Below are 122,590 nucleotides of genomic sequence, written 5' to 3'. Positions count from 1 at the left end.
GAGGTAGGCAGAGGCAGGGGTGTGTGTGGGGGGGAAGCAGGCTCCCCGCTGTACAGAGAGCCCGATGTGGGGCTTGATCCCAGGACCCCGAGATCATGACCTGAGCCGAAGGAACCCACTGAGCCACCCAGGCACCTCCATTACTATTTTTTTTAAAAAAGAAGACCTAGATTTGTTAAACTATTACAAAGACAAAACAATTATCATTGAAGTACTTTAAGGACTTCATCGTAATTTCACTTGTTGTTATGGACACTGACCTAAGAGGTTAGAAATTAAAGGATATATCCTAAGAGGTATTGACTGGTGAAACATGGTGAAAGGAGTAAGAGCTCGTCAGAAACATCTGCGTTACAGGTATTTCGTGTGGCTAGGATGTTTCCCAAGAGGCTCCCTAACGATGCCTGAATGAAGTAATCTAGGTCCCAGATTAGTAAAAAAGACCCTTACCCCTGTGAAGAATGAGCAGAGGCCACGATCTTTAGGGGAAAGGGATCGTTAGGCTCTGAAAGCCTGTATCTTGGGAGCAGCCTCCCTCCTTTCCATCTGGTCTACTTAGGCCATCAAGTGCCTGTGCTTCTCATCAAGTCCCCTTGCCAGGTCACAGAAGATGAAGGGAGTGAGGGCAGGAACTACGGGGCTGCTCAGAGGGGACCTATACACAGAGAGCTTGGGGTTAGGTGATAAGCTACAAATACCTTCTTGGTTAAGTTAATTCACCTTTGTTAATAAAGGTCCTAGTTTCTTCTGCTGGTGGCAACTTTTTATCTCAGTACAGTCTACCTCAAGAACCGGTTCAGGTAAATTCTGGAGAAGGAACGAGACTTTCATCAACACCCACACCACAGGAGAAGACGCATCACATTCCTTCCTAGTTATGAGCAGATCCCACGGCGGCATCAAGCATGCTCAGTGATCATCATCTGTACCCTCAACTGTCCAGCAGCTGTTGGTGTGGTGTCTGCCTCCATCTCATCTTCATGCTCTCTTCTCGAACCTTCTGTCTGGACTCCAGCCACATTGTACTGGCTGCTCACAGACTGAGAACGCATTCCTTCTAGTCTCTCCCACGTGGCTTGGCCTTCTTAACCCTTCTTCACAGGTATAAAATGGAGAGATGCCCCCCACCCTTGTTCCTGTGTTCTTCTCCGTCTTTGTCCTCAGGGTCAGGACGCAAAGCCTGCCATTCGCATTGCGGGAGCATTGTCTCCAGCGCTCACTTATCACTAGGCACAAACCTAAACTCAGCAATAGGGTCAACCTCATCATCACTGTCTTCTTCAGCAGCAGATTCTTTCATTCATTCACCATGACATACAAATGCTCTCGTGCATAGGCATTTAGGCCCCCCGCCCCCGCGGGTCCGCTCAGGGTGGGGTAGTCCTGTGAGAATCTTAGCCCAGAGCCGTCTAACCAAGACAGGCTGCTCTCAGCGATACAAAGGGTGCTGCTCAGCCAGGCAGGGGACACTTTGGAGGAAGCTCACTGTAGCAGGGAGCGCGGCAACACGGGCCAATAACTCTATACGTCATGCTATGTTCACAAGCATAGATGCGTCTGTCCTCATATGATGGTATCACAGGACCACTGACTGTTCCCTGGGTGGTGGTGGTTTACTTTTACAAAGAGTCTTCAAGGCTGAGACCTTATAAAGAAAACTCTGAAAAGCAGGCTGTTGCTACATTTCTTCAAATCTCTCCAGTTGAGATTGTGACTTGATCGTGGCCAGAAGATAGTCTCTGTATAAGACGTTGGTTTGGGGGAATATTTGTATGTGCATCTTTTTCTTTATGGTCAAGCAAACATTTTTATTTCCTTGTTTCAGTTTCCATATGCACATATATAATTCTATTTTAAAATGATGTCAAACATTGAGAAATTTGCAAGTAGCAGAGAATCCTCTTTTTTTGCAGAGAGCCGGATGCGGGACTCGATCCCAGGACTCTGGGATCATGACCGGAGCTGAAGGCAGAGGCTTTAACCCACTGAGCCACCCAGGTGCCCCAAGTTTATTTTATTTTTTTAAATAATCTCTACACCCCATCGTGGGGGCTCGAACTCATGACCTTGAGATTAAGAGTTGCACACTTCTCTGACGGAGCCAGCGAGGCGCCCCAAGAAGCCTATTCTTTTATATAACCATGAAACAATTATCAAATTTAGAAGATCAAAGTCACTGCAAGACATGGCTACTCTATGATCCATATTCCAGTTTGACAAGAGTCCTAATAACGTCCGTTGTAGCCACCGTGTCTCGGCTCCAGTGTAGGACACCGTCCAGAACTCTCCATTACATTTAGTGCTCAGTTCTCCTTTCCATCAGTGATGGTTCCCCAGGCTCTGTCTGTCCCATTAGCCAGTCTGGATTTGCCTGATTCAAATCAAGGAATCTTGTGCTTCAATTATGGTGACGCACCCAGGCCAGAGTATTACACAAGAAGCGCATACTGTAGTCTCCCTCGATGGTTTTGGCCTGAATGGTTTTCAGTTTTCACTATGATAGTTTTGAAATGGTGATTTTCTACCTCCAGCCTCCCTCCCTGTGTAGGGGCCAGCACCGTACCATAAAGAGGAGCTCTCCTTTCTCATTTACCAGTTTGTCTTACCAGTTTAGACTGATGGATTCCTACTGTATTCCATGGGTTTTATGCCTTTACTGTCCTCATTTACTTTGAGGCTGATATTAGCCCAGATTTGGCCACCTTTGAGCAGGTTCTTGTGCTTTTTGACATTCTCTCCCCCATACACCATAAATTTTGGCACTATTTTCTTTCTGGCACACCTAATTTACCTTGTACCTTCTCTGTCCCAGTCCTGTAATCAACCATTTTCCCACTGTGAAATTCTTTTTAGTGGGGTATGGTAGTTAGAAATGGTAGTTAGAAACCAAAATCTGGGCATCAGATATGCTCCTTGTTACTGGGTATGAACTTTCTCGACTCTTTCAGCGGACACAGCTGGGGAAAATATGTACATATCATATACATATAATATAGATGACACATATATAAAATATCTATACATAAAATAATACATGTAATACATCTAAACTAATATGTGTTATTTATAATGTAATCTAATATTATCTAAACTATTATTTTTTGAAAGATTTTATTTATTTATTTGAGAGAGAGAGAGAGAGCATGAGAGGGAAGAAGGTCAGAGGGAGAAGCAGACTCCCCAGGGAGCTGGGATCCCAATGTGGGTCTTGATCCTGGGACTCCAGGATCATGACCTGAGCCAAAGGCAGTTGCTTAACCAACTGAGCCACCCAGGTGCCCCCATTATTCTTTTTTTAAGATTATTCATTTACTTGGGAGAGAGAGCACAAGTAGGAGGGGTAGAGGGAGAGGGAGAAGCAGATTCCCGATTGAGCAGGGAGCCTGACTTGGGCCTCAATCCCAGGACCCTGAGATCATGACCTGAACCGAAGACACTTAATCAATTGAGACACTCAGGCGCCCCTAGATCTAGTCTAATATGTATAATGTGTGTGTGTGTGTGTGTGTGCGCGCATGTTCTAACACACACACAGACACATATATAGTATATACGTTGTCAGAAAGCATGAGTTCATGCTGGCAACTTCCAATGCTGAACCAGCTCCAGGGGATTCTACCTTGCCTTCCTGCATTCCATATTTTATGTCTCCCTTCTTCTAAAGAACTCTGGCTCCCAGCGATATTTCAGACTTGCTACACCCATACTACCACAAAACGCGAAGCTAATAAAAATAGTTCAAGAAGTCTCTTTTTCCCCAGGCTGAGGATATAAAGTTAGTTCCTACTTGTCTCCTTTCCGGATGGTTATATTATTCATATGAAATATAACTGTGTTCATTTATTTGTTTGCTTTCAATTTTGGATATTTTCTCTCATTTTTGTTGATTTAATTTAAATTTAACTATTTAATTTATTTAATTTTTAAAGAAGGTTTTATTTATTTATCTGACAGAGAGGGAGAGAAAGCACAAGTAGGCAGGGTGGCCAGCAGAGGAAGAGGGAGAGGGGGAAGCAGACTCCCGGCTGGGCAGGGAGCCCAATGCAGGGCTCCATCCCAGGACCCCAGGATCATGACCTGGGCCAAAGACAGATGCCCAACTAACTGAGCCACCCAGGGGCCCCTTATTTTATTTTATTATTTTTTTAAAGATTTTATTTATTTATTTGACAGAGAGAGATCACAAGTTAGACAGAGAGGCAGGCAGAGAGAGGGGGGAAAGCAGGCTCCCTGCCGAGCAGAGAGCCCGATGCGGAACTCGATCCCAGGACCCTGAGATCATGACCTGAGCCGTAGGCAGCGGCTTAACCCACTGAGCCACCCAGGCGCCCCCCTTATTTTATTTTTTTAAAAAAATTTAAATGTATTTATTTGAAAGAGAGAGAGAGCGAGAGAGCAAGCAGGGGGAGCAGCAGAGGGAGAGGGAGAAGCAGGTTCCCCCGCTGAGCAAGGAGCCCAGTGCGGGATCCTGGGGTTCTGGAATCATGACCTGAGCAGAAGGCAGACACTTAACTGACTGAGCCACCTAGGTGTCCTCTTTTTCTTTTTTTTGTAACAGCTGCATGGCACTCCATTGGATTTACCTATATGGTTTTGTCAAACAATCTGTTTGGACTTTTGGATGATTTCCAATATTTTGCAACGTTACAGATAATGTTACAATAAATTTCTGTTTTGTTGAAAGTGTCTTAACAGTAAATTCCTGGAAGCGGATTGCTGGGTCAAAGAGTAAATGCATACGTAGCTTTTTTTCTTTTGTTTTGTTTTGTTTTGGCTTTTAGTTACGGTAAAAAAAACAAAAACAAAAACCAACAACCCACATGACATAAAATCTACCATCTTAACTATTGTTAAGTGTACAGTTCAGCAGTGGTAAATATACATGCTTTGTGAAATAGATCTCCAGAACTTTTCCTATCTTAAAAAACTGAAGATTTATATCCGTTAAACAAAAGCTCCACCTTTCCCTCTTTCCCTTAGACGTCAGCGATCACTATTCTACTTTCTGCTTCTAGAAATCTGTATAGGTATAAGTGGGATCACACAGTATTCATCTTTTTGCTACTTGCTTCTTTCATTCGGCATAACGATCTCACACATTTCATTCCTGCTGTAGCATGTATCAGAATTTCATTTGTTTCTCTGGTGGAACAATATTCCATTGGATGTGTAGACCACAATTTGTACATTTAGGCGTCACCAGATGCTTGGCTTGCATCACCTCTCGGCTCTTGTGAGTAGCGCTCCTATGAACATGGGTGGGCAAATATCTCTTTGAGACCCTGCTTCTAATTCTTCTGCATTTATTCCCAGAAGTGGGGCTGCTGAATCGTATGATGTTTCTATTTTTAATTTGTTGAGGAAAATCCATACTGTTTTCTATAATGCTGCACCACTCCACGGTCCCACCGATAATGCCCAAGGACTCCAACCTCTCCACATCCTTGCTAACACTGGCTATTTTCTGTTGCCTTGCTAGGAGCCATCCCACTGGGTACAAGATGACATCCCACCTCAACTCTACTAGTACCTCTCTGATGACCAGAGATGCCAAGCTGCCCCCCATTTGTCTGCTGGCCAAATGCACATCATCTTTGGAGACATGTCCATTCCAGTCTTGCGCACGAACCCCGTGTGTGCCGTTGAGTGGTAGGAGCTCTCTGAACACCAACCCTCATTAGATACATGACCGGCAAGTACTTTCCCCCACTCTGGAGACCATCCTTGCTACTCTGTTGATCCTGCGGCTCGATGCACAAGAGCCTCCGTGTACAATGTGTCCAATTTGGCTAATTTTTTAAAATTGCTTATGCTTTCGGTGTCAGATCCAAGAAGTCACTGCCAAGTCCAATGTCGTGAAACTTTTCCTCTATGTTTTCTCCTAGGAATGTCATAGGTTTGGGTCTTCTATGTAGATCTTTATTCCATTTTGAGTTAATTTTTGAGGATAGTGTAAGATAAGAGTCTAAACTCATGCTTTTGCACATGGTTGTCCAGTTTTCCCAAGACCATTTGTTGGAGAGACTGTCCTTTCCCCACTGAGTGGTCTGAGCACTCCTGCTGAAGATCCCATGAGCAAGTACGTCAGACTTTATTTCTGGGCTCTCTATTGGTCTCTGCGGATGTCCGTCTTACGCTGTTACTACGCTGTCTTGACTACTGCAGCTTTGTAACAATGCACATGTAGATATTGTGGGTAATGATGCCGACCCCCTCCCCACTGGCAGGTGACATTCTGCTTTCCTGCCAGCAATGTAGCAGAGTGCCTGCGTCCCCCAAACCTTGCTAACAGAGTGTTCTGTCAAGTTTATTCCCTGACAAGTTTATTAGAATGTAGCTTCTTTAGCTTTAGAAAGTTTTTAGTCTTTGAAAGTCTTAAAGTCTTTTAAAATTGAGAATTTAAAAGAAGTCATTTAATCTCTTGGGAAGTAAAACAACTACTAGATAGTTACATGCAAAAGAATTAATCTAGACACAAACCTCCCATGGTTCACAGAAATGAATCTCATAGACCTAAGTGTAAAACGTTAAACTATAAAACTTCTAGATGGCATAGGAGAGAATCAAAGTGATCTTGGGTTTGGTATGTCTTTGTAGCATGACCCATGAAAGAAAAAAATTGGTAAGTTGGACTTTGTTAAAATTAAAGACTTCTGTTTTGTGGAAGACACAAAAGAAAGCATGGGTGGCTGGGTGGCTCAGAGGGTTAAACCTCTGCCTTCTCTCTGTCTGTGGCTTGTCTTCAGTCTCTCAGAAACTGAAGACAAGAGAGACTGAAGACAAGCCACAGACAGTGAGAAAATATTTGCAAAACACATATCTAATAAAGAACTAGTATCTAGGGGCTCCTGGGTAGCTCAGTGAGTTAAGCATCTGACTCCTGGTTTCAGCTCAGGTCACGGTCTTTGGGGTCATGGGATCGAGCCTCACACTGGGCTCCGTGCTCAGCACGGAGTCTGCTTGAGATTCTCTTCCTCTCCCTCTGCCCTCGCACTGCTTGCTCTCTCTAAATAACTAATTAACTAAATAAGTAAAATCTTTAAAAAAGCGAGAAATACAGATAGCCAATACCCATATGAAAAGATATCAACATCATTTGTCATTGGGGAATTGCAAATTAAAGCAGCAGTGAGACGCTCCTACACATCCATTTCTAATGGCTAAACTTCCGAACACCAACCACAGCAGATGCTGATGCGGATGCAGAGTGACAGGAACTCTCACTCACGGCGGGTGGGAATGCAGAATGGTGTGCTCACTTCGGAAAACAGTCGGCGATTTCTCACAAAACGAAATACACTCTTTACTGCATGATCAGGCAATCGTTCTCCTTGGTATTTACCCAAATGAGCTGAAAACTTCTGTTCGTGCAAAAACATGTGCACAAATGTGCACAGCAGCTTTATTCATCCCTGCTAAAACTTACAGCAACCGAGATGTCCTTCAGTAGTACAATGGATTAGAGTAGAATATTATTTTTTTTCAAGATTTTGAGAGAGACAGTGAGAGAGAGCACAAGCAAGGGGAGGGGCGGGGGAGAAGAGGAAGCGGACTCCCCGCTGAGCAGAGAGCCTGATGTGGGGCTTGATCCCAGGACCGTGGGATCATGACCTGAGCTGAAGGCTGATGCTTAACCGACTGAGCCACCTGGCACGCTGGCAGTGGAATATTATTGAGAGATAACTAGAAATGGGCTATCAAGTCACAGAAAGATGGAGGAACCCTGAGTACATACTTTTTTGTTTGTTTGTTTGTTTTAAAGATTTTATTGATTTATTTGACAGGTAGAGATCATAAGTAGGCAGAGAGGGGGAAGGAGGCTCGGTCAAAAGCATCTGCTTTTGACTCCTATCATGACCCTGGGGTCCTGGGATGGAGTCCCACATCGGGCTCCTTGCTCAGTGGGGAGTCTGAGTCTCCCTGTGCCCTTCCTGCTGCTCATGCTTTCTCTGTCTCTCTAGACTCACATAAATAAAGTCTTTGAAAAAAATAACGTATCGGTATTGCCTCATCAATTGTAAACAAAGGAAAATAGCTAAACAGATTTAGATTTTTCTGGTTAAACTTTTGTCAATATTATTTATATATATATATTCATATTTTAGAAAAGGAGAGAGAAAGGGAGGGGTGGAGAGGCAGAGGGAGTGGTAGACCAAGAATCTTAAGCAGGTTCCATGCCCCAGCACGAAGCCGGGCTTGATCTCACCACCCTGAGATCAGACTTGAGTCAAAATCAAGAGTTGGACGCCTAACTGACGGAGCCACCCAGGTGTCCCTGAATATTTTTAATATTATGCAACAGTCCATCTCATATGTCTGCGAATAATGCATATTGAAGAGTCATTTCATTTTCCTCGAGACCATAATTTTCTCTTTATTTGAGAATCTTTTTTTTTTAAAGGATTTTATTTATTTATTTGACAGAGATCACAAGCAGACAGAGAGGCAGGCAGAGAGAGAGGGGGAAGCAGGCTCCCTGCTGAGCAGAGAGCCCGATGTGGGGCTCGATCCCAGGACCCTGAGATCATGACCTGAGCTGAAGGCAGAGGTTTAACCCTCTGAGCCACCCGGGCACCCCTTTATTTGAGAATCTTCTGTTGTTTTGCTTAACTCTTCAAGCTCTTTTGATATCTCAACTACATTAAATCTACTGTTTTAATAGCACCTAGCCGGTATTCCCATCGTGTGTCCCAGAGAGGGAGGAAGGCCAAATGTGATGTGTATCTTTCCAAGATGTTTCCTCTTTGGGCAGATACAGAAAACAGTGTATATGATCTTTCTATTGTTCCGAAGAATGCTACCATGTCAGCACAAACTGAGCTGAGGTCTAGTAATGAGTTCAACTATGTGCCACGGCACAAAAATGCTTCTGGATTTTTGGTCCAAAAAATGACCTTATTCCCCCTTACCTTTGCTAACCATGATAGTCTCATCATCATTGACTGCCCTCAACAACGCTTTTTAAAAAATTAAGTAGGTTTCACACCCAGCATGGAGCCCAACATGGGGGTTGAACTCATGACCCTGAGATCAAGATCTGAGCTGAGATCAAGAGTCAGATGCCGGGGCGCCTGGGTGGCTCAGTGGGTTAAAGCCTCTGCCTTTAGCTCAGGTCATGATCCCTAAGGTCACGATCCCAGGGTCCTGGGATTGAGACCCGCTTGGGCTTTCTGCTCAGCAGAGGGCCTACTTCCCCCCCACACCTGACTGCCTCTAGGCCTACCTGTGATCTCTGTCAAATAAATAAATAAAATCTTAAAAAAAAAAAAAAAAAAAGAGATGCTTAACCGACTGAACTGCCAAGGCGTCCCACCCCCAACAATGTCTTAAATCAATGCCTAAAATTATGGGGCGCTCTTTTTTTCAGTCCTTTCCTTAAGTCAAAACAGAGCTAAAACCCATTAACTACGTATGTGTGTTTCATGTAGATTACATATATACACATTTTTAAAAATCTGATTTAATGTTACAAATGTTCCTCAGCTAGTGCATTATTTTCTGAGTACTTCAGGAACCATAAATTAGAACAAGAAGAAAAGCAAGAGGATTTGACTAGGTAATTAATGTATTTCTTACCCAAGCACGTCAGCTACTCAAACTCTCCCCCACATGAAAATTCAGTTTTGTCTGTGGCATTTGGATGCACTCGCCTCATGTCTCCAGGACGTTATGAGACACAGAGGAGGGCTTTTCTGGGCCTGAACAGTGTCGTCAGCTGAGCCGATGTTTAGGGTTATGAGTTTGGCCAGGCCAGTGACAAGCCCAGGGTCCTGATTGACCAAGGAAAACATTTTTTGGTATGTTGGTGATCTGAAGGGCCCTTAGCTGGTGCTGGGAGGGATCAGGGTGAGCAGGGGCAGAATGAAAACAAACCTACGAATGTACCTTTTAACATACTTTTGACTTTGGGACACTGTAAAATGATTTGCGTCAGTCAAAAGCAAAATTAGATCAAAAAGGGGAAAAAAAATCCATCTCTAAAAACCATAGCGGTAATATAGATTTTACTGAATGCTTGATGGGACACCAACAGGGAGGGGGAAAGTATACATAATACCACAAGACCCCTGATTCAGACGTGCTTTCATGGTTTGACCCCATCTCTAAAACCCCCTTTTATTGTCCCTGCGAGCATCTCTCACCGAGCAAAACAAAATCCCTAAGTTAGCACCACAGCAGAAAGCAGAAACCTGGCAGGCTTTGGTTCCCCCAACTCCTCATTCCAACTTCCATTATAAAATTCTGCAAGGAGGGGCGCCTGGGTGGCTCAGTGGATTAAGCCGCTGCCTTCAGCTCAGGTCATGATCTCAGGGTCCTGGGATCGATCCCCGCATCTGGCTCTCTGCTCAGCAGGGAGCCTGCTTTCCCCTCTCTCTCTGCCTGCCTCTCTGCCTACTTGTGATCTCTGTCTGTCAAATAAATAAATAAAATCTTTAAAAAAAATAAAATTCTGCAAGGATAGAGAGTACCTCTAGGCATTCGGTTTTCTTAGGAACTGGCTGCAGACCTTCTCCATCACTGCAACTCACACTAGTAAGCAACTTGAACTTCTTCCTTACTGTCAGTTGGTGTCCGCTCTTTTCCACCAACATTCTCGTCTTCTCTCTCCAGCCTCCGAATAGATGATGACCCCCGCTTTGGCAACTGTGGGTTTGAAGAGGCTCTTATCTGAAACACAGTCCTGGAGGAGAAAGACACGTTATCAAGTTAGTAGTGATACCACTTGACTCCAAGGCCAACCCCCATTTCCATGGTCAACTCAAGGGGAATGGTTGGTTTATAATCCTGCAGCATGGGGAAGTACGTTGGCTTTTTCAAAGGGGGTGTCATCCCAGTGCTTCTTTTGTATTGTGTTCACATGGTCCTTTTCAGCTTAAGAATGAAGAGCATTGGGGTGCCTGTGTGGCTCAGTGGGTTAAAGACTCTGCCTTTGGCTCAGGTCATGATCCTGGGGTGCTGGGATCAAGTCCCGCATCGGGTTCTCTGCTCAGTGGGGAGCCTGCTTCCTCCTCTCTCTCTGCCTGCCTCTCTGCCTACTTGTGATCTGTCTGTCAAACAAATAAATTTTAAAAAAATCTAAAAAAATAAAAGAATGAAGAGCATTTTGTAAGACAACAAATCATTTGTCACAAGCATTGTGGCCCCACATCACCTCCCTGCCCACAGCTGTGTGGCTGGATGTCAAAGTTATAGCTCATTCAAAGTGGCTTCGGTGAGTCTCAGATCACTCAGAGGGGAAGTTTTGGTCTCAAACTAGTAGAAATACTATTTTAGAGGATCCTGCCCATTTCAAGAAGGTCTTTCTTGCTGTGGAAAGCTGGCTGGTTAATTGCACACAGCGTAGGCACAGCAAGTTTTCTGAGTTTGATTTTGGACATGCTGAGTCGGTTTGTTTTCTTAAAAAAATTTTTTTTTTAAAAGATTCTTACATATTTATTTGACAGAGAGAAAGCACGGGTGGCGGGGGGTGCGGTGGCGGCAGGCAGAGGGAGAGGAAGAAGCATTTTCCCCATGGAGCAGGGAGCCCCACGAGAGTTTCACGATCCCAGCCCAACGCAGACCTTTAACCGACTGAGCCACCCGGTGCCCCTGGACATGCTGAGTTTGAAGCACCAGTGCGATAGCCAGGCGCCGTCTATGTCCAGAAAACGGTTGCAACCTAAACTTTTCAAGAGTTGGGCTGAAGGCACAAATTCAGAAATTGTCATGTAGGGAGTAGAGAGGGGCCATGAAAGAATACAGGAGAGGGTAATGTCCAGGGGTCCCGGGTGGAGGAAGTGGCCACTGATAGGAAGTGCTGCCGGAAGACAGACTAGGAACACCTAACATTTCTGATATCTTTTTTTTTTTTAAAGATTTTTATTTATTTATTTGACCAGACAGAGACCACAAGCAGGCAGAGAGGCAGGCAGAGAGAGAGGAGGAAGCAGGCTCCCCACTGAGTAGAGAGCCTGATGCGGGGATTGATCCCAGGACCCTGAGATCATGACCTGAGCCGAAGGCAGAGACTTTAACCTACTGAGCCACCCAGGCGCCCCGAGATCAAATATCTTGAAGGAGAGGAGGGTGTATTCGCCAGGATTTGAAACTGGGGGAAAAGGCACAGTTGGACAATAAAAGCATCAGCAGCAATAATGGAAACAGACCATGCCCAGAGCAGGAGGCTAATACAAATCCTTACATTATTCTCCTTTGTTTAGAGAGATTAGCATTTTGTGGTTAGAGCTTAGCTTGGCTTGGGGGTAGAGACAGAGTACACTGTAAAATCATATAACAAGAAGTTGGGAGTCTGATGGCTACAGAAAGGGAGGGGAAAACCCAAGAGGAAGAGGAAGAGGAAGGAAAAACACATCTCAGAGAAAATATTAAGTTGGGGCCTGACAGGTGTGAGAGGCTGGGGCAAAACCAGTGGAGTTTTAGAAACTGCAGTCCTTGGGGTGCCTGGGTGGCTCAGTGGGTTAAGCCTCTGCCTTTGGCTCAGGTCATGATCTCAGGGTCCGGGGATGGAACCCCACATCGGGATCTCTGCTCAGCAGGGAGCCTGCTTCCCCTTCTCTGCCTGCCTTTCTGCCTGCCTGTGATCTCTGTCAAATAAATAAATAAAGTTAAAAAAAAAAAAAAGAAGAAAGAAGCTGTAGTCCTTGCTCTGCACTGCGCTGTCGCCCCTGCTGGGACCGCCACATCTCAGTAAAGTCTTGCTTCCTATCAGTGGAGCTTTGGGGGGGTGAGGGATTAAGGTAGTGTCTGGGGTTAGGTGGGTGAAATGGGGGAGTCCAGGCCAGGATGGAGATGAAGCGTTGAAGCAAGCGGGAAATTGAAAAAAAGGGGAGGGATGAGCTCCTCAGGTATCCTTGGCGTTAGTAGAGAACACCAGGTTTGGGATGGGGTCTCAAATATATTTTGAATATAGAACGAAAAGATAACTTACTGAGGAATCTAGAGCCACCCAGGGGTAGATATGGAACTACAATGTTCAAGTAAACAAATTAATAGGGACTAGTGAAGGAGGGTGAGCTATTTCTGGTCTGCGGGCTCCTTGTCATAATGACAATGAGATAATCTCCTGAAGATGCCGAGAAAAGCTGATGACACCGAAGGAAACAGTCTGGAACAGCATCTTGGGAATCCCCTGTGACAATGTGCTTCCCCTTGTGACCGGCTTGAGGGTACACCCTCTGAAACATTTTTTGTATCCCCAACATAGCTGCAGTAACTCAATAAATAATAGACTAAATGAATGAGCGGAGGAGGACGAATGGATAGACAGAAGTCTGCGGAGGGTGTGGAGGCAGTGCAATCCCGGAGCCCAGCTCAGAGGCAGTAACCTGCGACTCTCACCTAAAAAGGTCACGACCCGGAGCCAGGAGAAAGAACAGCACCGGCATTCGGCCCAGTCCAAACTCCAGCTCTGTTTGGGGCGGGGCTAGGAGGAGGGCCTAGTCGGCTTCTGCGCGTCAACTGAGCAATCGCCGCCTCAAGGGGGCGGGGATTTCAATCTGTCTCCGTCCTTCCCTTTGGAGAGAGTAAATACGTTTGGGCGCGGTTCAAACGGACCAATGAGTGCTCGATGTTTCCTGAGGTTCCTTCTCAACGATTGGCCGGAGCTCATCGTCCCGCCCTCCTCGTCACGATTTTTGCTCCACCCCTTCGCACACAAGATGGCGGCGCCCAGCGGAGTAGAGGCAGCGTTTGGGGTTTGCTGAGGCTGACTCCCTTTCCCACTACCCCTTTGGACGCAAAGCGCCGCGAACCCAGAGGACGGGGGCCGGGCGGGGACAGGGGTAACCGCGTAGCTGGACCGCGAGCCCGCGCCCAGCCTGCGCCGCCCCCACCCGGCCCCGGCCCGAAACCATCCGTTCCCGGTCTCCTCTCGGTCTGACCCACTGCCCGGTCGTGGTTCGCCACCACCAGGCCTCCAAAGCTGAGCTCTCTGCTCCAGCCCGGGCTGACCTCCACTTTAGAGATGTTTGGCCTCTTCCTTCCCAGACAGCCCGCCTTCAAAACCGGGACTCCTGGACCGGCACCTGGCCCCCTTTCCCTCCACTGAGACTCCACCCCGCTCTAACCCACTTCTTCCTCAGATTCTTGGTTCTCCCTGGCTTGGAGACTGCTCACTTCCCTTCCAAATTAATCCCCGACGCCCCCCAGTATTATCAGCCTTGATACCCCCCTCAACCTGGAGCCAGACTTCCTTTTGGATTAACCTCCACAGCCCTATCATGGAGGCTGTGTACCTGATAGTGAATGGGGTGGGCCTTGTGCTGGACCTGCTGACCTTGATGTTGGACCTCAACTTCCTGCTGGTGTCCTCCCTCCTGGCTTCCCTGGCCTGGCTCCTGGCCTTCATCTACAACCTGCCACACACGGTACTTACCAGTCTTTTGCACTTGGGCCGCGGAGTCCTGCTTTCATTGCTGGCCTTGATTGAAGCCTTGGTCCGGTTCACCTTTGGGGGGTTGCAGGCCTTATGTACCCTGCTGTACAGCTGCTGCTCTGGCCTGGAGAGCTTAAAGCTCCTGGGGCACCTGGCCTCTCACGGGGCACTGAGGAGCCGGGAGATACTGCACCGGGGTGTCCTCAGTGTGGTCTCCAATGGCCATGCTTTGCTGCGCCAGGCCTGTGACATCTGTGCCATTGCCATGAGCCTGGTGGCCTACGTGGTCAACAGCCTGGTGAACATCTGCCTCATTGGCACTCAGAACTTTTTCTCCCTGATGCTGGCCCTGTGGGATGCGGTGATGGGGCCGCTGTGGAGGATGACGGACGTTGTAGCTGCCTTCCTAGCCCACATTTCCAGCAGTGCTGTGGCCATGGCCATCCTCCTCTGGACCCCCTGCCAGCTGGCACTGGAGCTCCTAGCGTCAGCTGCCCGTCTCCTGACCAGCTTCGTGCTTGTCAACGTCACCGGCCTGGTGCTGCTGGCTTGTGTGCTGGCAGTGATGGTGACGGTGTTGCACCCGGACCTCACCGTGAGACTGGCCGCCCGGGCACTCAGTCAGCTCCACGCCCGGCCGTCCTACCACCGGCTCCGAGAGGATGTGGTGCGGCTGTCTCGCCTAGCCCTGGACTTGGAGGCCTGGCGCCGAGTCTGGAGCCGCAGCCTGCAGCTGGCCACCTGGCCAAACCGGGGAGGGGCTCCTGGGGCCCCTCAGGGTGGCCCTCGGAGGGTGCCCTCCGCCAGGACCTGGCGACAGGACATTCTTCCCGAAGCAGGGCCCAGATCAGAGGCAGAAGAGGCAGAAGAGGTCAGGACGGCCAGAGCAACAGCTGCTCGCGGCCGGGAGAGGCTCAACGAGGAGGAGTCTGTAGCGGGGCAAGACCCATGGAAGTTGCTCAAGGAGCAGGAGGAGCGGAAGAAGTGTGTCATCTGCCAGGACCAGAGCAAGACGGTGCTGCTTCTGCCCTGCCGGCACCTGTGCCTGTGCCAGGCTTGCACTGAGATCCTCATGCGCCACCCCGTCTACCACCGCAACTGCCCACTCTGCCGCCGGGGCATTCTGCAGACCCTCAACGTCTACCTCTGAAGACTCCTTCCCTGCCTGCCCGCTCTACCGTGCTCCATGAAGCCACCTGCGCTAGGACAGCTTTCACACCTGACCTCTTGGTTCCTGGCCTGAATTCCCTCCTACCCCCATGGCCGTCACGCCAAGCCTCCAAGCCATACGAACAGGACATTGAGATAGGCTACTCTGGAAGACTGTGAGCTGGGGGGGGGCAGGGTAACAGCTTTTTCTCACCCAGTGCGCCCCTGTGTGATGCCAGAGGTGGTGAGTGGGTCACTATGCAAGGCCCTGAGACTGCTGTGGACCCCCCTCCAGCTTGCCAGGGCCCATCCAGATGCCAGCCTCTGGGGCTCCCCTTCTACTTCTGGTGTTTCTGTTAGGGATTTGCAGGTCCTCTCCCTGACCCCTCCCCATTTCCTCCCCAGCTTCTGCAGCCATATCACTGTCCTTCGGATGTTTTGGTAACGCAAGGGCCTTGGAATGAACTTGAACCTTTGCTTTCAGCCAGAGCACCTGTGCCCTGGTAGGCCTTGGGGATAGTATCTCTCAGGTGCACTTAGCGTGACCACTTCTGCCTATCTTGATCTTATGAGGCTTCCTCCCAACCTGATCCAACAGCTAGGATCAAGAGTTTACCCCTTGTGGGGTGGGGGGGTGGGTGTCTGCACCCGGCTTTGGGACCATGTTACCCTCTGGCACCCCAGCTCCACTGGGAGCCTCAGAAGGGATAACCAGATTTCTACTCTGACCCCTTTCACTCCCCACATCACAGAGAACAATGGCATTCCCCTTCTGTTTGTCTCTCCCTGGCACTGGGGAGGGCAGACTGCACATTTCACTAGGGTCCAAATACGGAAGGGGCCAACCTAGGAGTATGCAGCTCCCTGATGGGTCTGTCTGACCCAGATGGGTCTGTCTGGCCCAATTTCTGGTGAATAAATTTCTCCTGACAGCTCTGATGGCCTCTGTGTGCATCCTTACAGGCGTGACCAAGCTGGTCAGGGTAACTGAGGCTGCAGCAGGGTCTTTCAGTCCTGCTGGAGTCACTGTGGCCTGTAGGGGACCTGGTCGGGGAGGAGATAAGAGGGGATGCGAGGACTGTGCCTTGGAGAGAGCCCATGCCAGGTGTTGCTGGATTAGCTTCCACCCCCTCCAATTGGTGCCCTCACATACCTGGCTTTTGGAAAGTCCTCCCAAGCTTTTTTTACTCTTGCCAGAATGAAGCCCTGGTAGAGAGGCGTGTGAACATTCTCATGCCTTGAGTTGCCTTCCCAGCTTCTGTAGTGCTGCTCTTCCCAGGAGGGAATTTGGGGTTCCTGCTGCCTGGACTCCAGTCTACCGTCCAGTCCCTGGAGGAGCCTGGTGCTTGTCTTTGTGTCCCTTGGGCTGGAGTGGGGCTGTGAGGCCTCCTGGCGGAGAGCTGGGAACTGAAGTCCAGGACCCAGTCCCAGTCCCCATGTTCGTATCTGCCCTCACAGGCCCAGCGAGACGGAGGGGGGACACTCCCGCATAATTGTATGTTAAATCTAGGAGCATAATGCCAGGGCAGCCTTCTGGAAGCTGTTGGGTGGTTGGTGGAGGGGGGGGGGGTTGGGGGGGTGGAGGGAGGGTGGAGGAAGGGTAGGTTAGAAAGAAACTGAGAAGAGGCCCCTCCACATTCTCTGGGGTTGAGAGGCTGAACTGATTGTGGGTCTGGCCAGCCCTGGCTTGTTAGTCATTGGGATGGGGGTGGGGCTGGGCTGGCTTCTGAAGGTCAGAGGAGGGGAACCTTGAAGGGGCTTTGTGGCTACCCTCAGACTTAGTGGCGCGGCCCACCCAGACTATGCCCAGCGCGGTGGGGGGCGGGGGCGGTTTCACCACATCCATCTTGGAGCTGGGAGGCCTGGGGAGGGCTTTTCTTCCTCTCCCCCAAGCCCTAGAGAGGGAGGTAAGCAAGGGGAGGCTCCGCTCCTTCCAGTCTCTGTTTAATGTGAGGATAAACATTTTATGAGAGAAGATAAACTTCCTGAGCTGGGAGCAAAGGACCACCTTTTCCTGTACCCCCATCTGGAATTACATTGGCAGACCTCAATAGCCGTCCTCTCCCTAAGTACCCTAGTAGTCTTGAGCTCCAGCGCACCAGGATCATCGCTGCATTCTGGAGTTGGGACGCCCTCTTGTGGTCAGCTCAGAAACTACTCTCTAGCCGTCCAGGAACACACCACTCCCCTGGCGTGGGGGGACAGAGAAATAGCGTAGGGGAACAGAGAAATAGCTTTCCAGTCATCTAGAGACCAGCCAGAGCGGTCACAAATGCACACCCGGGGATCCTTTTTTGTTGATCAGAGTAGTGGTGTGTGTGTCGAAGGTAGCCCCTGCCCAGTTCATATGACATGTTTAAGTCAGAAAAAACTGGGCAGAGCCCCATGCCAGAAGGGTATGCTCTCCAGCTAAGCACTCCTGTTCACATCCAACACAACTCAGGGGACAGCTCTATGGAGCGGCTTCTCATTCACCTGGCCCTGTATCTCCTGTCCCATGGCTCATCCAGGCAAGAGCCCTTCCTTCTGTCTGGGCGCCACCCTGCACATCTTCCCCATCAGTCCCTCTTTCCTCCCCATCTTCATCACCAGGGCATCCCCACCACAATGAAGAAAGGCTGAGCCACCAGGTTGTTTTTGTTTTGTTTGATTTATTGAATAATCTCTGAGAAAAGGGCCCAGGAATAGGAGGGACAAGGGAGGACCCAGAGAAGCAGCGCACCAGGAAGAGGGCACCCCACCTCTGGAGTCCTGGGCCAGAGCAATTGGGGGACCCACACCTGCCGGCACAGAGCGTTCCTTTGGTTTTGGGCAGAAATCCAGCCAATGCTCCACACTGCCAGCCCTGATCTCAGACAGCCTCTGTCCCCGTTCTCTGCCAGCAGCAGGACGGAGTCCTTCCCAACATCCCAAGGCGGGGCCAGCCCTCCCAGATGATGTGGCTGTCAGTCATACCCTCCTTCCCAGGAGTGAGAGAGCTTGAGCTCACTTTCCAGTGGGTGTCAAGCAAAGACAGGGGAGTTGTGCCAGTCAGAATACACCAGAAACCCCGAGAAGGTGCTGTCTGTCTTGATGCTGGCATAGATGCCAATGTAATCGCCCACGCCCACCTGCACCCACACCTGGTCCTCTGGCTCCAGCCTTACCATGGCGCCCCCGGAGAGCGAGGCTGGTTTGGGCCACCCCCCAAAAAACTGGAAGAAAGAGGCGATGGACTCGCCATTCTTGACCAGATCGAACTGCAGGCTAGCCCGGTAGACAGTGGCGTGGACCGCGAAGTAGTAGACCCCCGGCACCTGGCAGGTGAACTTGCCGGTGGTGGCGTCGTAATGTCCCTGCTCGTTCACCAGCACGCGGTCGAAGGGTAGGGGCGCGTCCGACGGCGGGGGCACCCGGCTCTCCGAGCGCTTGGCGCTGAAGGCGGAGCGCGGAGGCACAGAGCACTCGCCCGCAGGCCCGGTGGCTCCCACGGGTCCCGCCTCTCCTCGCGGCCCGGGCTCCCCTCGGGGCCCCGGCAGTCCTGCGGGAGTGCAGGGCGCGGTTAGGACGAGTGTGGAAGCGGTGCCCCCACCCCCACCCCGTAGCCGGGGGTGTCGGGGGCGCCGCTCAGCACCCTCCCCACCCTGCCCGGGGCTCCCGGACGCCGCTTCCTGGGCGAGGGCCACCCTGCCGCCAGCTTCCCGGGCCCGGCCGCCCGCAGGAGAGGGTCCCCGGAGCAGCTGCCGCCACGCGCTGCGTCACCCTCCCCGCGCCCCGCTTCCTGAGCCCGGCGGCGCCCCCTGGCGGGACCCCGAGCCCCGGCCCTCGGCGCGGCGAGCGCGGACCGCCCGGTGGACGGCGACCCCGCCGCCTTCTTACCCGGACTCCCACCCTCGCCTTTCTCTCCCGGAGCCCCGGGCGCGCCGTCGCGGCCGTCGCGGCCGTCGCGGCCGGGCAGGCCCTGGCTGCCGTGGTGGCCCGGCGTGCCAGGAAGGCCGGGGTGCCCCGGGCACAGGCTGGGGATCTTGTTGTCGTCCAGCGGGGGCGAGCCGGCCGCCAGGCCCAGGAGCAGCAAGGCGACGAGCGGCCTCATGGCGCTGGCACGGGGACTCCGGCCGCCGGGGTCCTCTCAAAGTCTGCGGGCCAGGCGGGACGGGAGTCGGGACCCAGAATCCCGGCACCGGCCTCTCTCCCCGCCCCCGAGGCGGCCGGGTGGGTCCCCACCCCACTGCCACGGGCCTGAGGCTGAGCGGCCGCGAGGGGACAAAGGAGGGGCTTCCCCCAGAGCCGAGGACCCGGAGGGAGCCGGAGGTGGGGGCCCAGGAGAGGCCTGCCGCTCCCCTCACCCCACTCCACCCCGTGGCCCTCCCGGTCCCCACCCCCTCCCTCCCTCCACCACACTCACCCCCTCCCGTCTCCCGGGGCCTCCTTGGGGCGCTCGCTACTTCGGACCCTCCAGCTGACCCCCGCCCCCGCCCCTGTGCTTCTCCCCCTCCGGGCGTCCCCTGCCCTCGGCGTCCCCCTGGTCCGGGTTCACTCCCTGCCGGCTCCGCTCTGCTCCTCCCAGACTCCAAGAGGAAACCAGTTGTTCAGGGGCCAAGAGCTCCCGGGCCGGGAAATAGGGAAATAACTCGTGGTGTCGCCTGGCTGCCGACCAAGGTTTGGGGGAGAAAGGAGGCGGAGGGAGTCTTAGCTGGGCACGGGAGGCAGAGCTGTGCACGACAGACACTCCGACAGACAGTCCGGGCCACTGCTCCAAGGCCAGAAGGAGAGATGGTGCGGTGACAGAGACCAAGGCCAAGACTCGTGGTGGTCAGGGGCGAACAGAAGCTGAGAACCGAGGGGGGAGAGTTCTAGAGGCAGACGGATGACTGGATCCCCAGGACTTAGAACAGGGCCTGCTGTATTACTAGGCACTCAATACTTTTTGTTGAATAAATGAAAGAGTCAGAAGGCAGCTGGTGGAGAACCTGAAAAAGTACGTCTCTGGAGAGGGGAAGGCAGGAGATTGGAAATTGGGGTCAGAGGTTTGGGTGCGAGGCGGTCCTCACAGTTAATGGCACCGTGTGGAGCTGGGGGCAAGGAACAGGACAGAGAAGCTTCCATTAGCCCTGCGGAGGACACCTCTTCCCCTCCCTGGGAGGCTCCAGAGAGGATGGCCAGAGTCCAAGGCTAGTCCTCCTTCCTTTGTCCCATGCCTGCCCGGTCTGATCGGCAGAGGTGGACAGGCGGGCAGAGGGGCAGGGGCCCAGCCTGGGGTCAGGGCTGAGCACAGGCCTCTAGGCCAGCCGCCTCGGGCAGCCTGTTGCAGTTGAAAGGCCAGGGGGTACCCAGTAGAGCCAGGCCCGACTGGCATTGGCGCTCAGCCTCCTGGCAGACAGAGCGGCAGGGGGGAAGGACACTGCCTATGGGAGTGCAGTGGGGCACAAGCAGTCCGCAGAGAAGCCTCCGGAAACTCTGGTAGCAGGGCAGACTTGTCAGGCTCTGTGGAAGAAGGAAATCAGCCCTCAGACACCCCACTCCCTAGGCTCCCTCCACTTCCTGGGGGTCCCTCCTGATCTCTGCCCAGAGCACCTTGTAACCTCCGAGGATCTCCACCACCTCCTCCTGGGTGGCCATGCCCACCCAGATGTTCGGGAAGGCCGTGGTGTTGTAGCTCAGGCCAGTGCACATCTCCACCCGGACGGGCTCACAAGCCAGCTCTGCAGGAGAATCCCGGGAGAGGGTACACGGGCTGGCGGCCTGGGGCAAGTCACCTAAACGCTCTCTCGGGGTCATTTGGGGGTTGTTGTGGGAATCAAAGGAGATAACATGGAGAGATGCTTTGCCCACATCATGGGTGCCCATTATCCTCAAGAGCCCGCCCAAACATCCTTCGTCAGTCCTGGGCATCACGCAGGAGGAGTCTCTCCGATCTCGGCAGCGCAGGGCACTGCTGGCATCTGGAAGGAACTTCCCCGCTCTCGCCTTCTTCATCATCATCCTCATCATCCTCCTTTTTTTTTTTTTTTTAAGTAGGCTCCACACCCAGTGTGGGGCTTGAACTCACGACCCCAATATCAAGAGTCACATGCTCTACTGACTGAGGCAGCCAGGCGCCCCTCACCTTCCTCTCCGAGGTGGACTGTGCAGAGGGGTTCTCTGTGTGACCAGGCTAGGCTGGTTCTCGAAGCCCCGATCATTGACTCCCAGATCCCCACTTCCCTTGTGGGGGGGTGTCAGGTACCATTGCCACCCCAGGGGGAGAATCCCTCCCCGGACTCGGCGGAGTCCCCCCATCGGGGAGGACATAGGTGGGCTGTGATGAAATGTGCCGGTGAGGTTTCTATGAATGGGACCTCAGCCTGCTCCGGCCTCCCCTCCCCCCACCACGGTGCTCCGGTGCTCCGCAGGGAGGAGGCTCCTCACCTGGGGGTGGGAACAAGGGGGGGCTGCAACTGTCGTCACCACTGTCCGGGCAGCGTCTCCATGTGTCACACTGCAGACTCTTACACCCTCCGTCGCGGCAGGAGAACTTGCTGGGGCCACAGGGATCTGCAGGCATAGGGGGCTTGGCAGTGCCCTGGGATAGGCCTGTGCCCCCATACTACCTTCGCGGTCCCCTGACCGGGTTTGGAGCCTTTCTGCGTTCTCCCGAGGTGCCTCCACTGCCCACGCCCGCTCCCCCAGGGGCACCTACTCTCGGTGGCGTTGAGGGCCCTGTAGGTGGCAGAGAAGCCCCCGGTGCTGATGCCCCGGTCTGTCCTGAAGAGCACCACCAGCTGCTGGTGCGAGGAGATGAGGCGAGGCGGAGGCTCTGCTCCGCAGAACCTGCCCGAGGCAGAGAGTGCACCTGGGCAGGGGGCCCTCGGCCCACCCAGGCTGTTCCCGTGGGCCTCCCTCCGAGCTGGTGCTCAGGGTGGGGCCTGAGGGGACGGGACACATGGCATTTACCGCCTGGGAGAAAGACACACATATTTGGTTGGCAAAGAATTAAGCAAACTGCTTGAACTTGAGCCAGTCAGAGATGGGAAACACCAGTGAGGGTTTGAGGGGAAGTGGGAGTGGGCCGCACGGGGCAGGAGAACGGGGCAGGGAGGGGTACTGGGAAATGACCTTCTTCACAGGGTCAAAGCTGAACAAAGGCTTTGGGCTGAGGTAGGACAAGCCTCTTCCTAGGGTGATGGTAGAGAGACCTCTGGCTTAGAACAGAAGGACTGGCAGCCAGGGAGAGGGCAGGGTGAATTGGCAGGAGGCCTTGACCGTCAGACTTCAGAGGATGGAGTTTCTCCGGGGCTCCTGCTTGGGCAGCTACCTGCCCAGGAGGTCAAGGGCCCCCGCATCGCTGGCCTCATACACGGCCACGTAGTCCAGCTTGCACTCTTCCTGGGCTTGCAGGCTGAAGTTGTGGAAGCGCAGCTCGAGGCCGTGTCCCTCGGGCGCTGAGATGTGCCAGGTGCAGAGCTGGGGGAGGGTACGGAGGGAGGGGGTCAGGGCTCCTTCTCCCGTCTTGCTCTGGGCATCCAGGCAGGATTCCAGAAGGGTTTTCTCTCTGCTGCAGGCTGGGTAGGGTGCGGGAGGGGGCGGCCCACCAAGCTCTCCGCATCGGTGGAGCTACCAGTAAGCACTAAGTGCTTATAGGCTACCGGGTAAGCACTAAGGACTGCCCCCCCACCCCTTGCTGCCTGTTGGAACTCTGACCTTCCCAAGAGCCGGACAGCACCTCCCACTGTTCTAGGTCACATTAACCCATGTGTGTCTGCCTCACTCCCTTACCTGCTGGTGAGGGTAGCTCTGCAGGTCGCCCGGGGCAGAGAAAGTGCCCTGGAGCCCAGTCAGATTCCCCCCGCACCCTGCAGAGGGGAGAAGGGGCTCAGGAGTCTGCTAGGATCTGGGCCTTGGCCTGCTGGTGCTGGCCGGGCGGGGACCACAGGGGGAAGCCTGGGCCAGTCCCACAAGGAAGCAGCTTCTGGGCCAGGAGAATATCCGGGCAAGTCTGGGGCTGGGCCAGAGCTGGGAGTCCCGGCCGAACCTGGGTTGGATGTCCATAGACAGTACCCGCCCCGCGCCTGGCAGGGCCCGTACCCAAGAACTTGGCACTGCAGTTGGTCTCATCGCTGCCATCAGCACAGTTGGCAAAACCATCACACACTGAGTCAGGCAGCAAGCAGAGGAGCTGGTCACAGGGGAACTCATCAGGAGCGCAGCTCCCTGGGGAGGGGCGTCTGGATTCAGAACCTCCCAGAGTCTCCAACCCTTTTGCCTGGGGCTGGGAGTGTCTGGAGGGGAGGGAAGTGGATGCTTGAGAGGGGGCCAGAGGCGGGGTGGCGGAACACTCACCGGTGCCGGGAGCCACAGCCTGGTACCAGGCATGGAAGCCAAATCCTTCCACGCTGCTGTCAGAGACGAAGGCCACCCGCAGGCGGCTGGCGTTGGTGTTGAGTGTGGGGGGAGGCACCCTCCCACACACTCTGCAAGGAGCCAGGTTGGGGGTGATGGAGGCTCAGAGCTCAGGGCCAGCCCAAGTGGAGGCTGCCTGGGCCCTGCGGTCCTCCTGCCTCAAGCCCTGACCTAGGGAGGATGGGGTCAAAAAGGGTCCTTTCCTTTCCCAGGGAGCTCTGACTTTCCTGACAGCCGTGTCCATCTGTCCTTATGGGCATCTGTTCACGGGCAACAGAGGTGGGAGCTCCATCTGACGGAGAGGGGCAGTGACCTCCCCAAGGTCATGCAGCAGGCTGGAGGCAGAACTGGGCCCCAAGGTCAGGTCTCTCGGTTTCCTCCCAGGCCAACCTTTCCCACGGCTGCTCCCCGGTTCTGTCCCCTGGACAGTGGCGCAGAGCAGGGGTGAGATCTCCTGGGGGCAAGGGCACCCACCTGAGGAGGGGGCCTTCAGGCTCAGGGGAGATTTCCAAGCGATCGAAAAGACAGGAGGCCACACTCTCCATGCTGAGCGCCTCAATCTTGAGCTGTATCGCGCCGTCTGCCGCCACCTGGATATGCCACACGCAGTGGGCGTTGGGTGGGTAAGGGTCTGGGTAATTGGGGCTGCTGAAGAAGCCCCTTGGGCCAGGAAGGAGGCCCCCACAGGCTGCAGAGAAGAAGGTTAGAGTTCCGAGGTCAAAAGGAGAGAGACCCTTTTATTTCCAAGGCTCCCCTTCCTGCAGTAACCACCCGCCCCACCCCGCCCCATCCTCCTGCCATCTTGGGCTCTTCTCTAGAAAGATCTTCCCTGGGTACTCACTGGGCTGGGGGGAGGGGCTCATGCCTGCCTCCTCCGGCTGTCCTTTGGGATTCCCAGATGCCGGAGAGGTGGTGGTGGTGGAAGGGCTGATTGGGGGGGTGGTCCCACTGGGGGTCAGGCCTTGGGCAGGCAGTGGTGGGTAAGAGGCCCCAGACAGGGGTGTAGCCCGCAACTCTGCAGGTGGGAAGATGGGGGAGTGGGATTCAGAGGAGCCGGGTCCCCAGAGGTGACAGAATGGCTCATGGGATCTTGTTCCCAAGCCCTCCTGCCAGGCAGGGCCAGGTACTCACGGGCCAGAATGACGGCCACCAGGAGCCCAAGCAGCAGGAGCAGCAGGCCGGCCAGCAGGAGGACGCACAGCCAGGAGAAGTGGCAGTCAGGCTGCAGCCCTCGGGAGCGCCGGCCTGTGGGTGGGTGGGGTAGGGCACTGAGAGCTCCCTGGGCAACCAGCGCACTGTTCTCGATTCCTGGCCTTCTCTGTCCCCCACCCCCCGCCGCCCTGCCCCCATGCAGGTCACTCCCTGAGATGTTTACCATGCCGGGGGGCTGGGATGCTGTGGCTGGCTTCCTCACGGAAGGCCGCTGGAGGGCAAGGTGGCCCCAATTCAGGCTCAAAGGCAGGATTGCAGAACTCAGTCTAGAAGGGAAAGACTGGAGGGCTGAGGGCCAGTGACCGCACCGCCAGGCCGGCATGGCCCCCGGACATGGCCAGCCCTAGGCAGGGATCAGGGTCTCGAGAGAGCAGTCCTATGTGACCCTTACCTTGCTCCGTTCTGTCGCTTCCACACACAGGATGACATCTGAGCATTCCTTCATGGCTCAAGGCTCTGCATGGCTTTCTGGGAGTCCCTGTGATCGCCCAAGGCCGCCAAGGGCTCACTCCCTGATCCCAAATTGCCTATCAGAGGGGCAGCCTCTGCTCCCTTTGGGAAGGGGCTGCCAGGCTAGATGGACTTGACTGCCCTTGGCCGACTGGTTCAGGCCACTGGCTACTCCGTCCCTGTGCTGGGGAAGGAAGCAGCCAGAAGGAATTCGCAAAGGCATGAAATGGTTCCTTAATCCAACTCAGCTGAGGATGCTAAGGTCAAGAGCTTGGCTCAGGGCAACAGTCCTTAAAGGCACAGGTCGTGATTGAGAACACCCAGCAGAGGAAACTAGGTGCTTACTGGGGGGTGTGATCAAGAGAGCTGGACACCCCCTTTCCTCACCTTACCCAAAGTATTAAGGGAGCACCCGACAGGTGCTGGGAGGGAAGGAGGATCATGCCGGCATGAGGGAGCCTTGGAAGCTGGGTGTGAGGGTTTGGCAGCTTTAGGCCTAGGCACCCTGAGGGGTCTGGACAAAACCAGCTGCTCTCCCATCTGTGCCTGAGGCAGTAACCAAGCCCAGGTCTTTGGGAGGCCCCTTGAGCATACAGGTGTGGCCAGGACCAGGAGTTAAGCCAGTCCAGGAAGCCCACGGTACACACGGGCTTCTTCTGTCCGTGCTGATGTGACTAGGGAAGCTGGAGGGACTGGGTGCCTCTGCCCCAGGCCCTTCGGCCTGCAAAGAAGGGGCAGAGAAGAAGGAAGAGGGGCCAAGTCCTCATACAGGGTGGGCAGGGGCAGCCCCCCTGGGCTGTGAATCCTGGCCTTTGGTGCCATCTGCTGCTGCGGCAGAGAAAACCCACACTCTGTTAACTAGACCACTTCATGTCTCTTCCTCCGTGACAACTGTCTCTGGAAAAACCCAGTCTGGCCCAGATGTCCTCAGGGAGAAAAGAAAGGACTTGTTAACCTGGTTTGTGTTAGCCAGGCTCGCGCAGAGTCGGGCAGGGCAGGACAAGGGAGGCAGCATCCTTTCTGTGGCTGGACCATTTGCAGAACGTTACGTAGTCGGCCCTGGGCAAGAGGCTTTACGTGTTGTTTCCCTCCCTACGCCACACTACGAGGTCGCATAACCATGTCACAAATGACGGCACTGAGGCTTCCCCGGGGTCACACAGCTGGTGTGGTGCAGAGCCACGAGCTGAATCTAGCGTTGGGGAAATCCAAAAGCCGGCTTTGGAGGACACACCTCTTTCAGCCTCCCCTGGGGCCGGTGCGTGTTGGCAACAGTGGAAACCAGTGAGGAACCCAGAGGGGAGAGAAGAAATAAAGGAGACAGATTCTCTGATCCTCACACAGCTGTCCTCGTACTTGGGAGAAAATGCACCCCCAGATTCTTCTCCATTCATCCCTTGGGGGCCCTGCGTTGCTTGTATATAGGGGGGCAAACCTTTTTCCCTGGGCCCTGGGATGGGGACTGCTTTTAGAAGGTCTGAGAGGTCAAAAATATTTCCATGATGACACTAAGACATTATTTGTCTTCTCATTTGTGAGCACACAGCACGGTCTTCCAGAGGCTGTGTGGGAAGATGCTCTCTGGCTTTGCTGTTGTCCATGGCCATCCTCTTGGCAAGGGGAACTTAGGGTGACTCTCTGGTGGTTTTGAGCTCTCTGGGGCTTCTGCCTGTATTCCTGAGAGCATGGTTCTGTAACTCCTGTAACTCCCCCATGCTGACCCCACAGACCGCTGTCTCTCCTTGACCCTCTGTTGCCCTTCTGCCACCAGGAAGGGAGAGGCCAGCCTGAGCTTGGCTGGAACATTCTGGGACTCCTGGCTCTCTAGCTTTCTCTCCTGCTAGATCTCTAGCTCAAACTTCCAGCCCAGCCAGACCAGCCTCTTCACTGTCCCTGGAACATGCTGTGACCTTCCTGCTAAAGACAAATCCCCAGGCTTGTCCTCTCATGGAGAATGCCGTCTTTCTCCTTGTTCCCAGGGCCAGCACTAGAGGTGTGCCTTAGGATCTGACTCTTCTTGCCCACCCAAATCTGTCAGTCGTTGTCCTCCTATCCTCGTTTACTGCCACCCCTAGCCTTGACCCTCATCCCCTGGTTTCTGGATCTCCCCCAGTCCCTAGGAGCCTGGAAGACTGAAGCTCCTTCCCAGTTAACCTTCTGTGATCTCCAAGAGGCAGGCCACGTAAATATCAAGCAATCAGAAATGCCCATCCCTTGGGTTTGGATCGTCCCTTCTGTGGCTCTGCTACACTAATTCTGGCTTGGGCAGTGCTACATTTTGCATTCCTGAGCCTTTAATGTATGTTGTTCGGAGGAGAGAAGAAGGCACGAGCATCCTGAGAGGGTAGGGGAACCAAACGTTGGCTGAGCATCACCCACTAAGACAATGTGGATGGTGATGGCGCAGTCCTGAAAATGTGGGTGTGTGTGGGGGACATGGACATTTGAATACCTAGTATGTTTAGACACAGCTCTGAGTAGGTATTGTTACGTGCAGATTACAGAGGAGGAAACAGGCTCAGGGCAATTAAGCAATTTGCTTCGACTGTAAATGCTAGTCTCCGCTGCCTCCCGCTCCCTGCCTCTAGAGCAACGAGGGACGGGGCCCTCAGAGAGGTGCGGCCCAGATCCTGCTGGGGCTCAGGTATGTGACAGATTGTGCTGGTTTTGCTTTTGGGTATGGGTGGATGGATGGCATTGGAGTTTCCTTGCTATACTGCTGTTCAGCTCAGTTCCCCAAAGAGACAAGGTTGGAAAATTTGCTGCAGAAAACCCTGCAAAAAGCTGTCAATTATTCACCCGAAAGGCAGAGTACTCAGGGTACTTAGATGGAAAGAGAAGCGTCCTGCCCCTGCCATTGACAAACCAGTGGGCTTGATGCAGCCTTCTCTAGCGCTATGTCCTCACTGGTCAAACGAGAACGTGGACAAGGTGACCTTTTTGGTCCTGACTCTAAAGATCTATGGAAAGAAATATGTATTTTCTGAGCATGGGTTGTTAAAAAAAAAAAAAAAAAGTTAGAGTAACTCTCGAAAACTGAAACCAGAGGCACAAAAGGCCCCCTCCCTTGGGACTTGGAGGCATATATTTAGAGAAGTGACTTAGGAGGACACTTGAGCTGAGAACTTCAAGGTCCAGTCTCCTTAATGCAGATGAGGCACAAGGCCCAGAAAGAGGGAGGTTCTTGCTCAAGGTCACACAAGGGCAGTTGCAGGGGGAGAGCTCCCCCATCCTCCCCAGGGGGGAGGCCTGTTGGAACGGGGGCAGAAATCCCAGTTGCTAGGAGGCAAAGCTGGTGGATAAAGGAACATGGGGACAGATTGTGTCTGGCATCTGTGTAGTGCTGAGACCTGTTGCCATGGGAATGAGAAAGCACCACAGGTTAAGTACGGAAGGGAGAGCAGGGAGAAAGGGTAGAGTGGACTGGACCCCTAGCCCAGACATTCCCTATAGTCCTCTGCTCCCCCGTGGAAGACAACAGGAACACATTGGTGGTGTCCATATCCAGGGAACAACTAGCCAAGGGAGAGGTGCAGCAAGTTACACCACTGGGGCTCCCATCCACTTTGCTAGAAACCTGTTTCCATTTTGAAGACCATCCTGTTGACTTGTGGTTTGGGGGGAAATCATCTACATTGAAAATACTACCGTGGGTCAGGCCGCTTCCAGGGCAGGCCAGGGAGAAATCCCAGGGTTCGAGTCACTATTTTTTCCCACTTCTGGAAAATGCCCAGAAACAATGCTCCCACTACTGTCTCAGCCCATGATGTGAGTCTGACGGCAGACACTGCTGTCTCTTCCAAGATGGAATAGATGGGCCTTGATCTTTCAGTGTCTGGAGCAGGGAGGCAGCTAGGAAAAGTCCCGATAAAATGCTCCACTGGCAGAGGCTTTTGCTTCCAGAGTGCTAAAATCAGTGGCAGAAAGGGAAAGTCTGAACAGGACTAAGAGCTAAAGATAAAACCAAAGGAGTCAAATCCCTGAGTGCCCCAAAGAGGCAATCTCTTTAAAGGGTTAAATCTGTTTAAACCTTGAAAAAAGTACTTTGGGGGCACCTGGTTAAAGCTTCTGCCTTCGGCTCGGGTCATGATCCCGGAGTTCTGGGATCGAGCCCCGCATCGGGCTCTCTGCTTAGTGGGGAGCCTGCTTCCTCCTCTCTCTCTCTCTCTGCCTGCCTCTCTGTCTACTTGTGATCTCTGTCAAATAAATAAATGAAATCTTACAAAAATAATACTTTGGAGAACAAGACCTTTAACATCAAAGCGACTCTTTCTAGGTATTAAGGCAAATTGAAGTCTCTCTCGTTTATCAAGGGCCAAGTCTTGGTTTTGCCACATCCTGGTACAGCCACTCTGCTCCGAGAGCAAACCTGGTTATGTCCAGCCTCTGCTGGTGCACGTCCTAGGCCTGTAGAGGCACCCAGGTCTCAGAACTGGGAGAGCCACACCGACCGTGAAACCGTGGACGGTAAAAAGCGTCTGCTAGCTACACATTTCTTAGGAGCGAAGACGGTGTTGAGCTTATATGGGAGACGGATGCTGAAGTATTCAGAGGTGGTAGTGACCCCTCGCCCCTACATGTTTTGTGCCCAAGTATCTGAAGACAAGTGCGGCAACCTGTTAACTGGTGAATCCACATGAATAGAGCATTCAAAACGCATGCCAGTTGAGTTTTGTAGAGTTGAAAAATTTAGACAGTGGGCAGCGTGTTTCACTTCGAATTCGCAGTCTAGCGGAAGCATTAAAAATATGGCCACTCATCTGCTCAGAGCGCTTCCTGGGGGCAGACCCTTCCCAAATCAAGATGCCATCATACCAACTTCTCAAAGCTATTATTTATTCTGTACAAGGTTTCACTGGACATCAGACATTCTTCTACTCTTGCTTACACAGTAAACAAGTGCACATCAGCCCTTTGGCTCAGGTTCACAGGGCTTCCCTGGGGAAGGGGGTCAGACCAGTTAAAACTTGGGGCGTCTTTCTCTGATGCCTCCTTCTGGGAGCATTGGAAAGCTTCAGGCTCCAAGGGGCGCAAGCTGGGCCCAGCCGTGTGGATGCACAGAGCTCGCCTTGGTGCTGAACGGTGTTACTCTCTGTGACAGCACCGAGTTTTGTCCAACTACTCAGGGAAAATCACGCCCGTGGGAAAGAATCGTACGGCTGAGGCGAGATGTTCCCAAACACCCAGGCTCCAGCTCCCGGGGTAGGACTGAAGACCGATGCCAAGGGGGGCTGAGGGGTGGCATGGGCATCCCTGAGAAACTCGGTCCAAAGGGCCTATGTCTAGGAGGCTCTGAGAAGGGATGGGGGCACGAAGGTCAGGAAGAAAAAGCACATTAAAAGGGAATAAATTAAAGGTGAGAAAAGCTCTAGGGATAAGGGGCTTGTGCTATCCTTCAAACAGCTGGGGGTAGTAGACCAGGGGTGGCTTAGAGGAAGTGGGCAGGAAAAACTCGATACACTACCACAAGAAATCTCCTTCTACCTACTCTCCTCTCCACCTCATTGCAATGCAAACCGAGCCAGGAGCTAAGGGCATGACCCCCATTCTCCCCCAGAGAGGTTGAACATGGCACTGGGGAAAAGGGAACAGGCTGAGGGATATTTCAGGGAGGGGAAGTTACCCCCTGGTCCCCAAATGCTATAAGGCACAATTCTTGGAGGCAACTAGATTCCATCCTGAACATTTAAAAAAAACAAAAAAACAACAAAAAAAAGAAAACAAAAAACTGTTAGATCCTGGGTCTACTGTGGCTGTGCTTGGGGCCTGGCCAACACCCACCTAGCACCACTGGGGGCTAGCATTAGAAAAGCTGTATTTGAAGAACTAAAAACAACAAAACAAAATGACCAGCACAATGTCCCAGCTGTGAAGAGGTGTGAAGGAAGCATTTCCCATCTGAAAACTTTAGTTATGGTAATTAAAAAAAAAAACAAAAAAACAGGTTTTTAAAAACCAAAATCAGCTTTTTTCCCCCCAAAGTCGTCCCCTTGTCTGTCCCCCTGGAGTTAGCAGCGTTAAGAGGGCTCTTGGCTCATGAATGTTTTTCTTGCTTCTGGACCGGTGAGCGGGGTCCAGGTGAAGACAGGTGCCCGGTTCCGGCACCAGTGCTTCCAGGCGGCGATCCTCCCAGCAGGCTCCAGAGGGCGCTGTCTTCTCGGGAGGAACTGGGGGCTGGAAGGGCAGCAAGTGGACCAGGATCTTCTCCCCACATACCGCTGTTGTTTATTACACACAGGAAAAAAACCACAAGCTTAAAACTGCAAACAAGAGATGCCGAGGGGGCACTGCGCCGGCTCCAGGCTCTGTGTCCTGTTGATCTTCACGCCAGGTGGCTCGGAGCTCCCGGCTCCCGGCTCCAGACCCTGACTGGGCTGCAGCAACTCCTGCTCGGCAGCGTTACTTTGCTTTATTTTTCTCTTATTTGTCAAGTTCTTTTTTTTTTTTTTTCTTTTTGTCTTAAAAAAAAAAAAACTTAGGGCGTGGGGCCACCACGGGGAAGGGAGAAAGAGATGTAGCTCCTCGCTGCTACATGCGGGAGGGCGGACTGGCCAGTTCGTAGAAGAGCAGATAGGCGTCGCTGGTGCGCACTTGGCTGGAGGACATGGGTGTGACACTGCGGAGAGAGGAGGGGACGTCAGAGAGAGCCCTGGAGAAGGGGGCCACCGGGACACACTTGGTGGGGCTGGCGGACCGTGAGGGTCCACTGCTCCTCTACCTAGCTGCCCCGGAAGCCGATCTCTTTTGCAGTCTTCTAGAAATTCTGCAAAGGGGTGGCAGGCTCAGGCATATTACGTGGCCTTTTGGCTCTGACCTCCTCCATCTGGTCAAAGGGGAAGCCACACAGGTGGGTGAGGTACAGGTGTCTGGCAGCCAGGACAACTGCCTGAGAGCTCTGTCTCACCTGGAGTCATTGAAAGTGTGCCATTCGCCTGTCACTGGACTCCGGCAGTAGGCTGTATAATGGCCACCCATGGTGGTTCCAGAGTGATTGGACACAGCGTACAGGTTGTAAACAGCGTGGTCTGGGGAGGAAGTACAAGGTTTCAGGCCCCCAAAGCATTCCTTGTCCCACGTTCCCTCTCCCTCATGCCTCTATTCCTGATTTTCATTAGCACTCTTTGGCAGCTTCCTCCCACCTCCTGGCCTCCCATCTGGATTTTAGGTCCTTGTGCCTTGTTTCTGCCCTCCCAGCCGAAAATACTCACTGGTGTTTTCTGAGGCAAATTCTCTCAAGTCCAGGTCTCTTAGTGGGAAATTCACAAATGTTGTGAGCTTGCTGGTTCGTATCCTGGATTCTGAGAACCGCTTCAGGTCTGGGGTTGGCATTAAGTCAAGGACAAGAGAGGGTGGCAAGGGTAGTCAAAGTAAAGGGGACTGAGTCCTAAGAGGGTGAAGCACTTCTCAGAAGCAAAAGAGCAAACCGGGAAAGGAAAGTCTACCAAGTTTCCTTTTCCCTGCTCTGCTCGCCCTCAGTTCAGCCCCTTGTCATCAGTCACTCCCTAAAGGCAAGTCCAGCTTGCCATGGTGGACTGGATCTTAAGGATACGGAGCACCAAGATCTTTGGGAACCTCTGGATGGAGAACTTCTTTATACATCGTTTTCTGGCTCGGCATCGACAGCACATCTGCAAGCCAGGACAAACAGAGCTACAGAGGACTTGGGGGAGAAGTCAGTGGGCTGAGTCCAGGAACTCCCAGGCTGCATCTGCTGGTGACAGGTCTCCCCACAGCAGTCTCTTGGGCGTGTGTTCTCGCTCCCACGGGAGGGGACTTACCGGCTTTTCATCGCCGTCAAGCACGTCCTCTTTGGTGAAGAGCCTCATGCAGTCCATTAAAGTCACCTCAGGATAACCTCGCTGGGAGAGACAGAGAGTACGAGTCACAGAGGTCGATGCCGTGAGAGGATAAGAGTGGGCGCTTCCAACGTGCGGCAACAGGGGCACGTACCTTAGCGATGGGCAGTGAGAGGTCCCAAAACGGATCAAAGACTGTCGAGCAATAACCACAGTCGGTACACGTCAGGGAGCTCTTTAGCTGCCCAACAAAGAGATCTGTGGAAGAGATGGGACAGCCGAGCTTAAGCCAGGAGAAGAAGCGCACGTCTTCTCTGGGCTGTGTGCCCTCTCAGCGCTCCTGCCTTTGTCCGTGGGCCATTGGGCAGAAGGGAGGTCCCCTGAGAGGATGACTCTTAGGGCTTTTCACGCTCACGCTCTGCTCAGGCAAAAACAGTTACCAGGGAAAGCAGGCCTTCCTCCCATTCATGCACTTACCTCCAATCCGACTGTCTTCCCGTTCTAGATATTTCCTCCACATCTGTCGTCCTTTCTCATCATCACTAGGAACCAGAGAGAGGGAGACAACTGGGTCAGAGCTCATGCCATGAGCAGTTTATGGATCCATCAGTCTAAATCTTTAATATTTAAAATTCTCTCTAAATTATGACCCCCAAAGAAGTCAGCCAAACACTTAAGTTCACCAAGTTTTTTTTCCCCACAGCGTTCTCCTCTTACTTACGGAAGATGATCGAGGTTCTCAGGGTTGGACTTGGGCCTCACTGTCACTCGGTTCACCTCGTTGTGGAGCCCATCCAGAAGAAAGCGAAGAAACTCCTGAGCATCTTGCTGACTGAGTCCAAAGAAAAGAGTGAGCAATAGCTCTCATTCCAAGAACCACCCTGTGGCCGGTACCCACCCTGGGGAGGACATGTGAGCAAGGCTCTTACTTATAGCCAACGAAGCGTGGTGCGTATCTCTGGATCTGGGTCTTGAACTCAGATGGGCTCACCACATCATTGGGGGATGAAGTCCATATGGTCTGGATTAGTTTTGCAAACTCTATTGGAAGGAGAGGGTAGACAGGGGGGCGTGGAGGACAGGTGAGATGTTTTCTGTAACAAACTCAAACTAGAATCCCAACAAAAAGAAGCCGGGGGGGGGGGGGCGCCTGGGTGGCTCAGTGGGTTAAGCTGCTGCTTTCGGCTCGGGTCATGATCTCAGGGTCCTGGGATCAAGTCCTGCATCGGGCTCTCTGCTCAGCGGAGAGCCTGCTTCCCTCTCTCTCTCTGCCTGCCTCTCTGCCTACTTGTGATCTCTGTCAAATAAATAAATAAAATCTTTAAAAAAAAAAAAAAAAAAAAAAGAAGCCAAAGGGAGAAAACCAGGAGGGACACATAGAGCACACAACCACTGATGCAGCAGTGGAGCAGAAGCAGTGTCCAGGGCCAGGCTCCTCACCTTCCATGAGGGCTGTGTGGGCATTGCTGCTGTGGCTGAGATCCCGCATGTAGAGCCTCTGAAGGCAGTAGTCCCTCAGCTCCCGGGTGTTGCTCAGGCACTGCAGAATGGAGTTCATGAAGCACTGCAAGAGATCACCTGCTCAGTGAGACACAGCCCTGTCTGGCATGTCCACTCCCCCAGTACCAGAGGCCCTCTGGCTCATCTACCCCAGAAATGAACACTCCCAGAGCCTCAAGTTCCTCTTTCTGTAAGGGAAAGGGGCGCCGCGGGGCCAACTCCCACTGGCGGCACAGGTGACGTAGCTGGTTATTGACTGTGAGGTGTGCAGAAGGGTGTGGGTGAGCCGGACAGAAGTGGGTGGGAAGTGATGGATGTCCTTCAGGATAAGGCTCCGGGAAAGCAGCTGACAGTAAAGAGGGCAACTCCCCTTTAGCAGTGCTTCCTGCTGGGGGCCAGGAGGGAGGCGGCGCCCCAGCCACTCTGTAAAACCCACCAGTCAGGATGGGCAGTATAACTGGCCTCTAGAGGACAGGGAGTCCGCAGGAGCTGGAAGGGAACTCTGGCCAGATGGTCCCACTGGGACAGGAGCGCGTGGCCTGAGGCAAGAAGTGGGCTGGGAAGAGCTCACCGTGTTCCCAAGGTTTCGAAGACCAGCCAGACCCTGGGCGCTCTTAGAATTCTGGAAACAAAGAACACACGGCATATGAGGCTGAAGGCAAAGAGGCTGGGCCAGTGCTAGGCTCACTCACACAGCTTTCTGCCAGAGCCAGGAGGATCAGGCACACACATTGTTCTCTCTTCTACACACAACACAGATACTCTGCAGGGCTTTCCTTTCCTTTGTTGACATGTGTTTTCCCCGATCTGTACATGCCTCTTCAGTCTCTGCCATACTGGAGGCTGGAGATTAGAGCTAGAGCCTAGGAATTCATGTATTTGATTCCCAGCTACAAGGAACTCCGGGTCCCAAATCTGGGCACTATCTCAAATGACCCACTTTTCCACCCCTAGATGTCCAATACGCGAAGCAGCTGTTCTAACAGGCGCTTCAAGGAGATCTTGAAATGTTCAATGACAAAATGTCTGAAGTGAGTTTAGATCTTCAGCTTGAGGAAAACTGAAGTTGGCCTGCCATTCTGAATTGCCGGAGACAGGTGGAATTCCTTCCAGCTGAGCTCAGCTCCCAGAGGCTGATTAAAACCTGGGAGAATCCTCCCTGCCTGGCTCAGGTTTCGGCATCCTGACTGGTCACTGGCTGGGAGCCCTTCTGATGGCAGACTGTGACCACACAGGGGGTAAGCACCTGGCTGCGGGTGCCACTCTCGTTCTCGTCCCTATTGTGGAGGTTGGTGAGGGGGCTGGAGTGAGACAGCTGCTAGGTCCAGTTCTCTTGGCTAATCCTGGCCCTACCTGCAAGGAGTCAGAAAACCTTCGGGCTCAAAGGGTTAAAGAAACAGTGGGCAGATGAGCCTGCCACCCCCTCTCTCAGGGAGGGGACCTGGGAGCCGGCAACTCTGGAGCAACACTGACTGGGGCATGCGTGGGGCCAGCTCAACCCTGATCAGAACAGGAGCCTGAAATAACTCAGCTAAAATTACTCATGCCGTGTGCTGACAAAGCCCATGAGGTTGTCAGCTCAAGGGGGTGGGGTGGGGAGAGGCAGGCTGAAGGAGGGCTTTTCTCAGGAATTGCCCTGCTGATCCCACAAGTAAGAGGATCCCTTCTTGCCAGTTATCAGGTCTGACACTAACAGATAGGGAAGGAAATATACTCAGAAGAGAGACCAGGTTTCCACCTGCAGTTAGCAAGCAAAGCGTATTGGCAGCAGGTGGCCATAAGCATCCTTGAATTCTGCCAGTGCTAGCAGTATATGGCCCCAACCACAAGATTTTAATCTTTCCTTTCTGACAGTCTAAACCCTGATGTTCCTGTAAGAGGACCACAACAGAGATAATTCCCTGGACAAAGACCTTATCAGGGTTTTCAGGTAGACCTGGAGAAGGACTTCCCTGGTGCCCCAAAAAACACTAAAGTCTCCATGTTGCCCTTTGGAACTAAACGTTAAAGCCTGTCCACCACAGGATACGCGTCCTCCCCTCCCCAAAGATCCACTCTCACGCTTATTTCTGGCATTGCTTGTTAGTTCTTACCCCCTGGGCCTCAGACAACATCTGTCTAAAGGAGCTGCAGAAGCAAAGCCTGGTGATCATGTCAGTGTCCACCAAAGTGGGCCTCCAGCTGAGACAGTAGTCCCTCAGCACTAATGGGGACAGGGCAGTGGAAAACTGGAGGTGTCTTTGTACTGAGGCACTTCTGTGGCGTTGACATTTTTAACTCTGACCCAGCACAGTGAGGGTCAAGAACACGTCATCACCTATGGTTACTGTTCTTGAGAATCTAACTCTACTAACGGCCTGGCAGGTATAGAGATGGGGAAGGTTCCTTTACGGCTTTGCTTGGACCCTCTGTTCGTTTTCTTTTTGTAGGGGTGGGGGTGGCTTGTGCCTTTGTCTAAAATTTCCTGAATTCAAAACTGCTTGCCAATTTCTAAGCGCTCTGTGTAGAAGGCGGCTGGATGAGAGGAGTCGGGTGGGGGGGTGGGATGGAGGGGAGAGCAGGGCTGTTCTGTGCCCAGCCAGATATTCTTCTGCCATGAATAGGAAATCAGGAGCTCCAGGGAAAGTCAGCACTTTCCATTCTGGAGAGGAACAAAATGTCCCAGGAGTGACCTTTCTTATGGGGAAAACAATCCTACCTCTGGGCCGACAGGGAGAGGCTAGAACTGGAGAGGTTGGGGGAGAGACCCCACACAGCGAGCCTCTCACCGGGAGAGAAGGAAATGACTCCAGTAGCTATGTGGAGTGCATACGCAAAGACTTGAAAGAGTCTGGATCAAGAACTTCCTTAAAATCAGTCATCAGCAAACCTACCCTTGACTCAGGGGCAACCACTGATCTAAAAGGTCAACGCCACCTCCACGGTGAGTGGACAGACAGCATTCGCCCTCCGTGAAGGAGCAGGGGGCTCAGGGAGAGCCCGCTCTGGGTTAATGGGGAGGAAACATTTGGGGATGTGGGTCATATAAGCAAGGCTGATTGAGGTTTGTGTCTTTACACTCAAGACCCCAGTAAAGGGCTTTCCTGCTTACTTCACCTGTGCCATGAGGGTCAGCCATGAGTCCTGGCTGCGGCCAAGGAGCCTGGTGTGGCCCTGGCACGGGGCAGTGCACGCACTGCCAACTCGGGAGCTGGTGCCTGTTATATAAGATCTGTCAAGCTCTGGCCCCTTCTTCCTTCCCCAAGGGGGCAGTGCCCAGCTTCTGGCCCCAGCATTACCCTGGGGCGGCTACTTCATCTGAGGGATCCACTGCCCACTTAGCAGAACTGGGGGAGGGCAGGAAAGCAAAGGGAAGCTGCCCTCTTTCACCTGTCTGCGACTCCTCTGCCCTTCACCGGGTCAAAGGACCCCCGTTACCAACCCTTCGGGAGAGCGCCCTTTGGGGCTAGTGAGGAGGGGGCAGCTCTTTCCGAACAGCCTTTCTTGCTGGGTTTTGGCCTTGGAGGAGTCGCACCGCCAAGTCCAGCGTGCTGCCGGCTCCCTCACACAGCGAGAACTAGTCAAGGTTACGCTTTCCTGCACCTGTCCTGAGAGGTGCCAGGAATTAAGAGCCCAAGGGCCACCTGGTGCCCGGGTCACGAAGAGAGAGAGGAAGAGGGGGGGCTCAGGGGCTGGGACCTCAACAAGGGGAAGGGGCCGCGAGTAAGCCTGAGATCACCTGGGGAGGGGGCATTCCTTGCCGGGAGACCCTAGGAAAGGAGGGGTGGGGGCTGGGAAGAATCGGTCCCCCGGCCCCGGAGCGCGCGGCAGATGGGGGTGGGGGGCGTCCCGGGGAGGAGGCGGAAGTCCAGGCCCCCGGCGTGGGGGTCCCGGAAAGGGGCCCCGCGTACCTTGGCTTTGTTGAGCAGGAGCCCCACGAAGGTGGAGAGCAGCAGGGAGGGGGAGAGCGGGGAGCGCGGCCGCAGCTCCTTGGCGAGGGCGGGAAAGGGGGAGGCCGGGGGCTCCTCGGGCAGGGTCACGGTGTACGAGGTGCGCATGCTGGGGGGCGGGCGGCGGGCTCGGCCCCACGCCTAACGTTGGCAAAGGGGGCGCGGGGGAGGACCGCGCGGTGCCACGGCCGGACGCTGAGGCCGGAGAGGCCGCCACAGGACACCGTCCGCGGCGCCCGGCGGTAACTGCTTCGGCCCTCCGACCGCGCGCTCCTCCGCCTCAACCTCCCCGGAGCGCGCCGCCAACCGCCCCGGTACCCGGCTCTCGCGCTCCGGCTGAGCGGCGGCCCAGCCGGCGCCTCGGGCCCCACGACGTCAGCGCCGGGGGCGGGGCCAGGACTCCAGCCCCGCCCCTGGCGCCCGCACGCGGCCCTGAGCGCGGCCGGGGCCCCGCCCCTCGTCCCCCTCCCCCGCCCCGAGCCTCCCGCAGAGCCGCCCTTTGCCAGGGAAGCCCCCCGCCAGCTGACCCCTGCGGCCTGGCTGCCGCCGAGACCCGCCGTCCCCGGGAAGGGCGGGACGGGCGCGCCGAGCCCCGCTCCGGCCTCGGTGTCGGGACTCAGGAGGACCCCCCACAGGACTCTGTCAGTCCGGTGAGCGTCCCCCCCAAACCGGGCGGCTTAGGGTTCCCGACTTCTGGGGGTTGCCGGGCATTTGGCGCACCCTGTGAAAGTTCCGTGCTCTCCGCGGGGGGAAGATGCACTTGCGCACAAACTTTTGCACGTCGTTCAGGGGGACTCAGGCCCTCCTGGAGCCCGACACGCACACAGCTCGTGAGGGTCTGTGGGCCCCCGACTTAAGAGCACGGATTTCCCTGGCGTCAGCACTGAGCCCTCCCCGCCCCCCGCCTCTCACAAGTCCCAGTTCGTCCCATTATCAAGGGAGGCAGTGCTCCCATTTTATAAGGTACAAGAGGTCACTGTCCCATTTGGCTCCAGGGAAGAACATTTTCTGGCTTCTTCTGTCCAGTTACCCAGCTCCATCTCTCACAGAATCTCAAATTTTGGTTTGGTTTTGGAAGGTGGGAACAAAGTACCACCGCAGCGGGGACGCAAGTGCTCAGCCCGGGTGGGGGCAAGGGGACTGCTCTGACCCTGAGGGCCTCGATGCCTGAAGAGCAGAGGTCTTTGCATTTCATTTCAGATGCTGTACCGCCCCTCACCTATCAGGGACCCACACAGAATCTGCCTAGAGAAAGTATCTTGTTTGGAGCCTGCTGGCTATTTTTAGCCAGTATTTTTAGCATTTAAAAATACTCTGAGAAGCAGCAGCGTGTGCTGTTACTCATCTGTGGCCTCCTTCTGTTCCTCTTGGCATGCTCATGGCCACATGTACACGCGTCCCGCTCACACGACCTCAGCCACATGGCAAATATCTCTGGGATGCAGGTATGGGGTGGGCGATGGTCAGCAAGGGCAGCGGTGTGAGGATGGTGAGCGCCCCTGTCCCTGTCCTCACTCCGTGACCAGATCCCGGAGGTGCAGCCTCAGCCTTCTCCCTGCTTCCCTCTTTCTAGGCACACCCTTTCCAGTGAGTCCTACAGTGTCTGTAGCAACGCTGGCCTTTGATGACACCACACTTCTGCCCGTAAGCTCCTAGAGCACCTGACTCCTGCGCCCGGCTTGGAAGCTGAGGTAGCTCGGTCTGTGAGGCTGTCTGTCCACAGGCTCCTTCGTCACCACCCTCGCCCTTCTCTGACCCCCGCTGCTAACCAACCTGCTCTTACTTCTCTGCTTCAGCACTTGCCTTCTCTCACTTAAAAGACAAAACTGCCACTGATTAAGTACTCACTAAATGCTAGCACGGGCTAAGTGCTTTATATGTATTATCCTGGTTAAGGTTAATTTGCATAATTAACGCAGTGATGTAGGAACTATTATCTCTATTTTCTAGATGAAGGTCCTTAAGTCCTGAGAGGCCAAATGACTTGCCAGAACCACAAAGCTAATAAATGACAGTGTGGGGCTTTGAACCCCAACCTGGCTTATGGCAAAACCTGTGCTTTTAACAATTACCAGGAGATTCTGGAATGCCCTTCCCGCTCCCCGCCAATTACCTGCTTGTAAAGTCTGCTCAAAACTTGTGTTTTCCACCAAGCCCTCTCTAAAGAACTCCATTCAGCGTGGAACAGCCCATCACAGCATAACCCCTGTCTACTGGTATTCAGCTTACACCGTGTTAATTTATCTTAATATGTTTATCTTTGTTTTATAAGTGCCTTTAAGGCTCCTGTAAATGGTTTTAGATCGTCTGTGGCTTGTGCGATCACACTGAAACCTCCTCGGGCAGGGCTGTGGGTTCTCTTAGTGGGCGCTTGATAAGTGGTGTTGATCTCATGTCTAAGTGGGGGCCGGACCAGGCTCTGTTGAGTATCCTGGAAGTCCCACTGAGCCTCACAGGGTGGGGTGAGTCTGGATTTGCATGCTGAATAAGCGTGTTGTGGTAAGTACTGTCTTCACAGGTGCTTCCCCACTGGAGTATTTGGCCTCTCGCCCCATGACTTACGCCAGCAATGTCATGACTCTAAACAACTTAGGCCAGTACTCCCACCGCAGGAGATCTTGGCATTGTGTTAGCACGCTCACTCCCTCTTTCCCGGGAAGTAGAAGGTTAGAGCCATCGCTGGGAGCAAGGAGGCCCGGATGAGGAAATCTACCTGCAGGGGAGCTCTTTGAGAAGCCTGGGGTGAGGGGAAAGAATTCACCTAGGGTCCGGTCTCGTCAAGCAGGTCTGACTGCTGTAGGACACAACCAGCAAGCAACTGTGGCTCATTTCTCAACTGGCCAAACCCCCATGACACCCTTTCTCCGCAGTGCCATTTCTTGAAGCGGGGTGGGGAAAGGATGGATCTTCTGGGATTGGAATCTGGCTCTGGCTCCACGGCTCTGCCTCAAATACGTTGAGCTAATCTGAGCAGGACTCATTCCTGCAGCCCGAGATTGCCATTGCTCAGAACCTGTGCTTGGCCCATGTTCCCTGTGGTTAAGAATTTTTTCACCTCAATCCTTTTTGGCATGGATGGAATAGAAATAAATTAGAGTCGGGGTTAGCTCTGTGAGGGCAGGACTGAGCGTATACCCTGCTTCCTCAGATCTCAGTGGCAGCTTGGTTCAAGGGTTTTGGAAACACTGCTCTGACCCAGGCAAATGACCTCCCCTGCCCCCTCCCCCCACTAAGCACACACCTGTCATTGCCATCACAAGTGGATAGACTGGTGGCTTGATTGACTGACTGAAAGGGGAGGGGCTTGGAGTCCTAGTTGGGGGTTGGGCTTTTAGCCCACAAGTGCCCCTGGGGACAGAGGGCCCTCTACTTCCCTGTATCACTCGGACCCCAGGAGGCCAGAAGCTCTGTACTCTTTCCAGCCCTAGGGCAGTCTGGCCTGAACCAGCTGGATTCCAGAGGCCCACACACGTCCCTCTCTTGCTTCTGTTTCTGTGTGGGTGCCAGTTTTACCTATCCATCGAGGTCGGAGGGTGCAGGGGGCCACGTGTGCAGCCTGGGCCCTGAACATGATGTTCATTTGTGTAGCTGCTGGTCAGTGGAGCGGCTCCCCCGCGGGCAGGGAACATTTTGCCGGGCTCGGATTAACTTCTCCACTGCCGAGCCCCACCCCAGCACCATGTTAACTCGTAAGACATCCTGGAGCAGAGGTGGAGGGAGGCAGGGAGGATGATGCTGGGCGCTGACTGAGAAACTGAGCCTCGGTGAGGCGGCACGGAGGCCACCAACCAAGTCACAGAGCATAGCCCGTCTTCAAGGGATGGGGACCATTGGTGTCTTGCTGACACCTGCCCGTACTGCCTGTCCTTTCTCAGCAGCTAGTACTGGTCCTTGGTTATGGGACCCTTTGGCTTCAGGTCTCCTCTGAGAGACCTTCCCATGTCAACAGAGACTCAAGCCCTTAGGACGTTCAGCTTCCTGGGGGCGGCTGAGAGGGTCAGGACAGCCCCAGAGTCCCAGGCTGCTAGGCTGGACAAACAAGACGACGGGGATGCACTTCAGCATGGCTGAATAAACAGAGAAGGCAGGGGAGGAGAGAGGAAGGTCACACTTCTCCACTTCTCACCCCGGACCGCTAGGGCAGTCAGTTCCTGCCGCCTTCAACTTGTTCTCTTTGGAGTAACCCCTGCTCGTTACAAGGCAGCAGTCAAGTTCAAAGTCCCACCCAAGAGTAAAATCACATGACCTCCCATTATATAATCTCCCTGTCACTGAACAGCTGGGCACCCAAGGCTTCAGGAGATGAGTCAGCAGCCCCTTGGCAAATAGGACCCAGGTACTCTAGGTTCCCAGACCTTTCGCTCCTAGCAACAGGTTTTAGAGCAGAGGGCAAGGGTCTGGAAAACGCTGTGTGGGGAGGGTAGGCTGGCAGGCTCTGAGCCTCGCTCCCTGGCTCTGCATCTGAGCAGCAGGTACTCAGCCTGATGACTGTGCTCTGGCAGGCTCTGGGCCAACCCCTGCATGTCTAGGGGGAGAGCAGAGGGTGGCCTGGGTGGGGCGGGGCAAAGGCAGGGCTGAGGCTGGCAGGCAGAATGCCAGGGCTGGGGAGGGAGCAGTTGGAGGGGTGGAGCAGGAGAGGATTAGGATGGATTGTAGGGGTTAAAGCGCAGCCCTGGCAGGGCTCAGTGGGAACAGCTTGTCCTTCCATAGGCCCAGGGAACAGGAGAGGTGGGGCGGAGGGGGGCCATAACCGGGCTGGGTGCTTGGGCTCCAGGCTTTCTGCTGGGCCAACCCACCTGGCCTGGCTTGGAGTCCCCACAGGCGATGGGTGGGGTGGTAGTGAAAGCTTTTTTTTTTTTTTTTTTTGCCAGTTCTGAACCATCAGTCCCTCCCCTCCAATCTGTCTGCATTTTAAACAGCACGTGGAGCCTGGGGCAGCCCTCATTATCTTGGGCTGAGCTGCAGTCCCCCCACTGTGTTTTGTTGGTGCACACGCAAGCATGGGGGTGGGGGGTTTCAGAATTCACGATCCCCCTCCACCAGTCCTCCACTCGTGCTCAGCTGAGTCTGTAATATTCCAAGTTCATGTTGGCTATTATTATTAATGAGGAGAATGAACCTGGTTTGAATTGTTCTACTCCCTGGTTGGTGCCTGCTTTTGACTTTCCTTTATGAATGTCAGCTGTAGTTCAAGTTGGCTACCCGGAGAGCCCCTGGGGCCAGGGCCACCCCAGGGGACCCCAGAAGAGTCAGATCACACTGGACCCTTCACATGATACAAGGGTGGTCCCCTCCCCGCTCCACTCGGATGCCAAATGCCCCTTTTCTGTCTCCTTTTTCACCAGCTCTTCCATAGCATTTTATAGGTTTCGGATTCCTTCACGGCCAGTTTGCTTTGAGCCTCACGACACCCTGTGAGGTGGGCAGGGCAGTATGACCCATCCCTTTTATGGATGAGGAAACACAGCGCAGACGAGCGGTGTCTAAGGTTAAAGAGGCAAACTGTTCCATCCAGCCTCAGGCGGCCCCTCCCTTGCCCACCACCTATGACACTTAACGAATGACACCTGGGGCTGCCTCCTATCACAACTATTTTAAGAACTTTTCCCCCCAAGTTAATTGTGAATGCACTGAGAGCAGGGACCATGGCTTTCATCTCTCTTGCCTCCCGGAAGTGCCTAGAAGGGAGCAAGGAGGACTAACATTTATCAGGCACCTACTGCGTGCCCTACAACCTTTGGCTCCTTACAATGATCTGTGAAGTGGGGAACTAGGGAGACTCTGGTTTTGTCAAGGAAACAGGTGCAGAAGTTAAGGAACCTTCTTTGAGGTGGACTGCTAGCCAGCTGAGCCCCGAAATGAATGAATGAGAAGTTCAGATCCCCAAATGGAGATCTGAAAAGACACTGGACCCAGTCTTAGAAAGAAGTGGTGCGGGCCTCGCCAGCAGGGTTGTTGCAACCTCAGGAGAGGGAGTCGGCGGCAGGAAGTAAGGCTGAGAGCGGTGAGGAGAGGGGGGGAGGCCACATGAGGGTCTGGCCCATGAGGGGCCGTCCCCATCCGTAGTGTCTTGCCTGTGAGCTCAGGGTGAGACACTGGCTCCACTGTAGGGCGTTAATAGCTACTCAGGTGTGCTGTAGGCTGGTTCTGGGTGGGAAGGAGGGATGTTAGGGTGGCTGAGTTTGCCCCAGGGCAATCTGCCACCTCTCTGAGGTCCTCTCTCAAAACTCTCCTCTGTCTGGTCCTGGAGGTGGGGGAGGGGCTGAGGTGTCCCCTGTGGGGGGAACAGGGAGGGCAGCAGCCTCCAGGGAGGGAGGTCTGAGATATGGCTGTGTAGGAAGGAGGCAGAGTTCCAGTGGAGTTTGACACCCCCACCCCCCACCAAGGGAGGAGACCCTGCTCTCATGATTGGGACTGAGCGTGCGTCTGCTGTTTAGTCTGTGGAGAGGAGGTTTTCAAACCTCAGCACGCTTAAAGGTTACCTGAAACGCTTATAAGAAGGACAGATTCCCAGGTATATCCCTAGAGAGTTTGATTCAGGGATCTGGGTTGGGCTCAGGCCCCTGAATGATTAAGCCGCGCAGGTGATTCCTGGGGACCTCACTTTGAGGAACACTGTGTACCATAAAGAACTTTTCTCTTCTGAGCAAAGGGAGGGGGCCTCCCAGAGGCCGTTAGGGCCCATCCACTAAAAGAGCTGCTTTCTGATTGCCCCCGAGATGAGCCCCACCAGACACAGCTAAGTGAATCATGCTCTAGTCCAACCACATGTCCCTCTGAGAACACATACTTCTTCTCCCAGGCCAGGTCTGTTGTCCCCCTGCTTCTCTTCCATCGCCGGCCCTCCAGTGGAGCCGGCCCTGCCTTGTCAGGTTCTACATGCTCTGGGAGGCACCAACTTTTGTGTCTCTGTGGCCCTTCATAGACAGCCCAGCAAGACCAAGACGCTCTAAGACTCTCTAAGTAATGTTATCAAATTTGTCCCCTCAAGACCTTTAGTTATGTTAGGCTTAAAGGTCTATGACCCAGGGGCGCCTGGGTGGCTCAGTGGGTTAAGCCTCTGCCTTCGGCTCAGGTCAAGATCTCAGGGTCCTGGGATCGAGCCCCACATCGGGCTCTCTGCTCAGCGGGGAGCCTGCTTCCCTCTCTCTCTGCCTACCTCTCTGCTTACTTGTGATCTCTCTCTGTCAAATAAATAAAATCTTAAGGAAAAAAAAAAAAGGTCTATGACCCAAAGCCCTACATCTGTCTTGTACCCCTGCTCCCTTTGTCTGGACGAGCCCACTAAGCAGCATTTATTTCTTGCTGTGCACAGCTCTTATTTCCAAAAGGCACCTGTCCTAGAAGTAGGGGACTGGTACACAACACCAAGCTGTCCTGCCCACTGGTTTGTCTGTCCACCTGCCCATCCATCCATCCATCCATCCATCCGCCCACCTATGCATCCGTCCATCTGTGCATCCATCTCTGTCCCCTTCCATTCGATCAGCAGGTTAGCTGTAACTCCACTACAGACTGTGCAGTGCTAGGCCCATGAGGAGGCATTTAGAGATGTGATTTCTTTCTCATTCTTTGAGACCTTGCCACCTGATGGGTACACTAATAACTAAAGAAAAGGCAGAATGTAGTCAGGACCCCAGAGAGGTGTGTTCACAGATTAGATGCAAGCCAGCCTCTGGCAGGACCAGAATACAGAGGTATGGGATTATCTAAAGCCCTAGACAGAATTGTTTCCAGCATTTTCTCCAAAGACACATACATGATAAGCACCGCTATCCAGGCACTCTGGTCCTGAGACAGGACTGGTGTCCATCAGAGGGGAATCCCTCTCCCCCTGATGTCTTATGCCCAGATGGTAAGCCAGGTCCCCAGGCTGGGAAGTAAAAGCCCGAGCAGGAGGAGAGAGACAGCCAGAGCAGGGAGGCCTCTCTTACCACAGGGAGCACTGGCGGTGCGGGGGCCTCAGCATTCAGTCCAGGATGGCGCAGGGCCTGCAGGGGACCCTGGCATGCTGGGTGGCAAAGCGGAGGGTGAGCACTGCAGTGTATGTGGGGGTAACCGAGCATTTCCGGGAGCACTGTTGGTTGGGCGTCCAATGCAGGGGTCGTGAAATGGGTTTCCTAGGGAGAGTGGGAAGGCCCCTGAGCAAGGCACTGAGCCACAAGGGTACCAGACATGCTGAGATGACTACTCTGGCTCGGGCTGCAGGAGAAGCTGTCACAAGGTTTGGGAAGGAGACCTCTGCTTCGATCAGCAGTCAGAAGGGGAGTCCATCCTTTAATTGGGGTCTTCTACATCCTTTGCTGCCTCCCCAGCCCATCACTGGGTTCCCAAGGGGCAAACTCACCATGGTGTCTCTCCCTGGGGAGCTGGAGCGGCTGGACCCAGGGGCTTGGCCCTTGCTCTTCTCCCACAGACTGTAGCGGCCACTGGGTCGGTAGGTGGGGCTGAGGACTTCAGGGACTCGAGAGGTTGGGGCCTGGGCGGGCACCTGAGGCGCACTGCCCTTCCGGCCATAGTTCTCCAGGTAGTCGGCCAGGTACTCCGAGCGGCTAGCTGCCTGGTAGAGGCCCTGCAGGGCGCACAGCTCCTTGCGCGTGCGGGCCAGCATGGGGCTGCGGCCCAGGTTCCCAGGGTCTATCCGGTAGCTCTCTGAGGTCCGGAGGCTGGAGAAATCCCGGGCCAGGTCCGATTGACTGTTTGACTTCTTTTGGGTCAGGGTTCCACCCTGGTCACGGGCAGTCCCAGGCAGGTAGCTGAGGGAGTTGTTGGTCACTCCGTAAGGGAATCCGCTGCCCCCGCTGAGTCCGCTCCCTGAAGGCCGCTCAGTGCCCCGAGTCTGGCTCTCGGCCCGCTTACCTCCCCCGATGATGTCAGGTCTCAACAGGGGGCGGCCCCTGTCATAGTCCAGGATGGAGGAGGGACCATAGGTTCGGGGACGGGTGAGGAAGCTGGTCGGGGGGCCTGGCTTAAAACCAAGCTTCTCCTTCTCCAGGAAGGAGGCAGCCAGGTTGGCCCCGTAGGAGGAGGGAGTGTAGGTGCCATAGCCCGATTTGGCATAAGGGGCATCTGTGTAGCGGGCCGATTCTGTATAGCGCTTCAGGGTGGAGGAGAGCTGGGACATCCTTCAGGGCGGCACTCAGTGGGTACTGGGAGCCTCATGGGCTGGAAGACAAGGAAAGCAGTTGTCAGAGGGCCCTGCCAGGTGTCAGGCAGGGTGCCCCCATCCCTCCTCTTCATCCCCACTTGGCCGGAAACGCAGATCTCAATGAGAGACCACACGGTCCATTTCCACGAGAGGCTGGCCCACCGCTAAGAAACACACCTTATGCTTGTGTATTCACACCTGAGTGAGAGCACAAGATGTGAGCTGGCTTCTACAAACCACACAGGGCCACCAGTCAGCACATCCTGGCTGCTCCAAGTGCTCGCTTGCAAAGCCCTAGACATGAGGGTGGGGACTGCCCTCCCTCAGCAGCCCTCCAGGTGACCCGCAGTATGCCAGCCCAGATCTCAGCTGCTCCCTCTCTTCCCGCCCTCAACCCCTGGACTGAAAATGCCGGCCATTTTAAGAATTAAGTCTAATTCTTGGGGCGCCTGGGTGGCTCAGTGGGTTAAGCCTCTGCCTTCGGCTCAGGTCAAGATCTCAGGGTCCTGGGATCGAGCCCCACATCGGACTCTCTGCTCAGCAGGGAGCCTGTTTCCCTCTCTCTCTCTCTCTGCCTGCCTCTCTGTCTACTTGTGATCTCTCTCTGTCAAATAAATAAAAAATAAAAATCTTAAAAAAAAAAAAAGAATTAAGTCTAATTCTTTCTGCTGAAAGGAGGAGCAGGAATCTTTTTGGAATCCTACATTGTCTGAGCTGGAAAGGCCCCAGACCATTTGGTCAGATCCCTGGTGAGGAAAAGGAGGCTCATGAGAGGAAGCAGGGGGACTAGGGGAGGCGGAGGTGAGTGAGCATGGGGCAGGAAGTGGACTTGACCTTAGTCTCCAGTTACAATCCCAGTTTTTCCCTGGACACGGTCACCTGCTCTGGTGGGGAATCCTCGTGTGGCAGAAACTTCTTTCTTCACGGATCTAACTCAGGTGGCTCTAAGCAGAGTTGGGGTCCTGTGGCCTCCCAGGGGTTCCTCTACCAACCTTCAAGCCAACAAGCTCACGGTGATGATTTGTGCAAATGGGGCCCCCTAGAGGCTAAAATCCTTTACTACAGGCGGTACTCCTTGTCCCCACACCCCACTGCAGCTGGGGTGGGTCTGGTGAAGGCATATAGGAATCTCTGAACTGGGGGGCTGTAAGGATCCTAAAGAGTCATCCCCCTCCTTTTAAAAAAAAAGATTATTTATTTATTTGAAACAGAGAAAGCGAGAGACGGAGTATGAGAGGAGGGGGAGGAGTGGAGGGAAAGGGAAAAGCAGACTCCCTGCTGAGGATCATGGTCTGAGCCCAAGGCAGACACTTAATGGACTGAGGCCCCCAGGCACCCAAGAGTCATCTGTTGGACAGATGGGAACAACGACACTGATGTGCCCAAGGTCACAACTAGCAGAGCCAAGATTGGAATTCAGGTCTTTCAGGTTTCTAGTCCGGTGCTCTTCCTGCTGGACCTTGATTCATCCCTTCCCATCAAGTTTAAGTTCACTTGGGGACCACCGAGTCCTTCTGTCACCCTAGGTGTGCAGGCTTCATCTAAAATGGAGCTCGAGGGGCGGGCAAAGTTGCTTTGGAGAGAGGAACAAGTAGGATCAGGCCTCTTTCCTAGAGGCTATCAGGGGTTCTTGGGGGGCTCCTGCAAGGGGAGCGGGACAGAGACCTCTAGGAACCTCAGAGTAGTGGTAGAGGGCTGGTTGTGGCTTGCCCCGTGACTGACTAGCTGGGTGATTTTGTACTAGTCATTCAGCCCCTCCGAGCCCCCATCTCCTCACCTGTACAACGAGTATAATCATCGTCATTATGGTTCCTACCTCACAGGGTTGTTGCGAGGAATAAATGAGATAATAACACGGGAAGCCCTCAGCTCCAAGAGTGGTTATTATCTGTTCCCCCAACCCCTGCCAGGCTCTGGGCGCCTCCTTTGTAGGCCTGTAATAATGTGAGGGCTGGCTGTCTCCCGGCCTGGCCGGCTTTTGACCTCAGCCCGGGGCGCCAGGCTTCCCCTGCATCTCTCTGCGAGGTATGCCAGTGAGCGGGCAATGGGCAGCATCTCGCTGTGCTGCAGACACTGGCTCGGGCAGCCCACGGCCTGCTCTAGTCTGGCAGCCCGGCCCATTTGGGTAGAGAGGAGTTGGGGCCAAGCCCTAAACGCTGATGGCTTGGCAGAGGGCCCTAGCAACTCAGTCCATGCAGGGCGTGGGATAGGTGCAGGGGTGGGAGATCAGCGGGCGGCAACCTCCATATGGAGCCCAGAACAGAACTTCTAGACCCTGCCAGAGACCAGCAGCAGTTTTCAGTCTGGGCAGGCTCTGAAATGCCTGGTCTACATTGACTATGTATACTATGTATGCCCCATCTTCATACACACACCCTGGCCCACTGTGTTCCCACCGCCAGCACAACTCCCACTCCTTTCTAGGAAAAAGTGACTGGAGGGTGACCTTGTGCAGGGTTAGAGGGGAGCCACAGCTCTCCTTCCATCTGCTTGGCTTCCTGGGGTACAGAGAAGGAAGAGTGCGAAGCCTGCGGGAGGCCGAGAGAGACACAGACAGAGGCACCAGGGCGGGGGCGTGGGACGAGTCCTGCTCTATTTCACTTTGGAGAAACTCCATCAATAATTCAAAGTCAAAGAGACTCCAGGTCTCGGGAACTGGGCTCTGGGACACCGGGCAGCCAATCAGATATGGCCTTCCTCCCCCCCCCCCCCACCCCCAGGGCATGAGCTCATGCCTCCTCCCTGTGGCTTTCACTCCCCCTCCTCCACACTAAGGCTCCCAGGGAATTGGTATTCTGCAGGCAGTGCCCCAGACTCGTGACCTCTCCTGGCCCTGCTTATGACGCAGAAGTGCTGCGGCCAAACAAGGTACAAGGGACAGGGACAGACAGCCCTGGGAAAGCTGGCAAGGATTCCTTGGGAGGGGTTGGGGCTAGAGGCGGAGTCACACCTTGTATCCCAGGAGGCCTCCTAAATCCCCATTCTCCTGTCTGCTCCAATCTGGCAGGCGAGTGGCAGACCACCACCCCCCTTGCCATAGCAGCCTTGGCTGGGGGGGGAGGGGGCGTGTCATGCCGTCACTAACAGCTCCCATCCCTAGCAGCTGCCTTCCAGTGCTGACGTTGGGCTTTGAGTTCCTGTGTCTGGGGAGAGGGTCCCTACTGGGGCTGAGGCCTTGAGCAGGCGTATTCCCTCCCCCAACCCCTAGTTTCCCTCTTGAGAAAAGTGTCAACACCTTCCAGGTGAGCCAACAGCTTGGGTTGGTGCCCCTTGGTGTTACCTGACACGGCTGTCCCTGGAGGCCGCAGAACACACCATGGGTGGGAGAGCAGGCTGGGCCCTGGCTGTAGGCTGGCTGGCTGCGCAAGACAGGGACAGGACGGGCACTCACATGGCTTGGAGTCTCCTCGTTGCCACAGGAACGGCCTGGACTGAATGGCCCTTTCATGGGGCAGCGGGAGGCGAGCCGATTGGCTGGAATCCCCCGTCTCCCTCCCTGCCGGGCGTGGGGCCCCTGCTGCCCTGCTCCTTTTGCTGTTTACCAAGAGCTGGCAAGTATAGGCATGTGGCTCTAGGCAACTCCTCCCCAGGTGCCCGCCACCTCGGACAGCAGGGGCACACCACCTGCCAGGCTCCTCCTCCGTGTCATCTTCACCCGGGCGCCTCCACTCTTCCCTGCTCTGCCAGAACTCCCCTGTCACTTGGCTCAGTTTCCCCCTCTTGGGAGGTGCAGCTGCCTTCCCTCCACAGAGCCCTCTGCTTCCTGAAAGGACACGTGAGCCCAGCGACCGTGACCCGCCAGCAGGCCGCGAACACCTCTGGACCAGGCACTGCGCGGAGCTTCTTCCGTCGCAGCTTCCACGCGGGTCCGCGGCAGCCCTCCCTGGACCACTGCCTGCCCAGTGCTCCTCGCCGCGCACTTCCTGCTGGGTGTCCCCAGAGCCTCAGCGCAGCTTTAAGTTTTAATTCTTTCGGAGAAAGAATTTAAACTTAGAAGCATCATGTGAAGGTTTAATGACTTACCTTAAATCAAAGTTGGTATTTTTATTCAAGATTCAATAGACTAGGAACGAAATAATGAAACTTTGAAGCGTTTAGCATTCCTATTTCTGAAGTTTCTGAAGTTTGAAACTCTACAAAGACTTGGAACACCACGTACCCACGTGCCAATCCTCACGATTGGCCCCAGCAGTGGGTGCCATCCTTACACCCACTCGCTCATGAGGAAACCAGTGTTGGCGGAAGTGACGCGGGTTCCCCAAGGTCACGCTGGGGGAGCAGTGGCCACATAGGACTGGCACCTGTTCTCGGCCCCTGAACAGCCACCCTGAGGCCAGCACCTCCACTTCGCACTTCCCTGGCCTCTCCCTGACCTGTGGCCTGAGGTTCGGGGGGACACAGGCATCCCCGTCTATGCCACAATGTGGCAGGTACAGACTCCCGCAGGAGGCGCCCCTTCGAGTTTCCATTGCGGGCAAACAAAAGCAAAGCCAAGTGCAACCTGAGCACCAGTACAATTCTGATCCGCCAAGAGATGGTCCAGGAGGCCTCCATTTCACCCGCAGTGCCAAGCTCCCGAGTGTCCCCGGGTCCTGGCATTTAGCGCCAGCCAGGGCCTTTGGCCCCGGGCCTGGTTATGGACATGCCCCCCAGCCTCCTACCCTTGCTGCAGCTTGGTCCACCTCCCCAAGGCACCTGGGCTAGATGAGTCAGGGGTTAAAATGAGCCCTGTCTCCCTGGGCAGCCAGCCCCCGTGCGTCAGTCACTGTCATTTCCTGTTGCTCACGTGAAGGGCTCCCTAACCTGCCCAGCCAGGGGAGGGACTTGCTCCCCAGGAATCTCAGACACTCCTGGCCCCCAGGGTAGGGGATGGGTAATGTCCCACATCCCAGGAGCCTTCGTGGCCCCTCTCTGCTCAGATCCACTGTGCTTTCTGGGGGGAAGGCATGCCAGCTTCTGTGGCCTTGCCACTGCCTGGATAGAAAGCCCCTAGCTGGGTTTCAGAGGTGTGCCTCAACAGAGTTCAGTCCTCCTCTCCTCCCCAGGTGTCCAGGACAGGTGAGTGGGGAGTCCCAGCCAGTCCTGCCAGGTGCTTGGGAACCTCCACAAGGGTGACCTCAGAGCTTCCCAAAGCCACTTGCTAACACCATTGGAATGAGGCACAGCTGATGTGCTGACCTTGAAAGGTAAAGCGGGCTGAGAGAGGGGTCCCGTCTCCCTGAGGCTCTGACCCGCTCTGACCCGCACTCCTGTCTGCTTGGGCACTGTCTGGGCACAAGCATCAGCTCCTAGGTTGAGGGATGTCCTGGCAGGTGTGCTGGCTGCGGGTAGGGTGGAGGGCCTCCGTGGGGGCTGTTTGTGCTTGCCTTCTCCGTCCCCAGCTGCCTCCGTGTGCCTCCCCTCCAATGTCACCAGCAGCTCTGTCTCAGGGGCTTGCACCCATCGGCCCATCAGTTTAGTGCCTAATCTCTTGCACGCCTTGGCAGGGGGCCATTCAAGAGAATTTGAGTCCATCTCTGTCTCCCATGCTACTTCCAGTAGTTGCCCCAAGGCTGGGAGGGGGTGATGGGATGAGAGAGACTGGAGAGGACGGTGAGAATCCTGACTAGTGAACAGGGGGGTGGGCCCAAGGTAGTGTCTCTACAGCAGGCTTCTGGATTTAGGGTTTGGAGAGGGTAGCCATCTCCACACTTCCAAGAAAATGCAAAGGAATGGGCCTACAGGCAGTACTGGTATCCTTCAATTCTCTTTCCTAAACCCATCTGTCGGGAGCTCTCCTGGTGCCCCCACCCCACGGGAGAGTCCCAGTCTCCCTCCCTTTCCTCCAGGGCTTATCTTCCCTCTATCCTCCGGGCCTTCACCGTCCATCTTGCCCCAAGCACTCCTCCAGGCCCAGCTGGGCAGCCCATCACATGCTCCCCCAAACACACACGGTCCTCGGGACAGCGGGCCCCATAAAGTTCACATACTACAGGGGCAGCTACTGACCTGTGTCCGGGGGCAGTGGACAGGATCTGGGGGCTTCTCCTTCCCCAATGAGGCAAGGGACCGTGGTGGAGAGCCCCGAGGCTGGAGTCCGACTGGGGCTGGGTAATCTGGAGCTCAGGTTACCGACTCCGATATATATAGTATCTTATCTGACCTCAGAGAGATGGCTAGCTCAACTCACTTGCATTCCAAGCCCAGGGAGAATTAAAGGGGCAGTGGCAGGCCCTCCCTTGAGGTGCTGCCCTGATGGGCCATTGCCAGGCGAGGAGATGGTGCGAGGGCTCTCTGAAGGGGGACATTTTCAAGTGGAACACAAGGGGGATCCGAGGGGAAATGAGTGGAAAGAGGACAGAGAATGGAGAGAAGGGGGGAAGCCTCGGTGCTAATCTAAATCCTCCCTTGGAGGCGGAGTACACCTAGAGATCCAGGCACACACGTAGTGAGAGGCAGGCGGGACCTGGCCTCAGGGGTTCGGTCCAAACTCTTTTCTAATGGACTTCTAGGCCTGGGCATGTATTCCCATTCTTTCCCTTTTATTGGCTCTCAGGCAGTGGGAAAGTCATGTAAGCCATCTGAACCTTAGTGATTTAATCTGTAAAACAGGAGTAAAAAGTGTAATAATGCTATACCTCACAGTGGTGAGGATTAAATAAAATAATATTTATAAATTTCCCGGCACATGGTAAAAGTTCAATAAATGCTAATAATGACTATACCGAATACTTCCACTGCTTATGATAATTAGTGGCAGTATTTGTAGTAACACCTACCACGGAAACCTTCCTAGGGAGAACAGGGCCTCTGGGTCACCCCTTGGGAGTGCTGTGTTCTAAAGGCAGAAAAGACCCCATGGTTTTTTGTCCCATAACTGGCAAGGGCAAATGACTCTTGCTATAATCCCAGATGTCCAGCCCATATAGTGGAGAAGAGCCTACTTCGGCTCCTTCCCCCTTTGCCTAGAAAAATATAGCAAGGGCGGCTACCTGGAGGCTAGCAGGAGAAAGCTGCTGGGGGGGGTGGGGTGGTGGTGGTTCCACTCTACCTGTCGGAGTGCTCAGGATTCCAAGGCCACAGAGCTGGGCTGGGCAGGCTCCCAGGAGGATGGAGCAGGATTCTTAACCTCTTGGGCCTTGGTGCTCTCGTCTGCTCCCAGTCTGTGTCTCCTGTTTCTCGATGGTTCTCCCTGAGGACTGGGAGTACCCAGGATGGTGCCTCCACCCTGTCTCAGCAAAGGCTACTGACTCAGCTTGGGTCCCGGTGATGTGCTTCAGAGGACGCCCTCGTCCCTGGCCCTCATTCCAGTCCTCATTCTGATTCCAGCTTGGCATGCATCTACAGTTCCAAAGGAGTGCGGGATGCCCCAACCCCAGCCGATCCAGCTCTCCTTTCCTCTACTTTCCAGGGTTGGACTTGGGGGAACCTTCTCATGCCCATGCCTGGGGAGGTGAACGTCACCACGATCTCCAGCTCAGCCCCATTCTAAAAGCAACCAGACGTACACTCCTCAGAGGACAGCTAGAGTGGGTTGACCAGGGCTTGCCGTGGCTGTTAAGTCTAAGTTACTCGGCTTGGAGCACCGCGTGCCTGCTTCTGGTTTGGGATTGGTGAGAATTTCAAAGATGCCTCTTTCTGGTTTGGGATTGGTGGAAAATCTCCCCTTGCACTTCACTGCTGCCCTACCCCCACCCCCAGCCCTTCGGCAAAGTGACCGGAGACAGCCCCCAGGAGCTTCAACAGGGCGGAGTAAGTGAACTGGACGCACACGTGGGGAAGGGGTTGTCAGTGTCCAGACGTCACTCTTAGGCCATATACCGCACAGGGCACAGAGACGCGGACCTGCCCAAGCAGCATTTCCTTAGAACACACTGATCAGCACACAGATGGCTCCTCCTGGCACCCTGGGCTGTTAGCTGGCAGCCCCCTCCCCCCTCCCCAACTGGCACCCACAGCTGGGGCTCCTCCGCACAGCTGGCGCTCGCCCTACATTTCTGGTGCCCATTCTACCCAGGCTGTCGTTGATACCTCACTTTCGGAGCCAACAACGGCGCTGACCTCCGCATCCCTCCTCCCTAGTCTGCGACAGGTGGCACGTACCTGCCTCTTCTCCGAGGATGGACGAGCGGAGCCGGGCACAAGCATGGAGCTGCGGGTGAGTCCCGGCTGGTACTGGCGCCGCGCAGTGAGCAGCAGCTGACGCAGAGGGCTCCCTGGCCTTGGCTCCTGCCCGCCTCTCCCCCACCTCCGCCGGGGGCCCACTAAGGACCTCCCCGGGAAATCGGCGCCACCCAGCGGGCAGCCGCCTCATTGCGCCCCGGCCGGCAAAACCACGCCGCGCGTCTCGCGTCACTGAGACGCGTCACGGCTATTGGCTTGTTCCTATTGTGGCGTCAGGAGAGCCCCGCCCGGCCGGCGTCTCCCGGGCGACCGGTATATACAGAGAAGCACGTGCAGGAAGAGCACGCGAGCTCGGAGGGGGTGGAGCGCGACGAGAAGCGGATCAGTGTGCGGCGGGACGGGAACGGCGGGGAAGGTACTGGAGACGAGGAGGGGTTCTGCGGAGGAGGCCCAGAATTCGAGCCCTAGGGTACGTGTATCAACTTCCAGGTTTGAGGGAAGGCCAAAGGTTCCCGCTCCTTTCCCGCCGGTCTGGGAGGGGGCTTGCTCTTCGGCCTCTCCTCCTTTTCTCCCCGCTTAAACGCACCCTCTGCTCAGTTTACTAACGTGAAACCCGTGATTGGTGATGATTGGTGATGGCTCCCTGAGTGGGTAAACGGAGGCGCTCAGTTAGTGGAGGGGAGCCTTCTTACTTTCTCAAGAAAAAGCCGAGAGATGACCTGGACACTCCCCTTCAGTTGTGTCGCTCATGCTGCGGAAGAAAATCACACGGCCAGGTAAATTGGTGCCAAGGCCGCCTGGGTGGCTCAGTGGGTTAAGCCTCTGCCTTCGGCTCAGGTCATGATCTCAGGGTCCTGGGATCAAGCCCCGCATCTGGCTCCCTGCATAGCAGGGAGCCTGCATTCTCCTCTCTCTCTGCCTGCCTCTCTGCCTACTTGTGATCTCTCTGTCAAATAAATAAATAAAATCTTAAAAAAAAAAAATTGGTGCCAAGGCAAACCCAGGTTTTCCATTTCACCTGGATTGTCAGTCCTTCCAAGTGTGCTTAGCTCCTGCTCCCTTCCTCTATGGCTGCTGTGGCTGTCCGTCACCGTTCTCCTCAAGTCCTTCCTTGTCTTCTATTTCCCAGGGAGACTGGGGCCAACCAGGAGGGGAATACTTAAATTTCTGTTTACAAACACATCTGAATCCATTCTCACCTCTGCTCCGGGGCAGTGACAGAGGCGGCTTCCTCTCTTGTCCAAGATGAGTCCCTCCTGATCTCAACTCTGCATACTCCTTGGGGCCCTCATTCCATCACGTTTTATGGATAGCTGTTGGATGTACTGGATCCTCTTCTAGACACAGGGGGAGCCGGAGTAAACCAGCAGGCAAAACTTTTGCCTTCAAGGAGCTTACATTCTCGAAGAAGCAGAAGACAATAACGAAATAAGTGAAATCTGTGGTGTGCTAGATGGCAGGAGGAGCTCTGGAGGCAAATAAAACAGGGTGTGTAAGATGTCATCAGACATGGTCTCAACGAGAAGGTGACATTTGAGTGACCTGAAGGAGGTAAGGGAGTGAACCATCTGGCTATCTAGGGGAAGACTGTTCTAGGCAGAGGGGGCTAGAAATGCAAGAGTTGTGGTGAGGTGGAAACACACCTGCCATTTTTTTTGTGGAAGAGCAAGAAGGTCAGAGTGACTGGAGTGAGGAGAGGGAGGGTGGGAGATGAGGTCAGTGAGAGAAGGCAGGGATTGTACCGTGGAGGGCCCTAAGGCCATTTTGATGACTTCCACTTTTATTCTGAGATGGGAGCCTTTGGGACAATTTGAGCAGAGGATGGACATGGATCGGATTTTTGTTTTAACAGAATCCTTTCAGCTGATGCATGAGAACACATCTGAAAAGAGCCAGAGTAGAAGCAGGAGTTCCTTTAGGCTGTCATTAAAACGATCTGGTGAGAGTTGGTGGTTTCAGTGTGGTAGGTAGCAGGAGGGGTGGTGAAGAGTGGTTGGGTTCTGGATGTATTTGGAATGTGGAGTCAGTAAGATTTTTCTGATGGATGAGGTGGCGTGAGAGAAAGGGAGGAATTTTTGGTTTGAACATTAACTGGGAAGGTGGGATGGGGGAAGGCAGGAGCTGGTTTAATACCTACTAAGTTTGAGGTGTCTATTAGGCATGTCAAGATGTCAAGAAAGGGGCTGGATATACAAGTTTGGCAGGCTCTGGGCTGCAGATAAAGAATTGAGAATCATTGGCGTATAGCTATTCTTTAAAGCTATGAGATTACGGGAGGTCGCTATGGAAGGAAAAATAGAGACGTGCCAGGACTGAATCCCGAAGCTCTCTGACATTAAATGACTTTATCATTGAGTAGGATATATCAAAAAGACTGAGAAGTATGAAGTGGAGGAGAAAAAATCCGAGGGATGGTGTTACACCGTAAGCCCAGAGAAGGAAAGTTACCATCGAGGAGAGAAAGATCCATTGTGTCAAATGCTGTATATGGATTAAGTAACATGAGTCTGGGAATGGATTTCCAATAGTGTTGGTGACCTTGACAAGAATGATTTTGGTAGAGGGGTGCAGTGAAAGTCTGTGGATGGGCTCAAGGAAGGATGGGAGGAGAGAGACGGGGTATAGTGTGGGCAACACTTTAGAGGAGTTTAGTGGTAAAGGAAGGAGAGAGGTTGGGTGGGAAGGAAAAGGAGAAGTGAGGTCAAGAAATATTTTTAAATGGGAAAAATAACTATTTTATATGCTGAGGAGAAAAGCCAGGGGAGAGTGAGCACTGGTGATGTAGGGGAGAGAGGAGAAGAGCCCGAGCCACGTCGTCAAGGTGGTGGGAAGGGAGGGGACGGAGTACAGAAACCGGGGCACAAAGCATCCATCCAAAGTACGAAGAGAGAAGGCAGCATCTCTGGGCCCAGATGCAGGGAGGAGGATGGATGTGGTGGCAGCAAGGGGCACTCTCTCCCGATGGCCTCTTCCTCTCCGTGGATTAGAACGCAAGGTCAAGAGAGAGAGAGTGAGCCCTCTGCCTGCCTCTCTGCCTGCTTGTGATCTCTGTCTGTCAAATAAATAAATAAAATCTTTAAAAAAAAAAAAAGAGAGAGAGAGTGAGGATGAAGTGGGAGAGGGTGGACATTTAAAGAGAGAGGAAGACTTGTAAACGAGTCCTTGAGGATAGTGGTTCTCACGTGAGTATGTCAGAGTCATCTAGAGTCTGTTAAAGCCCTGCCCAGACTTTCTGACCGGGAGGGCTGGGGTGGGCGGGAGAACATGCATTTCTGACAAGTTTCTTCGTGATGCTGAAATTGCCCGTGCAAGGACAGCCCTCTGAGAACCACGGTGCCAGTGAGCGGGACAGAGGCGGGACTGTGGACAGACAGCGGGGTTATCAGCATCCAGGGCGCGCATGAGGTTAAAGTCGTGGACTGAAGGTGTCTCCAGCGTTCTTTCTCTCCACGCTCATAGTCACTGTCACAGCTTCAGAGGCCTGCGTCTTTAAAACTTTTGTCTTCTACTGACTTCCCGTTTGCCGAATAATAGTCTCTGAATTGTTCTCCTTTTAGAAAGGACACGGATTCTAGCCCTCTCCTTCTCACAGCTCTCTTGGAAGAGTCATGCTTCTCATACTTCCCCACTTCCCGGTCCATGCAGTGCCTGCGTGTCCTCTCCCTCCCAGATGTCAGGACACCTCCCTCTCCTGGGCATTAGGAACTCCCAGGTGCAATCCAGTGGGCCTGTTTAGTTATAATCAGTTACTGGATCACTTGCAAATTTGGTGCCTCCCATCATGTCCTCCTTGAAGTCCTCTCTTCCTTCAGGTTTTATGATATAAGGCTTTTCTGGTTTTCCTCCTGACAATTCCTTCCTCCTCTTTGCTTCTAGGCTAGCCTGGCAGTCGTCCTATGTGTAGATTGTAGATTTCCTGGGGTCACTTCTGATGCCTCTGGTTACTCGCTCTGAGGCCTGAAGCATTGGTTATCTGTTTTATCACATGTCAAAAAACGAGGTTAGTAGGAGTACCTGCCCCATAGGGTTGACTTGAGGATCAAATGAGTTAATACGCATGAAAACACTTACGGCAACAGTGAGCGCAGGAGACAATCACTCTGATCTACTCCATCAGCTGCTGTGTGTGTGGACCCCATGACGCCAAAACCCATAGTTTCGGGTAGACCTTGTTCCTGAGCACCAGTTCTCATGACCCGGCTGCCCCCTGACATGCCTGTGGACACCCCACCGGCATCTCACTCTCAACACATCCAAACCTTCAACTCACCATTCTCCACTTAGTTTGCTTTATTCCTTTATTCCCTACATCTGTGGATGGCGTCCTTTCTCCAGTTTCCTAGCTGGACATTTGCTGGTTTCTAACTTTCCTTTAATTCTTACAGAGGGATTATCTTAGTCCACCAACTCAGAGATGCTGGAAACGTAATGTTGTGTTTCTGTAATATACCCACATTTCTACTGGGAATGGTGGACACTTAGTTTCAGGTGGCTGATGGGAGTTGCCCCTCCTTTCTCCAAGGACTGCCTGAATCTCAGGGGAGCACCCTATATGTATTTACCCAAGCACTGGGAGAAGTGGCCCTTGTTCTTGAATGACCAGCGGAGTATCCACTGAGATGTCTCCTGCCTGGTTCTAGCTGCTGCTGCTTCTTCTGGTCTGGTGTCCCTCTGCTACTCCCAGGTCAGTCTTTTTTTTTTTTTTTTTAAAGATTTTATTTATTTATTTGACAGAGAGAAATCACAAGAGAGGCAGGCAGAGAGAGAGGAGGAAGCAGGCTCCCTGCTGAGCAGAGAGCCCGATGCGGGGCTCGATCCCAGGACCTGAGACCGTGACCCGAGCCGAAGGCAGAAGCTTAACCCACTGAGCCACCCAGATGCCCCTCCCAGGTCAGTCTTAAGACACACAGGAATCATTCCCAGGTAGTGAGAGAGAGCGTGGCACTGTCCAAGGTTCCTGCTGCCTCCAAAAGAAGCTCCCCTCTGCAGTCATTTCCTCTTTCTGGGACCAGGTCTCCTTTCTGAGGCTTGGTAGATGTCGGGGTGAGGGCCTGTCTCTGTCAGATCTTAGGTCCCTGTGGACAGAACCCGCCAACATCTGTGCTCTTACTTCTTCCCTCTCTGGCTCTCGTCTGCAGAGGGTAATGCCAGTGGGAGGCCTAGCTTTACCCACGATATTGTCCCCGCATCTTTTGTATAGGTTTCAAGTCCTTTCTGTTTTATTGAGGGCCTAGGCAATTAAAATCCAAAAGCCTGAAGTGGCTTCCCATTTTTTCCCCCCTGGTTTTTGCTGTCTCATGCTTTTACTGAGGCATAAGCACCAAAGCTTGGCTGCTTAAAGTGGGACTATGTGGATAAAGGGAAGCAAAAAAAAAAAAAAAAAAAAATCCTATTTAGAAATATTATCTCACCACATTCCCTACATCTGCTGGGGACTGTGTCTTTTTGATTCTGTCTCTTTTGTTCCCCTAAGGTTCCTCTCCCTCCCTATTGCTTCTGTCTTCTTCTTCTTTTTTTTTTTTTTTAAATATTTTATTTATTTGACAGAGAGAAATCACAACTAGGCAGAGAGGCAGGCAGAGAGAGAGGAAGAAGCAGGCTCCTCACGGAGGAGAGAGCCCGATGTGGGGCTCGGTCCCAGGAACCTGGGATCATGACCTGAGCCGAAGGCAGAGGCTTTAACCCACTGAGCCACCCAGGTGCCCCGCTTCTGTCTTCTTTGAGTTCTTATTCTACTTCTCCTGGCTCGGCTATTATTCTCCTCCCCGACTGTTGACAGTCCAGGTGCTGAAAGAGTGGGAGATTTTGCATCTGAAGACCCTGGATGAAAAATAAGCTTAGGATGACTGAGGGATCCTATGATATGTCTGATACTTATTTTATGCTCACTAACAGCAAACACTCAAAACTTAGCACACTCCATAAAGGAAGTATCGGTAGCATTTTACAGCTCTTAAATTAGCAGTAATATACTTATCATCCCGGGATGATTTCACCTTTTTATTATTTTTATTTTTATTTATTTATTTTTTAAAGATTTTATTTATTTATTTGACAGACAGAGATCACAAGTAGGCAGAGAGGCAGGCAGAGACAGGGAGAGGAGGAAGTAGGCTCCCCGCGGAGCAGAGAGCCCGATGCGGGGCTTGATCCCAGGACCCTGGGATCATGACCTGAGCTGAAGGCAGAGGCTTTAACCCACTGAGCCAACCAGGCACCCCAATTTCACCTTTTTAGGAGTACCCTGCGGTTTCAACAGGAATGTGGTAAATCTAGTTTGTTTTGAGGCATGTGCTATGTAGTTGGGGTTTCCCTCATGCCACGTTCCTTCTCCAAACATTCAGTGCCTTCCTGGCTTCAGGTCTTCTAGTTGGTTTGGCCCCAACTGTTCCCTTCATGGTCTTCAAGTCAGCTTTGGGGAGACTTCTGTATGGGGAACCTGCCTGAGGTTAGGCTGTATGATTTTTGGCTCCTCAGTAAGGAGATACAGGAAAAGCCAGCATTTAAACGTTGCAAGCAGTTTTCAGTTTCTAGAGAGAGAGCGGGCTTTCAATTCATCTTGGGGCTGAGTCTTCGCTTTGGGAGAATCACTACGAAGTGCTTTTAGTTTTCTCCACGTAAAGCAAGTTATCTACCACTGGGCTGAGAGGAATGTTAAATCTGGTGGAATTCTTACCTCTTGGTTTTTAGAAGGCAGTGGGGAGAGACCCATTTCTTTGCCTTCAGGGTTTTTTTTTTTTTAAGATTTATTTATTTATTTGAGAGAGAGAGATTGTGAGCATGAACAGGGGGAGGGGCAGAGGAGAGGGAGACAAAGAGACTCCCCACTGAGAGGGACCCCTGCCCCCGCAACATGGGACTCCATCCCAGGACCCTGAGATCATGACCTGAGCTGAAACGAAGAGTTGGACGCTTAACTGACTGAGTCATCCAGGGGCCCCTCTTTGCCCTGAGTTTTGAGTGTTCTGTGTAGAACACTGTTGCTGATTGGCGGCCCAGCAGGTGTTTACAGGAACTGTGGTGCAAGACAAAGGGCACTGAGGAGGACAGGCAGTGACAGAGGTGAGACAGAACCGGGTGGACTGTGAGCATCCCGCGGACCTTATCAATGTCCCACACAGCGGGCAAGTATGGACATTTCCGAACGTACCGACTTGGCTTGTGCTGTGACTATGTGAGTGGTTGCTTAGGATTAGAGGCATACCATGCCTTTGGGGGTGTGGTTGTGTCTGTGTTCTCTGAAGGACGTGGACCTCCACGGTCAGTTGTGCTGAGGCAGGAAGTAAAGAAGGGGGGTGGGGGGGTGTGACTTAGTCTAGCGGTAAGAAGAAACCTTCCCCTCTGTGGGCCTAACCACGCTGTGTTCTGGGCTCAGAGGTGTTGGTGTACTCAGAGCATTGCTGGGGCTGGAAGTGAGTGGGGCTGAGAGGTTTCCCCTAAGGGCCCCTTTGTTCTGCCTCCTTTTCATGAGTTCAGCCACTGCTGAAGGGCAGTGGTTCAGACAACCACGGTTCCTATCCACTGTCCAGCCCAGCTCTGTCCAACAGAACTTTCTGCGAGGATGGAAATGATTTCCGCTCTGTCCAGAGTGTCAGCCAGTAGTCACATATGCCTTCGAGCACTTGAAATGTGACTGGTATGACTGAGGAACTGAATATTTAATTCACTAAGATGTAATTCCTTTAAGTTTACATCTAAGTAGCCACCCAAGACTAGTGGCTACCAGGTTGGACAGCTCAGGCCTAGATGACTGGAAACTATGAAGATGTTAAGCCCCAAGGCCTGAGCCCAGAGCTGTGATGACAGCTCTCATCATCTTAGGACACGGAGGCCCTGAAAGAGTGAGTCACCCCCACGTGAGGAGTGGAGCTGCCCAGAAGGCCCTACAGCAAGAGAGGGAGTGTCCTGACTGTCGGGGCTCATGCCCAAAAACTTAGTGGCTAAAAACACACAGTCTGTAGGTCAGAAGTTCTGGTGGGATCAGCTTGTTCTCTGGCCAGAGTCTCACAAGGCCAAAATTAACGTGCTGAGGGGGCTGGCTCTTATCTGGAGGCCCAGGGCAAAAATCCACTTCCAAACTCATTTAGGCAGAATCCGAATCCTTATGGGTATAAGTATGAGGTCCCTTTTTCCTTGCCGGCTGCTAGTTGGGATCTCCTATCTGCTCTCAGATGCTGCCCACATTCCTTCTCAAGTGACCAGCAGTGGCATGAAGAATCTCGCTTGTGCTTCAAATCTCTCTGGCTGCTTCCCTTTCACTTCTGCCACTAGCCAGAGAACACTCTCTGCTTTTGAAGGGATCATGTGATTGTGTTAGGCTAGATCTCTCTCTGGTTTTTTTTTTTTTTTTTTTTTTTTAGGGGGAGTGAGAGGGCAGAGGGAAAGGGAGAGAATCTTTTTTTTTTTTTTTTTTTTTTTAGAGATTTTTATTTATTTATCTGACAGATCACAAGTAGGCAGAGAGGCAGACAGAGGTGGGGGTGGTGGGGGGAAGCAGGCTTCCCACTGAGCAGAAAGCCCAATGCAGGGCTCGATCCCAGGACCCTGAGATCATGACCAGAGCTGAAGGCAGAGGCTTAACCCACTGAGCCACCCAGGCGCCCGAGAGAGAGAATCTTAAGGGGGGTTAATCTTAATCAACAAGGGGCTTGATCTCACAACTCTGAGCCGGAACCAAAATCAAGAGTTGAATACTAAACAGACTGAGCCACCTGGGCGCCCCAATAATATCCCCCTTTTTAAGATCAACTGTGCCATTTAACTTAACACAGTCATGGGGCGACATCTCATCTCATTTATACGCTCCAGGGATTAGGAGGTAGGGAATCTTGGGAGACTGTTTTTAGAATCCTACCATACCCACTTATTGATAGGACTCTTAGATTATCTGTTTTCTCAAACCTGTCTCATCCTCCCTCCGTCTTCTCAATCAGCTGATAACCTTGCTGCTTGTGTGAAAACCCCTGACTTCCCACCTTCAGGTTCATAAACCTCCCCACCTCCACACGTGTCTTCTTTGCCTTCCCTCCTCTTTCTAGATCCCTCCCTCTGGGCTTCCTAAGAACCCTGCTTTCTTGCTTTCTTCATCCCCTCTTTCGTTAGTCTTTCTCTGCCCCAGGAATCATCATCAACATACAACCATGCTCTAGTATCTCCCAACTTAAAAACAAACCAAACTCTCCTGGACGCCACCTTCCACAGCAATCACAGTAAGACTTCCTGGAATAGCAGTCCACACTCTCCCACTCACCCTACTAATCACTGCAGTCTGGCTTCTGTTACCAGAACCCCACTGAACTGCTCTTGTTAAAGTCATTGTCTGGTTATCTATTACTATGTCACAGACCATTTCAAAATTGGGTGGTTTTCAACAACTTATTAATGTATCTCTTGCTGCTGTGGTGATGGAAATTCTCACTTGAGGTTTCTCAGGAGGCTATGGTCAGTAGCAGCTGGGCCTGGAGTCATCCAAAGGCTCAGCTGAGCTGTATGTCCCAAGACAGTGCACTGATGTGACTGACAGTTGATGGTGGCCATTGGCTGGGACCTTAGCTGGATCTGGTGACTGGAGTGCCTACACATGGCCGCCATGTGACTTAACCTCTCAGAAGGGCGACTGGGTTCTAAGAGGGAGTGTCCCAGGAGTGAGCATTCCTGGAGAACCAGGTGGAAGCTGCGAGGCTTCTTATGACCTAGCCTTGGAGGTCATGCAGCATGACGTCTACCATATGCTGTTGGTCATAAGCAAAATACAAGGCCATGTCAGGTTCAAGGGGAAGGGCTTACGACAGGGACATGGTTTATTGAGGGGGCCATCTTTGGAGACTAACTATAGTAGTCACCAACATCTTGGTCCTCCTCATCTTCTTGACTTTCATTTTTTAAGTTTTATTTAATCATCATCTTTGACTTCTTATCAGCAGTTGACGTTGTTGATTGCTCTTTTTCAAAACTTTCTTTTCTCTGGCTCCACAGACCCCTGGCTTTCCTCTTCCCTCTCTGGCTCCTCTTTAATCTCCTTTGCTTTCCTCCAAACTGGAAATATTGGACCATCTCAGATTCTAGGCTTGGGCTTGATTAATTCTCTGTGATGTCTCTGTGCATAATCTTACTTGTCCCATAGTCAGTGCCTACCATCCACATGCTGACATCTACCAAGTTTTAGCTCTAACCCTGACTTTTCCCCTGTGCGCAGAACTGGATATCTAGCTGTCTTCTAGTTACTTCTGTTTGGGTGTCTGAGGGGCGTCGTAGATTTAACACATCCACTTCTCCACCCCCGTAATCTCCCAGCCTTTTCTATCTCAACCCATGGCATCACCCTCCATTCCCTGCCCCAGCAAAAACCTGAGAGTCATCTGGGTTTCTTTCTCCCCTCCTTCCAACACCTGCACTTCCATCCAAACCACTAGTAAGCAAGTCCTCTCTGTTCTTCAGGGGCAGGCTTCAACATATTTCTTTAAATATATTTAATTTTTATTGCCTAGCAAACTGATACATTTATAGAGAAAAAATATTATATTACTAGGTTTATCTCATAAACACAGTCTGTTTCCCCATTCTGGATTTTCATTTCCCACAGCATGCATTCTTAACTATCTTGGCTAGTTTTTCTGCCATTTATGTCTGTATATTAGAATTTCTCATGTAGATAACTCTTTCCTACATTTTCAGTTTTTAGTATTATCTGTTTACTTTCACCTGTGGGAATGAGGTTTAGCTTTCTTATGGGCCTGTTTTATGCCCCCAAACACATTTAGCCTTCTTGCATCTCCAGAACTGTGTTATCACAACTTTTGGTTAAAGTTTTTCTTTTCTTTTTTTTTTTTTTTAGGATTTTATTTATTTGACAGACAGAGATCACAAGTAGGCAGAGAGGCAGGCAGAGAGAGAGTGGGGGGAGAGAGAGTTGGGGGGGGGAGGAGGCTCCCTGCTGAGCAGTGAGCCTGATGTGGGGCTTAATCCCAGGACCCTGAGATCATGACCTGAGCTGAAGGCAGAGGCTTTAACCCACTGAGCCACCCAGGTGCCCCTGGCTAAAATTTTGTGCTCACCACAGTTCAGTGTTTGTATATGAGGGTGACGATGTGAATGTTGTTTTTAACCAAGCCGGGTAATGTGCTCTGATTAGAATTCCTTTTTTCTTTCCTCCGGAGTTAGTACTTGCCATCTTTTTTTGAGTGCATGCTTGCTGTTGAGAATTAAAAGAAAAATTATTTTAAAATAATTATAGATTTATGGGAAGTTGCAAAAATAGTATAAAGAGGTCCTGTGGACCTTCCACCCGGTTTTCCCCATGTATGTAACATCTTACATAGCCATAGTACAATGTCAGAATGGGGAAACCGATGTTGTAAAATCCACAGACCTCATGCAGATTTCACCAGACCTCTCAGTTTTAATTGTGTGTCTGTGAAAGTCACCGCCTCCTCCTACTTTTTTTTTTTTTAAGATTTTATTTATTTATTTGACAGACAAAGATCACAAGTAGGCAGAGAGGCAGGCAGAGAGAGAAGGGGAAGCAGGCTCCCTGCTGAGCAGAGAGCCCGATGTGGGGCTCGATCCCAGGACCCTGAGACCATGACCTGAGCCGAAGGCAGAGGCTTTAACCCACTGAGGCACCCAGACGCCCCCTCCTCCTACTTTGACCACTGCAATTCTTGTCCAAGCTGCTGTAGTGTCTCCCAGGATTACCTTAATAGTCCTCCTGTTGTCCTTCTCTAATCCATTTCCTACTGGGCAGCAAGAGGGCACTTCTAAAAACATTTTTAGGTAGGTCAAATCCTTTGTCACCTGCCTGCTGCACTTTTCACTGTGACTTGCAAGGCCCCAGAGGACCTAGATCACACCTGCCTTTTCAGGGACATTGGTGGGAGTACTACCCCTCGCCTGGACACCTTGAGCACACCCTACTGTTCCTCTCTGCCTGCATGTGCTTCCTGTCGCTCTCGAAAAGGGCGGCCGGCTTCTCTTCCAGGTCTCCACCCAATGGTCCCCTCCTCAGGCTGTCCCTGGTCATCCTAACTAAAGTGTCCCCTTATCACCTCCTACATGGAGATGATCCCAGTCTATACTCATGAGATTATTCATTGGTTTACCTGTTTTTTGTTTTTTTTTTTTTAAAGATTTTATTTATTTATTTGACAGAGAGAGAGATCACAAGTAGGCAGAGAGGCAGGCAGAGAGAGAGGAGGCAGAGAGAGAGGAGGAAGCAGGCTCCCTGCAGAGCAGAGAGCCCGATGCGGGGCTTGATCCCAGGACCCTGAGATCATGACCTGAGCCGAAGGCAGCGGCTTAATCCACTGAGCCATCCAGGCGCCCCGGTTTACCTGTTTAATGTCGTCCTCTGGACAGCAGTAGCCGTTTTGTGGGGTGGGAACTTGTCTGTATCATTCACTACTCTGTTCTACTATAATTTCTGGTGTGGAGTGTGCACTTAGTGAATGTGTGAATGAGTATTGACTGGGTCAGGGCCCCTGATGATGGGCCCATGTGCTCAGAGAGCTTTTCTATCAACCAGCCGTGGTGAGTTGCCCTAGAAGATAGGCTACGGCCTGTTCTCAGACCGAACCCATAATAACTTCTGCTCTGTCTTCCCATGTTCTTCGGGTTATAGAAGAAATAAAATAACGTTCCTTTCTTTGTAATCAGCTTATAAAATCACAGAGCCCACTTTTTGTGCAAACTCCTACTCATGACTCCTCCTCTGGGAAGCCCTTTGGCCTGGCTACTTATGTATTCCCATGGTATCTTAGGTCTAATTTACAGTTAATGAAATCCCCCATTTTCAATATGTAGTTTGGTGACTTTTGACCCAGCAAGCATGCACTCATGTAAGCAGTCCAGAAAGTTCCCTTCTGTGTAGGTTGCTGCTGCTGCTTTTTAAAAATTGTGGTAAAATACATATAACATGAAGTTGACGATTTCAGCCATCTTTAAGGGTGTGGGTCGGGGGTGGTAAGTCTGGTTCCTATTGTTTTGCCACCATTACCACCATCCATCTCCAGAACGTTTTTCTTTTCCCAGAACTGAAACTTTGTACCCATTAGACACTAACTCCCCATTCCCCCCTCTTTCTTCTCCTCCCAGCCCCTGATAACCACCATTTTGCTTTCTGTCTCTCTGTTTGACTTTGGCTTCTTCTTTTTTCTTCTGTTGTGGTAAAAAACACATATAAAATTGACCATCTTAACCATTTTTAAGTCTATGATTCAGTAACGTTAAGTAATGGCTTCTTTTAAATGTACGTCTGGGTTTAGTTGTGAATGCGGAAAACTCCAAATAACAGTAGCACAAACAGGGTTGTCCATGGCTCCTGTGACAGTTGTACCAATACTAGGAGTCTTGTACTTTGTCATTTGTTACACATATCTTCTACCCCTTAGTCCAAGACGGCTGCCCTAGTTCCAGCCCTCAAGTCCACATTCCAGCCAGCAGGAAGATAAATGGGGGAGAAAGGCATGTATTTTCCCTTTAAGAGCACTTCATAGAATTACACATCATTTTGGCCCTATGTCCCATCAGAAAGAACTTGGCCATATAGGCACATCTTGCTGCAGGGCAGCTGGGAGAGGGAGTCTTTATTCTGGACCACAGATACCAATTATAATTTGTGGGTCCTAATGCTGAGAAAGGAGACGAGAATGCACATTGTGGGAATAGCCAGCAACGTCCACCACAGCTTGCCCTCCTCATAGCACTGATCACTGCACTGAGATCATTTCTTTGCTTCTTACTGAATTGTCAATTCCCTCAGCCAGAGGCTGTGTGTGTGTTTTACCTCTTAGTCCAGAGCCACGTCCTTAATGTTTTTCTACAAATAAATGAGTCCAGCCAAACCATGTGATTTGGAATAGTAGAGAAGTGAGGCATTGAAGAGTGAAATGACCAGGGTCATCCAGCCCGGGCGCCCACCAAGTTCAGGAAACTGCTTTCCTGCAGATTGGGCAGGTGGCCTCCACTGACCACGCCCACTGCTGGGCACCGCCGGCCACACTTGGCCTCACTTGGCCTCCACGGAACTCTCACACCGGTTCCGCGTTGCCCCCACCACCACACTTCCACTTTCCATACCTTTCCCTGGCTCCAGGTCTCCCTCTGCCAGGCAGAGATGCCTCCTGGGAGTCTTCCCAGGACCTCCTCCTCCCTGAGGGGTCAGGGCGGGGGAGCATTCGGGACCTGAGTCTCCTGAGGCTGAGAGCTCTGGGCAGGAAGGCAATGTCACCTTTGTCCTGGGCTGAGTGGGGATGACCCCCGACCTGTGCTTTGGCAGGACTCTGAAGGGATCCAGCTCTAATACTTCCTCTTCACCTGAGGTGGCTGTTTTCTCATGTGAAGACAGACATGCCCGGCCCACAGCATGTTCTTTCTTGGCTTACGTTGTGAGGCCCGATGGCCCAGACTTTAAGTTGTAGGGCCTCCCCCGGGGCTCCCCCCCCGGCCCATTCCCCTCTTCTCTTTTCCTGCCTTCTAGAGCCCCTGGTTCTCCGATGGCCTCTCTGTGGCTTCTTAAGCTATCCCCACCTGCTGCAGGCCTCAGTTTCCCCTCTCCCAAGTGTGTCTGCAGGGGTCAGCAGTGGCTCCCCGGGACCCTCGGTAGTAGAGTGCGGCTGCTAAACTCCAGGGGAACCACACCCCGGTGTATGACAAAGGCCCCACAGGAGGCTTTACGCAGAGTTGAGGCTTCACACCTGGCTTCCCAATTCCTTCCAGAAGGTCCCTCCACCTTTAACTCTCACTACCCCAAGGATGGCATTCATCCTTCCTTCCCCCACAAAGCCTCTTTTTATTTTCTTGGCATGGCCCTTGAAGCTCCAAGCAGGGCAGAACAAGAGGAGCCTGTGTCCCCTAGTGTCCTCTGGAGACCCCAGGCCGGCTGCGCCATCCTGAGTGATGTGGGCCTCGTGGCCGGTGACACAGGCGGCTCCCTCTCCAGCTTGCAGGCTTTTCATGCCATCTTTGGGCGTGGTTGCTCCACGGCTGCTGGCAGGGCACGGGCGTCGATAGGAGGTGGCAGGAAGAGAGGGAGCCAGTGGCATGAATTTAGAGCCTGGGCCTTTAAGTAAATGCTCAGAGCAGCCTACATGGTGGGGAATACCAGATGAGTGAGCCTGTGGATAGTCCCCACCCTCTGCTCCCACATTTCCTGGCAGAGCCGGCTGGGCTCTCCGGGGGACCCTGGGACCACCCCGCGGTCCCATTCTAGCTCCCGGCACCAGGATGACCACTGATGTTCACATGCTACTCATTGACTTTTAGGGGAGGGAACCAGGCCCTGCAGGCTGTGTTTTCTCCCCGCCCCCTGCTCCCTGCAGTCCTGGATATAGGTGTGTGGGATTGAAGACATACTTGTCTTTAACACCTTGATGGCGTGGACTGATACTGTGCCAGCTGCCATGCTTACTCTCGATGCCCCTGTACTTCCCTTCTCTGTAGCAGATGTCCCTTGAGGGGGCGTTTCTGAGAACAACCAGGTCCAAGAAGAAAAAGCAGACTCTACCGCATAGCGCTTGTTAGCCTTTTGGGCCACGTGGCTTGGCCCACGTTTGGGCAGGTATGTCTGTTGTTCCTGCCAGGTGAGTCAGTGGAGATGGAACATTCATTTATTGGGGCAAATGTGCCATGTTAGAGTCATTCTGGAAAGTCCAGCATGCAGAGTCCCTCCCCCTTACCACTCCCCCCCCACCCTGGGGGCAGCAGGGGAGGGGAAGGGCTGATGAAGGCAGGGGAGAGGGAGAGTTCACAGGGCCATTTGGAGCTCCTAGATGCACCACTAAGGGAGGGGAAGTGGACCTGGGGGCAGACGGAGCAGCAAAGCAGAGAAGGGCAGGCAGGCATTCTCCAGAGGCTTGGTTTTATTGTGCGGTTCTCTTTTTCCTCAATGAGATACCAGAAGTTGTGGTGCACTATACACAGTCACAGGACAGGGCACAGCTGCCAGGGTGGGGCAGGGAGCTGGGGGTTGGGAACAGCCATCTATCGAGGCATGTCTCTCTCTAAGGGCTGCCTCAGATCCGCCCCCCCAAACCTCCCAGGCCCCCAAGAAGCCTGACCTGTAGAGCAGAGGACTGTCGAAAGGCTTAGCCCCCAGCCACTGGGGTCTGGCACTGATGGAGGAGGGAAAGAAGAGCCTCCCGAACACTCGGGCCACACTCTCCTCTGCTCTGGGACTCCACCTGGCCTGGCTTCCTGCCTCTAGGTCAGAGTTCTGGAAGCTCTTAGGAACTTGGGACTGGTTGGGAGGAGGCTGGTCCTCTGCCGCCCGCTCAGCTGCTGGCTGAGGTAGTGGGGGACAGTCGGCTCTGAACTGTAGTTTCATCAGGTAGAGAGGGGTGCTGGACCCTCTCTTTTTCCATGTCTGCAGCCCTCCATCAGCACCACTCCCAGGCAGAATCTGCTTTGTCACCTGGCCATGCCAGGCCCACAGTCCCAAGGGGACCTCTCCAGTTGATAAAAGGACAGCTTCTTGCTGTGGCAGAGAATGCTCCCAGAGATGTTCGGTTCTGTCCTTGTGATGGGCCAAAAACGCTTGGCAGTGCCCTCACATCCGGGGTCTTCGGGCACCATCCCCACCTGCTGAGGGATGTGCTAGGCCCAGATGTACCTCCTCCTCCTCCAGGTCTCTTCCAGGCCCATGGTCCTGGTGGGCAAGGATGACCCCCCTCCTTTGTCCCCCTGGGACCCCTCTATCTTTCTACCCCTTCCATTCCCTCACTCTCCGTCACGTCCCCAACCCTGGCTTCCCTTTTCACAAACTCCCAAAGAAAAGGAAGGATAGACCAGATAGAAGCAACTCTGGAACAAAGAGTACAAAAACAAAAAGACAGCCAGTGGCGTGCAGAGAGGGAGTGAGACGGCGGGGGTGGGGGGTTAGCAGAGGGCTGGGGAGATGATGCATGCGGCGCTGGGATTCCTAATGGGGGGGTCCCCATTGTTCCTCGAGCTGTGTGAGGGACTGGGGGGGGAGGGGGTCAGCCAACGCAGAGAAGTAGGGTCTCCCCGGACCACGTGGCTTCCTGCCCAAGCAGTCACAGGGAGATGAAGTCCATGGCCTGCAGGAGAGGCAGGGAGAGCAGGAGCAGCAGCAGCCATGAGGTGTTCTGGGCCAGCAGGCTGATGCCCTCACACTTGACCAGTTTGTCTGTGGAAAGAGAATGGGGGGGGGAGGGGCAGGGCAGGAGTGAAGAGGGACCAGGATTCACCAAGCCACAGGCCCTGAGCTGGGGCACATTCCCTTGGGCAGGCTGGTGCTATGATGGCTTAGCTGGAAACAGGGCCAGTCTGCTCTAGTAGAACCAACTATCTTTCACATTTGCAGCTTCCTGAGGTCTTGAACAAATGTCATATCAAGTCTCTTATCAAGCACCTTCCATAGAAAACTTTGGGTGAGGTAGCTAGTGTCTTCCCTGTTTTCCAGGGTGGGGGGCACGGAAGAGGACTGGGGGGCCAAGTGATTTGCCCAGTCATGGTAGAAGTGTCTGTGACACCATTCCACCTGTGTCACTGTCCCCTTAGCCTTTCCCTTCATACACCCAGCAGGCAGTCATTCCCCAGGGCACCAGGCAGTAGCTGGGGGGGAGGAAGAGAGAGGTTCCGGGGCCCCGCTCATCTGGTCTGGCTAAGGGGACTGCCTGTGGTCCTAGCCAGCCCTCTCCCGTCCACCCTCTTCTCCCAGCTCACTTGGCCTTGTTGGGAGCTTGCCTCACCTCTGAGCACAGAAACATTCTTGCTGGAGGTGATGGGGGGCTGGCCAGAGAGCCGGAGTTCACAGGTGTATGTCCCCTCGTCCTTGGTGGTGAAGCTGGATAAGTAGAGGACCTTGATGTTGTACTTGCTGGTGAAGTTGGTTCGGGAGCGGTATGAGTGCTCAGGCACCCCCATAGTGCCATAGAGCACGTGCTTCTTTTTCTCCCGGGTCAGGCTGAACTCATACTGGATAGGCGAGGTGGTAGAGTTCTCATGGCGGCAGTCCAGACGAAGGCTCTGGTCCACCAGGCACGCTGTCAGGCTGGTCACTTTCTGCCCACGGGCTACCTGCAAGACTGGCACCAGCCGTGCCCACTCCCAAGTTGGGGGGGGCTGCAGAACAGGGGGCCTCCCACCCACAGTAACTGGAGAGAATGGCCTGGCCAGGGAGGGCACAAGGGTCTGCTTTTTGGGTACCTCTCCCCACCCCAGAGGTCCCTGGGGACCACTTCCACTTCCCTGATGCAGACCTAGCCTCCTTCCCTCATGTTTTTTAGTCCTGGTGTCCCAGGGGGCAGGAGATCTTGGGGAGTTGATGTAGGCTCCCGGTTCCCATTTGGAGGTCCCGCCTCAGTGAACTGTTTTTCCAAAAATTGCCTCAGGCAGCCCGAAGATCAACTAGGTTACTCAGCGGATTTAGGGATGAGAAAGAGCCCTCTCTCCCTCAGTCATCTCCCCCTTACCAGGTTGGGAGGGAGAAGCTAGCTTCTCTGAAGGGAAGGAAGCCAAGGTACTTGGAATCCCAGCCCTGCCCCTTGCCCAGTACCTGTCAGCAGAAGAGCGAAGCCGATGGTGGGGTTCATGGTGCCGGGAGCTCAGTCCTTGATCTGGGGGTGCGACAGGATGGCAATCAGCCAGGAGATGGAGCAGGTGGGCCCACATTTACTGCTAGGGCTTGGGGGGGGGTGCTCGGGGATACATGCTGTGATGGCCGTGCCAGGCAGGCAAGCTTCTCTGTGTACTTCTCCCCTCCCACTTCTGAGTGACTATGACACTGTCACTCGGTGCCTCCCCCCTCCGGGGAAGTAAGGGGAGGGAGGACACACTTTGTGATGATGCGTCTCTGTGTGGACTACCTGGAGTAAAGGGACTTCGACCATTTCCTTTTTCCTTCAGGAAGGCAGAGACAGCCTATTTCCTAATTGTGGCAAAGTGGAGCTAACTCAACGTTTACTATCTTAATCATTTTTTAAAAAGATTTATTTGAGAGAAAGAGTAAGAAAAAGCACATGTGCAAGGGAGTGGGGAGGCGCAGAGGGGGAGAAAGAGGGAGGGAGAAAGAATCTTAAGCAGATCTGTGTCCCGGCCTGGTGGGACCCGGGGCTCGATCTCAGGACCCTGAGATCACGACCTGAGGTGAAACCAAGATTCGGTTGCTTAACTGACGGTGCCACCCAGTCGCTTCTGTCTTAATCACTTTTAAGTGTACAGTTCAGTGGTGTTATTAGGTTCCCTCACATTGTTGTGCAGGCAATCTCCAGAACTCTTTTTATCTTGCAACACTAACACTCTACCCATTACACAAAATTCCCCATTTGGGGACTTTTCCGTTTCTTTCTTTTTTTGGTTAAGATTGTATTTATTTATTTATTTGACAGAGAGAGAGAGACAGCACAAGTAGGCAGAGAGGCAGGTGGGGGGGGGAAGCGGGCTCCCCACGGAGCAGAGAGCCTGACGCGGGGCTCGAACCCAGGACCCTGAGATCATGACCTGAGCTGAGGGCAGAGGCTTAACCCACTGAGCCACCCAGGCACCCCAACTTTTCTATTTCTTTTTTAGAAGAAAAATCCCCAATACCCTAACAGTTCCTGGCGTATAATAGATGCTCAAAAGATCTTGAATGAATGAATGAACTTTAGATACACACAGGGTTGTGATGGGGATTAAGAAAAATGGCGAATGTCTGCCACTAGGACTGCTCCATAGTGAGTGGCCTGTAATGTTAAGTCCCTTCCTCTAGAAAGGACTGTGTGGCTAAGGTGCTTCCAGATGGGCCGGTAGCTGACCTACAGCTAAGGGCCTTGTGACAGTGCTCTCTGATTGTATATGTTCTCTGATTGCATAGGAACCAAGATGTTTGCAAATGTCCAGCTCTCTGGACAGGCCTCCTGGGCCTGCCGTTTTCCAGTCTGACTTCAATACACTCCCTGCCTAAGCTCTGTTCCCTGCCTTTTTTTCAAAGCCTAGTCTGGACCAACATCCTGGTGTCCCTGAGCAGGTAGCCTGGCCTGTCTGCATTGATGCTCACCGGGGAGAGGCCGCGCAGGAGGGGCTTGCGCGTGGGAGGGCGCGCAGGGCCCTGCCCAGATGCCTGCGCCCAGATGCACTGCTGGCTGCCTCCAAGGCCCCCCAGGCGCTCCAGAGTTGGGCGAGGCTGGGGCCCCTGCAGCACCAGGGGGCTGCAGTTGGCACCTGCTTAGAAATATAACCGAGAGGGCCCCAGGAGTGCTGTTGGGGAAGAGAGGGGGTCGGCATCTGGCTTTGATTCACAGACACTGAGTTATGGAGGAGGGGTGCGAGCTTGAGATCTAGGAGGGAAAAGGGGAAGCCTTGGCTAGGACGGGGATGAAATGGGGCTGGGGCTGGATAAGGATGGAGAGCCAACGGCACAGTTAACGGTGGGGGAGGCACAGATGTTTTCATTTCCTCTGCCTGGTGTCCCCGCAGCCCAGAACCCAGACAAGTTCTGCACTCCCTCCTTTTCCAGCCCCCGTTCGACTAGCCCCACCCTCATTCCGTTTCCGTATTCCACCCGTCTCCTCTCCCAATTGAGGTCCCCCTTCCCCCTCTCATCCTTTCCCAGTTCTCCCTTCCCCCGTCTGCCCGCCTTCCAGTCCCCGCCCGCGGCACTGCGGTTTCCCTGCCCTTTGACGCCCCGCACCCAGCCCACCGCGAGGTTGCAGGGCAGAGATTACCCCCAGCTCTCAGTCATCCGTTCGGTCCCGAAATCTCACCGCCCCCACCCCACGCCTTTGCGAACTAGGTTTGGGGACGTCTGCGTGGAGAGCAGAACCCAAGGCTGTCCTTGGCGCCCTTCGTCCTGGTTTTCCTCCAGCGCCCCGGCCTCAGGCAACCATCCCTTCAGGGGGTGAAAACACGGGCGCGCTTTCCGCGAAACGCGGGGTGCGGCACGGCCCCTGGCCTGCCGCAGTTGCGTACCGCTCCCCCCTACCTGGGAAGCAGACCCCTACCCAAGCAGGGTGAGGCTCCTTGCCAGGGCGCCCCCTAACCTTTTCTCTAAGCCTCGTGTTGGGAGGACTTGCCTGGGCGCTTGGGGCCTCTCCCAGCGCCCCGGGTCCCCGCCCTGGCTCCCGCTCCCACCTGGGCTCCGGTCCTCCTCTGCTGCTGCAGGCTCCAGCCGGATGCGCCGCCGCCTCCAGTTGCAGCAGCCTGCCCGCGCCCGCAGTTTTCACCAGGGGGTGGGAATGGAGGAGCATGGGGTGGGCCCAGGACGCGGCCAATCAGAGACTGGGGAAGGGGGATGGGAGGGATGGGAGGCGAGGAAGGGAGGCAGAGGGAGGCGGCGGTGGTCCGATATAGATGTGGGAGAGTGGCCGTCTGCCGCAGAAGGGGGACCTCACCCTCTGGCTGGCAGGCCAGGCCCGGGATAGGAGGGTTTAGGGCCCCCGGGGAATCAGGGTGGGGCAATGCTGGCAATGCTAGCTGCCTTCCAGAACCCCGAAATGATTGCTCCCCTTTTTAGGCTTTAACCCTTTCTTCTGACTTAGGCTTCAGAAGCCTATGGGAAAACCAAGGGGCCGGAAACCCGCCCGTTAGGTCAGTGCCCACGCCTCCCCCTCCCCCTTTTCAGCGGGAGCCCACCTCCTTGGAGCCAACAGTGAGAAGTTTTGGAGTTGGAATATTCCAGGCTTTCTCCAAAGGAAGATGGTGGGGTGTTTTTCCACATTAGAACAGCTCTTCAGAGGCAAGGCAGGCACTGCATCCCACCTTCCCTGGTCCTGAGCCCTGCCGCACTCCTCATCCATCCCGGAACATCCGCACCTTCTGGGGCTTTCTGCTCTGGGGCTGGCACCTCCTGGAACAGGGAAGCTAGAAGGTTCTTCTTGGTTTCATATACTCTTCCTGACACTCCCATCCCCGCCCCACCTCCTCCCTGGTCCCTGAGTCGTGTCTGCTAGTTTGGTCTCCAGACAAGAGAAGGAGTACTGTTTTGTTTGTTTGTTTGTTTTACCAAGCATTGTGCTGGGCACGGTATATTCATGGCTGTGTTGACCCCACAGCAATGAGCTGGGTTCATCTCATCCCGCTCCCCATCCTGTTTCTCAGCTGGTAAGTGGGAGAGCTGGCCAGCCAACCTGGGGTGTGGAACCCGGTGTCCTCAGTGCTGGCCCACTTCACCGCTATATCCCAGCCCAGTGGGAGGGGACATTGTGGAACTGTGGGAAAGGGGAGGAGACAGGAGCATCTAGAAAGAATAGAGGAAACCAGGCTCTTAATCCCATGGGGGCACCCTCCCTAGCCCTATCATTCAATTTCAAGTCACCAGAAGCCCCTGGATCTTTTTTCTTTTCTTTTTTTTTCATGGCCAGTGCCAGTGACTTGTCTCCCCACCCACAGGTTAGGTGATTTTTTTTTTTTTTTTGAACGAATGTTTATTTGCTTGATTTGCATTCTTATGGCCTCTTTATGGATTCTGGCTGGGGCATCCTGTGGGCTGGCCCTGCCTCCCTGCTATCTGCCTGCCCATTCTCCTATTTCTTCACAGAAGTCAGCCCTGGCACCTTAACCGCAGTTTCCATTACCGCAGTGCTACTGTTGGAAGTCATCCGTGGGCTGGCAAGTGGGAAACTCTCTTTCCTCTCCCTCCCTGGGAGGTTAGGTGGCCTCCCGGCTCTCCGAGGGGTGGGACTTTCTAACTGGAACAAGCTTTGAGGATGGTCCAGTCTAGGGGCCATTCACCAGGATAAACAACAGATGCTCTGGGGGGTGGGGTGGGGTGGGGATTTATGAAAAATGCAGTTGTCTCTGCCCACCTGGGATCTCCTTAGTCTAGTAGTACATTGCCTGTGTCTGCACTTTTCACAAGCTCCCCAGGGTCTGGGGAGAGCAGAACCCTGATCTGGTAAGACCATCCCTCTTTATAGACCAGGTCACCTGGCTTCTTATTGTCTGCTTGGTGATTTTTAAGGCCCTAGATGTCCTGGCTCCTGGCTGTCAGCCTTTACCACCAACTCATCTTGCCCATTCTTCTTCCTGCTACATTCTGGAAACGTTGGTGGCCTCCCTGTCACTGCACGCATGTGGTCTCCTGGCTAACGGCTTTCTAGTTCTCAGTCTGGAGGTCTTTCCTATCAGAGCACAGTTGCTTTAGGCTGGGGCCTAACCCCCTTCTCTCTCCTTCTCTCTCTGTCTGTCTCTCTCTCTCACACACATACATAGGCACAGGCACATATACGGATGGGACTGGAGCCAGTTCCTTCTTTTTTTTTTTTTGGCAGAACATGGGGATACCCAGAGGCATCTTATCTTACAGAAGATATCTGAGCTCTGTCTGGACATGACCCTGGCTGCTGTTTCCCGCTCTGTGGTGGAGTCTCTGAGTGTTGTTGGATGGGAGCTGTGCTATTTTGATAAGGTTATGAGGACCTGGCCTATTTTCTGGGTCCCCAAGCACTTTAGTTCAGGAAGGGGAGGGGAGTGTGGACTCTCAGTTTTCTGTCTACTAAAGCAAGATCTCTGGCTGGTTGGAGTTAATGGTTCAAGACAATCCAGGGACAGGGATGGAACACAGGTTGGTGAAGGGGATGGAATTTAAAAATCTCCCATTTGCTAATGATACGGGATCAGGGTGCTGACAGTAGGAAGGGTTTCGGGGAATCCACCTAAAGCAAGATTTCTTGACAGCCTGTGGCTGTTCTGCTGGTTCCTTAGAGCTAACTCTCCCATTATCTCCAGTTGCCCCAGCTAGGGACCCATGGGGTAAAAACTCTAAAAATTCCTATTCCTTTAGGACAATCAAAGGACAACCAGCCATTTACTTCTTATTCACCAGTTTCATCAGATTGGCTTTATAGAATCCCAAAGATGACAGAAGCCGTCCCATCATTTTACAGCTGGAGACTTAGGTCCAAGAGAGGAAGGATTTGTCAAAGGACTGACAAATACTTTGAAACATTGCCAGGGCTGCCTGTACCCTAGATGTCCTGACTCCTCATACAGTGCTCTCTACTGCTCCCTTCCGACTTCTACTAGACTGATTTCACTGGTCCATGGTGAATAAGAAAAGCAAGGACAGTGTGGGATATTCTAAACATAGTTGTGAGGTTGCCCCCTTGTTCTGATCACCTCCTCTTCACTTAATAAGGGAGGGATTTTTTACCCCTGGGTTTTGGAGATGGCTGAACACACGATCCCTGACACCAGAAAGATGAGATGGATGGTAGCTTATTTGTCATGTATGCTCACAGCGCAGAGGAGGACACCACGCATAGAGGTTGCACAGGAGCAGAGCGAACAGCCAGGAGCTATGGGAGGCAAGCTTCGTTATTTAACATTGGCTTGCTGAATAATTCTGTGGGCTGGCATGGAACTGAAGCCCACTACTCAGAGATAGTCAGGAATTGTGCCTCGTCCCCATGATAGGAGGTTTGATTGGCTCGGAGAACTTATTAGCAGAAACTAAGTTGGAAGGGGGACTTGTGGTTAGGCTGTTGAGGTGCTTCAGATTTTTTGTGTGGAGATAGCACATACTGTTGAATCCTAATTTGGGGCTAATTGAGTTTTTATGCCACATACCTTCCCTTCCTTGGGAAGACCTATGTTTTCATGCTAAGGTTATACCTCTCTGCTTCTTTGTAGCAGCGATGGTAATAGAGCTCATTCCCAGGACCCTGAGATCTTGACCTGAACCAAAATCAAGAATCAGAATCTCAACTGACTGAGATTGAGGCACCCCTCAACATTTATTTCAAAAACCTTATTCATGGGTGTATAATTAAATAATTAAAAGACATTATTGTTCTAGGTGCAGTGTTCTAGGCATAGGGCTAGCCCCTGGAATTACAAAGATCAACAGAGTACAATCTCTGTCTTCAAAGGTTTGTCCAATGGTGGTGACAGAAATGGTATAGAGATGGTTAGAGAGCAGTGAGGTAAGGGCGATGATAGGATGTGTTCAGAGCATTGTGGGACCGCAAAGAAGGGGCAAGTGATGACCCAATCTGTCAGAGAGGCTTTCTTAGAGGAGGCGAGATATAAACTGAGTCTTTCAAGATGAACGAGAGTTGCCCAGGTATGGTAGATTGTTACGTTAATGGTCTCCAATGAACCATGCATCCTGGTACCCATGCCCTTTGTGTGATTCCCTTCCACATTTATTGTGGGCTTGGCCATATATACTGAGGTGCCTCCGTTAAGATCAACCCCCATTTGGGATCAACTAGCTCCCAACTGACTACCACATGAGTGATCACAGAAGCATGTGTAATCCCAATTGATGACACATAAAACAGAAAAAAAGCATCCCAGGTAAGCCTACTAAGGTGGATATTCTAAAACCTGGATACAAATTCTTTGATACTGCTTCATCAAGAAGTAAGTCTGATCCCCTTATGAATCTCAATGGGGATGTAACTGCTTCAGACAATGGAATATGGCAGAAATGATGCTAAAAGACTTTCGATTATTTGTTTTTTAAAAAGATTTTATTTGAGGGGCGCCTGGGTGGCTCAGTGGGTTAAGCCGCTGCCTTCGGCTCGGGTCATGATCTCAGGGTCCTGGGATCGAGTCCCGCATCGGGCTCTCTGCTCGGCGGTGAGCCTGCTTCCCTCCCTCTCTCTCTGCCTGCCTCTCTGTCTACTTGTGATCTCTCTCTGTCAAATAAAAAAAAAAAAAAAAAAAAGATTTTATTTGAGAGAGAGAGTACAAGCTGAGGGGAGGAGAGGGGCAGAGGGAGAGGGAGAGGGAGAAGCAGACTCCTTGCTGACAGGGAGCCCAATATGGGGAGTGCTCCTAGGACCCTGAAATCATGACCCGAGCTGAAGGCAGACACTTAACCAACTAAGCCACCCAGGCACCCCAAGACTTTTGAATTTAGATCTTAAAAGACCATATAGGTTTTATTTTGTTTGCAGGAACGTTCCTTCTTATGGCCACCATATAAAGTGCTTGACTATCCTGAAGCCATGCTGTAAGGAAGCCCTAGTCACATGGAAAGACATTATGTAGGCAGTTTGGTAGACGGTCCCAGAAGTTAGCCTTCAGAGTCATTTCAGCCCAGGCTCCAGATATGTAGATAAAGAAGCTTCTAGATTATCTCAGCACCAAAACTGTTTGAGTTGTCCACCTAGCTGCTCACATTTTCAAGCCAAGGCACCAGATGTGGTGGGACAGAGACAAATCTGTCCACAGAATTCATGAGCTTAACAAAACGGAGGTTGTTTCAAGCTATTGTTTTAGATGATTTGTTATTAACAATAGATTTCTGTTACATGAATTGATACTAAAAGTGTGGTGCTGTCTTAAAAGCCAGGGCAGGTGGCATTTAGAACAGGATGGTGGGTGAAGGCTTGAATGACAGGCAGCAGAGTTGTGAGTGCCCTGGAAAGGGAACTGGAAACTGCTTGGACCAAGGCTGATCAGTATTATACAGTGTCGAGACCACTGGCAGAAAGTGTGCCTAATGAGTTTTTGGGTTTTGCTTAAGAGATGTAGAGGTGGGATGTTAAAAGTGCCATCTGGGTGCTTCCAGCTGGCGTGTCAGGTGTAATAACACAGAGATGAGCTAAATAAGGATCTGTCCAGTTATCTGGTTTGGGAAGGGAAACTAGTTCTCATTTCCAATCTCTATAGCAGGCAGCAGATCCCCCAAGTTAGAACTGGTCTAAAGGTAAAGAAGAAATCAGGGGTTTGAATTATAGAATCTTCGTTAAGACCCCAAGAGGATTTAAGGTGGTGCCTAGTAGACTGCCTCAGTGAAACAAAAGGGTTTCTAAGAATAGTAAAGTTGTTGTTTTATAGCTGGAGTAGAATCTTCATGAAATTAACTATGTGGCTTTTGGAGCAAGAAGTGAAGCTAATAATACCCCTAGAAAACCCATAAGGTTTCAGAGTATTGTTTTTGGAAAAGACTGTATTATTTTGGGATAAAAAGAACTGAAATAGTTAAAGTGAAAATAGGCTTCTGGACCCCCAATTTTTCTATGGGTAGTAAGGTGGCCAATATTCACAAGGGCCTTCTCTTATGGGCAGAATCAGAAGCCCAGTGAGTATAACTAGAAACCACACAGAACTGAACGTTATTCAAGTAGAATGAGGGACCCCTCCCAAAGGAGGGGTCCTGATAACAGAACCTGGCTGGATTTCAGAATTGCTTTGAATCAGTGATCTCTACATGCCTCCTATTTCTCTCCCTTTTTTTTTTTTTAAAGATTTTATTTTTTATTATTTATTTGACAGATAGAGATCACAAGTAGGGAGAGAGGCAGGCAGAGAGAGAGAGAGGAGGAAGCAGGCTCCCTGCCAAGCAGAGAGCCCGATGCGGGGCTTGATCCCAGGACCCTGGGATCATGACCTGAGCGAAAGGCAGAGGCTCTAACCCACTGAGCCACCCAGGCGCCCCTATTTCTCTCCTTTTTAATAGCTCTCCTGTGCCTGCATCATGACTGCATGCTGGCCCATGGAGGGCAGACATCTTGTCTTGTTAGTTCGTAGGTCTTTGGATCAAAAGGAGCCACACACGAAGAGTTGTACCCCAGGAGGCTCAGTCACATCCAGACTTGCTGCACATTGCGAGATCATGGATGTTGAGCCTGGTGTATGATTGGATACTATTTTGGGTGTTTTGGGAAGGATGACAAACCCTGTGCATTAGGTAGGGGCAGAGGGCAGACTTGTAGATTGCTATGTTAATGGCCCCCCAGTGAGTCACACCTTTAACAAACTGATTCTGGGCTCAGCTATATGACATGCTTTAGTCCTAGGCAGATGTGACCTCAGCAAATGCGACACAGGCAGAGACTTCATAAGTGCTTGCCCATCAGGCTTTGGTTCTTGGAATCCAGTTGCCATGTGAGGAGTCCAGGCTAGCCATGGGAGAGACCTGAACTGAGATGCTCCAGCTGGCAGCCTCACCCAATGGCTAGATACTGTGTGAGCCCCTCTTGGAGCATCCAACCCCAGTGCACCTGTCAGCTGACCACAGTCCGTGGATGAGCCTAGCCAACTCCATTTGGAGCATATGTATGCACTGTTACAGCTGATTTCTAACCAAACTGCTGATTTACAGAATTGTGGTTGCCTTTAGTTACTAGTCTGAGTGGTTTGATACACAGCAATAGATAACAAATAAACCAGACGAAGGGAAGGAAGGGCATTAAGACAGAGGAGAGGGAATGAACGAAGACATAGAGACAAAGCAAGGTGGGTATGGGAAAATGCGAGCAGTTGGGGTTGTCTGAGGCAGTGAATGCTGAGAGGGGATACTGGAAAAATGGGGAAGAGCCTTCGGAGAAAGCCCTTGTCTCTTTGGGTGTGGGTGATGGGGAGTCATCAGTGGTCTACAGGAATGGTGTGAAATGGCCAGAGAGATGCATTCTTTACAAGGATGACTCTGGGGTCAGAATAGGGAATGAACACAGGGCCATGTAGATCCTCTCCTGCCCAGGTGGTTTTTAAACTCTTGTACTATGTCCAGAGTGTGGCTAGGGAGGTGGTAGAGGGCAGCTGCTGGGGAAGCAAGGTGGTATGATAGATACTGCCTTGAGGTCAGTGTTCGTGTCTGTCTTGTTTACTGCTGTATCTCTATGGAGCCCCAGCACGAAGTTACCTCTCAAGGTTATTTATTTATTTATTTAACATGTAGTTGACATACATATTTTTAAAAGGATTTAGTTAAAGTCCAGTTAGGTAACATACCGTGTAATATTAGTTTCAGGTGTACAACACAGTGATATGACAATTACATACACTATGAAATGCTCACCATGGTAAGTGTAGTTACTCTCTGTCATCATATAAAGGCATTACAGTATTGTTGACTATATTCCCTGTGCTGTACTTTTCATCCCTGTGACTTATTTTATAATTGGAGGTTTATACCTCCTAACCCCCTTAACCTGTTTTGCCCATTCGCTCATCCCCCTCTCCTCTAGCAACTACTAGTTTGTTCTCTGTATTTATGTCTGTTTCTGGCTTTTTGTCTGTTTGGTTGGTTTTTTAGGTTCCACATATAAATGAAATTCTAAGGTATTTCTCCTTCTCTGTCTGACTTATTTCACTTAGTGTGATACCATCCATGTTTCATTCTTTTTTTTGTGGCTGAGTAATATTCCATTGTGTACATATACCACATCTTTATTCAGCCATCTGTCAATGAACACATAGTTTACTTCTATATCCTGGCTATCATAAAACTGCAATAAACATAGGGGTGCATATATCTTTTCAAGTTAGTGTTTCATTTTCTTTGGATAAATACTCAGAAGTGGCATTACTGGGTCATATGGTGGTTCTGTTTTTAGTTTATTGAGGAACCTCCATACTGTTTTCCATAGTGGCTGCACCAATTTACATTCCTACCCATAGTGCGCCAGAGTTCCCTTTTCTCTACATGCTTGCCAACGCTTGTTATTTCTTGTCTTTTTGATATTAGCTATTCTGACTAGTGTGGGGTAATCTCATAGTGGTGGTGATTTGCATTTCCCTGATGATTAGTGATGTTGACTATCTTTTTCATATGTCTGTTGGTCGTGCTGTGTCTTCTTTGGAAAATTGTCTATTCAGGTTCTCTGGCCATTTTTTAATAACGTTGATTTGTTTATTTTTGGAGGTGAGTTGTAAGAATTCTTTATATATTTTGGATATTAACTCCTTATCAGATATATCATTTGCAAATATCTTCCCCATTCAGTAGGTTGCCTCTTCATTTTGTTGATGTTTTTCTTCACTGTGCAAAAGCTTTTTAGTTTGATGTAGTCCCAATTATTTATTTTTGCTTTTATTGCCAAGGCCTGAGGAGACAGATTCAAAAAAATATTGCTTATAGTGATGTATAAGAGGTTACCGCCTCTGTTCTCTTTTAGGATTTTTATGGCTTCAGGTCTTATATTTGGGTCTGTAATCCATTTTGCATTTATTTTTATATATGGTTTGAGAAAATGGTCCAGTTTCATTCTTTTGCATGTAACTGTCTACTTTTCCCAACACCAGTTACTGAAGATTGTCTTTTATCCATTGCATGTTCTTGCCTCCTTTGTCAAAGATTAATTCATAATATAAGTGCAGGATTATTTCTGGGTTATTCTGTTCCATTGATCTATGTATCTATTTTTGTGCCAGTACTGTACCATTTTGTTTTCTATAGCTTTGTAGTAAAGTTTGAAATCTGAGATTGTGATATCTCTAGCTTTGTTCTTTTTTCTCAATGTTGGTTTGGTTATTGGGGTCTTTTGTGGTTCCATACAAATTTTAGGACTTTTTATTCTAGTTTTGCAAGAAATACTGCTGGTATTTTAATAGGGACTGCATTGCATTTCATCCTTGTGCAGGGGCTATGCTAATCTTATCTGTATTGTCTCAGTTTTAGTATATGTGCTGCTGAAGTGAGCACTAATAGGGATTGCACTGAATCTGTAGATTGGTTTGGATTGTATGAATACTTTAACAATTCTTTCAGTTCATGAACATGGTATATCTTTCCATATATTTGAGTCATCTTCAATTTCTTTATCAGTATCTTATAGTTTTCAGAGTTTAACTCTTTCACCACCTTTGTTAAATTTATTCCTAGGTATTTTATTCTTTGTGATGCAATTGTAAATGGGATTGTTTTCTTAATTTCTCTTTCTGCCAGTTCATTATTGGTGTGTAGAAACATGACAAATTTCTGTGTATTTGTTTTGTATATAAACTTTGTTGAATTTTTTAGTTCTAATAGATTGTGTGTGTGCGCACGCGCGCGCGCGCGCGTGTGTGTGTGTGTAGTCTTCAGGGTTTTCTCTATATAGTTTCATGTCCTTAGCAAATGGTGACAGTTTTACTTCTCCCTAACCAGTTTGAATGTGTTTTATTTCTTTTTCTTGTCTGATTGCTATGAGTAGGACTTCAATACTGTATTGAATACAAGTGGTGAAAGTGGACATCCTTGTCTTGTTCTTGATCTTAGAGAAAAGGCTTTCAGATTTTCACCATTGAGTATGGTGTTAGCTCTGGGTTTGTCATATGTGGCCTTTATTATGTTGAGGCATATTCCCTCTATACCCATTTTATTGAGAGTTTTTATCGTGAATGGTTGCCGAATTTTTTTCAAATGCTTGTTTCTATTGAGATGATCATATGATTTTTACCCGTCATTTTGTTAATATGGAGTATCATCTTCATTGATGTTGTTATTGAACCTTTCTTGCATTCCTGGGCTAAATTCCTTGATTGTGGTGAATCACCCTTTTAATGTATTGTTGAATTCAGTTTGCTAATATTTTTTAAGGAATTTTGCATCTGTGTTCCTCAGGAATACTGGCCTGTTCTGTTCTTTCTTTCTCCGTTTCTTTCTGTATTTCTTTCTTTATTTTGTTTTCTTTTCTTTTTTTAAAAGATTTTATTTATTTGAAAGAGAGAGAGATCACAAGTAGGCAGAGCAGCAGGCAGAGAGGGAGGGGGGAAGCGGCCTCCCTGCTGAGCCGAGAGCCCGATGCAGAGCTCGATCCCAGGACCCTGAGATCATGACCTGAGCCAAAGGCAGAGGCTTAACTCACTGAGCCACCCAGGCAGCCCCTCTCTTTCTTTCATAAGTAGGATTAAGACCCAGAATGGAGCCCAATGCAGGGCTTGAACTCACAACCCTAAGTTCAAACCCTGAGCTGAAATCAAGAGTTGGATGCTTAACCAACTGAGCCACCAAGTGGCTTTTCCTTCCTTCCTTCCTTCCTACCTTTCTTCCTTCCTTCCCTTCCCTCCCTCTTTGCCTCCCTCCCTTCCTTTCTTCCTTCCTTCCTTCATTCCTCTTCCTTCCTTCCTTCCTTCTTGTGTTTTTGTCTAGTTTTGGTATTAAGGTAATGCTGGGCTCATAGAATGAGTTTAGAATTTCCCTTTCTTCCTGATTCAGTCTTGGAAGATTGTATGGTTCTAGGAATTTATCTGTTTCCTCTAGGTTTCCAATTTATTGGTTTATAGCTTTTCATGGTAGTTTCTTTCTTTTTTTTTAATATTTAAAAAAAATTTATTTGAGAGAGAGGGAGCATGAGCTGCATGGAGTGCAGAGCCTGACACATGGCTGGATCTCATGACCATGAGATCACAATCTGAGCTGAAACCAAGAGTTGGCTGCTTCACTGATTGAGCCACCCCGGTGCCCCTCATAGTAGTTTCTTTTAATCCTTTGTATATCTGTGGTGTCAGTTGTAACTTAACTTTCATTTCTAATTTTATTTATTTGAGTTCTCTCTCTTTTGATGGGTTGGGTTAAAGGTTAATCAGTTTTATTTATCTTTTCAAAAAACCAGCTCTTAGTTTCATTGATCTTTTCCAGGTCTTTGGTCTGTATTTCATTTATGTCCACTCTGATCTTTATTATTTCATTCCTTCTACTATCCTTGGGCTTTATTTGTTCCTTTTCTAGTTCCTTTAGTTGTAAAGTTAGATAATTTATTTGAGATTTTTCTTATTTCTTGAGGTAGGCCTGTATCACTGTAAACTTCCCTCTCAGAACTTTTGCTGTGTCCCAAGGATTTTGAACTACTGTGTTTCCATTTTTATTTGCCTCCAGGTATTTTTTGATTTCCCTTTTTGATTTCTTCATTGACTCATTGATTGTTTAGTAGCATGTTGTTTAACCTCCACGTGTTTGTGTTTTTAGCAGTTTTTTCCCCTTATAACTGCTACTTTCATATTATTGTGGTTGGAAAAGATGCTTGACATGATTTTATTCTTAAATTTACTGACACTTGTTTTGTGGTGTACTATGTGGTCTATCCTGGAAAATGTGCTATGTGCACTTGAATGGAATATGGATTCTGCTCTTTATAGATGGAATGTTCTATATATATTTTGTATTTCTCTTGGTAAGTCCATCTGGTTTAATGTGTCATTCAAAGTCACTGTTTCCTTATCGATTTCTGTCTGGATGATCTATCCAATAATGTAAGTAGGGTGTTAAAGCCCCCTACTATTACTGTATTATTGTCAATTTCTCCTTTTATGTCTGTTAATATTTGCTTTGTATATTCGGTTGCTCCTGTGTTGGGTACATCAATATTTACAATTGTTATATACTCTTGTTGGATTGATCTGCTTATCACAATGTCATGCCTTTCTTTGTCTTTTGTTACAGTTTTTGTTTTAATGTCTATTTTGTCTGATATAAGTATTTCTTCCCTAGCTTTTTTTTCCACTTTCATTTGCATGGAATATCTTTTCTCATCCCTTCACTTTCAATTTGCATGTTTCTTTAGGTCTGAAGTGTGTCTCTTATAGTCAACGTATAGATTAGTCTTTTTTTTTTTTTTAATATCCATTCACTCCATGTCTTTTGATGGAACATTTAGTCCATTTATATTTGAAGTAATTATTTATAGGTATATACTTGTTGCCATTTGATTAATTGTTTTCTGGTTGTTTTTGTAGTTCTCTGTACCTCTTCTGTCTCTTGCTCTCTTCTTTTTTGATTTGATGAATTTCTTTAGTGTTATGCTTGGATTTATTTCTCTTTATTTTTTGTGTATCTATTATAGGTTTTTGGTTTGTGGTTACCATGAGATTTATATATAATATCCTGTATATATAACGGTCTATTTTAAGTTGATAGTCTTGAACTTAAGTTCAAACGCATTCTCAAAGCACTACATTTTTACTCTATGTATCAGTGTATATGATGTATTTTACATCTTTTTATTTTGTATATCCTTTAACTAATTATTGTAGATATAATTGGTTTTAGTACTTTTGCCTTTTAACCTCTGTGCTAGCTTTATAGGTGATTGATCTACTACTACCTTTACTATATGCTTGCTTTTATCAGTGAAATTTTGTCTTTTCATAATTCTTTTTCTTTTAGTAATGGCTTTTTTTTCCCTTAATGAAGTCCCTTTAACATTTCTTTTAAGAGTGGCATAGTGGGATGAACTTTTAAAATTTTTGTTTGTCTGGCAAACTCTTCCTTCAATTCTGAATGATAATCTTGCCAGGAAGAATATTCTTGGTTGTAAGTATTCTTCCTTTCATCACTTTGAATATATCTTGCCACTCCGAACTGGCATGCATAGTTTTCTGCTGAAAAATCAGTCAATAACTTTATTTCTTTTGTATGTAACTAATTGCTCTTCTCTTGCTGCTTTTAAGATCCTTTATCTTTAATTTTTAAAAATTAACGTATAATGTATTATTTGCTTCAGGAGTACAGGTCTGTGAATCAACAGTCTTACACAATTCACAGCACTCACCATGGTACATACCCTCCCCAATGTCCATAACCCAGCCACCCTGTCCCTCCTTCACCACCCCCCAGGAACTCTGAGTTTGTTTCCTGAGATTAAGAGTCTCTTATGGTTTTTCTCCCTTCCCAGTCCCATCCTGTTTCATTTTTTTCCCTCCTTACCCTCCACAACCCCCACCCTGCCTCTCAAATTCCTCATATCAAAGAGATTATATGATAATTGTCTTTCTCTGGTTGACTTATTTCACTTAGCATAATACCCTCTAGTTCCATCCACATTGTTGCAAATCGGAAGACTTTGGGTTTTTTTTTGATTGCTGCATAGTATTCCATTTTATATATATACCACATCTTCTTTATCCATTCATCTGTTGATGGACATCTAGGTTCTTTCCATAGTTTGGCTATTGTGGACATTGCTGCTATAAACATTTGGGTGCATGTGGCCCATCAGATCACTACATTTGTATTTTTAGGGTAAATACCCGGTAGTGCAATTGCTGGGTCATAGGGTAGCTCTTTTTTCAACTTTTTGAGGAATCTCCATACTGTTTTCCAGAGTGCCTGCACCAGATTGCCTTCCTAGCAACATTGTAGGAGGGTTCCCCTTTCTCCACATCCTCACTAACATTTGTCATTTCCTGACTTGTTCATTTTAGCCATTCTGACTGGTGTGAGGTGGTATCTTACTGTGGTTTTGATTTGTATTTCCCTGATACTGAGTGATGTTGAGTACTTTTTCATGTGTCTGTTGGCCATTTGGATGTCTTTGCAGAAATGTCTGTTCATGTCTTCTGCCCATTTCTGGATTGGATTATTTCTTCTTTGGGTGTTGAGTTTGATAAGTTCTTTATAGATTTTGGATACTAGCCCTTTATCTGATGTGTCTTTTGCAAATACCTTCTCCCATTCTGTCAGTTGTCTTTTAGTTTGGTTGACTGTTTCCTTTGCTGTGCAAAAGCTTTTGATCTTGATGAAGTCCCAAGAGTTCCTTTTTGCTCTTGCTTCCCTTGCCTTTGGCGATGTTTCTAGGAAGAAATTGCTGTGGCTGAGGTTGAAGAGGTTGTTGCCTATGTGTTCTCCTCAAGGATTTGGATGGATTCCTGTTTCACATTGAGGTCTTTCATCCATTTTGAGTCCATTTTTGTGTGTGGTGTAAGGAAATGGTCCAGTTTCATTCTTCTGCATGTGGCTGTCCAATTTTCCCAGCACCATTTGTTGAAAAGACTGTCTTTTTCCCACTGGATATTCTCTCCTGCTTTGCTGAAGATTAGTTGACCATAGAGTTGAGGGTTTGTTTCTGGGCTCACTATTCTGTTCCATTGATCTATGTGTCTGTTTTTGTGCCAGTACTATACTGTCTTGATGATTACAGCTTTGTAATAGAGCTTGAAGTCTGTAATTGTGATGCTGCCAACTTTGTTTTTCTTTTTCAACATTCCTCTGGCTATTTGGGGTCTTTTCTGGTTCCATATAAATTTTAAGATTATTTGTTCCATTTCTTTGAAAAACATTGATGGTATTTTGATAGGGATTGCATTAAATGTGTAGATTGCTTAAGGTAGCATAGACATTTTCACATTTGTTCTTCCAATCCATGAGCATGGAATGTTTTTCCACTTTTGTGTCTTCCTCAATTTCTTTCCTGAGTACTTTATAGTTTTCTGACTACAGATTCTTTGTCTCTTGGGTTAGGTCAATTCCTAGGTATCTTATGGTTTTGAGTGCAATTGTAAATGGGATCAACTCCTTAATTTCTGTCTTCTGTCTTGCTGTTAGTGTATAGAAATGCAACTGATTTCTGTGCATTGATTTTATATCCTGACATTTTACTGAATTCCTGATTGAGTTCTAGCAGTTTTGAAATGGAGTCTTTTGGGTTTTTCACATAAAGTATCATACCATCTGCAAAGAGTAAGAGTTTGACTTCTTATTTGCTGATTCAGTTGCTTTTTATTTTTTTCTGTTGTTTGATTGCTGAGTCTAGGACTTCCAGTGCTATGTTGAATAGCAGTGGGGATAGTGGATAGCACTGCCGTGTTCATGACCTTAAGGGAAAAGTTTTTCCCCATTGAAAATGATATTTGCTGTGGGTTTTTCATAGATGGCTTTGATGATATTGAGGTATGTACCCTCTATCCCTACACTGTGAAGAGTTTTGATCAAGAAAGGATGCTGTACTTTGTCAAATGCTTTTTCAGCATCTATTGAGAGTATCATATGGTTCTTGTTCTTTCTCTTATTAATATATTGTATCACATTGTTTGATTTGCAGATGTTGAACCAACTCTTGCAGCCCAGGAATAAATCCCACTTGGCCATGGTGAATAATTCTTTTTTTTTTTTTAATATTTTATTTATTTGACAGAGAGAAATCACAACTAGGCAGAGAGGCAGGCAGAGAGAGAGGAGGAAGCAGGCTCCCCGCGGAGCAGAGAGCCCGATGTGGGGCTCAATCCCAGGACCCCGAGATCACGACCTGAGCCGAAGGCAGAGGCTTTAACCCACTGAGCCACCCAGGTGCCCCTGGTGAATAATTCTTTTAATGTACTGTTGGATCCTATTGGCTAGGTATTTTGGTGAGAAATTTTGAATTTTGTTCATCAAGGGTGTTGGTTTGTAATTCTCCTTTTTGATGGGGTCTTTGTCTGGTTTTGGGATCAAGGTAATGCTGGCCTCATAAAATGAGTTTGGAAGTTTTCCTTCCATTTCTATGTTTTGGAACAGTTTCAGGAGAATAGGTATTAATTCTTCTTTAAATGTATGATAGAATTCCCCTGGGAAGCTGTCTGGCCCTGGGCTCTTATTTGTTGGGAGATTTTTTTTTTTTTTGAGCAGTTTTTTTGTTGTTTTTTTTTAATTTTTTAAAATTTTTTTCCATTTTATTTATTTTTTCATCGTAACAGTATTCATTGTTTTTGCACAACACCCAGTGCTCCATGCAAAACGTGCCCTCCCTATTACCCACCACCTGTTCCCCCAACCTCCCACCCCTGACCCTTCAAAACCCTCAGGTTGTTTTTCAGAGTCCATAGTCTCTTATGGTTCGCCTCCCCTTCCAAATTTTTTTTTTTTTAATAAACATATAATGTATTTTTATCCCCAGGGGTACAGGTCTGTGAATCGCCAGGTTTACACACTTCACAGCACTCATGATAGCACATACCCTCCCCAGTGTCCATAGCCCCCTCCCCCTCTCCCAATCCCACCTCCCCCCAGCAACCCCCAGTTTGTTTTGTGAGATTAAGAGTCATTTATGGTTTGTCTCCCTCCCAATCCCATCTTGTTTCATTTATTCTTCTCCTATCCCCCTAACCCCCCATGTTGCTTCTCCATGTCCTCATATCAGGGAGATCATATGATAGTTGTCTTTCTCTGATTGACTTATTTCACTAAGCATGATACGCTCTAGTTCCATCCACGTCGTTGCAAATGGCAAGATTTCATTTCTTTTGATGGCTGCATAATATTCCATTGTGTATATATACCATATCTTCTTTATCCATTCATCTGTTGATGGACATCTAGGTTCTTTCCATAGTTTGGCTATTGTAGACATTGCTGCTATAAACATTCGGGAACACGTGCCCCTTCGGGTCACTATGTTTGTATCTTTAGGGTAAATACCCAGTAGTGCAATTGCTGGGTCATAGGGTAGTTCTATTTTCAACATTTTGAGGAACCTCCATGCTGTTTTCCAGAGTGGTTGCACCAGCTTGCATTCCCACCAACAGTGGAGGAGGGTTCCCCTTTCTCCGCATCCTCGCCAGCATCTGTCATTTCCTGACTTGTTCATTTTAGCCATTCTGACTGGTGTGAGGTGATATCTCATTGTGGTTTTGATTTGTATTTCCCTGATTTTCTGAGTGACGTGGAGCACTTTTTCATGTGTCTGTTGGCCATCTGGATGTCTTCTTTGCAGAAATGTCTGTTCATGTCCTCTGCCCATTTCTTGATTGGATTGTTTGTTCTTTGGGTGTTGAGTTTGCTACGTTCCTTATAGATTTTGGATACTAGCCCTTTATCTGATATGTCGTTTGCAAATATCTTCTCCCATTCTGTCAGTTGTCTTTTGGTTTTGTTAACTGTTTCCTTTGCTGTGCAAAAGCTTTTGATCTTGATGAAATCCCAATAGTTCATTTTTGCCCTTGCTTCCCTTGCCTTTGCCATTGTTCCTAGGAAGATGTTGCTACGGCTGAGGTCGAAGAGGTTGCTGCCTGCATTCTCCTCAAGGATTTTGATGGATTCCTTTCTCACATTGAGGTCCTTCATCCATTTGGAGTCTATTTTCGTGTGTGGTGTAAGGAAGTGGTCCAATTTCATTTTTCTGCATGTGGCTGTCCAATTTACCCAGCACCATTTATTGAAGAGGCTGTCTTTTTTCCATTGGACATTCTTTCCTGCTTTGTCGAAGATTAGTTGACCATAGAGTTGAGGGTCGATTTCTGGGCTCTCTATTCTATTCCACTGATCTATATGTCTGTTTTTGTGCCAGTACCATGCTGTCTTGATGATGACAGCTTTGTAATAGAGCTTGAAGTCCGGAATTGTGATGCCACCAACTTTGGCTTTCTTTTTCAATATTCATTTGGCTATTCGAGGTCTTTTCTGGTTCCATATAAATTTTAGGATTATTTGTTCCATTTCTTTGAAAAAAATGGATGGTATTTTGATAGGGATTGCATTAAATGTGTAGATTGCTTTAGGTAGCATGGACATTTTCACAATATTTATTCTTCCAATCCAGGAGCATGGAACATTTTTCCATTTTTTTGTGTCTTCCTCAATTTCTTTCATGAGTACTTTATAATTTTCTGTGTATAGATTCTTAGCCTCTTTGGTTAGGTTTATTCCTAGGTATCTTATAGTTTTGGGTACAATTGTAAATGGGATTGACTCCTTAATTTCTCTTTCTTCTGTCTTGTTGTTGGTGTACAGAAATGCAACTGATTTCTGTGCATTGATTTTATATCCTGACACTTTACTGAATTCCTGTACAAGTTCTAGCAGTTTTGGAGTGGAGTCTTTTGGGTTTTCCACATATAGTATCATATCATCTGCGAAGAGTGATAGTTTGACTTCTTCTTTACCAATTTGGATGCCTTTAATTTCTTTTTGTTGTCTGATTGCTGAGGCTAGGACTTCTAGTACTATGTTGAATAGCAGTGGTGATAATGGACATCCCTGCCGTGTTCCTGACCTTAGCGGAAAAGCTTTCAGTTTTTCTCCATTGAGAATGATATTTGCGGTGGGTTTTTCATAGATGGCTTTGATAATATTGAGGTATGTGCCCTCTATCCCTACACTTTGAAGAGTTTTGATCAGGAAGGGATGCTGTACTTTGTCAAATGCTTTTTCAGCATCTATTGAGAGTATCATATGGTTCTTGTTCTTTCTTTTATTAATGTGTTGTATCACATTGATTGATTTGCGGATGTTGAACCAACCCTGCAGCCCTGGAATAAATCCCACTTGATCGTGGTGAATAATCCTTTTAATGTACTGTTGAATCCTATTGGCTAGTATTTTGGCGAGAATTTTTGCGTCTGTGTTCATCAAGGATATTGGTCTGTAGTTCTCTTTTTTGGTGGGATCCTTGTCTGGTTTTGGGATCAAGGTGATGCTGGCCTCATAAAATGAGTTTGGAAGTTTTCCTTCCATTTCTATTTTTTGGAACAGTTTCAGGAGAATAGGAATTAGTTCTTCTTTAAATGTTTGGTAGAATTGCCCTGGGAAGCCGTCTGGCCCTGGGCTTTTGTTTGTTTGGAGATTTTTGATGACTGTTTCAATCTCCTTACTGGTTATGGGCCTGTTTAGGTCTTCTATTTCTTCCTGGTTCAGTTGTGGTAGTTTATATGTCTCTAGGAATGCATCCATTTCTTCCAGATTGTCAAATTTGTTGGCGTAGAGTTGCTCATAGTATGTTCTTATAATTGTCTGTATTTCTTTGGTGTTAGTTGTGATCTCTCCTCTTTCATTCATGATTTTATTTATTTGGGTCCTTTCTCTTTTCTTTTTGATGAGTCTGGCCAGGGGTTTATCAATCTTATTGATTCTTTCAAAGAACCAGCTCCTAGTTTCATTGATTTTTTCTATTGTTTTTTTTTGGTTTCTATTTCATTAATTTCTGCTCTGATCTTTATGATTTCTCTTCTCCTGCTGGGTTTAGGGTTTCTTTCTTGTTCTTTCTCCAGCTCCTTTAGGTGTAGGGTTAGGCTGTGTACTTGAGACCTTTCTTGTTTCTTGAGAAAGGCTTGTACCGCTATATATTTTCCTCTCAGGACTGCCTTTGCTGTGTCCCACAGATTTTGAACTGTTGTGTTTTCATTATCATTTGTTTCCATGAATTTTTTCAATTCTTCTTTAATTTCCTGGTTGACCCATTCATTCTTTAGAAGGATGCTGTTTAGTCTCCATGTATTTGGGTTCTTTCCAGCTTTCCTCTTGTGATTGAGTTCTAGCTTCAGAGCATTGTGGTCTGAAAATATGCAGGGAATGATCCTAATCTTTTGATACCGGTTGAGACCCGATTTGTGACCCAGGATGTGATCTATTCTGGAGAAGGTTCCATGTGCACTAGAGAAGAATGTGTATTCTGTTGCTTTGGGATGAAATGTTCTGAATATATCTGTGATGTCCATCTGGTCCAGTGTGTCATTTAAGGCCTTTATTTCCTTGTTGATCTTTTGCTTGGATGATCTGTCCATTTCAGTGAGGGGAGTGTTAAAGTCCCCTACTATTATTGTATTATTATTGATGTGTTTCTTTGATTTTGTTATTAATTGGTTGATATAGTTGGCTGCTCCCACGTTAGGGGCATAGATATTTAAAATTGTTAGATCTTCTTGTTGGACAGACCCTTTGAGTAGGATATAGTGTCCTTCCTCATCTCTTATTATAGTCTTTGGCTTAAAATCTAATTGATCTGATATAAGGATTGCCACCCCAGCTTTCTTCTGATGCCCATTAGCATGGTAAATGGTTTTCCACCCCCTCACTTTAAATCTGGAGGTGTCTTCGCGTCTAAAATGAGTTTCTTGTAGGCAACATACTGATGGGTTTTGTTTTTTTATCCATTCTGATTCCCTGTGTCTTTTGATTGGGGCATTTAGCCCATTAACATTCAGGGTAACTATTGAGAGATATGAATTTATTGCCATTATTAGTCTGTAAGGTGACTGTTACTGTATATTGTCTCTGTACCTTTCTGATCTACTACTTTTAGGCTCTCTCTTTGCTTAGAGGACCCCTTTCAATATTTCCTGTAGAGCTGGTTTGGTGTTTGCAAATTCTTTCAGTTTTTGTTTGTCCTGGAAGCTTTTTATCTCTCCTTCTATTTTCAATGATAGCCTAGCTGGATACAGTATTCTTGGCTGCATGTTTTTCTCGTTTAGTGCTCTGAATATATCATGCCAGCTCTTCCTGGCCTGCCAGGTCTCTGTAGATAAGTCTGCTGCCAATCTAATATTTTTACCATTGTATGTTACAGACTTCTTTTCTCGGGCTGCTTTCAGGATTTTTTCTTTGTCACTAAGACTTGTAAATTTTACTATTAGGTGACGGGGTGTGGACCTATTCTTGTTGACTTTGAGGGGGGTTCTCTGCATCTCCTGGATTTTGATGCTTGTTCCCTTTGCCATATTAGGGAAATTCTCTCCAATAATTCTCTCCAATAGACCTTCTGCTCCCCTCTCTGTTTCTTCTTCTTCTGGAATCCCAATTATTCTAATGTTGTTTCATCTTATGATGTCACTTATCTCTCGAATTCTCCCCTCATGGTCCAGTAGCTGTTTGTCCCTCTTTTGTTCGGCTTCTTTATTCTCTGTCATTTGGTCTTCTATATCACTAATTCTTTCTTCTGCCTCATTTATCCTAGCAGTGAGAGCCTTCATTTTTTATTGCACCTCATTAATAGCTTTTTTGATTTCAACTTGGTTAGATTTTAGTTCTTTAATTTCTCCAGAAAGGGCTTTAATATCTCCAGAGAGGGTTTCTCTAATATCTTCCATGCCTTTTTCGAGCCCGGCTAGAATGTTCAGAATCGTCATTCTGAACTCTTGATCTGACATATTACCAATGTCTGTGTTGATTAGGTCCCTGGCCTTTGGTACTGTCTCTTGTTCTTTTGTTTGTGGTGATTTTTTCCGCCTTGTCATTTTGTCCAGATAAGAGGATATGAAGGAGCAAATAAAATACTAAAAGGGTGGCAAAGACCCCAGAAAAATGCGCTGTAACCAAATGAGAAGAGACCCCAAATTGTGGGGGGGAGAAAGGGGATAAAAAGAGGTTCAGAAAAAAAGAGAAAAAAATTTAAAAAATAAAACAAATAAAGAAAAAATATAAAAAAGAAAGAAAAAAAATATATATTTAGATAAACTAGTCAAAAAACGTTAAAAAAGAAAAGGGTAAAAGTTTTAAAAAATTTAGCAGAAGAAGAAAAAAGAAAAAAGAAAAAAGAAAAAAAATTGAAAAAAGAAAAAAAAATTGAAGTAGCCGCAAGGCTAAAGAATCATGGGGAGAAAGCCATGAGTTCCATGCTTTGCTTTCTCCTCCTCTGGAATTGCGCTGCTGTCTTAGGAGTTGAACCTACTTTCCTTGATAGATGAACTTTGTCCTGGCTGGATATTTTGTTGATCTTCTGGGGGAGGGGCTTGTTGTAGTGACTCTCAAGTGTCTTTGCCCGAGGCGGGATTGCACCACCCTTACTGGCGGCCAGACTAAGTAATCGGCTCGGGTTTGCTTTTGGGAGCTTCTGTTCCCTGAACGCTTTCCGTAGAGTTCCGGAGGACGAGAATGAAAATGGCGGCCTCCTAGTCTCCGGCCCGGAGGAGCCGAGAGCCTGGGGCCCCACTCCTCAGTGCGCCCCCAGAGGACAGCACCCAATCACTCCCGTATCCCCAGCCTCTAGCCGCGCTCCGAGCTCACCCAGCCCGCGACCAGTTCAAGGTAACCCCGAGCTGAGAGTTCAGTCCTTGGCTCTGTCTCTGCAGCCAGCTTCTCCGTTCTAATACCTGCGAGCTCTGCGACACTCCGACACCCCCGATCCTTCTGTGACCCTGCGGGACCTTGGGCCACGCTGACCCCGCGTGGGCTTCACACTGGTTTAACCTCTGGAGCAATGTCCCTCAGTGGAACAGACTTTTAAAAGTCCTGATTTTGTGCTCCGTTGCTCCGCCGCTTGCCGGGAGCCGGCCGCTCCCCCCACGGTCTATCTTCCCGTCGTTTTAGATTCACTTCTCCGCCGGTCCTACCTTTCAGAAAGTGGTTGATTTTCTGTTTCTAGAGTTGCTGTTCTTCTCTTCGATCTCCCGTTGGATTTGTAGGTGTTTGCAATGTTTAGATAAGCTATCGAGCTGATCTCCTGCTACCTGATGTAGTCTCAGCCTGCTACTTCTCCGCCATCTTGACTCCTTGTTGGGAGATTTTTGATGACTTCTTCAATCTTCTTATTGGTTATGGGTCTGTTCAGGTTTTCTATCAGTTTTGGTAGTTTATATGTCTCTAGGAATGCATCCATTTCTTCCAGATTGTCAAATTTGCTGATGTATAGTTGCTCATAATATGTTCTTATATTGTTTGTATTTCTTTGCTGTTGGTTATGATTTCTACTCTTTCGTTCATTATTTTATTAATCTGTGTCCTTTTTCTTTTCGTTTTGATAAGTCTGGCCAGGGGTTTATCAATCTTACTAATTCTTTCAAAGAACCAGTTCCTAGTTTCGTTGATTTGTTCTACTGTTCTTTTGGCTTCTGTTTCATTGATTTCTGCTCTGATCTTTATTATTCCTCTTCTCCTGCTGGATTTAGGCTTTCTTTGCTGTTCTTTCTCCAACTCCTTTAGGTGTAGGGTTAGGTTGTATACTTGAGACCTTTCTTATTTCTTGAGTAAGGCTTGTATTGCTATATACTTTCCGCTCAGGACTGCCTTTGCTGTGTCCCAAAGATTTTGAACAGTTGTGTTTTCATTTTCATTTGTTTCCATCAATTTTTAAAATTCTTCTTTAATTTCCTGGTTGACCCACTCATTCTTTAGTAGGATGCTCTTTAGCCTCCATGTATTTGAGTTCTTTCCAACTTTCCTCTTGTGGTTGAGTTCTAGTTTCAAAGCACTGTGGTCTGAAAATATGCAGGGAATGGTCCCAATCTTTTGGTACTTACTGACTGAGACCTAACTTGTGACCCAGGGTGTGATCTATTCTGAAGAATGTTCCATGTGCACTAGAGAAGAATGTGTATTCTGTTGCTTTGAGATGGAATGTTCTGAATATATCTGTGATGTCTGTCTGGTCCAGTGTGTCATTTAAAGCCTTTATTTCCTTGTTGATCTTTTGCTTAGATGCTCTGTCCATTTCAGTGAGGGGGGGTGTTGAAGTCTCCTACTATTATTGTATTATTGTCAATGTGTATCTTTGATTTTGTTATTGATAAGTTTATATAATTGGCTGCTCCTATGTTAGGGGCATAGATATTTAAAATTGTTAGATCTTTTTGGACAGACCCTTTCATAATGATATAGTGTTCTTCCTCATCTCTTATTATAGTCTTTGTCTCAAAATCTAATTTATCTAATATAAGGATTGCCACCCCAGCTTTCTCTTGATGTCCATTAGCATGGTAAATTTTTTTCCACCCCCTCACTTTAAATCTGGAGGTGTCTTTGGGTCTAAAATGAATTTCTTGCAGACAGCAATGAGTCTTGTTTTTTAATCCATTCTGATACCTTGTGTCTTTTGATTGGGGCTTTTAGCCCATTACGTTCAGGGTAACTATTGAAAGATATGAATTTAGTGCCATCGTATTGCTTGTAAAGTGACTGTTACTGTATATTGCCCTTGTTCCTTTCTGGTCTGTCACTTTTAGGCTCTCTCTTTGCTTAGAGGACCTCTTCCAATATTTCCTATAGGTCTGGTTTGGTGTTTGCAAATTCTTTTAGTTTTTCTTTGCCCCAGAAGTGTTTTTTTTTTTTTTTAATCTCTCCTATTTTCAATAACCCCTAGCTTGACGTAGTATTCTTGGCTGCATATTTTTCTTGTTTAGTGCTCTGAATATATCATGCCAGTCCTTTCTGGCCTACCAGGTCCCTGTAGATAGGTCTGGTGCCAATCTAGTATTTCTACTGTTGTATGTTACACACCTCTTATCCTGAACTGCTTTCAGGATTTTCTCTTTGTCCTGGAGACTTGTAAGTTTTACTATTAAATGATGGGGTGTTGACCTATTTTTATCGATTTTGTGGGGGGTTCTCTGTGCCTCCTGGATTTTGATGCTTGTTCCCTTCACCAAATTAGGGAAATTCTCTGCTATAATTTGCTCCAATATATCTTCCATCCATCTCTCTCTTTCTTCTTCTTCTGGGATCCCAATTATTCGGATATTGTTTCATCTTATGGTATCACTTATCTTTCAAATTCTCCCTTTGTGGGTCCAGTAGTTGTTTATCTCTCTCTCTCTTTTTAAAAAATATTTTATTCATTTGACAGAGAGAAATCACAACTAGGCATAGAGGCAGGCAGAGAGAGAGGGGGAAGCAAGCTCCCTGCGGAGCAGAGAGCCCGATGTGGGGCTCGATCCCAGGACCCTGGTATCATGACCTGAGCCGAAGGCAGAGGCTTTAACCCACTGAGCCACCCAGGCACCCCTGTTTATCTCTCTTTTAATCAGCTTCTTTATTCTCCATCATTTAGTCTTCTATATCACTGATTCTCTCTTCGGCCTCATTTATCCTAGCAGTAAGAGCCCCCATTTTTGATTATACCTCATTAATAGCTTTTTTTAATTTCAACTTGGTTAGATTTTAGTTTTTTTATTTCTCCAGAAAGGGATTCTCTAGTATCTTCCATGCTTTTTTGAGCCCAGCTAGCACCTTGATAATCGTCATTCTGAACTCTAGATCTGACATCTTACTAATGTTCATATTGATTAGGTCCTCAGCTGTTGGTACTGCCTCTTGGTTTTTTTTTTTTTTTTTGGTGGTGAGTTTTTCCGCCTTGTCATTTTATCCAGATAAGACTAGATGAATGAGAGAACAGAATACTAAAAAGGTAGCAATGACCCCAGAAAAATATACACTAACCAAATTGGAAGAGACCCAAAACTGGGAGGGAGGGGGGAGAAGAAAGGAGAAAGGAAAAGAAAAGAAAAATATATATATTAGACTGGTGAATAGAACAGAGCCACATAGTTGATTTTGGGTATGTTTTGGTCTGTTAGAGGAAACTGCCTCCCAAAATTTTAAGGAAAGAAAGGTAAATATGAAGAAGGGATGGAATATGATTGTAAAGGTGAAAATTTAAAAAGATTCTAAAAAAGGAGTTGATAAGATAAGAAGTTGGCTGAAAAAAGGAAAAAAAGAGGAAAGAATGTGATCAGGCTGGAGACTAGAACAAAGCCATATCCTAGATTTGGGGTTTATTTTGATCTGTTAGAAGAAACTGTATCCCAAAATTTTAAAGAAAGAAAAACCTGTATGTATACAGAAAATAAGGTTAAATACAATGAAGGGATAGGATATGACTATAACAATGAAAATTAAAAAAGATTTTTGAAAAGATATTGATAAGATAAAATACTTAAAAACATTAAAATAGGAAAGAGGAAAAATTTAAAAAATAGAATAAGAAAAAAATTAAAACAATTTAACTTTGAAAGACTAAAGAATCATGGGGAAAAAGCCATGAATTCTATGTGCTGTATTCCCGTAGTTCTGAAGTTTTGCAGTTCTTATCGATCGGTGAACTTGGTCTTGCCTGGATGTTCTTGATCTTCTGGAGGGGGGCCTGTTGCAGTGATTCTCAAATGTTTTTGCCTGAGGTGGAATTGCACCACCCTTGCCAGGGGCCAGGCTAAGCAATGGGCTTGGCCTGGGTTCACTCTTGGAGCTTTTGTTTCTTGATCGTTTTCCATAGAGCTCTGGAGGACGGGAATGAAGATGGCGACCTCCCAGTCTCCCGCCCCAGTGGAGCCAAGAGTTCGGGGTCCCACTCCTCAGTGTGCCCTCACAGAAAAGCAGTCAATCCCTTCTGTCTCCCTGGTCTCCAGTCGCACTCCAAGCTCACCTGGCCTCAGACCCCGCGTTTCTATCTCTGGCGCACGGCCCTGTTTGTAGTCTCCAAACCCAGCAGATTCCTGCCGTGCACTCCTGTGCCACTCCTCCCAGAGGAAGAAGGAGGGGGTCTCCCTGGATCTACTACTTGTGGGGTCTCTGCTTAAAGAGCAGTGGCCCCACTGTGCTGCGGATCACAGTTTAAGGTAACCCCAAGCACGGAGCTCACTCCTCAGCTCTGTCTCTGTAGTTGGCTTCCCCGCTCTGATACCTGGGAGCTCTGCTGCACTCAGACACTCCGGTCTTTGTGATCCTGAGGGTCCTGATTCTACACTGTCCCTGCAAGGGTTCCACTCCCCACTTAGCCTCTGGAGAGATGTCCCTCAGTGGAGAAGACTTCTAAAAGTTCCGATTTTGTGCTCCCCTGCTCCACCGCGCTGGGAGCACGCCCCTTCCCCTGTGTTCTCGGATTCACTTCTCCACACATCCTACCTTCCAGAAAGTGGTCAGTTTTCTGTTCCTAGAATTGCTTCTCTTCTTCTCTTCGATATCCTGTTGAGTTTGTAGGTGTTCAGAATAGTTTGATAACTATCTAGCTGAATGCCTGGGACCCGATAATATTTAGGCCTCCTACTCCTCTACCATCTTGCTCCTCCCTATCTTTAATTTTTGACATTTTAATTATTCAATAAATATTTTTGAATGAACATAAAAATAAGAGCAATCAAGTATTGTAGGTGCTTCCTATGGGGCAAGAAAACGAGGGAATTCCAAGGAGAGTTTGGGAGAAAGCAGTGGTTGTTTTTCTGGAAAGAAGTAGAAAGACACTTGCAACAGAGGGAGTCTCAGAAGCAAAGGCATGAAAGTGGGAAGTGTTTCTGGGGAATTGCGTATTCTGAAGTTCTGTGTGGCTCAAGCTTGGAGTTGGAGGAGGGGGTAGTACCTGAGCTATGGTTGGGGAGGGAGAAAGACGCAGATCACAAGAGATGGGATGTGTAAGGCTGAAGATTTTTATCCAGTAAGCAGTAGAGGAACGTGGAAGGCTCTAAAAAGGGGAGAAGTGTGATGAGACTTGCATTTTGGAGAGATGAGTGGAGACCAGGGTGACTGTGGGATTGGACGGGTGCACAGAGTAGGTATAGAGCAACTGGGAGCACAGGAGCTCAGTTGAGGGGGCTGAGAGCTTTGAAATAGGGCAGGACTAGAGGAGATGGAGGAGCTAAGACAGGTGAGGGAGACCCATGTGGAGAATTCATAATACCTATGCACTTCCTGGATGTGTTTGGTGAGGATTACAAGAACTCCCACGTTTCTGGTGTAGCGTCTCTGGAGGATGAGATGAGACAAGGCAGCTTGGGGCAAAAGATCATGAATTTATTGTTGGCCATGTTGAGCTTGAAGTACCTGTGGGCCGTCCTTGTGGTGAGGTCCAGGTTGGGGCTGAGGAGCAAGGTCTGAGTAGAGGGTAGATATCTGGCAGGTGTTGGCAAATTGGTGATAATTTGGTGGGAGCCGTGTAGGCCTAAGAGAAAACAGAACCTAAGGCAGCATCTGAAGGAGCATTGATAATTAAGGAAAGGAGAACCAGGAGAAGGATATACCACAGAAATGGGCATGTTTCAGTGACGGAGTACTCAGGGTGTCAAGTAAAGACTAAATTGTATCCATTAGAATTAGCGACAAGGAGGACAACTCCAGAAGCAGGTCAGAGCTGAAGTCTGAGGTCATTGTTTAAAAAGAAAAGGTTTTATTACGTATGGCAAGGCCAACAGATCAGGAGATGACTGCCATTAAAAAGGTAGTTTGTTATATTCACAGATCCTAAGAAGAGGGACGTATGATCCATAGGGGGCTTCACTGGGAAGCACTGGGCTTGGTCAGGATGCAGAAGCAGGAGAGGGAGTTTCTGTAGGAAAGAATGGGTGAGGCAAGATAAGCAGGTTTAGGATTGGCTAGTTTGAATAATTTCAGTGGCTTCTGGGGCACAGGAGTGACTCTGATTGGCTGGTACCTAGCCTTACGATGATTAGAGCAGGTGGCTAGTGGCCTGGAGCATGAGAGCCTGCTAGAGTCGGTGGCTGAGGATGTGGGCACTGTCAGATCAGATTGGTTAGCGAAGTTCGACTGGTAAATTAGATAGATTAAATTGGATTGGCTGGTTTGCATTGAAAGATGCCCTTGTAGGTGAATGGTGCATCAGTCTCTAGGAATCAGTTAACCCTGGGGTGAGTAGTCACCCAGAAGTGGAAGCATCAAGATACAGAACATAAAAGACCTGATTAATACAGTTATGGGTTGGGAGTGAGTGGGAAGAGATTGAAGATATAAAGCAGAGGAACCTTGTGAGAGTGGTATAAACTGCTGGTGGCTCCCTCTTCTCTCAAGGGTGGTTGGAGGTGGAGAGGTGGGTTGCTAGTTTCTAAAGAATAGGGCTAGAGTCTCCCCTGAAGGCTAGGACCTGCCTGCCCAAAAGATCTTGCTCACGCCTGCCTCCTGTGCATCAGCCCCTGGCAGAGACACTGGAGAGCATGGGCTGTTGGGCTGCTTGGGCTTTTGGGCTCAAGCTCAGGGTTCTGTCTTGGCCAAGTTCAGCTCTTCTCAGTTTGCACAAAGTCAGGGGAGGGCCAGAAAGGGCTGCCTGAGAGGTGAGAATAGCCCCCCTGAGTCCTGACTCAGTCTCTCCACGAAAGGGAAAACGAACTAGCAGTTTTTTGGCAGGTACATCTGTGCCTAGGATAAACAAGACTCATCCTTGTGGAATGTGAATAGAGTTAGCTTTTTTTTTTTTTTTTTTTTAATTGGCTTTTGGAAAAAGAAAAGGGGGAGGCAGAGATCCCACAGCTGTCTGGAGCCACTTCTATCTCAACGTTCCAAGTTCAGGACCCATCTTCTTGGGCAAAGCTGCTTTGTAAGCAAGCTGCTGTCTCCTGATTTACAAGCTCATAATATCCCTAACTCCGTCTGAAGAGGCTGACAGTTACCCAGCACTCCTTGCCAGCTGGCTTCAGCCAATAGAGCTGCATGTAAATGCAGCATCCTGTAGCTACTCTGGGTCAGGCTACTCCAAAATGAAGAGAAATTCAACACTTAGATACGGAAAAGGAAAAAAAAAATCTGAAACATTTTCTTTATGTTGGAGGCATTTCTGCTGCTCATTGTCAGGAAGGAAAGGCAGAGAATGTTGATGGGTGTTCTTTTTCCAAAGTGCAGTGTGTAGGAAAGCATGTATTTCAGCTTCTCTGGGTGGGAATCAACAGATCTCATTCATTCAGCCTTCTAGGAGGTATTGGAGGAATGGGTGGACCTGGGGGTGAGAGTGACTCCAAGCACAAAATCTTTCTCAGCCCAAATCCTAGGCATCACCCTTTCCTGCTTTCACCCCCATATCCAGTCACTCATCCAAACTTGAGTTCTACCTGCAAAATGCTCCTGGGAGCCAGCTCTTCCTCTTCATTCTTATTGACAGAGTGTTAGCCTAATAATACTCACCTTCTTTTGCTTGGACTATTGCAGTAGCCTGCTGGCTGGTCTCCTGCCTCCAGTCTACATGATGGTCTCAAATGCATTATGTTGAGGGGAATAGAGACTCTCTGCGCCAGCCCCTTTCAGTCCCAGGTTGCACTTTGCTCCTGCTAAGGCCAAGAAAAGACCAAATAGCCATCCCATTTGACTAAGATAAGATAGCAAGTCATTGCTTCTGCTGAGACAGAAGAAAAAGACCAGAAGCCCTGTCCTTTTTGAATAAGAGAAGAAAAAGAAACAGTCCCCCAGGGTGATTTAGCACTTTCCTGAGACACCTCTGCATAGATTATACTGCCACATGAAAGGACCATTCGGCCTTGAGAGACTGGGAAAGTAACCCGGCCTTGAGAGACCTCAAAAACACCCCATCACCATGCACATTACCCGTAACCATAAAAACTCACTCCTAGGGGCGCCTGGGTGGCTCAGTGGGTTAAGCCGCTGCCTTCGGCTCAGGTCATGATCTCAGGGTCCTGGGATTGAGTCCCGCATCGGGCTCTCCGCTCAGCAGTGAGCCTGCTTCCCTCTCTCTCTCTGCCTGCCTCTCTGTCTACTTGTGATCTCTGTCAAATAAATAAAATCTTTAAAAAAAAAAAAAAAAACTCACTCCTAACCCTTTAGGATGCTCAGTCTTTGGGAAGGAATCCTACTGAGCCCACTGGCGTTAATAAAGCTAAGTTTTCTCTGCTCTCCCAGGTGGTGTTTGAGTTTCCTCGGTCATCTCAGATTTTCCGCAACAATGTCTTGTCTAGTCCACTGCATAAAGGGGACCCCCATCTACACAATTGCCTAAGCCCGAAACCTTGAAGTTATCCGCAATTACTTCATTTCCCTCCCTGCCCACTCACCCGCCCATCAACCCATTTGCCCATCTTTTTTGCCTACTTCTCTCCAAGCTTTAGCATCTTCAGTTAAGCCTTTTAACTCTATAGCACTCTACAGCTACAGCCCTTCCGTAGGGATAAGCCACCACTCAAAGCTTACATCACCTTTCACCCAGATGAATGCAGTCATCCTAAGAGTAAATGGCTTACTGGTGATTCACAGACCTGTACCCCTGGGGCAAATAATACATTATATGTTAATTTAAAAAAAAGAGCAAATGGCTTATAAAGCACTTACTATGTGCCAGACCCCATTCTAAGTGTATTATAAATCCTAGTTCCTTTTAATTCTCAAAATCACCCTCAAGGTGTGTGTGTGTGCTACCACTACTACTATTATCATTTTACTTGCTTTCAAAAACATTATTTATTGCCTTGCTTATTTTATTCCAATAAAATGTTGCAAAATAAAATAAAATAAATAATAAAATGTACAATGTTGCATTAGTTTTAGGTGTACAATGTAATGATTCAACAATTTTAGACATTTCTCAGTGTTCATCAAGATAGTTGTGCTCTTGGGGCACCTGGGTGGCTCAGTGGGTTAGAGCCTCTGCCTTCGGCTCGGGTCGTGATCTCAGGGTCCTGAGATCGAGCCCCACGTCGGGCTCTCTGCTCAGCGGGGAGCCTGCTTCCTCCTCTCTCTCTCTCTGCCTGCTTGTGCTCTGTGTCAAGTGAATAAATAAAATCTTAAAAAAAAAAAGATAGGTGTGCTCTTAATCCCCTTTATCTATTTCATCCGTCCCCCACCCCTCCCATCCCCTACCCTCTGGTGACCACCAGTTTGTTCTCTGTATTTAAGAGTCTTTTTTCAATTGTGTCTTTCTTCTTCATTTGTTTGTTTGTTTTGTTTCTTAAATTCCACATTTGGAAATCGTATGGTATTTGTCTTTCTCTGACTTCTATCACTCAGCATTATACCCTCCATCCATGTTGTTGCAAATGGCAAGATTTCATTCTTTTTTGGTGGCTCAGTAATATTCTATTCTGTATATATACCTCCTCTTTATCCATTTGTCCATGGATGGATACTTGGGTTCCTTCCGTATCTTGAGTATCATAAATAATGCTGCAATAAACCTAGGGGTACATATACCTTTTTGAATGAGTGTTTTCCTTTTCTTTGGGCAAATACCTGGTAGTAGAATTAGTGGATCATAGGGTAGTTCTATTTTTAGTTTTTTAAAAAAGATCTTATTTAGTTGTATTTGAGAGAGAGCGAGAGAGAGACAGACAGAGTGGGGTGAGGGGCAGAGGGAGAAACAGACTTCCTGCTGAGCAAGGAGCCCGATGTGGGGCTTGATCCCGGGACTCGGTGATCATGACCTAAGCCAAAGGCAGATTCTTAACCATATAAGCCACCCAGGTGCCCCTCTATTTTTAGTTTGTTGAGGAGCCTCCGTGCTGTTTTCCACAGTGGCTGCAACCAATTTGCATTCCCACCAACAGTGCATGAGGGTTCCTTTTTCTCCACATTGTCACCAATTCTTGTTAGTTCTTGTGTTTCTGACAGGGTATGTGTACTGTTATGTCCATTTTATAAATGAGTAAAAGGAGGCACAGAGAAGCCCATCGACAGGTAAGAGTCTGAACTGTTCAACGCTGTTCTTTCTGCAAAATGAACAAACACCCTTGTGTCCCTTGCAGAACATTCTCCAAATCAATGGGTCTTTTTAAACACAGAGCAAGTCATGTCCTACACCTCTTTAAAACCCTTCAATGGATCCATGTTTTCTCCTTTCCCTTAGAATAAAACCCAAATTCCTATAAGGGATTGCATGGAGGCCCTGCATGTCTCTGCCTTACCTCGCGTCACCTTTCTCACCAGAGTCATACTTGACAGTCTCTTTTGGTTCTGGGAATTTCCACCTTGTCTCACCTCAGGGCGCTTGAATTTACTCTTTGTCTGGACAAGTGGTTCTCTCCTGGGGTTACTCCCTCTCCTTCCTCTCCCCTCCTATCTCCCCAGGGACATTTGGCCACATCTGGAGATGCTTTTGGTTGTCACAATTGGGGAACGGGGCGGGGCTGCTGGCATGTGGTAGGTAGAGAGGCTGGGATGCTGCGGAACATTGTGCAATGACTGGAGCCTCCCCACAGCAAAGAATTCTCTGGCCTCAAATGTCAGCAACTGATAAACCTGTATCTTCACATACTTCATTCAGTTTCAACTGTAGATGCCAGTGGAAAATTTGGTCTCTCCAGAAATGTCTCTCTGACTCTCCTCTTTAAAGGAGAGCTAGGCTCATGTCCCGCCCAAATGATCTCTGGTCAGTTTCCTAATTATTAGTGCCTTTGCTTTAATTTTATTCTTCTGGCTTCCTGGGTTTCAATGCTTTAGGCCACTGTTTCTAATCATCTTCTTGGAAAATACCTTAGATATTCTCAGTTTTTAAATTTGGGTCATGTATGGTCTTTAAAATGTATTCTGTACTTTTGGTGCTACTGTTATTGGAGTCTAGTTTTACATCATATTTTGTGATCTATTTGTGTTATCATGTACATAGGTACTAGTGTTTGAGAAGTGCATTTATTGAATTGGAAAGGCCTTGCCAATCAAGTGTTGAGTGAATCGAATGTTTTCAAAATGCTATATAGATTTGTGCTATTTAATACAGTACAGTAGCATGTGGTTATTTAAATAAATTTAAATTTAAACTAATTAAAATTAAATAGAATTAGAAATTCAATTCCTCACTCAGGCTAGCCGCATTTCAAGTTCTCGATAGCCAGTTGTGGCTCATGGCTACCATGTTGGATGGTGAAAATAGAAAACATTTCCATCATTACAGAAATTTCTATCGGACTGTGTTGTTCTAGAATTTGGTCTCATTTTAAGATAAAGCGTATATACCACATGTATGTTCATATAGATGTAGGTATCAATTTTTTAGGTTTTTTCTTATAATATGGTTTTAAAAACTTCGTTTTCTTTTTATACAGTATACCGTTACTAACTCGATAGGATACACTAAATTATTAAATGCTAGAAACTGTCACATTCTTTGGAGCAATCTCTATTTTGCTGCATTTAAAAAAATATACTGCTTCATAAATATCTGTGTTTAAAAATTTCCTTTGACGTCCAAGGGGAAGTGACATAGTCTTAACAATTTTCTTCGTGATGGGAGGGTCTGATCTCATAAGTGAATTCCCGGAAGTACAAGAGAAAGAAAGAGTACTGGAGAAGGAATACCACATCCTCTGTCTTGTCTCCTGATATGCATATTCAAGACACGTGTGCCTACTTCTGCCCCCTCAGAAAACAAAGGACAAAGCAACACTTCCAGAAATGAACGTGGCTAATGATTATGGGGAATGGGCATGCTCACTTGTTAGGATCCTTCTGAGATTTCCCCATGATGGATACTGGCTACTACCTTGTATCTAGCTTCTTAGCGGGCAGCATGGAGCCATGGGGTCCCTGCCTGCTACGTACTGCCCCCTCTCAGAGGCCCAGAAGCTGAGGGGTCAGGAGGCTTGGTGGAGTGTCAGGGAGAAGGGCAGGGGTCTTATCTGTGCCACCTGAGGCAGAGCACCCCCTGTGTTTGTGGGTCTGAGCATTTCGGGTTGGAGTCAGTGAAAGGCAGATGAGGGCAGGTTGCCCTTGTGATTCCAGCTGCGTCTCCCTTGGTTCACCGATGGTGCCGGGTTGAAATTTAGGGCCTAGTGGGGCTAAAGTGAGGTGAGTGAAGGGCTCATGAAGGGTGCAGCATTTAAGAGGATGCCAAAAAACCCAAGACAAATGCTATTTTAATGGCAGTATTTCAAGAAGACATAACAAATGCAAAAATGCCACAATGAACAAAATATCAGTCTTTGAAACAAAGGCAGGATCTGACCCTGTATTTGCACAATTCACCTTACTTGCATCAACCTCACCTTGCCCTTGTCACCAGAGAAACTTTGGTGTCACCATCTTAAATGTGGCAAGACGAACTTCCCTTTTTAAAGAGTACGAAACAAAGCTTCCTGCTACTTTAATAACATGCATGGAGGTCACAGCCCACGTCATCAGGATATAGGTGGATGAATTTTCACAAGTTCACACACAAGTGCAAGCAGAGCCCAGCCTCCTTCCAGGCACTGCCCCCACCTCGAGGTGAGGCTAAACCCTAGCCTGACGTCTTTTTCTTCATTTTCTTTTTTTTTTTAATTGAGCTAAAATTCATACAACATAAAATCAACCATTTTAAAGTGTACAGTTCAGCAGCATTTTATACACTCACAGTGCTGTGTGAATGACCACCTCTATCTAGTTCTAGAACATTCTCATCTCCCCAAAGGGAAACTGTACCCATTCAACAGTCATTTCCTGTTCTCCCTGCCCCCAGCCTGTGGCTAACACCAATATACCCTGTCTCTTGGGATTTACCTATTCAGGACACTTGAAAGAAATGGAATTGTACGGCAACACATGACCTTCTGTGTCTGGCTTCTTTCACTTAACTGTAATGTTGTCAGAGCTTATCCATGTGATAGCAGTTGCTGGCTCATTATTCCTTGTTACAGATGAATAATGTTCCATTGTATGGCTACACCACCTTTCGCTTATCCAATCATCTGTTGATAGGCATTTGAGTTGTTTCTACCTTTAGAATTTTGTGAATCGCACTGCTGTGAATGTTCCTGTAGAAGTATTTGTCTGAATATCTGTTTTCAACTCCTTTGGGTTCATTCCTAGGGGTGGAATTGCTGGATCATATGATAGTTTTATGTTTAAGTTTCTGAAGAACAGCCAAACTGTTTTCCACAGAGGCTGCAGCGCTTTCTATTCCCACCTGGAACATACAAGGTTTCCAGTTTCTCTGTGTCCCAGCTAACACTTACTTTCTGTGTTGTTTTTATTTTTTATTTTTTTTTTAGTTAAAGGCATCCTATGGGCATGAAATGGTTTCTCATGATGCTTTTAATTTGCATTTCCCTAATGACTAGTTATGTTGAGCGTCTTTTTATATGCTTATTGGCCATTTGTAGATCTTCTTTGAAGAAATGCCTATTTCCATTGCTTATTTTAAAATTGGGTTGTTTGTCTTGTTGTCTATTGAGTTCTTTATTTGTTCTGGCTATTAGACCTTTTAAAGATGCATGGTTTACAAGTTCTCTCTAGCATTTAGGCTATCTTTTCACTTTTTGGATGATAGCATTTAATGCCTGAAGGTTTTTAATTTTGATGAATTCCAGTTTACCTAATTTTTCTCTGGTTATGTGTGCTTTTGCCATTGAATCTAAGAATTCATTGCCGAATCTGGGGTTCATGAAGATTTAACCTTACAGTATCTTGTAGAAGTTTTCTAGTTAGGTTATATTTAGGTTGATCCATTTTGAATTAGTTTTTGCATATGGTAGGGTGGAGAGATCAGACCGTTTTCTTTTGCATGTGGCTGTCTGGTTGCCTCAGACCATGTGTTGAAGAGAATCTTTTTCCGCATTGACTAGTCTTGGCACTCCTGTTGAAAAATAATTGGCCACAGATTTATTATTGGCCACAGGCTTATTTCTGGACTCTCAATTCTATTCCATAGGCCTGTATATCTGTCTTTATGCCAACACAAAACTGTTATTTTTTTTTTCTTTTAGGATTTTATTTATTTATTTGTCAGAGAGAGAGAGAGTGAGCACACAAGCAGGGGGAGCAGCAGGCAGAGGGAGAAGTGGGTTCAGTGTTGAGCAGGGAGCCTGATGTGGGACTTAATCCCAGGACCCTGGGATCATGATCTGAGCCAAAGGCAGACACTTAACTGGCTGAGCCACCCAGGCATCCCACCACACTGTATTTATTACTGTAGCCTTGTGTTAGTTTTGTAATCGAGAAATGTGATTCTCCTAGTCCTCCTTTTATTTATTTTGACTATTTATTTTGACATTTACATAGTTTTACAATTTATGTAAATGGAATCATATAACATATACTCATAGTATGTTTGTTTTTTCTACTTTTCTGAGAGCTACCTTTTTAGGTTGAGTTAAAAAAAAAATCTTTGAGAGGATCCTGGCTGGCTCAGCGTGCCTGGTTAAGCATCTGTCTTCAGTTTACTCAGGGTCCTGGGATCCAGACCTGCATGGGGTTCCCGGCTCAATGGGGAGCCTTCTTCTCCCTCTGCCTCCTCCCACCTTCTGCTTGTGCTCTTTCTCTCTCTCTCAAATAAATAAATAATATCTTTAAAAAAAAAAACCCTTTGAATAAATAACACGCTGAGATGATTTAAAGCATTCAAATAGGATGACAAGATTGAAGTGAAAAGCCAGGCTCTCTCCCAGTCCAGTTTTCCAGTTCCCTTCCCCAGAGACGCCCAGCATTATGAGTATACCAAGCACTTACGGAGAGAGATTTTAGGCATAAAGAGGTCCCGGATTATATACGTCTCCCCACCCCTCCGCAGAGAAGGTAGCACACACTGCATAGGAACAGAACACTTTACAGACCGAACTTTCTAGTTCTTTCCTTGGCTGCCTTCTCTCCAACTGCATTATCATTATTCAATTTATTTTTTAAAGAGTCCAGGGCTGTTACTTGGTAGACTGTAACTCCATTTTTCTGGTGTTTGCTCATAATCAGATGTAGCGTATGCACTTTTGGCAGTAATACCAAAGAAGTGATAGAGTGTCCGGCTCAGCCTGTCATCTCAGGAAGCAGCTCATGTCAGTTTGCTCTATTACTGGTGAAATAAATTCTGATCACTTGGTTGAGGTTGTGCCTGCCAGGTTTCTCTGTTCTGTTGCAGAACCGTCATGGTTTTTCTTTTCTTTTTTTTTTTTTGTAATTAATAAGTCATCTTTGGGGAGGTCTTGGGGTGATGTATATCTTGTTACTCATTAGACATTCATTTAAAGGTTTTAACACCCACCGATGATTTTTGCCTGAATCATTGATGACTGTGATGATTGGAAAACGGTGTGTATGAATTTTGTTTGCACTGTCCTTGAGCTCTGCCCAACTCAAGAGTCAGGCTAGGTCGATAGTGCTGTGAGGTGCCTCTTGCAGTGTTTCTCCATGTCTGTGGCTCCCGGCATCCTTCCTGTGGTCTCCAGAAGATTTAGGTTGTAGTCCAGGGGAATGGTGAGGACTCAAAAAGAGAGAGAGATTCCCAGAATGACAACATCAGACACACTAAACTCGCCTCCTCCTTCTGGCTCCAGAGAAATCAGATGGCCATTGGTAAGGTTGGTGCCATTATGTGTAGCTTCTGTACCTTGAACCCTCTCATCTCAGAGATCATGTTCCTTGTCTTATCTTTGTTCCAAGGCCTCATCAGGATTTTTGTTTTTGTTTTGTGTGTGTGTGTGTGTGTGTGTGTGTGTGTGTTTTAAATCTGGACAGGGTAACTAGATCATCAGTTTTGAAAGCAAATTTGGACTCTGTCCTGGAACCCCAATTTCTTTTTTTTAAAAAAATATATTTATTTATTTAACAGAGAGAGCACAAATAGGCAGAGAGGCAGGTAGAGAGAGAGGAAGGGAAAGCAGGCTCCCGCTGAGCAGAGAGCCCGACATGGGGCTCGATCCCAGGACCCTGAGTTCATGCCCTGAGCTAAAGGCAGAGGTTTAACCCACGGAGCCACCCAGGTGCCCCTGGAACCCCAATTTCTTGAGCAAGTCATCCTCTGAAATGAATTCTAGAGGGAAGGATTGTTCTTAAATGGCTTGGTGAGTGTATATCACTGGGAGTTGAGAGAAGATATAGCTGGTATGACACCAGCTTGCTTCTCTATCTTGAATCTTCTCTTCAGGATGATCTTGTCATGGCCTTGACTTGATTCTGAGGCCTCTGCAGAATCTGGTCTTCTCTGAAGTAGGTGTCTAGCTCTGTGACCCTGAAACCAAATTTGGATTCTAGACTTTCTGGTGTTGCTTACTAAAGCAAGCTTTTATTTGGAAGCACAACTGAAGTAAGATTTTCGGTTGAATGCATGCATGAGAATATTTAATGGCTTCTCTGTGAACCTGGTCCAACTGTGCCTACCATATGTAGCCACAGACTTGTTTGGAGACTTGTCTCAGGAGGAGAGTCCTAGAGTCCATCCTACAATGCAACAGCTGGAATGATCTTGTAAAAATGCAAATCTCACGATTCCTGTGCCCTACCAAATATCCTTAGATAGCAATACAGTACCTACAGCATCCCCAACACTATGCCACCAATCCCTGGGATCTGTGAGTTCATGCATACACTCCCTAAACACTGCCATTTTGATCTTGATTTAGCACGAAAACTATGAGACATGAATAATTTATTGAGGCCAGTATAGCTAATAATGCAAACAAAGCCTTGTTGGTTTCACCATAGTTTTCATATCTGTGGATTCTAAAGATGTGATTTTTCTGTTAGTGGAATCTTCAGAATATCTTGACATTAAAAGAGGACAATGGAATATTACTCAGTGTTTAAAAAAATTGATTATCTAGCTAAGAAAAGACACGGAGGAACCTTGCAGGCGCATTACTAAGTGAAAGAAGCCAATCTAAAAAGAAAACGCAGTGTATAATCCCAACTATGTGCCATTCCTAAAAGGCAAAACTATGGAGACAGTAAAAAGATGGGCAGTTTCAGGGGCTGATGAGTAGGTGGGGCACAAAGGAGTTTAGGTGAAACTACTGTGTGATATTATAGTAGTGGGTACATGTCATTGTACATCTGTCAGAACCCATAGAATGCACACAAGAGTGAAACCTAACGTAGGCTATGGACTTTAGGTGATAATGATGGGCCAATGTGGGTTCATCCATTGTAACAAATGTGCTACTCTGGTGTGGGAATTTGATAACAGGGTAGGCTCTGATTGTGTAGTAGGGGGCAGCGGGTATATGGAAATCTGTGTCTTCTCAACTTTGCTCTGAACCCAAAACTTCTCTAAGAAATGAAGTCCGTTAAAAAAAAAAAAAGATTCTTATGTTAAAAAAATGTTAGGAGGGGCGCCTGGGTGGCTCAGTGGGTTAAAGCCGCTGCCTTCGGCTCAGGTCATGATTCTGGGGTCCTGGGATCGAGTCCCGCATCGGGCTCTCTGCTCAGCAGGGAGCCTGCTTTCTCCTCTCTCTCTCTGCCTGCTGCTCTGCCTGCTTGTGATCTCTGTCTGTCAAATAAATAAAAATCTTTAAAAAAAAATGTTAGGAACCCACTAGGATTCTTGGTAAATATCAAAATTCCTTCATGCACTGGGCCCTTCACAGGCTTGGGCACCTTTCTGGCCTCCTCTCCCAGCCTGCTCCTTCCTCCCAGCAGGGTAGGCTGTGTTCCCGCCCCATGGCTCCTCTTGTCAGCCACTTTCTTCCTTGCTTGGTGCCCTTATCACTCCCTCTCCCACAGAGCTTGTCTTTCTGCTCTGTCTCTGCCTACAAGTCCTTGGGCTCAGCTTAGAGGTCTTGCCCATGATGAGCCTTCCTCAGTGCATTCAGTTCCAGGCAGAGTTGTCACTCCCAAAGCCCTTCACCGTGCATTTCTAGAGCAACGTGCCTGGCAAATGCAATGCCGTTAGAAGTCTAGCGTAAGTCACTTGCTTGTGATTTGTGTTTCTTTTTCTCCAACCAGACTGTTCTTTAATTAATTAATTTATTTCTTTTAATTTTTAAAAAGATTTTATTTGTTTATTTGACAGAGATCACAAATAGGCAGAGAGGCAGGCGGAGAGAGAGGGGGAAGCAGGCTCTCTGTTGAGCAGAGAGCCCGATGTGGGGCTTGATCCCAGGAGCTTGGGATCATGACTTGAGCCGAAGGCAGAGGCTTTAATCCACTGAGTCACCCAGGCGCCCCCAGACTGTTCTTTTATTTAAAGGATCAGCATGGCATGGAGTATGTGATGGTTAATTTCATGTGTCAGTTTGGGCTCCAGGATGCTCCAGTAGCTGGTTAAACAAGATTTCTAGGTGCATCTGTTCTGTTGTTTCTAGAAGAGATTAGTCTTTGTTAGTGAGCTCAGGAGAGCAGATGGCTCTTCCAAAAGTGGGTGCCATTAGAACAAAGACCTGAAAATGTGCAAGTAGCTTTGCAACTGGAAGGGTTTTGAAGTGCATATGCTTAAAGAGGTCCATATTGTTGCCACGGGGCTCTGAGGAGAGGTTCTGGAGAGAGCTCTGGAAGAAAAGAGGAGAGTGCCAGGAGAAAACATCCATTTTTTTTTTTTAGGTTTATCTATTTATTTGAAGAGCATTTGGGTGTTTCAGTTGGTTAAGCACGTATGTGCCTTTGGCTCAGGTCATCGTCTCGGGATCCTGAGGTCAAGCCCCGTGTCAGGTTTCCTACTCAGCAAGGAGTCTGCTTCTCCCTCTCCCTCTGCTCTTCCCCCTTGCCTGTGCTCGCGCGCTCTCTCAAAGAAATAAATAAAATCTTTTAAAAAAGATTTATTTGAGAGAGGGAGAGAGAGAGCAAGCATGGGGGTGGGGGGGAGGAGAAGAGGGAGAGGGTGGGGAAGAGGGAGAGAATGTTAAGCAGACTCTGCACTGAGCGAGGAGCCCACTGTGGGGCTTGATCCAAGGATCCTGAGATCATGACCGGAGCCCAAATCAAGAGTCAGACATTTAACCAACGGAGCCACCCAGGAGCTCTGAAAATATCCATCTTTTTAGAGAATACATAAATGATCAAGCACGGATTGTTGGTAGAAATAGGATGGTAAAGGCCATTCTGGTTAAGGCCTCAGCTGGGAAGGAGGGACGTGTTGTGCGACAGTGGAGAAAAGGCCATCCTTGTTATAAAGTGGCAGAGAACTTGGCTGAATTGTATTTGTGTTCTAGTGTTTTCTAGAATGTAGGACTTGGGTGCAATGAAATTGGGTCTTTAGCTGAGGAGATTTCTTGACAAAGGTTTGCCTGATCCTTCCTGATTGCTTACAGTAAAGTGCAAGAAGAGAGAAAGATGGTTCCAAAATTGTTAAGCAGAAAGAAACCAAAACAAAGATTTGAAAGATTCTGTCTGTATTGTGAGAAGAGGGAAAGCGTGTTTGGAAGAGAGCACTAAGGCTGTAGCCGACTGACCCGTTGATAAGGAGAGTAGTGTGGCTGTGAACCAGCCATTTAATTAGCCACCTCAACAGAGAACAGGAACTGAGATGAGATCGTACCAGCAGAAACACTGTCAGACGGGAAGAAGGATTCTGTAGGCGACTTAAGAGTCAGCAGGGCCACTGCCTAGCTTCTAATAGGGCAGAGAGCTGGCTGGGCAAGCTCTGGGGATGTGATCCCTGCTTGGCAGAGGGCCTCAGCATAAGTGGCTCCTCACCAAACCGTGGGGGTGACCCACCCCCAAATGCTGTGACCCTGGAAGGCAGAACATCTGGCCAAAGAGGATTGCTTTCCAGCCTTCAGATCTCATGGCGTTTGTCCTGTGGGTTTTGGACTTTCTTGAGACCTGCTATCCGTTCCTTCTTCCCTGTTCCTCCCTTTTGGAAAGAGAATGTCTGTCCGGTGCCGGTGCCTGCCACACTGTTGTATTTGGGGAGCATGTCACTTGGTTGGGTTCACGGGCTCACAGCTGGAGAGCGGTTCGGCTCAGGAGGAAGCTTACCTCCAGTCTCACCCGCATGCAACTGAGGTGACATACGAGACCACGGGCTCCTCCAAAGAGTGGACGCTGGAATGAATGAGTTTGGGGGTTGCCAGGATGAAATGAATGCATTTTGCGTGTGAAGAGGGCATGCATTTGGGGGGCTGGAAGGGGTAGAGGGCTATGTATGGAAAGTTTGTGTCCTCAATTTTTATATGTTGGAACTTCATCTCCAGTTGTGATGGTGTTAGGAGGTTAGGTCGTAACGGTGGAGCCCTCCGATTTCAGTGCCCTTCCATGAAGAGACAGGAGAGCTCGCTTTCTCTCTGCTCTCTCTGCCATGGGAAGCAGACGCACAGCTGAGATGTGGCCCTGTTTTAAGAGATGGGGACATTGGAGGCCCAGCTGGTCTAGGTTTGCTTCCTGGCTTGGGAGCATGCCAGAGATGATGAGGGAACAGAGATTTAGTTCCTGCATGACTTTCTCCTGTCCCATCCAGCTGCTTCCTTCCAGCTGGGTTGGACCTCTTTTCCCAGCACTGGGCATGCCCTGGGGAAGCTGGGTCAGGAGGTGGTGGGGGGAGCTTAGGCCACTGCAACCCATATGCACCCCTCAGACCAGAAGACAAATGCTTTCTTTCCTCTAGGGCGGTCCCTTTTCCCCTTTTCTCCCCCAGCCACTCTTGGTCCTGTGCAACCGTGGGTAAGCTCTGTCATCCCTCTGGCCTCATATTGTCCTCTGCGCAATGGGCCAAGTAAGGTGTCATCTGCCCACTGAAGTGAAAGGATCCGGTTAGCTGGGGTTTATAGCCCCTCCAGGGCTGCCCACACGCTGCGTCCTCTGAGAATAAGCCACCTGCCCAAGCTATTTTCAGACACAGCTGCAGTTGAATAAATCATGATCAGGAAGAGGACGGCACTGTGAGCTGGGAGCCAGCTCTCGAGAGGGCTGGGGGCACGGCCAGTCCTCCTGCTGGCACTGCTCGCTCGGCCCCTCTGCTCCCAGCCACGCTTCCCCCCTCCTCCTGGAGCCGGCCTCGCTTCTCTTCTCCAGGAGGCTTTTCCCAAGTGACTCCACCTGCCTCCACCCTGAGTGACTAGACCCAGTGCCCATTCCACTCCCTTAAAAAAAAAACCCAAAACCCTACCAGTTGAGTGCCTGCCTGGGGTGTGGCGGGGTGCCGGATGGTGAGGGGGAGTGAAAAGGTGTGGTTCTTCACCTCCAGCTGGCCGTCCTCTGTGGGGATTTGAAAGCCAGAGCTTGGCCACACAGAGGAAAGCAGGACACATGATAAGATGAATGCCAGATGGAGTGCGGAAGAGGGAAGCAGCACATGGCGCTGGGGAGATGGAGAAGCTAGCAATGGGCCTAGGGGCTGGTCTGGGCTTTTCCCTGGGTATCTTCTTTCCTTCCCATTGTCCTTTTCTCCTCTGACCTCTCAAGCATGCTTTTCTGTATCAGATACTCTGCTAGGTGCCAGGGAATATAGATGCACTGATTATTTTTTCTTTTTAAAGATTTTATTCATTTATTTGAGGGAGAAAGAAAGGGGAGGAGGAGGAAGGGCAGAGGCAGAGGGAGAAACAGACTTCCTACTGAGCACAGAACCTGATGCGAGACTCCATCCCAGGACCCTGAGGTCATGACCTGAACTGAAGGCAGTTGCTTAGCTGACTGAGCCACCCAGGTGCTTCCAGATGCACTGATTTTAGTTAATTAACTCAGATGTGCAAGAAATGATGTATTTATTTTTCCAGCTCCAATTCTGCTGGGTTGGTGAAAAGCATCTTTATCATCTTGGAGCCTCCTGAGCCAAGGTCATGCAAAGGCCCAGGTCACATGTGGAGCCATGGCTGTGCCTGTTGGCAGCTGTCAGTCCGCTCCCCGTGCTGCTGAGGCTCCCTCAGGCCTGCTCTGCTGGGTGCCTGGGACTCAGGCTCAGCGTCCAGGAACCCAATGCCTGGCCATGTGTGCGGGGGCTACTGGGGAGCGGGATGTAGTTCTTCCCGTTTGCCTCTCTGGCTCAGGGGAACCTCTTTTTAGTTCAGAAGACTCTCTCTGTGATTCCAAGGATACCTAGCATACGCACTCAGGGATAAACAAGACAGGAAGAAAAAGAGTATTATGGGCTGGATTGTGTCCCCTCAAAATTCGTCTGTGGAATTCTTAACCTTTAGTATCTCAGACTGGCTTGAAAGAGGTAATTGAGTTAAAATGAAGTCTTTAGGGGGGTCCTAATCGGGAATGACTGGTGTGCTCACAAGAAGAGAGTTGGGCCTAGACGTGCACAAACAGAAGACCATGTGGAAACACCGAAAGAATATGGCCGTCTCCAAGGCAAGGAGGATGGCCTTCAAAGAAACCAACCCTGCTGACGTTTGATCTCAGACTTCCGATCTGCAGAATTGTGAGGAAATGGGGGTGCCTGGGTGGCTCCGTCAGTTAAGCATCTGTCTCTTGATCTCAGCTCAAGTCTTGATCTCAAGGCCAGGAGTTCAAGCCCCGTGTTGGGCTCCACCCTGCGCATGGAGCCTACTTAAAAACAAAACAAAACTGTGAGAAAACAAATTTCTATTCTTAAACCACTCGGTAACGTTTTGTAATGGCACCCTTAGCAAACTAACACAGTAAGGATATGTGTTTGGTTGCTGTAACAAAGGAACCCAAAATACAGTGGTTTAAACAAGATGGGAGTTAATTTTTTTTAAAGATTTTATTTATTTATTAGATAGAGATCACAAGTAGGCAGAGAGGCAAGCAGAGAGAGAGTGGGGGTGGGGTGGGGGAAGCAGACACCCCGCTGAGCAGAGAGCCCAATGCGGGGCTCAATCCCAGGACCCTGGGATCATGACCTGAGCTGAAGACAGAGGCTTTAAATCACTGGGCCACACAGGTGCCCCAGAAGTTAATTTTTATTTTATGCACCACTTTGAATTGGGCTTCGCAGCTGACATGGGGCTGGGGATTCACACTTCTGACTTTCTGTTCTCTCACCCACTGGGATGTTGTCCTTATCTTCATGATCCCAGAGAGCTCCCCATTATGTCCCTAGGTCTACATCTGGCCAGCAGGAAGGGGAAGAAGGGGAGGGGAGAGGAGTACCCCCTTCCTTTCAAGGGCAAGAAATGGAAGGTGGAGATACCACTTTTTTCCTTAAAAGTACACCTGATTTTTTTAAAAGGTTTTATTTATTTGTGCGAAAGAGAGAGAGAGAGTGTGTGAGCACACGAGCAGGAGGAAGAGGAAGAAGCAGGCTCCACGCTGAGCTGGGAGCCAGATGTGGGGCTTGATCCCAGGACCCTGGGGCCATGACTTGAGTCAAAGGCAGACCATCCCGGTGCCGGAGATATTACTTCTACTCACACATTCAGGCACTGAATTGGGTCATAAGGCTACATGTAATCCCAAGGGAGTCTGGCAAATGTCTTTATTCTGGCTGTGTATGTGCACAGTTAAACGGTGAAGGTTCAGATACTACAAGAAAAAGAGGGTACTGACTACTGGGGGACGGCCCGC

General features: G+C 49.5%; 5 protein-coding genes and 2 pseudogenes across 9 annotated transcripts; 1 reads left to right on the top strand and 6 right to left on the bottom strand.

Annotated features, from left to right (window-relative positions):
- Positions 1-899: 899 nt before the first annotated feature.
- On the bottom strand, positions 900-8,922 carry LOC123948846 (annotated as a pseudogene).
- Positions 8,923-13,658: 4,736 nt separating this feature from the next.
- On the top strand, positions 13,659-16,441 carry RNF26 (ring finger protein 26). Its single transcript, XM_046014142.1, has one exon. It carries the CDS (start codon positions 14,220-14,222, stop codon positions 15,522-15,524), a length of 1,305 nt encoding a protein of 434 aa, XP_045870098.1. The 5' UTR covers positions 13,659-14,219; the 3' UTR covers positions 15,525-16,441.
- Positions 16,442-18,164: 1,723 nt separating this feature from the next.
- Positions 18,165-20,049, bottom strand: C1QTNF5 (C1q and TNF related 5). Its single transcript, XM_046014268.1, has 3 exons — positions 19,908-20,049; positions 19,382-19,638; positions 18,165-19,043 (listed from the first exon to the last, which is right to left on the bottom strand). The coding sequence occupies exons 2-3, from the start codon at positions 19,593-19,595 to the stop codon at positions 18,526-18,528; spliced, it is 732 nt and encodes a 243-aa protein (XP_045870224.1). The 5' UTR covers positions 19,596-19,638; positions 19,908-20,049; the 3' UTR covers positions 18,165-18,525.
- A 698-nt stretch (positions 20,050-20,747) lies between these two features.
- On the bottom strand, positions 20,748-25,680 carry LOC123947930 (membrane frizzled-related protein). 2 transcript variants are annotated; one of them, XM_046014266.1, is made up of 13 exons: positions 25,485-25,680; positions 25,257-25,359; positions 25,013-25,126; positions 24,723-24,896; positions 24,356-24,569; positions 23,822-23,952; positions 23,567-23,692; positions 23,258-23,334; positions 22,797-22,945; positions 22,182-22,312; positions 21,911-22,036; positions 21,077-21,204; positions 20,752-20,986 (listed from the first exon to the last, which is right to left on the bottom strand). In XM_046014266.1, exons 1-13 carry the CDS (start codon positions 25,536-25,538, stop codon positions 20,762-20,764), a joined length of 1,752 nt encoding a protein of 583 aa, XP_045870222.1. In that variant the 5' UTR covers positions 25,539-25,680; the 3' UTR covers positions 20,752-20,761. The 2 variants fall into 2 exon arrangements, with proteins under 2 accessions (XP_045870223.1, XP_045870222.1); XM_046014267.1 differs by lacking the exon at positions 21,077-21,204 and having other exon boundaries at positions 20,748-20,986.
- Positions 25,681-31,955: 6,275 nt separating this feature from the next.
- USP2 (ubiquitin specific peptidase 2) lies at positions 31,956-56,192 on the bottom strand. 2 transcript variants are annotated; one of them, XM_046016728.1, is made up of 13 exons: positions 55,999-56,192; positions 47,116-47,933; positions 35,411-35,461; positions 34,780-34,903; positions 34,269-34,380; positions 34,061-34,171; positions 33,817-33,881; positions 33,494-33,597; positions 33,322-33,402; positions 33,093-33,171; positions 32,752-32,859; positions 32,448-32,568; positions 31,956-32,159 (listed from the first exon to the last, which is right to left on the bottom strand). In XM_046016728.1, the coding sequence occupies exons 2-13, from the start codon at positions 47,890-47,892 to the stop codon at positions 32,072-32,074; spliced, it is 1,821 nt and encodes a 606-aa protein (XP_045872684.1). In that variant the 5' UTR covers positions 47,893-47,933; positions 55,999-56,192; the 3' UTR covers positions 31,956-32,071. The 2 variants fall into 2 exon arrangements, with proteins under 2 accessions (XP_045872684.1, XP_045872685.1); XM_046016729.1 differs by lacking the exons at positions 47,116-47,933; positions 55,999-56,192 and adding an exon at positions 38,730-39,134.
- A 15,663-nt stretch (positions 56,193-71,855) lies between these two features.
- Positions 71,856-77,229, bottom strand: THY1 (Thy-1 cell surface antigen). 3 transcript variants are annotated; one of them, XM_046017919.1, is made up of 4 exons: positions 77,086-77,229; positions 74,531-74,591; positions 73,725-74,060; positions 71,856-73,159 (listed from the first exon to the last, which is right to left on the bottom strand). In XM_046017919.1, exons 2-4 carry the CDS (start codon positions 74,565-74,567, stop codon positions 73,047-73,049), a joined length of 486 nt encoding a protein of 161 aa, XP_045873875.1. In that variant the 5' UTR covers positions 74,568-74,591; positions 77,086-77,229; the 3' UTR covers positions 71,856-73,046. The 3 variants fall into 3 exon arrangements, with proteins under 3 accessions (XP_045873875.1, XP_045873876.1, XP_045873877.1); XM_046017920.1 differs by having other exon boundaries at positions 77,028-77,136; XM_046017921.1 differs by lacking the exon at positions 77,086-77,229 and adding an exon at positions 76,995-77,054.
- Positions 77,230-86,233: 9,004 nt separating this feature from the next.
- LOC123950142 lies at positions 86,234-86,332 on the bottom strand (annotated as a pseudogene).
- Positions 86,333-122,590: the final 36,258 nt, after the last annotated feature.

This window comes from Meles meles, chromosome 8, assembly GCF_922984935.1.
Source record: "Meles meles chromosome 8, mMelMel3.1 paternal haplotype, whole genome shotgun sequence".
Lineage (NCBI taxonomy): Eukaryota > Metazoa > Chordata > Mammalia > Carnivora > Mustelidae > Meles > Meles meles.
The sequence above is the reverse complement of the archived record's forward strand: the minus strand, read 5'-3'. Positions and strand labels throughout refer to the sequence as shown.

Coding starts and splice junctions, on each gene's coding strand:
- C1QTNF5 (XM_046014268.1), bottom strand. CDS start 19,595: ATGAGGCCGCTCGTCGCCTTGCTGCTCCTGGGCCTGGCGGCCGGCTCG. Junction 19,044..19,381: donor AGGCGAGGGTGGGAGTCCGG/GTAAGAAGGCGG, acceptor GCACTCCCGCAG/GACTGCCGGGGCCCCGAGGG.
- LOC123947930 (XM_046014266.1), bottom strand. CDS start 25,538: ATGAAGGAATGCTCAGATGTCATCCTGTGTGTGGAAGCGACAGAACGG. Junction 24,570..24,722: donor GAGCCCCTCCCCCCAGCCCA/GTGAGTACCCAG, acceptor TCTTCTCTGCAG/CCTGTGGGGGCCTCCTTCCT. Junction 23,335..23,566: donor CTGCAGTGCCAAGTTCTTGG/GTACGGGCCCTG, acceptor TCCCCTCTGCAG/GGTGCGGGGGGAATCTGACT.
- RNF26 (XM_046014142.1), top strand. CDS start 14,220: ATGGAGGCTGTGTACCTGATAGTGAATGGGGTGGGCCTTGTGCTGGAC.
- THY1 (XM_046017919.1), bottom strand. CDS start 74,567: ATGAACCCCACCATCGGCTTCGCTCTTCTGCTGACAG. Junction 74,061..74,530: donor CTTCGCTCTTCTGCTGACAG/GTACTGGGCAAG, acceptor GGCTGGTGCCAG/TCTTGCAGGTAGCCCGTGGG. Junction 73,160..73,724: donor GAATGTTTCTGTGCTCAGAG/GTGAGGCAAGCT, acceptor CTCTTTCCACAG/ACAAACTGGTCAAGTGTGAG.
- USP2 (XM_046016728.1), bottom strand. CDS start 47,892: ATGTCCCAGCTCTCCTCCACCCTGAAGCGCTATACAGAATCGGCCCGC. Junction 34,172..34,268: donor CCACGCTTCGTTGGCTATAA/GTAAGAGCCTTG, acceptor CTTTGGACTCAG/TCAGCAAGATGCTCAGGAGT. Junction 33,403..33,493: donor TCTCACTGCCCATCGCTAAG/GTACGTGCCCCT, acceptor TGTCTCTCCCAG/CGAGGTTATCCTGAGGTGAC.